The 144,179-nt window shown below is 42.3% G+C and overlaps 4 protein-coding genes, 1 long non-coding RNA gene and 1 pseudogene across 8 annotated transcripts; 5 read left to right on the top strand and 1 right to left on the bottom strand.

The window, feature by feature from the left end:
* The first annotated feature begins 2,379 nt into the window (after window positions 1-2,379).
* Window positions 2,380-6,707, top strand: LOC113448212 (uncharacterized). The gene is made up of 3 exons (XR_015744846.1): window positions 2,380-2,578; window positions 4,574-4,636; window positions 6,395-6,707. It is a non-coding gene; the product is annotated as an uncharacterized LOC113448212 (long non-coding RNA).
* Window positions 6,708-7,184: 477 nt separating this feature from the next.
* On the bottom strand, window positions 7,185-26,588 carry LOC113448210 (sialic acid-binding Ig-like lectin 14). Of its 4 annotated transcripts, none has more exons than XM_026718818.2 (9): window positions 26,276-26,568; window positions 21,864-22,005; window positions 21,131-21,505; window positions 19,433-19,726; window positions 15,876-16,148; window positions 12,558-12,848; window positions 11,741-11,840; window positions 9,678-9,858; window positions 7,185-8,271 (listed from the first exon to the last, which is right to left on the bottom strand). In XM_026718818.2, the coding sequence occupies exons 2-9, from the start codon at window positions 21,904-21,906 to the stop codon at window positions 8,128-8,130; spliced, it is 1,701 nt and encodes a 566-aa protein (XP_026574603.1). In that variant the 5' UTR covers window positions 21,907-22,005; window positions 26,276-26,568; the 3' UTR covers window positions 7,185-8,127. The 4 variants fall into 4 exon arrangements, with proteins under 4 accessions (XP_026574603.1, XP_087796135.1, XP_087796137.1 ...); XM_087940009.1 differs by having other exon boundaries at window positions 21,864-22,046; window positions 26,276-26,387; XM_087940011.1 differs by lacking the exon at window positions 15,876-16,148 and having other exon boundaries at window positions 26,276-26,588.
* A 4,940-nt stretch (window positions 26,589-31,528) lies between these two features.
* Window positions 31,529-40,869, top strand: LOC113448218 (NLR family CARD domain-containing protein 3-like; annotated as a pseudogene).
* A 3,167-nt stretch (window positions 40,870-44,036) lies between these two features.
* LOC113448219 (uncharacterized) lies at window positions 44,037-46,116 on the top strand. The gene has a single exon (XM_026718826.2). It carries the CDS (start codon window positions 44,037-44,039, stop codon window positions 45,381-45,383), a length of 1,347 nt encoding a protein of 448 aa, XP_026574611.2. The 3' UTR covers window positions 45,384-46,116.
* A 1,328-nt stretch (window positions 46,117-47,444) lies between these two features.
* LOC113448220 (protein NKG7-like) lies at window positions 47,445-53,687 on the top strand. The gene is made up of 5 exons (XM_026718827.1): window positions 47,445-47,575; window positions 49,757-50,001; window positions 51,403-51,552; window positions 53,229-53,363; window positions 53,641-53,687. Exons 1-5 carry the CDS (start codon window positions 47,445-47,447, stop codon window positions 53,685-53,687), a joined length of 708 nt encoding a protein of 235 aa, XP_026574612.1.
* Window positions 53,688-64,002: 10,315 nt separating this feature from the next.
* LOC113448191 (protein NKG7-like) lies at window positions 64,003-70,290 on the top strand. Its single transcript, XM_026718792.2, has 5 exons — window positions 64,003-64,109; window positions 66,662-66,879; window positions 66,974-67,096; window positions 68,622-68,735; window positions 69,533-70,290. The coding sequence occupies exons 2-5, from the start codon at window positions 66,711-66,713 to the stop codon at window positions 69,577-69,579; spliced, it is 453 nt and encodes a 150-aa protein (XP_026574577.2). The 5' UTR covers window positions 64,003-64,109; window positions 66,662-66,710; the 3' UTR covers window positions 69,580-70,290.
* The last annotated feature ends 73,889 nt before the right edge of the window (window positions 70,291-144,179 follow it).

Below are 144,179 nucleotides of genomic sequence, written 5' to 3' on the forward strand. Positions count from 1 at the left end.
ATAGTAATATTAATAACAATAAGCTACTGTTTGTGCAGTATTACAGATAACTTTCAAACTATAATGGAACTCCTAATTTAACCTGGAAATAAGGAGAAACTTTCTGAAAGTGAGAACAATCAACCAATGGAACAGCTTGCCCTTGGAAGTTGTGGGAGCTTCATTACTTGAGACCTTCAATAAGAGACTGGACTGCCATTTGTCAGAAATGGTGTAGGGTCTCCCTCTTGGGCGGGGGGTTGGACCTTCCAACTCTGATTATCTGTTATCTGTTATCCTACATTCCTTTTTTTTTTTTTTTTGCTTCAAAGCTCTAGAAAAATACATTAAATGTTGTATTAACTGACTTTTCTCTTTAATTTCAGTCTTTAATTGTTTTCCTTTAATCTATATATGCATACACAATACTTCCACTTGCAATTTCAGTACACTTAAGTATGTACCTTTTGCATGGATTTGCATGGACAGGAAGTCTTATTTGTCTTTTAAATGAATTGCAATTTCAAAAATATGTACATGTGGAAAAAGGGAACTGGGTGTTCAAATTCCAGCTTTACTAAGCAAACTGGTCTGGCTGTCTGGCTGTCTGGCTGTCTCTGTCCCTCTTTCTTTAAAAATTCTAGAAAGATGTCAGTTCTAGATTTAGTTATACAAATACTTTGAAAAGAATGGAGCTCACAATAGTGATAATAATTGTAAAAATTGGATTATAGATAATTTTGGGACAATATTCTATGTGCACTTTAGTTTACTATATTGACAATTTTATATTTATTCAAAAGAATTTTTGGTTGTTAAAGATTTCCCCTAACTTTCTCTAGTCTGTTCAAAATGTGTTATGAATGCTTGCTGGAGTAATTTTTCAACCATTGAATTTTCATTTTTATGTCGCAAATAAATGAAAGTATGTTGAAGTTTTTCATGGTTTCCAGAGAAGAAAGCATCCATTTTAAGAATTTTATTCAGAAAATGAATTTTAAAAGGAGCTGGAAATTATACAGTATAGATGTCTACATAGTTACTCAGGACTAAATCTCACTGCATTCAGCAGAAACTGTTTCCCAGAAGATGTGGAACTGCATAATTTTAAAACTATGGTGATAATGAAATTTAACTTCATCACAACTAAGCTACTTTTCAGCCTAAACTGAAATTCCATCTATATGTAAATCTGATCTAATTTCTTATAATTATCCACAAACATTTATTGTAATTTGGGCAAACTTGCCAATCTCTACTAAGAAGAATACTATCAATGGACATAACTCTAGGACCAAAACTGACAATACCTCCAAACCAGTGGGAACATTTTAACTCCTTGGAACATTCTACTACTTACCACAATACAGCAAAAAGAGCAGGCACAGCAAAAACAGGTATTTATTATGAAGCAGCATTAATTAGAAGCATTAACACCGTGTGTTTACTCATGGATTAAACAGAAAGTGAGACTCACACTTTATGTGTTAACTAATTCTTCATTTCTGTGTTTTAGGTAATCCCTCCTTCATAAATCTCAACCTTTCCTTCCAATCCAAAATGCCCAGTTTTATGTCTGTTATTCTTTTTCTTTTTTTTAGGATTGTGGTCTGTGCAATTACTAAAATGATCTGTGATCTACAACTTTAGGTAATCAAGAAGTGATGCCTTTTTTTTTAAGATCAGTTAATTTGTTGCCTGATCAACCCATATTTAAATAATTGCATCTGACTTAATCCGACTCCAGTATCCCTGCCATGTTCTGATCTATTGAGTATCGACACCAGGTTGAATGAGAATCTGTGGAAGTGTAAACTTCAAGACCAGATCTAAATCTCTTCAAAACTCTTCTGCAATTTTTTTTCAGGCATTCTTCCTTCCAAAAGTTGGGACATCATCTCGTTCTCTGCTGATGTTACTTGATTTATTTCTTCACAAGTTCTTTGAGTCTGCTTTGCTGACTGGCAGAAGACATGTTGCAAAACGTGATGGATGAATGGCTTGTTTCAAATCTTGATTTCCCTATTTTGGACGTGTGCTGATTTGACTGTTTTATTTTTGAATCCCAGAGAAGAAAATTACAGTAAATCCACTGCAATGGTTCGGGAAAGCCCAGGAAAGATTAAAGTTGGAACAGAATATACTAATAATTTCTTAACACCTGCCTTGGTCTATTTGGTTTTTTGCACATGTGGATGGAACTGACCCTGAGATGTTACGTCAAGTTGGGAAATTTGTCTCATTTTCCAGTAGGTCTGAGGGATGTGTGTTTCTGTTCAAACGTAATAAGTTCTATTGACCTGTTTGCTGGTCATTATCTTGCCCACGTGTGGACTTTCTTGGAACACAGATCATTGGCTGATCCCAACTAGGGGAGGGATTCTGTGGTCCTTAAAAGCTGCTCCTCTGCTCACTTGCCTACAAAGCAATCTTGGTTTATCCCAGAGAGAGAACGAACAAGACAGATTTATTTATTTTTTTAAAAAAAATCTAAGAACACAGCCTTACTCAAGAAAGAAAGATGAAACTTCAAATGATCTGCATGCTCTTCATTTTACTTAGTGCTACTACCAGAAACCTCTGTGCATTCACCATTCAGGTAAGAACCAAATTAATACTAATATTATGCCAAAAATTGGCTTTCCAATTTCTTGAATATTTTCTTTCTCTTCTGAAATAGCTGTTTTGCCACCTTCATTATTGCTTTAGTTTTAATATCTTCTCATCATGTCCTTCAGCTTCCTTCATGGAGCTTGAGCTTCATTTTAGCCAATGAAGCTTCCCCCCCACCCCCAAGTTCTCCACTTTTCTCTGTCTTTCCATTCTTCTCTAAGCCTGCTGGCTGTCCTTGCTTCCTCGTCTGAGAAAGCCCATGGAAAGCAATATCTCTTGGAGATCTTCCTCTAGTGTTTATAAGAAGCCAGGAAGTTGCTGGAGAGAAGATAGTTATTGTGAAAGTCAGGATGTCCGTACTTCTCAGCTGTCTATGGATTTTTAAACATTCTAAGCTTTTCAAAAGCAGGATAGCAGAGGGAGGTAGATGAAAATACAGCTGGTCCTGTGACTGCTAAAGGAGTTTTGGAGTTGGAATACTGGGCTAGAACTGGGGAATGTTGATTTTATGACCTCACTTGATTGTGGAACTCACCAGATGATTTAGGAGCCATCTTGGGGTGTGAAGATACCCTCTTTCACATGTGGCCCTCTAAGTTCTCTGACAAAAGATAGGCGACATACAGATATGTAAAATTATACAAATAAACAAGTTGATGGATGATACTTGATGGCTTTGGGTTGACAGCTAAATAGTTGGGAGGAGATTCCTGAAGAAAACTCAGGATAGAACTACACTGGGTTGTTATAAAGTACCAGACACACACTGAAAATCAGGATAGCTGAAGGTTGAAAGGATAAAAGTTTTCTCCTGTTGTGTAAGTGGCCAAGGAAGTGGCAGGGGAGAATGGAAAGATTCAACCTACTTAATCGTTGTAGCAAACCCCAAATACATCATTAACTCTGAATTAATGAAAAAAGAGAAGAAAGGGAGTAGGGCTATCCAGTTTTCTATTGCTGCCTCTGCTCACCATGCCAGCCTATCTCGACAAAGATACATGCCTTAATAGAGAGTCCTCTACGGGCAAGACAAATGCCTGGCAGGTCTATGTGGGCAGCCTATAGAATGGGAAGATGGTAGGGTATCACTTTGTGGACTCCATTCTGTCCTTCCTGTCCAACAGCAACTGGAGGTAGAGAAATGTCCAGAGAGGTAAAATTGCAAGGGGAGGCTAGCCATGATATTTATTCCCATAAATTGCTCCATTTTCTTATGCTAGACCTAAGCTAGTCAGCTCCTTTTTGTTCTGGTTCCTACTCACGAGAGGAAGAAAGCAGCAACAGCATGGGGATTAAATCTGGAGTGAGATTATCATGTTCATCACCTCCAACGGTCCTAACCTTGGAACCAGCCTTGTGCTCACTTCTTATACGTTGCCAACATGGTTAGAACTACAAGTAAATTACTGAAATGGCTGATATATGAACTATGTCTGGTGACATGGAAGGTGTCCATTTTGTTTTAGATCAAGACTGGGCAATCTGCAGCTTAATTTCAAAATCCTTCAGACTGCTTGTCTGTGATATACCCATTTCTCTGGAGATCAAGAAAAGAGGGAAGGAAGGAAGAAGATCCCTCCCTCCCTCCCTTCTTTCCTTCCCTTCCTTCCTCACCCCGTCCCATTGCTAATTCAAATTCTTCTAGGGGAATGTGACCCTTGAGAGAACTATACCCCTGTTTGTTAATTTCAAAGATTTGGGCACCTAATGTCAAGAAAGCTGAATTCATACACCTTGGCTTAATCTTCAACTCAAAAATCTTGACAAAATCACACGACATACAATATCTAAACAAACCAATCTTAAGTTCATAGCCTAAGATAGTGGCTGGTTCTCCCACAGCAAACTGAACCACAAGCTAGCCAACTTAATTTTAACTGAGTCTAGGATATTCTGTGAACATAGGCTACTTTTGAAATATGTTTTCCTCTTTGAAAATAGAAGGTTTGAAAGAAGTATTTTTGTGTCCTCTTCATTACAGAGAGATGCCCAGAAAGACTTGGCCAGTTTGGACCCTTACAAAACAGAAAGCATGGGACTGCAGGTGAGACCAGTATCTGAGTAATGCTTGTAATATTCCATAAGCGAGTAGAATGGGGAAGACATAGCTCAGTCTGCAATTCATTCAAAATACAAATTTGCACTCTTACATTCTGAACTTTGCAACTGTAGAGAGACACAAAGAGAAGCCTCAGTCACAACTTCTGTTTTACTTTTGTTTTGGTTTTTTTCACTATTATAGAGCAGTTTAAAAAAAACAACCAATAAGATTAATTTAGACCAACGTCTTCAAACTCGGCAAGTTTGAGACTTGTGGACTTCAACTCCCTGAATTCCTGAGCTAACATGACTGGAGGAGGAATTCTGGGAGTTGAAGTCCACAAGTCTTAAAGCTGTCAAGTTTGAAGGCCCCTGAGCTAGACGTTCAGGTTGATATACTAGGAATTTTGAAAGCCTGCTGGTTTGCAATCTTTCTTAGAAAAATCCACTCCATTCCTTGCAACTCCTATTTGCCTTGTCCAGCACCATGTCAGATTATGATGTTCTCTTCAAGTCCATTCATTAAACAATTCTACCATATGTAGCTGTGTGAAACTACCCCTAACCTCATACCCTCCAGATGTTCTTCATTATAAGTCTCACATTTTCTTCCTCCGCCCTACAGAGGGATTCATTGACAGCTCTCAGAATCCCTAACATTGGACATTAGATGCCTGCAAACAGGACTTAACTCCCACCACACCAAACTATGATCAGTTTGGTGTTTCTACGTTGATTATGAAATCACATTTCAAGAAGCTTCATGTTAAGAGAAAAACAAAAGTCACACTTCAATAGCAGTCTGTCAAAATCTATATAATAAATTAATCAATCCTGCCAGGTCAGAATATTGGCCTTTCTAACCCAATATTCTGAGATGCAGAGTTGTCAACTAGGTGTGATGTTGAAGCTCACAAGTTTTCCCTGAAGGATATGGTCTCCTTCAAACGGCCATTTCCCAACAACTAGTGTTTTAAGTCTTGGAAGTTAGGAGACACCATTAGGATTAGAAGCCATTGCTGGTCTGATCTTCTACTCAAGCCTGTATCAGACCTTGATTAGACTTGTTCAAATCAGATGTCATGAAAAGTTAAATAAGAACAAAAGTGATCCATTGGCAGCCATTGCCACAGCTACTGGTAGCTAATTCCATGTTCTAGGCATGTTGCATTCTGCGCTTGTTGTAAATTCTGGACTTGTTGTTCTGGACTTGATCACCACGATGTAAAAAAGATGTTGAGATTCTAGAAAGAGTGCAGAGAAGAGCAACAAAAATGATTAGGGGACTGGAGGCTAAAACATATGAAGAATGGTTGCAGAAACTGGGTATGTCTAGTTTAATGAAAAGAAGGACTAGGAGAGACATGATAGCAGTGCTCCAAGATCTCAGGGGCTGCCACAAAGAAGTGGGAGTCAAGCTATTCTCCAAAGCACCTGAGAGCAAGACAAAAAGCCATGGGTGGAAACTAATCAAGGAGAGAAGCAACTTAGAACTAAGCAGGAATTTCCTGACAATGAGAACAATTAATCAGTGGAATAACTTGCCTCCAGAAGTTGTGAATGATGCAACACTGGAAGTTTTTAAAAAGATGTTGGGTAACCATTTGTCTGAAGTGGTATAGGGTTTCCTGCCTAAGCAGAGGGTTGGACTAGAAGACCTCCAAGGACCCTTCCAACTCTGTTATTCTATTCTAAATCCTCCTTCTGAAATCCAAATTTGTGCATACCCAGAGAGTAAATTCTTTTTTATTTCTCCTGACAGGCATTGCTAGGAAGACCCAAGCGTCACGTCAGTCACATTGCTCTCTGCAGATACTGCTGGGACTGTTGTGGAAACAAGGGTTTTGGCTACTGCTGTCGGACATGAAAAGGACAAAGTCCATGATAGATGACAACTCTGCTATGGAGAGGCCCTTCTCCTTGTAGACATGACCACCTCCAAAAAAAACCCTCCTCCCATTGGTCTCTGGGTCTCCTGAAACATTCTCCTTATTTATTAGTTTGACAATATTTGGTGTTTTTGTTTTGCTTGATGTTCTTGTCAGTTCTTGAGAATTAAACGTATTTTTATCTCATATGTGCTGTTACCGATTTGTGATTCTCTACCTCTGGATTATATTTTCTTGCCTTAAGATCTGGCCTTCCCAAATATGGCAAACCACAAATCACCTGATTAGCCTGATCTTAAGAGTTGTAATGACTCAATGGAAATGTGTTTTTTTTTTTTAAAATCATATAATTTTGAATCGAGCCAACAAGGACATAGGCCCCCTTCCTATCCATTCCTTTTCCCCCTGCATCATCTACATGGAAGGCAAATGTGGGTATAGATTTTATGTGTAGTGTAGGGTCAATTAGCTCTTCAAGACACAGGAACCCAGTAAGGTGGTGATGATCACCTAAGATTGTCATATTTAAAACTGGAATAATCATGCAATCATCCATAAAAATCTCCAGAGTATTTTCCCCACCATCTCCAAATCCAGACTGGTAAAAAGCATCAGAAATGCATGTTGAGTACAAAAAAAAATTATATTTTGAAAGCCTGAGAGTCAAATCCACTAATTCATTTGGCTCAGAACAGAAGGAACATTTTGAGTTTCAGAAGGGAAAAAAAAGAGGATAGCTGTAGTGGTAGTAAAAGAGTTACAATTCCCTAAATTTCAACAAGTAGACCTGGTAGCTACTTTGGGCGATCAGTAATATTTCCCCCCAGGGAGATGACAAAGAAGGAGCTACTGTTATCAATATTTCCATTAAAGCCTTGGGAATTCAGTCCTAATCATGCAACATGCCTTTTCTTTCAAATACTGGTTAGTCCTCACTTAATGACCGTGCTTGAGACATGTAATGGCGACTATGGTAACGACAATAGTAATTAGGACCCATTGCTATGATTAAGTGAATTCCATATGGTTATTATATCCAATGTCATGTAATTGCCATTGATTTCCTGCTGGCTTCCCCACTGATTTGCTTGTAACTGTAGGCATGTTGCAAAGACCAGAACTTAAAGGACCAGCCATTAATCCCAATTATTCAGTGTTGCTGTAATTTCAAATGGTCACTGATGGAGTCGTTAAGTAAGGATTACCTCTAGCAGGAATGTTCTTAGTAGCAGGGAGACTTTACAATAATAATATTCCCCAGGGACTTTGGAGAGATATTCCTTGATAAAAAGATTCCTGCAGATGTCTTCATTTCGATATTCTAATTGCAGTTATACCTTCTGAGGTCTTCTACCCAATCACTGTCTGGGGAGGAGGAGATGCTGCTTGAGTGAACCTACGGGTGTAAGTGGGGATTTCCCAGGAGAATCCATGACCGTATAGATGTTTCTGGATTATACCTCCCTGCAACTCTAACCTATGGCCATGTTGGTTAGACTGCTGGGAGTTGTAGTTCAGAGGTATTTGTGAGAGAGTTAGAGGTCAGAACCCATGCATCTAGCAAGTGTTACACAGGAGCTCTCAAGATCTTTTGCCAAATGTTGGATCAGATGTTGGAGTAAAGTTGATCAGAGCCAAAAGGAAACTGCCAGTCGCTTATCCCAAAATATCCAGTGGTCTTTTCTGTTGATATATTCTCATAATCTTCTGGCATCTCCATATTCTCATAGTCCTTGATGGTGCTTAATTCCTTTAAAAATGTAGAAGAAACCAGAAGAAAGACTTGAGTTCAAATGAGTTAATAAAAAGAGTTAAACTTTATATTTTAAGGGCCTTACGCTATCTGGAAGGGTCTGCAGGAGGGAACGATGGCAAATTATGAAATATTGTCATGACATAAACCATAAGACTTGGACCCCCAATATGAAAGGCCAAGGTTTGCATCACAATGTTGTGACATGATGCAAATCTTTCCTCATGTTTGTATCATTCCTACTGGTACCAGACTCCTGTGGAAGAGGGATGAGCCAACATTTATCTTTTGAGTAAATATTGAGTACAATTTAGCTGTAAAAACTAATAGTTTCAAACCATCATTTGCGATAATACTAGGATTGGTCCATGAGGTAAATGCCAAAACGAAATACATGATTTGGGTGACATATTGTCAGATCAACAAATCTCTTTAGATTGTTTTACTTTAGACTTTTGATTTAATTTTAAGTTTCTGCAAAATCTAGGAGATTTTGTGCACCATCCCACATAAGATCACTGTGTTGCTGATCTCAGATTATGTTTGGATGATGATGTAATAGACTCCATAAATATTTTTCAAAACTGGTAACATTAAGTTGTGCTTACTTTAATTCCCCAAATTTATTTATTTACTTTGTCATATTTAAGAACTGCCCATGGAGTGTGCAATGGCCTAGAGGTGGAGCTCTCGCTTTACAATCAGGAGGCTGTGAGTTCGATCCTAGGTAGAGACAGATATTTCTCTCTCTGGGCAAACTGAGAATATATCTGCTGAACAAAACTCCACATTGGTGACAGGGAAAGGCATCCGGCCATTAAAACACACTGCTAGCTCCATTCAGTTGCCCAGACTCCACCCTACAAGGAATTATGGGGGGTCATTAGAAGAAGAAGAAGATGATGATGATTTAAGAACTGCCCTTCTTCCTCTCTCATGAGTTAGCAAAATTCTGGGAATTGAAACCTGCACATATTCATGTTCCCAAGTTTGAAAAACACAGATCTACTGTGCATGAAGAAAAAGGATGGGAACCACTGGATCAATTCACCAAGAGTTGGCAACCTGAATCCTTGCAGAAGTTGCTGAGCTACAACTCAAATCACCATCATCATGGACTATGCTGTCTTAGGGTTCTGAGCACTGAAAGTCCACATCTCTGGATACCATTGGGTGACCTTAATAGGCATGGATGGGGACTTTCCAGGAGAATCCATGACCACCTAGATGTTGTTGGATTGTACCTCCCTGCAACTCTAACCTATGGCTGTGTTAGTTGGGCTTCTGGGAGTTGTAGTTCAGGTAAGTGGATCTGTGGTTCCCCATGCATCTAGCAAGTGTTATGTAAGCACTGTTTCATAGGAGATGCTGCTATTCTCAGTTGCCCCAAGATTGCTTCATACATTATCAGCAGCTTGGCTTCCTGGAACATTGGATTTGTTGTACACGTTGAGTTGCTCCTCCTCGTTATCTTTAGATGGCTTTTTTGTGTTAAGGTAAATCATTTCTTCTCCACTGCCATGTATCCGGGGATTTTCTGCTTGCTCCTCCCCTTCCTCGCCTTGTTTCTTCTCCTTTTTCCGGCTGGCCAAAGAAATGTCATAAAAATTAAAGAAGGAAATGACCATCAGGGAATAAGATAAAAGACAATGAAGGAAAAATATCTAGCCAAATATGGCAGGTAAAGGATTCCTGAGAGGATCAGTGGCAAAAATATAGGAGGAAAGACCAGTGAAAAAGATTGACAAACGTTTGGAAATTTATCTTAAAATTGGAAGGCACAAGCTAAATAAACCAAAAGCAATTTTGGACTGGTTTGATTGAGGCCATTTCTCCATTAGTGAGTTATAGCATTTTTGTAACAAAACAGAATATCAGAGTGGAAAGGAACCCTGGAGATCTTCTAGTCCAACCCCCTGCTCAACTACCATTTCAGAACAATTGTTGTCCAACCTCTACTTAAAAACCTCCAGTGTTGGAGCATCCACAATATCTGGAGGCAAGGCATTCCACTGATTAATTGTTCTGTTAGGACATTTCCCCCTTAATTCAAGGTTGGTTCTCTCCTAGAATGCTATCTTCAATGGCATCACCCAGCTCTGGGGAGTCATGTCAGGGTGAGGTGAATTATGAAAGCAGCTCTGTCATTTCTGTACATGTGACACGACATCATGCACAGTCATGCAGGGCAATTCCCAGGAGAAAGCAGTTATGTTTGGAAGAGTTAACGGTAGCAGGAAACCAGGCCATCAAAGAATATAGTGGCTGGACACCATCAAAGCTGACTCAAAGAAGTTGTGCAAGATCACTAGAGGTAGAGAGACCTAGCCCATAGAATCACCAAGAGTCAGTCACAACTGAATGGATAATTTCATCGTCACCATGAATGGTGCTTTTTCAGGAGGCAGTTGGACTTCCTTGTTTTTTCTTTTCTTTGTGAAGACGTTTTGCTTCTCATCCAAGAAGCTTCTTCAGCTCTGGCAGGATAGTGGGGAATGGAAGGATTTATATTCAGCTTCTTGAATGAGAAGCAAAATGTCTTCAAAGAGAAACAATAAGAAAGTCCAGTGGCCTCCTGAAAAACCACCTTTGGGACAACCATGACCTGGGTGACTGAGAATCTCTACAGGCTACCACCACAAAAGGGGAGAGTTTTACTTTACAATAATGTGGAGCTAATTATGCTATGGGATGACACAACTTTGGTCATGTTGATGAAAGCACCTGTTGCTGTGGAAAGCTCTGGCCCAGCCTTGACTGAAGGGCCATACAGCCTGTTCCTTGAGTGCTATTTTGGTACAATGATGTTTGGATAACCCTCTGAGCTGCAGGACTGTAGTTGGATCTGACTGATTTTGGGGGCGGGGGGGAAACCCCTGAGGTTGATTGTCGGAAGTTGGCACATTCCAAAGAATAGTGCCAGCCTTGGAAGCCATTTTTTACTTGGAAGCTTCAAGGCTGCCACATTCAGTGCCTGTGAATTTGGGAGGGGGGATTTCTTAGAGAGGTGGAAGATTAGACTCAACAATGTTCTTTCTCAGAGAGTCAAGGACATGTTGCCCTGCACCTGGAGAGGAGTGACTGGAGGGATGTCTCCAATTGGGACGAAGATTTGATTGGGCCAGGTGATGGACTGATGGATACAGGGGATGGATCTTTGATTTCTCTTTTGGGAAGGGAAAACCCGGAACTCTCGAAATTGGGTTTTCCCAGATGTGCCAATAGGACAACTCTAATAAAATGGAACTTTGAGGAACTGATTGTCTCAGAGTTTATTGGCATGAAGTTGGTTAGTTGGAATGCTGACAACTAGCTTACTTTGACTGGTGAAGCTGCTTGGATGAGCAGCGAAACATCTCAACTAACAAGAATTGGTCCAGTTGCCATGATTCGATCTTCAGACACCTTTGCCTGAAGGACTGAGCATCTTCATCGACAGATCTGACTGATCCTTTACGTGTCTTACCTGCTTACTGTCACTTTGTAAACCAAAATTCCCAGCAAGGTGAAGAGGGCGAGCCCTGCAACAGCTCCTCCCAAACCAATGAGCAAAAGGGTGAGGTTCCCTGTAAAAAGAGAGAGACTGGCAAGGAAGTGGTCAAAGCAGGAAGTTTGAGTCAAACGTACCTCCTAAACAACCAGAAATGATGTTTGCAAACCTTTTCCCACAAATGCCTATCTATGCTACAGTGGGTTGGACTGCAGGCTTACTGGGAGAGCCACCAGCAATGCCATCACCATGTGGAATCTTGAATGCCTGTGCAGGTCCTCTAGTTTAGTGTTTCTCAACCTTGGCAACTTTAAGGCATGTAATCTTCAGTTCCCAGCATGCTAGCTAGGGAATTCTGGGAGTTGAAGTCTTAAAAGTTGCCAAGGCTGAGAAACAGTGCTCTATCCTCATGAATTATGAGTATTTGAGAGAGAGAGGGAGGGATGGAGGGATGGAGAGGGAGAGACACAGAGAGAGGGAGAGGGAGGGAGAGAGAAGGAGAGAGAGAAGGAGGGAGAGAGAGGAGAGAGAGAGATGGAGGGAGAAGGAGAGAGAGAAGCAAGGAGAGAGAAAGAGGAGAGAAGGAAAGGGAGAGGGAGGGGGGAAGAGAGAACGCTTGAAGGTGTCTCTCCCTGCTCCTAATCCAGCATCTTAACTACTATACTACTCAGGTTCTTTACTTATATGTCCATATAGTTTTCTTTGGAACAGTAGGGAAATTGTTGCCCATTTCTTTCTAGTCCACCTCTACCTTCTCCACAGGTATCTCTGGTTTAACCTTCCTTATCCTTACCTGCCTTGATGGTGGGCAAGGCGATGTAGCTGATCCCGTGCTTATTGGTGGCCTTGCAAGATATAGGGGTAAAGTTAGATCCGGGCACCCTCAGAGTGCTAACAATGGTTTGTTCCCAAGAGTTCAAGTCTGCTTGCAGTTCAGAGTTATTGAATTCTCCAGGAATGGTCAGGTTTAGAAGATTCCATTCAATTCTTGGAGGGGGGTTTCCCTCTGCCACACAGTAACAGGTGATAATCTCTCCGGTTCTCGAGATAGTACAGTTGCTTTCAGGCCAAATCACTGGCTTGTCTTTTAAAACAAAATACACAGAAGGATTTGTTGCAAAGAAAGGAGAAAGCATCACGCTAGGCTGGTGTCATCTGGATTTGAGCTATAGCTCCAAACTATCTCCAAGTTGTCCTGTTGTTGTGATGTTCCTTAAATTGCCCTATCGAGAGAGCTCATGGGCACAGCAAAAAAAAACCACCACAGAATAGGCACAAAAAGCAACTTTATGGCCCAAACTTGATTCACGGTTTTTAAAAAGATTTTATGAACTTTGTGTAGCAGTTTTTAAGTGAACATTGTGGCAATTAAATGAAAGCTGTGCTCATGAAAAGCCAGCCTATGGTTTGCTATGGAGCACTTTTGCCAAATACTGAAAGTAAGCTTGTCATAAAATGCAGTCACATGGCTGTAGGAGATGACCAGGCTGACCCCGAGGGAGGAGTCAAACACGTCATCAGTCACGAGTCCCTGCAAGAGATCTAACTCCAGCCCACCTTGAATGCCTTCCTTATCTCCCGCTAATTTTCCTCGACCTTTAGTAGTTCAGATTCTTGTAGAGAGCTTAAGATTGCAATAACTCTTTACAGCCAGAGGTGGGATTCAGCCAGTTCTCACCAATTCGGGAGAATTGGTTGTTAACTTTCTAAGTAGTTTGGTGAACTGGTTGTTGCAAGAAATCATTAGGGCAGGGAACCGGTTGTTCAATTATTGGAATCCTACCACTGTTTGCAACCATTTGAACTGTTGGATTCTCCTGCTTTCCCTGGTGTTTGACAATGGCTGCGGGGAATTTGATGCTGCAAATGGCTCTCAAGGCAGCCTGGTTGCCGAAAGCTTGAAGTGTGGTCATGTGATAATGAGATTTCGAACCCCAAAGTCCCCCCAGATACATCCCCCTTAACTTGGAATGGTTACTAAGCTACCAGTCATAAGTCAAGGACTTTGTCTATGCAATGTTCTGCCATGGATGGCATGTTTACATCAAGGGTTGGGCTTGCAAAGTTTTCGTGCTGACCGTATTGAGCATTCATTAATCAGGGGCGCAAAATAGACTGTCAATTAAAAATGTGTTAGGAAATAGCTTGTCAGCTTGTGAAAGTGTGGTCCTGTGAAACCTTCAGCATCGCTACCTCCCAGCACTTCCCTTACATGTATCCCAGACTGCATTATGCATTTACTGTTTTTTTAACGGTATATAAACGGTTAAACATGACATTAATTCGATTTAGTGTATACACCTCTTCGACATGGTGAAATATATCCTTAATTCTACTCCTTTTAACATAAAACCACATTGCCTCTTGCCACAGTAGGTGGCAGCACCAAGCCAATTTTGGCCATTCTCGGAAAAAAAAAAGTAAGTGGATTTAGATCTAGTTAGCTCCAGAAAAATGCAGCCTATCTTAACATGAATGTTAGTGTCTGTAAGGGGACACGAAAGATCAGATTACACAAATATTTGCCCACTACCAGCCTTGATCATCTATTTCTCTCTCTATTTCTCTCTCTATTTCTCTCTCTCTCCCCCCCTATCTATCATCTATCTATCAACCATGTTTCCCCCAAAATAAGACCCCTTTTCTGCAGCTGGCAAGTCTTTCCTGAAGGCCTCTGAAGCCAATAACAGAGTTCTGGATCAATCCAGAGCTTTGTTATCAGCTACAGAAACCTTCAGGAAAGCCTTGCCAGCCTTGATGGCTACAGAAGAAATGGGATAGCAAGACAGGTGTTGGGGTGTGTGAGGCCTGGCTACAGCTGTCCAAAGGTAAGTAGTAGGGCAGCTCCATCCCCCCATCCCCACCTTAATTTTTACCTGTGCATGGGTGGGCAGGATCTTAATTAGGGCTTATTTTGGAGGTAGAGCTTATATTGGGTGCATGTGTAAAAATCAAGCTAGGACTTACTTTCAGGGTAGGTCATATTTTCAGGGAAACAGGGCTATCTATCTATCTATCTATCTATCTATCTATCTATCTATCATCTGTCTATCATCTATCTATCTATCTATCTATCTCCTATCTTTACAGAGCTCTTATTAGCCCCTCTTACCATTATTAAGGAAAGAAGAGCAGCAGACAGGAAGAAAAAGGAATGAAATACATGGCTTGTTAAAGTCAAACATCTACATATAAAAGTGTTTAATAGAGCTTAGAATACTAGTTCTGGGCTCCAAATACATACAAAACCACTAGATGGCAGCAAAGAGTGGAGGTTTTTTTTTTTTTTTTTAAACTAATTCCCTTTGTTCCCATCTAGTGGGTCTACTTTGTTGGCAGAAAATGCAACAAAGTTTTGCCACGCTCTCTGCTATTGCGATGTTTTTCAAACCTGGCCACTAAGATGTGTGGACTTTAACTCTTAGAATTTCCCAGCCAGCCCTGGAAGTTGAAGTCCAGACATCTTTAGAGTGACCAAAGTTTAAAAAAAAAAACCAGTGTACTAGTGAGTATCTGAGCATAAAGGTTAAAGCAGAGGTGGGCTGCTAGCGGTTCTCTCCAGTTTGGGAGAACCGGTAGCTAATTTTATCATTTTTAATAACCGGTTTGGTGAACCGGTAAATCCCATCCCTGGTTGGCCCTGCCCACCCCATCCCACCCCTCCCATGGGTTCCCCCACATGGCCTGTTTTGCATGCCAGGTAAGTTCAGGGTCCACGTGCAGGCTCAGGGAGGACAATAAACAGGCTTACTAGGGGCTCCAGAACGCCAGAAATGAGCCCATTTCTAGCTTCTGGAGGGCTTTGGAGCCCGGAGAGGCCATCTTCGCCCTCCCAGAGGCTTTAGGAAAGCCTCAGGAGCCCAAGGAGGGCAAAAAACTGGCCTCCCGTGCCCACCCAGCAACCGAGCAATGAACCGGTTGCTAAAAAATTTTGAAGTCTACCCCTGGGTTAAAGGTGTAGGAAATAGGAATTGTTGAAAGAAAAGGTGTAGCTCCACCGGACCAATCAGCACGATGAGCTTGAATTATCACCTTTTCTAAAGCTCTCAGAAGAGACTAGATGAGAAACCCCAAAAGCCCCGAAAGAGAAAACATTAAGTGGTCCTCTCACACTCCACACTTAGGAAAGTAGGTGGCGAGTCCTCCCCCATGCCAACATCATTTTCTGCCACACAATGGTAGGGCTCCAAGTCTCTCCGGATGTCCATCAGCTTCACCTCTGGTCCACCACCTGCTACCTTCAGGGGTGCCTTTTGTGGGCCAAAGAACCAGTGGTAGGTGATGGGTGGCGGGTTTCCATGGCTCTCACATCTCAGAGTGGCATCGTCTCCTTCTTTGAGCCTTTGATTCCCAATGATCAAGATAGTTGCATTTTTGGGAGGATCTGAGAGAGAAAATCAGAATGCAAGGAGGTTTGTACAGGCTGTGCTCATCGCACCTCCATACATTGCCGTCTTCTTCATCTCTTTCCCTGCCCCCAGTTCCAAAATAGGACTCCATGTCTACCAAGGCATCGCGTTCTAAATGAGGTTGTCCTTCAACTCCCAGCAGCTGCAGCTGGTGTGGCCAATAAAGATGGGGAGTTGTGGTATACCATCAGTTCACTAGCGTTGCCCTATATACGACTGAGCGAATAAGGAGCAGGCAGACAGAGGCGAAGCCTTTGCAACAACTCATTAAGGGGGTTGCAATCATTGGGGGGTCTTTTCTATCCTGCTGTACGGAGTAGAGGGTTGGTCTCTTGATAGAAAGCCACTTGAAGAGACTAGAAGCATTTGGAATTTGGATTTACAGGCGGCTGTGATGTAGAAGTTGGGTTGACAAAATCGGAAATGAGGAGGTGGTAAGCTGCCTGGGAAAGCCAAGGGAAATCATCAAAACCAGAGGTGGCATTCAGCAGGTTCTGACCAGTTCTGGAGAACCAATAATGGAAAATTTGAGTAGTTTGGAGAACCGGCAAATACCATCTTTGACTGGCCCCGCCCCCATCGATTCTCTGCCTCCTGAGTGCCAGCTGATTGGCTGGGTCTCCTTTGGTTGCCCTGCACAGGAGAACGGAGCTGGAAAGCAGGTTAGTGGGGTGGGGAGGGAATGGGGATTTGGCAGTATCCTTCCCCTGCCATGCCCACCAAGCCACGCTCGCAAAGCCAGTAGTAAAGCAGGTAGCCAGTAGGTAGGTAGGTAGGTAGGTAGGTAGGTAGGTAGGTAGATAGATGATAGATAGATAGATAGATAGATAGATAGATAGATAGATAGATAGATAGATAGATAGATAGACAGACAGACAGACAGACAGACAGACAGACAGACAGATCAGAGGTGGTATTCAGCAGGTTCTGACCAGTTCTGGAGAACCGGTAGTGGAAATTATGAGTAGTTTGGAGAACCAGCATACCCCACCTCTGACTGGCCCCTCCCCCATCTATTCTCTGCCTCCCATTGAGTCCCAGCTGATCATTGGCTGGGTCCTCTTTTGTTGCCCTGCACAGGAGAACGGAGCTGGAAAGCAGGTTAGCGGGGATGGGGAGGGAATGGGGATTTTGCAGTAACCTTCCCCTGCCATCCCCACCGAGCCATCCCCTCCAAGCCACACCACACCCACCAAGCTACGCCCACAGAACTGGTAGTAAAAATTTTTGAATCCCACTACTGATCAAAACCATAACAAAAGTGAAAGTTAGGATATTTTGGACATGTGATATGACACCTGGAAAAAAAAAATGGCATGATCATGCAAGGAACGATTGAAGGGGAACGAGGTCCAGGCAGAAGCAGAACATCATGGCTTCAAAATCTAAGGGCCTAGTTTGGACTAAAACCCAACAGCACTTTTTCATGCAGCTGTTGATAAAAATAGGATCGCCAACATGATTGCCAAATGTCCGATGATGGATGTGACACAAGAAAAAGAATCATTCGAGAGCCAGGTCCTCTCCTAAGTGTGTTTTGGAGGGGAGGGATGGGCTTCTTCCCAAGAAATTTTAAAAAAACAACTGTCAATCAACAGAAGTGCTGATCTATTCCCAGCTTATCGAGTACTTAGGAGACAGGGGATTGGCAGCCCAAGGAAACAACAGCCAATGGCCAGACACCAACCCCACAATCTACATCTACAGTAAAATGCTGAAGAAGTTTCTTGGATGAGAAGTGAAACCTCTTCAGACAAAAACAAGAAAGTTCAGTTGCCTCTTGGAAAGCACCTTTGGGACAACGATGCCCCAGATGACTGAGACTCTCCATAGACCTACCTCTAAAAAGCTACAAACACCAGCCACACAATACCACACCAGAACAGCCCATAGCACACAGGGAAGTCCCCTGGGGATGGGCTCCAACAGGCGTCCAAAAGCTCGGGAGACGAAACCTCTGGTCCCTGCGGAAGGCCCAGATTGGATCCTGCATTTTAAAAAAATCCCTCCAAGAAAGAGATCAGAGGGAGGCCCTTCTCTCCCCTTTTCAATCAACATCAGGAAAAAAGAGTTGGAACTAAAAAGCCCTGGAGGAGAAAACAAGATCCAGATCTTCCCAAACTTATCTTATATTTGATATTGTCCATTGTGGGCAATATCAAATCTATGTTCACCATTTACTATTTTTATTATTAACTATTTACTAAAACTGTATTATTATTATTATTATTATTATTATTATTATTATTATTATTATTATTATTATTATTATTATTATCGTCCTTCCTATTACCTATCACCTTTTCTATTTATGGCTATAACCTTGCTGCTTGTATCTTTACAATTGATACTGTTTTATTTAGTTTCCTAGTGTTATTTTGATTGCTTATTTAGTATCCTACGTCTATCTGTGTTGTATCTTATGATTCACGATGAATGTATTTATGATAACTATGATCATGATTTATCACTTATTGCTTGTATGTACACTGAGAGCTTCTGCACTTGTGTGTCCAACCACACTTGGCCAATAAAGAATTCTATTCTATTCTATTCTATTCTATTCTATTCTATTCTATTCTATTCTATTCTATTCTATTCTATTCTATTCTATTCCATTCCATTCCATTCCATTCTATTCTAATTCCATTCTACTCTAGCTTTGTTCTGATTGTTCCTTCCCAAGACAAACCAAAGAGATTGTCCCAGAGATGCTTTTTCAAAAGGCAACTGGACTTCCTTTGTTTTTCCTTGAAGACATTTTTCTTCTCATCCAAGAACTGAAGATCTTGGATGAGAAGTGAAACGTCTTCAACCCCCACCCCAAAACAACAACAACAACAACAACAACAAAGAAAGTCCAGTTGCCCTTTGAAAAAGCACCTTCAAGACAACCATGATTTGGATAATTAAGAATCTCCATAGAGACCTAACAGAAGTTAGACCAAGGGTCTTCAAACTTGGCAAGTTTAAGACTTGTGGACTTCAACTCCCATAATTCCTGAGCTAACATGCCTAGAGGAAGAACTTTGGGAGTTGAAGTCCACAAGTCTTAAAGCTGTCAAGGTTGAAGACCCCTGCATTAGACCCAATCAACAGCATTGGCATGGGCACCATTAATGTTCCAGACTCTAAACTCTTGAATTCCCCTACAGCTTTCAAGATTCTGGAAAATAAACATAGTGATAAGCAACACAGGTATTTCAGAATAAAAAAAAACATATCAGATGCTATTTCACTGCTGAGCTGGGACACTCACACTGAATATTCAGGTTGATCCCATCGTAGATCTGTTGCATGTTCGGAAATGTTGCAGTACATTGCAAATATCTGCCATGGTCTTTGTGGGAAGGGATATAGCTAAAACTCGATTCTGTCCGCCAGGATCCACCTGTTAAATATTCTTGGACTGTGACAGCCGTGTTTCTGTCTAGATTCCAGGTGAGGATAGGTGGAGACAAAGGGCAGGTGTGCAGGACTGAACAAGACACTTGGGTAGGATCCCCTTCCGTCACTAGTCCCAGATCACTCAACTTCAGCTGGTTAGGGACATCTGAGAAGGCATCAAAAGAGCGCAAATGAGTTGTAGGATGAGGGTGGATACTTACTATTTAGCCAGAATTACTACAAGTAGTCCTTGACTTATGATCACTGGTTTAGCAACTGTTCAAAGTTACGATGGTGCTGAAAAAAAGTGACTTACAACAGTCTTCACCTTTTGATCATTCCATTTGCTTAAAATAGCAAAAAAATAATAATTGTAAAATCAGATACAACTCATTTAACAACCACCCCGCTTAGCAACACATGGTCTGGTCCCAACTATAATCATAAGTTGAGGACTATCTGTACAGAGAGAAGGTTTGTTATGGAAAATTGGGCTAAAATTTGTTAGTTTTAGTACTCTTTTATTAAAAATGAAAGACATAAAAATAATTCAGGCAATAGATATAATTTACAGTATCATCATTGTCTTTTACTGACCCTATAATCCTTTGTGGGGTGGAGTCTGGGCAGCTGAATGGAGCTGAACATTTACTGGCTGGATGCCCTTCTTGTCGCAATGCAGAGTTTTTTTTCAGCAGATATATATTCTCAGTGTGCCCAGAGAGAGAAATATCTGCCTCTACCCAGGATCGAACTCACAGCCTCCTGATTGTGAGGCAAGAGTTCCACCTCTGGGCCACCACCCCGCTCATATAATTTAAAGTATCTGAAATTTAAAATAACCTTTAGAAGTGCAATGTCTGCCAAAATATCCAAAATAACCATGGATGCAGTTTTGGTTATGAAAGAGAGGGGTGAAGCAACTTAAAGGGGACAATTGGAGCTGGTAGCTCTTCCTCTGACCACACCAGCAACCTTATCAGGACTGGAGGATGCTAGATTCATGGCAGAGATGGAGCTGGGAGAAGAAGAAAAAGATGACTTTACAGTTAAATGGCTAGTCCTTCAAACCAACATTGCTTACTGGATGGGACCCAAAGCAAGCCAACTCTATCAGAGCATACTGGATGGTCAGACATTACAAAAGGCAGATAGTTGCTTAACCAGCTAACCCCTATGACCCTAGGGCTTTATAGGTAATATCAAGCACCTTCAATCACACCTGGAAACCAACTGGCAACCACTATAGCTTATGAGAAGGGCATTAACATGGTCAGAACAAGGCTTGGCCATCACTGCTAGGGTTGCCACGTTTTTGACCAGCTGTACTTTTTGAATGGTTTTCAAAAACAGCTCAGAATACAGCAAATTGCAACAGCTACCTTCAAAGTGACCAAGGCTGGAACAAATGTGATTGGCACACAGGTTGAACTTCTGCGGAGGTCTTTCTGACCACAGCTTCTACCTGTTCCTCAAATTAATAGGAGCAAAACCCAGCTATTTATGCAACCTCCCAACCAGGAAAAGATTTCCATCCTCAGAGGAGATCTTGACCCAAAGATGCACTAACCTGTTACCTCTACCTGGACAGTGACATCATGGAAGCGATGATTGACCGAGTCAGGGTTGATCCAGACGTAATATCTCATGGCATCCTCCATCTTTACTGGATTGATGCTGAGAGTACAGTTGCCTTGTTGCAGATTCCCCACCACTTCCGTTCGTCCCTGGTAGGCAGGAAGGACATTGCTTGGCATTTTGCTGTTGTAGATTTCAGGGTAGCTCCAGAAATGATACTGGTACCAAGCCACACTGCTGTCCCAAGAATCCCATGAATCTGGGAAGGTGAATGAACATGGGATGACCACACAGGATCCTTCTAAGGCTTGGATGGAGCTAGGCAGACTGGAGCTCCAGGTTGCAGAGACAGGGCTGTCAAAGAGAACTGGAAAAATGTTGGGAAGGGTAAGTTAAAAAAAAAAGAGAGAGAGAGACAGGTTTCAACTGGAAGTAAGATACCCCATGGCCCTTGAAGAACAGCCCTCACCATCTGAAGGGAACCAACTGTGAAATATCTTAGTTCTTCTGATTCTAGATAAGTCGGGAAAGGCGGGATGCATAATAAAGGAAGCATCCTACTGGAACAGATCAAAGATCTATATACTCCACCATTTAGTGGATACAATAGTCAATCAATTCTTTATGGAATACTTCAAGCAGGACCTAATCATGACGGCCGCTTATGTTTCCCAGCAACCCATCCAGAAGACCATTTTGTCCTGATGTTTTATTCTATAACTTACCTAGGAGAAACGTCAGAGGAAGATATTCATTAGACGGTTTCATGTTGCAAAGTCTCTTCGGGGTTGCAGCCTGGAGATTGCCTCAAGGGTGGGGAACGGCAACTCCCTTCTTCTAGTCTTCTTGGTCATGCACAACCAAACTCTCCAATGGGAAAAATGATTGGAAGAGAAAAAGTTGAAAAGCTGAAGGAGATGAACCAGAAACCAAAGTAGAAGATTGTTTTAAATATTGATCATGGCCAAATACTGAGGAAAAAAAAAATGCATTCTATGTATTCTGAAAGACACTGCAGATGAAAAAAAAAAAATCTGCTGCCTGAAAATTGTATAGCCTGTAAGCTTGAATCACCAACAGAAGGACTAACTCTCCACTTAGGGAGGGCAGGGTGGAATAAGCTTTGTCTGTTGGATTTCTGCCACATCAGGAATGTTGAAATCCTTCATCCTCTCTGCCATTTTCAAAAAAAAAGGTTTCCTTTCACTTTTGTTGCTTAAACATATAATAGTGTTGAAACACCATCAAACTCCTGGCAGGGGTCCTTCTACTCTGATGAAAGTGGGAGAAAGGATTCTTACAAGCCTCTTTTCCAACCCAAGCTCTTTGGTGGAAAGCAAAAGTGATCAAGGAATCACTTGACCAGGCAATGCAAAATGCTGAGACAAAGTTTACCTCCACTAACTTCTCTCTGACGTTCCACTGTTGATGTCCTTCTAGGGCAAGGGTCTTCAAACTTGACAGCTTCAAGACTTGTGGACTTCAACTCCCAGAATTCCTTCTCTAGTTATGTTAGCTCAAGAATCCTGGGAGTTGAAGTCCAGAAGTCTTAAACTTGCCAAGTTTGAAGATCCTTGTTCTAGGGATTCCTGGCCAACAAGTATTGTTAATTATTAACGATATTTAATAATTAATAAGATGTTATTAATTTCTTTTCTGAAATATGATTATTTTCCCAATGATGACCTATCCCAGCATTGGTTGGCTTGCTATTGATGCCCGCTTAAATTGTCCTGAGATATTTGGCCACCTAAGATCACATTTAAGGTGATACTCTCTCCCTTCCATTGCTAGCAATGGAACCAATGAATTTGGTTCATTGTCTGAACCAAAGGATTTATCCATACAGGATGTGGTGGTACTCATTAGAAGAACTGCATGTATTTAAAGGTCATTTGGTCCTCTGTGCATTAGAAGTAGTTTCCTGATGTGTAATGGCTACTTTAACCTTTAGTTGAGACTGCCAGCCAAGTAATGAGTAGTCTAACCTAGAGGTGAAAAACTGCAGACTTGTTCTTGAGAAGGGAGCAATGAACTGTTAAAGGAGGAGGAAAGATCAGGTGGTCTGGGGGAAGGGGGAAGTGAGAAAGAAACTCAAAAAGTGGGTGGGTGGCAAAATTCAGTCCCTGGTGCTAATTTTAAGCGGGGCATTTGGCAAAAGCCCTTCTCCCTCTCCCAAAAAAAAAGAAAGAAACAAATGAACGAACAGCAGCACCAGCAGTATGGCTTCCGAATGGGACACATTTCACATGCATGTGAAATTTTGTTTCAGCTGCAGGCTCTGGACACAATTGTCAATTTGCTAATGATTGCTGTGCATGGAAATTGCTTGCAGCGCAAAGGCTGGACCTTTGGTTTCCCTCTCTCCCTCTCTCTCCTTCCCTCCCTCTTTCTCTCCCCCCTCCCAATACACATCAAGAGTCAAACCATAAACTGGGCAGCAGTAGCTACTGCTGTGTCCTATCCTGTCCTTTTCTTCTATCTCTAGAAGGTTTCAGGGGCCATATTCACAGTCTTCCTCCTCCCAAAGCCACTTCAGCCAAGGTAATAGAAGTAGCCAGTCACGCAATCACATTCTTTCCAAGAGGCCAACAGGGTGGACAGAAGAATGAGACTTTAACAGGGTTCATTTCCAACATTTTTCCCCTCACATGTATAAATTTCTCCATTGCTTTAAGGCTCCATACGAATTGCTTGCTTTTGACTCAAGCGTGTTCTTTGAATCCAGCCACTTTAGTTTGTAAATCATGGACTCAAGATTCCAACTACTGTGATTTATATCAATAAACTGTATAGTCAAACGAGCCATGGTTTAGCAGGACAACACCACGTCAATTTCTACTAAACCTAAATTCTCCAGAATTTGTCAAGATTTTACAAACATGCAAGAGAAACTGGATTCTGAGGCAGCTCCCAGCCTGTACAAAATATATTGACCATATTAAATGCCTCCACTGACATTAGATCAAATCTATAGCCTTGCTACTAACAGCAATTCTCTTTCTACGGTTGAAAAGATATCAGCCTTGCATTTAATTTCATATTTTTGTTAGGTATAGTACCAGGAAAATATAATAGGGAATTTGTATTTAATATTGCACATTTTGATGGCAGCAAGAATTGTATTTGGACAGTATTGGAAAAATGAGGAAACACAGAGAGAAGATGTAATTAAAAAAAATATTAGATTGTGTAGAAATGGATAGACTGACATGAAAGATAAAAGAAAAGGAAGACACAGAGTACTTTAGAATATGGGATTTGTTTTATAAATGGTTGGATAACAGAGGTAGACATTAGGAGCTGGGAAACATTATTATGTAAGCAATCAACCCAGACAATACACTGTTCATAAAGCACTTGTATTAAATGAAAATGTACAAATAAACTATTTAAAAATGGTTCTGCAACCCAACAAGACAGACACAGACTTCAGAGGGTAGACTGCAGAAAAAACAATTACTACCAAACTGCCTTCCTTTGAAGACCTGTATACTGCACAAGTCAAAAAGAGGGCTGTGAAAACATCTGTAGACCCCTCACATCCTGGACATAAATTGTTTCAACTTCTACCCTCAAAACGATCCTTTAGGACACTGCACACCAGAACAACTAGACACAAGGACAGTTTTTTCCTGAACGCCATCACTCTGCTAAACAAATAATTCCCTCAACACTATCCAACTATTTACTAAGACTGTATTACTATTACTATTAATCCTCCCATCCTTTTTTTCACCCATCTCCTCCCACTTATGACTATAACTTTGTCACTTGTATCCTTACAATTTATACTGTCTCCTAGTATGATTTGATTGCTTATTGTACCCTATGACTATTATTAAGTGTTGTACCTTTTGACTCTTGATGAATGTATCTTTTCTTTTATGTACACTGAGAACATATGCACCAAGGGAAATTCCTTGTGTGTCCAATTGTACTCGCCCAATAAAGAATTCTATTCTATTCTAAAAAAAACAGCTCAAAGGAAAATGTTCCTCTCTGGTCTCCAGTGGGACTACATGACTGAGCTCAGAGATTATTCCAGCAGTGTGCTCCCCCCACCCCAATCTGGATAAAATTCTATGTATATTTTCTTGGTTTTTGAATTTTGTGCACAAAGCTATTACTTTAGGAAAGGCATGTGGCTCTCAACCACTTGCAAATTAGAAAAACCTCTTCTGAAATGTGCTTTCCCACTGTGGCGTTTCAAAATTATGCAGGTACAGGCAGATAAAATATCCACCGACTGATCTCTTAAACTATTGCTGCTATCTACTCTCAGGAATAAAAAGTTTCTAGCACATTAGCCCAACAGACTGACTGACTCAGCATCCCTAGGTTTCAAAGCTCTTTTTGTTTTAAGCATCAAAATGTGGGGATACCGAGTGCAAAAAATTATAGCGAATTCAGAATTTGGTTGGGATCTGTCTTATCCCTGGGATAAGACAGAGGTGCTTCTTTTTCAAGAGGCAACTGGACTTTCTGGGGGGGGGGGGTTCCCCCTTTGAAGACATTTTGCTTCTCATCCAAGAAGCTTCTTCAGCTCTGACTGGGTGGTGGGGAATGGAAGAATCCAGTCAGAGCTGAAGAAACTTCTTGGATGAGAAGCAAAACGTCTTCAAAGAAAATCCAGTTGCCTCTTGAAAAAACTCCATCGGGACATCCTGGTTGACTGAGAATCTATAGATCCTGGGAGTGTTCCTCTTATCTGTGGACGACTGCCAGGGATCTACCCAGGATGGAGGGGGAACAAGATTCCTTCCCAGATGCCTAAAAACTGATGAGGTGGCAAAGCAGATATACTTCATAGAACCTACTAAGTTCAGGTTGTATACCATGGAAACATCCTGTTGGAGCCCTGCAATCTGTTCAGATTTGCAGGTGTGGGTCTGTGCCCCAATTAGCAGAGAGATGCCTTCTGCTGAAGTAGGATGGCAGGCAATTCAAAGGGGGTGGGTGGGCATGAGCCCAACCTTCTTCCTTCTCCCCCCCCCCCCATGCCTCTCTCGGCCATTAGATAACTAACAATAGTTTTTGTTTTTTTTCTGGCTTCCCATCTTGGCCCTGTTCTTAAATGCCTCTTCCTCATCCTCCTTCTCCTCCTCTCCCCGAGCTCTCCCCCCAAGGGGCTTACCGTTCACAACCTGGGGGGACCCCAGCTGCTCCCCCCCATCAGCACCTGCACCGGGACCAGCGGCTTCTTCATGCTCTATTTCTTCTGCTCTCTGACAGCCTGTTTACCACTTCATCCCGCCCTCCTCGCTCTGCCCAGCCCCGCATCCTCTCCCCGTGCTTGTCAACTATAAATAAGCCTCTCTCGCAGGCGCCCAGGACTCGCCAAGTTTTGCTGAGCTGCCGTTCTCAGCTTCGGCTCAGCTTCAATTGGCATCCCAGCCCTGCTGCATCTTGTCCGCTACCTGCTGCTTCGGAATTGCAAGCCAAGTTGAAATACAGCCTCCCGGCCTACTGGTTTGCTTACTTCCGTGGCCTGTTTTTGTTTACTTATGCATTTGTCACATTTGTTTGGCTGCCTGTCTCATGAAAAGTGGCTCTGGCTGGCATTCTTACTGTTCTTAGGATAGCTTTCAAATCTCCATCGTGCAACATGGGATTTGGTCTGTTCCATTCCTAGATGGGTAGGTGGGATAGAGGTGGAGGACGGAAGGTGGAAATGAAGGGGAAGGGAAAGGAGGAGGAGGAAAGAAGGAGAAGGAGGAAGGGAAGGATGAGGATGGAGGGGTAGGGGAGGAGGAGGAGGAGGAGGAGGAGGAGGAAGAGGAGAAGAAGAAGAAGAAGAAGAAGAAGAAGAAGAAGAAGAAGAAGAAGAAGAAGAAGAAGAAGAAGAAGAAGAAGAAGAAGAAGAAGAAGAAGAAGAAGAAGAAGAAGAAGAAGAAGAAGAAGAAGAAGAAGAAGAAGAAGAAGAAGAAGAAGAAGAAGACAAAACAGATAGACAGATAATGGGTGAAGAGAGAGTGGGGAATAAATACTCCATCTGCCTATTTATTTTTGCAATCACAAAATTCAGGGAGATTCTTACCTTATTCTCAAGGTGAGAATTTCTTTTGAGTTCCTTTTGATAATATTTCCAGGTTTCTTCTGCTATAGGAGATGTTAAAGGGGGCTCCTTCTACTTTTGTTTCTCAAGAGTCCTGGCTGGCAACCTGGAAGAATGTATTTACTTCTCTTCAGATTTCATGGAAGATTGGGAAGTCAAGGAGACTTGACTGGAGGGAGGGTGGGTCATAGAGTAAAAGGCAGGACATTTGCACACTTTTCTTAACTAGCATACCACTCGTAAGTGCAAGAGTAACACCCTCCCCATGCTACCCACAATGACTTCTCTGACCTCCCAGCAAGCAAATGCTTCCAACGTACTGAAAGAACTTTGCTTCATTTATTCTCTCCCCACCCGCCTACTTTCTCTCTTGTTTATTTCTCAACTTGCTTTCTTCATTTTTGGACTGCTGTTCTTGCAGGCGATTGCTTTTTTTTTTTTTGAATCGATGCCCACTGGGCTCAAGATTTGATTCCCCCAGCAAAATAGAGCCAAACCCAATTATCTGCCATGCTCATCTGGAAGCAGATTCCTCCTTAGTCTCCCATGAGTTGCATCATAGGTCTTTAAATTCCCATTGATGTCAATGGTAGTTAAGACAAATCATCCCCTCCCCCCAATTGAAATCAATAGGATTTCACCAGGCCTTCTATGGCTGTTAGAAGAAAGGGGCTAAATTCACACAACACAGTGCTCCAGTAACTAAATGTGCACCTCTGTTTGCCTAAAATGCTGAGCTGGTTTGGTTCTAACTATCATCCCTTTCTCATAACTTCCTTTGTCACATGACCAATAGTCTCCTAGCTTTGTTTATCATCAAATGCTTTGGGTTGATTTAAGAAGCTGGTCAATTGTGTGAAAAAGAACCAGAGTGTAAAATTGGAAATTCTTGAAGTTGAAATCCGCAGATCTTGAAGTTGCCAACCTTGAGAAATGCTGTCTTAGAAAGACACTTCTAAGAGGCACGGGGTAAGTTTGGCTAATGTTAGTCTTGGCTGGTTTGTTGATTTGTGCGTTTATAGTTCAGCATACTGTACACATTCAGAAAAATGTGACACAATCGGTGAGTTCCAAGGCTGACAGGCTAGTGGGACATAGGACAATCATGTCAGCATCATATCTTTGCAAGTGTACATCCACAGCTGACGAAACAAAAGGACAAAAATTAGTCAAGCAGAAAATTTTTCTTCTTCTTCTTCTTCCTTTCTCACCCACAAAATGGTCATTTGGTTATCTATATATATATATTTATTAACTGTTTCCACTTTCTTCACAGCAGAAAAGGAATCTGAGTAAGTGTGCTTTTATTAGAGGCTTTCTTTATGGTGGGGAAGTGGAAGAAACCTGAATTTTCTTTCTTCCCCTCCCCCACCCCAAGTAAAATCATTATTTTTAACCCAAGATATCTTACCCTAAAGGAGATTGATCTGGGATTATTTTTTCTGAATAGCTACAAATCTTTAACTTGGGCACCATTTGTTCTCTTACTATCACACTGTGTTAAAGTAACATGCCAGAGATATTGATTTATTTACAGGTAATCCTTGCTTAAACGCCACTTGTTCAGCGACTGTTTAAATTCACAAGGGCACTAAACAAGTGGTAATTTTGACGGTCATCGTACTTACGCTCATCATAGCATTTCTACTGGTACCTGATCACAATCTGAGAGACGTTCCTTGCTGGTTTCCAACAAGCAAAGTGAATGGGGAAAATCAGCAGGAAATCACAATTTGTTGTGTTGTAGAAAAAGAAGAAAAAACATCTGAAGAAAACCCAGTTGCCTCTTGAAAAAGCACCTTTGGGAAGAATTTCCAGCCCCAATTAATATTGTTAAGCAAAGGTGATCTGTGTTAGATTTATACTGTACTTTTATTTTGTACACATCAAGGTGATGTACCTAACCCCACTAGCAAAAACAATTTAGTGAGGTGAGTTGGGCTGAGAAAGAGTGATTGGCCCAACCAGCTTTTATGTCTAAGGCAAGGCTAGAATTTACCATCTCCTGGTGATTGGCTCAAAGTCACCCAATTGGCTTTCATGCCTAAGGTGGGACTAGAAATCAGGGTTTCTGGTTTCAGTGCTTTTAACCACTACACCAAACTGCTCCTTTTGATCAGTGGTAGGATTCAATTTTTTTTTTTGTGGGCGTGGCTTGGTGGGCATGGCAGGAGAAGGATACTGTAAAATCTCCAGTATTTGCCGGTTCTCCGAACTATTCAAAATTTCCACTACCGGTTCTCCAGAACTGGTCAGAACCTGCTAAATACCATCTCTGCTTTTGATATAATAAATGTCACCATTTTAATTTGGGGTATACTGAGCAGATGACCTTGTTTCAGAATGCTGAACTGGAGGAAATGATTCTTACGGTGACATTTGTGGGCTTCTTAATATTGGTGGATTTCTCATTCCAGCAATCCTTCATCACTGACCCTCAGCTGAGATTTGCATTCAGCCCTACGGTATCTGGAAGACCCGAAGCTCCCAACACAACCTCCAGTGGCAACCCTTGTGGCTGCACTTGTCCACCTTATTAATTTTACCGTGTGCTTTCTGGGTTAGTGCACTGTGTAAGTCCAACCTAAGTCAGCTGCCACCTTACACTTGTTTGTGTGCTTCGCTAGCTACAATGCGGGGACAGTCTGCCTTGAACTCTGGGGAGCATGGATGGGAGTAGGGGGAATGCTTGAAGGGGGAAAGTGATTTAACTGCTGCATCTCTCCAAGATGATGCTTCAAGGTCAGCAGGCTGGGAGAAGAACACAACTGCATATCAACCTATACTTGAAATGGCCATTCGGAAAACATCTTGCTTTAACCTGATTGGCCGTGTGTGTGTGAGAGAGAGAGAGACTGAGAGAGACAGAGAGACAGAGAGATGAGAGAAACAGAGGCAGAGAGATAGACAGAGGGGGAGGGAGACAGAGAGAGAGAGAGAGAGACGGGAGAGAGAGAGAGACAGAGAGGTGAGAGAAACAGAGGCAGAGAGATAGACAGACAGGGGGAGGGAAACAGACAGAGAGAGAGAGACAGAGAGAGAGAGAGAGAGAGAGAGACGGGGGAGAGAGAGAGAGAGACAGAGAGACGAGAGAAACAGAGGCAGAGAGATAGACAGGGGGGGAGGGAGACAGAGAGAGAGAGAGAGAGAGAGAGAGAGAGAGAGAGAGAGAGAGAGGAGGCAGTAAAGGGAGGAAAAGGTGGAACTTAAAAGAGATTTTGACGCACAATTCTCAGTTCTGGCTATGCTTTACTGCAATACACTTGGCTTCTAATAAAATTATACCTATCTCAATAAACAGAGCCGAGGATAATTTCGATTTAGAAGTTTAAGTTTTGGCAAGTCAGACACTGGCATTAGTTTATGGTTCAGTGTATTAGTGAAGATCTAGGAAATGGATTGATACTATAATCAGCTTAAATGTGCTGTGTGAGCTCAGTTTGTACAGCACTAATAGAATAGAAATAGAAATCTTTATTGGCCAAGTGTGATTAGACACACAAGAAATTTCCCTTGGTGCAAATGCTCTTAGTGTACATAAAAGAAAAGGTACATTCATCAAGAGTCAAGATTCATAAGGTACAACACTTAATGATAGTCATAGGGTACAATAAGCAATCAAATCGTAGATCAGTGCCATGTGCAGGATCCTGTGAAGTTTGGAAAAAATCGGGTCCTGTTGCATTATTTCTCCAGATTCTGCCACAGACAGAATCTACCCTCAAAGAAGGTGTGCTTTGTCTGTTCCTGGCTACAAAAGGTTGCTCTGAGCCATACCCTGGGAACTTTTGATGTGTAGACTTGCAAAAGGTAGCTGCCCTGATAGAAAATCACTTGTGCGACACCCAGAAGGGCCAGAAGCTTTCTAGATTCTACATTCTAAGTGTAATGGAGAACATTTGCCAGGACCACAGACCTTCCAGATAGTAAGGTAAGTGGAAAGAGAAGTCGGGGGGAACCAGAGAAGCTAATTAGGAAGGGCTGCTGTTCATATTATAGTAATAAAATCTAATAATTAATGCTATTCCCGCCTTATATCTCCTCATTTGACCACCCGCCTGTTTCTTTAAGCAGAACAACAGAATTACAGAACTGGAAGGGACCTTGGAGGTCTTGTAGACCCACCTCTACTCAGGCAGGAAACCCTATACCAGTGATGGTTAACCTTTTCAGCACCGAGTGCTGAAACTGGAGCACGTGCGTGCCATACCTCCAGAACTCAGAAGAGAGCAGCTGGCCCGTTGCTCCTGCACATGGTGACCAGTGGCACTTCTGGGTTCCGTCGCATGCACGCACACTGGACAGCTGGTCTTTGCACAAAGATCGGCGGACATGCGCATGACAGGACCTGGAGGAGCAACTGGTGAGGGTGGGCGTGCTTACCGAGAGGGCTCTGTGTGCCACCTCTGTCACGTACGCCAGAGGTTCACCTTCACGGCCCTGTAACATTTCAGGCAAATGGTTGTCGAAGCTCTTCTTAAAAACCTCCAGTGTTAGAACACCCACAACTTCTGGAGAACACAACTCCTGGGAGGGCATAGATTGAAACCTGAGGATCTGAAGTACCGTTGAACACTTTGAATGTATTCTTCAGCCTTCCTTCCAGAAGTCCCCATCAAATTCTTCTTATTCATTAGTTGACACCCTCATGTTTTCTCCAGGAGCAAAAAACGAAGCCTTGAACAGGTTATGTTCTGATCTTACCTATTTCTTTCTCCTGGTCCCATTTATTTTTTTGGGGGGGCAGGGGAGGGTTGTCTAGGTTCTCTGATCTGCAACTATCTAGACAACTAGTAAATGGCAGGAAGGAAGTACCTCTTTACTGACACCTAATGATGGCCTGGATTTTGGCAGCACGGAAATGGTAGCATTTGTCTGGCCCCTGGCATTTTGTGTATTGACTGATGCAGTTCCAAAGTGAGTTTTGCATCATGGAAAAATGATCATCTTTGCCCCTAGAATGAAGTGCTGTAAACCCAATCTCCACTTCTTCTTTCTTTTCCTGTGGAAATATTGGAAAGAATGGAAGAATACTGCGAAGAACACGTTTTACCCTTCTTAGGTGCAACCAAATGGATCAACCTTTGTCCCTTAAAGAAATTAGCGGCTGTTGCTGCATGCTGGCTTTTGACCTCGTGACCCTCAGGACTTAAACTCACTGCCTTAATTGGAAAGTTCAAGAAGAAAAGGGAAAACATGGTCTTTACCAGGCTGTAGAAAATGCAACCCTGTGTGTGTGTGAGAGAGAGATTAAGGATTGTGGTGTTAGCCAAGCAGCTTTTTAAATTATTGCTCAACTTCATTGGTTCGTAAATGCTTTGTAATTGTTAGGTTGTTTATCCAATAACTCCCACTTCCTGAAATAGTTGAGCCGAAGAGATACAAGCCACTCAAGGTCATGCAACCAGTTTCCAAAATGAGCACAGATTTTGAGCCGGAGGCACCTCAGATGGCAACCTCCCTCCCTCCACACCACTCTATATTTAATTGAGTTTTGTGCTGAAACAAGATCACTGTCTCTTTTTACCGGAGCCTCTGTGCCCTGGGATGGCTGCTTAACAGATGCTTGTGCAAAAGTGATGTTTGATGCTTCCAAAGACGGAAAGAACGATTCAATTTTCAGGCCTTCATACAGCTACTAAAAGGATCCTGAAGGGAGGGAATTAGGTCAGTGAGATCAAAACATGGCAAAATAGTGCAGACTTCCACCATCCTTTAAACAGGAGCCAGTCACCACAAAGATGAGGTCTTATATCCCGGCTCCTAAATACTCCTGTTGTGGCCAGCCAGTTGCTGGCCTTTCCAGCAGCCGAATCATAGGAGGAGGAGGAGGAGGCATGAGAGTCAGGGTCAGCATCAAGGCAACCTGAGAGCTCCAAGGGGGAAGAGGGAATGGAGCTGGCAGAGATAGGGAAGAGGCAGAGCCTGGGCCGTCCGTCAGGCCTTAAATGGAGAGTCACCAACCCCCAGGTCTGGAGGTGGCTGATGAGGAAGAGGAGGAACAGCTGGGTCCAGTGCCTGACGCGCAGCTGCACAGGAGGCAGAGGAGAGGAGAGCAGTGGAAATCTATGGGCCGATCCTTGGGAAGGAAGAGCGACCGCTGCTAGCAAAGCCCCACCCTAGCTCTGGGGATAAAAGGCAGGGGGCAGAGATGAATAGATGTGGGGTTTGCTGTCATTTTATATCCCAGTGGCTTGCCCAGTCAGTGTTAGTGGGGGTGGTCTTAGAAGTTCTTTGTTTGGGCTGTTTACGCTTGGCTTGTTTGGCAATTCCTTGATTGGAATATTGTTTATTTGATTATTTGTTTGACATTAATCTTGGAGTTAACCCCATGCTCGTATGGTGCTGATTGCTGGTGGATGTTTTGATCTCTTTATTCCCTTTTTCATTTGTTGATTGTCTCTTTGTCTTGTTGATACTGCATAGTTTTGCATAGTAATGTTGTATCAAACAACTCTGAATGTTCAGAGAGCATTTGCGTTAATCCTGAACTGCAAATATTCTCCTGTATTGGTTCCTACAGAAGCTCTGACATCCTTCATCCATCCCTCTAACATCCTCCTGTTTCCAGCTCTGCAGGTGGCTGATTTTGCACATTGTTCGCATCTATTCCGGGGCTATTCAGATCAGCTCGTGCATTGGCTCGAACCATGTCCAGCTGCTTCACTGGCTTCATGGCTCTGCCCTCATCACTCAGTCAGAGTATTTCTCCTTGCTGGAGGTCAGATCCAAGAAGAATCAGGTCATTTCCATTCTGGACAGAGTCTGTCACCAGCCAGCAGCAAGCCAAATATTTCCGGAGAAGCCGAAGGAACTGGAAGAGATCTACAGCCCTGAACTTCAGCACTGGCTGCAAGAGACCGTGTTCAAGCAGAGCAAAATATAACTTTTTATAATTCCACCAGGTATAAATACGTCTCAAACGCAGTGGTGGGATTCAAACCATTTTACTACCGGTTCTGTGGGCATGGCTTGGTGGGCATGGCAGGGGAAGGATACTGTAAAATCCCCAATCTCTCCCCACTCCTGGGAGAAGGATACTGTAAAATCCCCATCCCCTCCTCACCCCACTAACCTGCTTTCTAGCTCCCTTCTCCTGTGCAGGGCAACCAAAGAAGACTCAGCCAATCAGCTGGGACTCGGGGGGAAGAGAATAAGATGGGGTTGGCGGGCCAGTCAGAGGTGGGATTTGCTGGTTGTCCTAACTATTCAAAATTTCCACTACCAGTTTTACAGAACTGGTCAGAACCTGCTGAATACCACTTCTGTTTTAATCATCATGTTCTTATCCTTGGTTTACAAAAAGCACAGGTGAAGGACTATGTCTCCCAGTTCTTCCAGAGCTCCAGACATGACATGGAAGTGATGAGCTACCTCTCAACTCACCACAGTTTAGCCAACTTTACCTGTCATTCCTCTCTACTGCTTCATGCCCTGTACAGCTCTGGCTCAATACTTCCAAGATGAGGTGAGGGGAATTCGGGCCCCCATACCTAGCACTGAGCTCTATCTGCTTATGTGTGCACCAACCTGAAGTTACCCAACCCTCCTTCTCGACAAGAAGAAGCAATGGAGTGGGATCTGAGGAGGGAGAAACGTTTGCTGCTGCAGCTTGGTCAGCTGGCCTATGCTGGCCTACTAACGGGACAGACGGTGTTCCATGCAAATGAACTACAGGAGGTCGGTTTTGATCCACAGAATCTTCCACCTGTTCCTCTGAATAGATCTTCTTCAAGGAGAGCAACGAAATCTACAGTTTTTTTCCACTTGACCGTACAGGAGTTTTTGGCTACATTATACTCAATGGTTAACTTGGACTTCAAAGCTGGGGAATTAACTTATTGATAGGATCTCTAGTGGAGTGGAAAAATTCCAGAAGATCGAGACCCCAGTAGCTTTCCGAAGCCAACAGAGGGATCTGATGGTGGGATTTTGCAATTATACCTGGCAATCTCTGAACAGACACCCACAGTGGGATAAACTGCAAATGTTTTCTAGGTTTTTCATGGGATTGTTGACCTCTGGGCTGGAAGGCAAGTTGGGAGGACTGCTTGGGAGCAGTTGGGAAGGAGACCCAGTCATGCTTTTGGCAGATTGGTTGCTGAAGTTGCTGTCCTTGATACATTGCTTAGCAGAACTGCACCAGGACGATGCGACCCAGAAGGTCATTTCCAAGATGGGTGAGGTGGATCTGTTTGAGGCGACATTGAACTGAGCTGATTGGCATATGTCCTGAGTTGCTCAAAGTCCCAGGTTGCTCCAGAATCTCAACTTAAGCTTCAGCAATATGGGCAATGGAGGACCAAAGCAATTGCAGGACCATCTCCATCGCTGCAAAACTTTGCAGTGAGTATCGGTTTGGCAGTTTGTTGCCTTTGACCTAAATAGGCAGGGATGATGAGATTGAAAGAAATCAATATCCCATTCTCAGCTCCGCAAGGGAGGCAGAATCTACTCCACACTGTAGAGACGCATTGCTTTTAAATGACTTATTAAATCCTATGCCTTTCCCATGCTGTGCCATTCCTGGGGGAAATATAGTTTGATGGATGTGCTTCAGCCTTTAAAGCTAACTCGAGAACCTCTCCTGCTCCTAAAAGCATGGCTGCTGCTAGCATGACCTTTGCAGAGAAGGAGAGACTATTCATAGTCCCTTCATTAAGTTATTCAGAATTCGGGTTACCGTATTGCCGTGATGGAGAACCTATGGCACGCATGCCACAGGGCCACACAGAGCCTCTCTAGGACACGTGAGCCGTCACTCCAGCTCAGCTCCACCACACATGCACTCACGCCTCCCACCAGCCAGCTGATTTTCAGGTCTTTGCCGCGCATGAATGGGGGGTGGAGCCCATGCTGGAGATGCATGTGCATGCACGGGGTGGAGGAGCATGGGGGGCTGCAGCCCCCAAGAGGCTGCAGGGAGGCCCAAATGGGGTGTGGGGGGGTGCGCGCACATGCGCTGGGGGCAGAGGGAGCACAGGGAGGCGCGCATGCATGCACGGGGGAGCGAGGGGAAAAGCAGGTGCATGCACAGGGGGCAGGGTGAGTGGGAGGGGTAGCGTGCGCATTGCATTATGGGTGCAGGCACGCACATGCACACACGCACTTTCAGGACGCGACAAAAAGGTTAGCCATCCCTGTTATGATATGTACAGATTAACCCTTGACCAACAAGGATATGCACAGGGAAACGTTTATAAGAGTAGTTATGAATAATTATTCAGCCACACACAGCTACACTGAATTGAGTTAAAGTTTACTTTAAGAAATAACACAGTCCAGTAAACAGTCCAGGTCATATACGTTCAACCGTCCAAAGAATATCCAATTTCAAAGTCTTCTTACCGGTTGCCTTTGTCATTTACAGTAAACAAAGATAGCACAGCATAAATACAACAGATAGCAATAGAATGTCAGAGAAACAGAATGTCAGAGAGAGCAAGCTATGGTTTCTAGCTCCCTCTTATGGCAATTTGCAACACAACCAACCAATCGGAATATTACAGTGAGTTTGTCTTAAAGCTACAAACATACATTGTTGGTTTATATATTGCCAACCCAAATAATTGTTGGAGAGATTCCAAACAATCACTGCCCTATTGCATTCTCCCCAGCTCCTATCCATAGTTTTTGACTTAACTCCAGTGTTATACTTCCACCCTAGTGGGGCTCCAATCCTTTCCTGGGAAATTCAAATCAAGAGGTCAACCCATCCCCAGAGTTTTCTTATTCTTAGCCGTCTTCTCCAAACCATGTTATACAAATCAAATACTTAAAATGGAAGGCGCACTTACTGTTCTCTTGCACCAGAGGTGTCAAACTCAAGGCCCGGGAGCCGGATTTGGCTCATTGGGTGCTTAGATCTGGCCCGTGGGGCCACCCTGGAAACAGTGAAGGATTGGCCCGCAGTGCCTCTGCCAGGGGAAACATAGCCAGGAGGGCTGCCCATGGCCCTCCCGAGCTCCGTTTCCACTGGAAGAGGGTTGCAGGAGGCTGTCTCAGCCAAAAATGGAGCCCGGAAGGGTCACGCTGCAGAGTGCTAGCAAAGCAAACCGCTAGAAAAAGTGGCATTTGATCAAATGAGGGACGTTGAGCTGGCCATGTCCAGCCTGGCCACACCCACACCGGCTCCCTGAGGTCAAACACAACCCTGATGTGGCCCTCAATGAAATCAAGTTTGACACCTCTGGCTTACACTCCTACTGCCTTCCATTTTAATGAGATTTTGTGGAGTTAAAGTTCACACGTCTTAAAGTCGCCAAGGGTGAGAAATACTATCAGTTTTGTGCCTCCTAGACCAAGACCAAGTTGTTCCTTGCTGTCTGTTTCCTCTGCCCCCTCACTTTCACTTTCACAGCCTGGTTTTGACTTTCTACTCCAGTTTCATTTCTGGTCTTTCTTTTTTTTAAAAAAAAAAAATCCCCTGCTTTATTTAAAACCTTTCATTTCCTTTATTTAAAGCAGAAGCGTCCAACTTGGGCAACTTTAAGACTTGTGGACTTTAAGTCCCAGAATTCCCCAGCCAGGTCAGGCTGGCTGGGGGGATTCTGGGACTTGAAGTCCACAAGTCTTAAAGTTGCCAAGATTGGACATTCCCTGGTTTAAAGCTTGTTTCTTTTCTATCCCTTGTCAAAGAAACTCTTTCCATAGCAACTAAGTGATACAGATTTATACATCCTCCTCAATCTAGGGTCTTCCAGATGGGTCAGGTTATATTATGGAAATCAAGGAACTGGACCCAGAGGTGGTATTCAGCAGGTTCTGGCCAGTTCTGGAGAACCGGTAGCAGACATTTTGAGTGGTCTGGGGAACCGCCGAATACCACCTCTGACTGGCCCCGCCAACCCCATCTATTCTCTGCCTCCCATTGAGTCCCAGCTGATCGGCTGGGTCTTCTTTGGTTGCCCTGCACAGGAGAACAGAGCTAGAAAGAAGGTTAGTGGGGTGAGGAGGGAATGGGATTTTACAGTATCCTTCCCCTGCCACGCCCACGAAACCACGCTCAGAGAACTGGTAGTAATTTTTTTTGAATCCGATCACTGACTGGACCCCCAGAACATATGGACTGGTTACAGCAAGGAGTTGTATGTGATGGCGGTACATTTTTAAATATCACACAAGTTCCCTTTTCTGCGCCTTTAAATCCTGATCACACTTGTCTTACAGAGAAATGTGACCTTTAAGCTACTGGGGTAGCTAAAGGCAGTGGCTGCAACTACACAAGCACGCCAGAATTGGTTAGCATTAACCTTGATATTTAACCTGTTTGATAAACTGTTGATCCCGGTGGGTTGTGCACCTTCAGGGAGTAGATTCATGCTGTAACCAAGTTAAGTCTGTTGTATTTCAGACTGCAATACAATTCTTTAGACTAGGAAGCAGCCGAAATCAAAGCAACAAATTCTAAGGCTCCACCCAGTGCGGTCTGGAAAGACTGGCGTAAGTAGAGACGCTCCTAAAACACTTTCTTTAAAATGCATGTTGGCAGGGGAACACTGGGAACTGAGCTGCCCAGGTGGCAAAAACGTGGTTTTTTTAGGGCGACTGCTGATGAAACGCTCTTTGTGCAATTAAGCTAGCTACTCTGCAGATTGAAAGTGGAAGTTGTGCATTGGTTTCCAAACATTTCGTTACCAAGCTAGGTAACATCTTCAGTGGAATTTAGGGGATAACAGATAATAATAACAATAACAACAACAGATAATCAGAGTTGGAAGGGACCTTGTAGATCATCTAGTCCAACCCCCCCGCCCAAGCGGAAGATCCTACACCATTTCTGACAAATGGCAGTCCAACCTCTTCTTGAAGGTCTCAAGTGATGGCGCTCCCACAACTTCCAAGGGCAAGCTGTTCCATTGGTTGATTGTTCTCACTGTCAGAAAGTTCCTCCTTATTTCCAGGTTGAATTTCTCCTTGATTAGTTTCCATCCATTATTCCTTGTCTGGCCTTCGGATGCTTTAGAAAATAGCTTGACCCCTTTCCTCTCTGTGGCAGCCCCTCAAATATTGGAAGACTGCTATCATGTCTCCCCTGGTCCTTCTCTTCACTAGACTAGCCAGGCCCAGTTCCTGTAATCGTCAGGATGTCAGTGTTCTTCTGAAGGGACGCGGTGATCAGAAATCCTCGGCTGGGTCTTCTTTTGTTGCCCTGAACAGGAGAACGGAGCTGGAAAGCAGGTTAGTGGGGTGGGGTGGGGAAGGAATGAAGATTTTACAGTATCCTTCCCCTGCCATGCCCACCAAACCACGCCCACAGAACTAATAGTAAACAAAAAATTTTTGAAACCCACCACTACCAAAACCTCTCTCTTTTTGTCCATCTCAGAGAAAAGAAGGATTTTCATAAGCCCTTTTTTTTTTTCTGACATTTCTGGAACATTTAAAGAGCATATACTACACCTTTTTTTTTGGCCTAAAAAAGCCACCCCCTCCAAATATCTGCCATTACCAATAAAACAAATCTATTGAATAAAACGTGAAGACTGTAAGACTTTGGGTAGACCTAAAGCAAGCGTCAGTCTTCCTAATGGAGATCTGTTCAGTGGCAGCCACTACCAGTGTGGGCTTCTCAGCAAAAGTTTGGACTCTCTAAATGCCACACGCACCCACGAGTTCCATCTTTGCGTGATACGGGAGGTGGGTGAGGGAAGAAGAATTGCCAGCAGGATTTCCCGAAGAAGAAAAACAAACAAACCATGATTTTACGCTCAAATCAGATTGTATGTGCTACCTCAAAAAAACCCCTCCGCAATAAATTTGTTTTAAAGCAAATTACTAGAATTGCCAAGGGGTGTGTGTGTTCCTCCCAGGATTCTGCACTCGAAAGCAGATTCTATGCCAAAAGAAAGAAAAGAAAAGAAAACCAGACAGCCAAAATACACAATCCGTTTTCAAATTAAACGATTGCTGCCTGTTGAATGCATACGCTATAATGCCATCTGCAGAAAAACGTAAGCTTCCTTCAATTTTAAAATAAAACTGAAAATAAAACTTCCTCCTGGAGGGAGGGAGAAGGATCTCTCTGGAGTGTGCGTGTGTAGAAGGAAGAAGAAGAAGAAGAGGAGGAGGAAGAGGAGGAGGAGGAGGAAGAAGAGGAGGAGGGGAGGGGGAGGGGCAAGGGGAAGAGGAGGAAGAAGAATTAAAAGAAGAAGAGGAGGAGGAAGAGAAGGAAGAGGGGAAGGGCAGGGGAAGAGGAGGAGGAAGAAGAAGAGGAGGGGGAAGAGGAAGAGGAGGAAGAGGGGAGGGGCAGGGGAGGAGGAGGAGGAAGAAGAAGAAGAAGAGGGGGAAGAGGAGGAGGAAGAAGAGAAGGGGGAGGAGGAGGAGGAAGAAGAAGAAGAGGAGGGGGAAGAGGAGGAAGAAGAGGAGGGGGAGGAGGGGGGGGAAGAGGAAGAAGAATCTGAGGAGGAGGAGGAAAGAGGGAGGGAAAGAAAGAGAGAGGGAGGAGGAGGAGCAGGAGAGAGAGATAGACAGAGACACAAGTTCTCCCCCCACCTTCTATACATTTGTTCTCCCCCCCCGCCCCTTCTATACATTTCTTCCTTTGTTAGCATTTGACCCTCCCCCTTTCTCTAGCTACGCCCCTACTCCAGTCTTATGCTTTACGCTTCGAGATCTCTTGCCCTGGAAAGAGCCGGGAAAGCCCACGCGTGACCAGTGACCAGATTGCCTAAAGGTGGAGACAGTGCGAGGTTTCTTCCCCCACCCCCCCCACCACCTTCGGCCCCGTTATCCCCGGCAAGGGGATTGGAAGAGCCCTTCCCGTCCCGATCAGTCTGCAAGCTTTCTCGCGGGGGAGTGGGGGGGAAGCAAACAACCTCGTCCCGATGCGCGAAAGATCTCCAAACTGGCTTAAGCTGCAGGCCATGCATCGCATGAAGTTTTGGTTGGGGATCATGGGAGCTGTAGTTCAACTGATCTTAGAAACCGCGCTATAAAGATATGTAGGGGGGAGAATGAGATGAGGATTTTAGCTTTGGGAAAAAGAAAAAAAACATTGCCGATTCTCAGGACTGTAACTTGGGCAGCTTCTGAGTTTTTTGGTTAAGTCAACTGAATATAACAGAATAACTGAATTGGAAGGGACCTTGGAGGTCTTCTAGTCTAACCACCTGCTCAGGCAGGAAATCCTATACCATTCTAGATGAATGCTTGTCCAATCTCTTCGTTGGCCTTCTCAGTAAATAACAGCCCTAGAAAGGAGAAGTGCTGGGTTTTCAACAATCAGTTTACAACTGGTTTTAGTCATCTTTATTCTTTATACTTAATTTCACAGAACGTGACTATGACACTATTAAATCTAGAGTAGGCTAAAGATACACCTCGAATGTTATTAACTTCTCTCTCTTAATAAAAAAAAAAAAAGAAGAATGATCTCCAGAAGCCATCTGGAAGTGTATGAAAAATACAAACGTGATTTTTGAGTTTTGCGTGATACGCCTCCCTGGGTATGAAACCTGTATACTGTGTTGACCTTCTCAATCAAAAGCTAGACCAGTGTTTTTCAAACCTGGCAACTTTTAAGAGTTTAAGGACTTCTTTTTTTTTTCCAAATAATTTTTTTTATTTTTATTTCTTTAAAAACATCTTTAGGTAAACTGTGTGATTCCAGGCTTTTAACATGTTAAATCAAACAAGACCATAATCACAAATACAGCTTTCTTATCTAATTTTGCATCGTTATCTATTACCAATTTTCCTTTTTTATATTTCCATACGTTGAGAGTTTAAGGACTTGGAGTTCAACTCTCCAAAGTTCCCCACCCGAAGTCTTAAGACAAGCATCTGTAGAGAATTCTCAGTCATCCAGGTCAGGATTGTCCGAAAGGTGGTTTTCCAGAAGGCAACTGGACTTTCTGATTTGTTTTTCTTTTGAAGACATTTCACTTCTCATCCAAAAAGCTTCCTCAACTCTGACAGGATAATGGGGAATGGAAGGATTTATATTCCTTGCAGACAGCTGGTCATTTGCATCCTTTCAGAGGGTCACTTAAGCACTCTGAAGTTTATCTGTGTCCTCAGAGTCACATGAATAAGGATGGATGCAGGTTACCAGCTGTCTGCAAGGAACATATTCCCTACTATCCTGTCAGAACTGAAGAAGCTTCTTGGATGAGAAGCGAAACATCTTCAAAAGAAAAAAACAAAGTTTAGTTGCCTCCTGAAAAAGCACCTTTGGGACAAACGGTTTGGGACCGTGCAAAATGCAAACAAGGTTAAAATCTTAAGTTAACCACACTGGGTTAATGCACCCACTAACCTTTTTCAACGTGTTGTATGAACCTGGCCAGTCTCTTTTCAAACAGCCTGCATGTACCTGTGTTCAACTCTGTTAAAATGCAACCACGTTTTTTTTTCTAAAGAATGAGCAGTGATTTTCTGAACGCGGTGTAAATTCTATGCCAAATATTTTGCCTAATATATCTTATCTACTTATAATGATAGTCCCTTTCAGAGTAAATGCAGGGAAGAGAAAGAGTGCAAGAAATAGTGCAGTATTATCAACGCTGACTGGTAGCAGCTTCTCGGGATTTGAAGCAGAAAGCTTTCCTCACTCAAATCAATCCTTTTTGAAGATAACATTTTGGAAGTTAAAAAAGGCTCTGTTTTTGGAAAAGTATAGGTAGACCTCACTTACAAACACAATTGAACCCCAAATGGATGTTGCCGAGGGAGAAATTTGTTAAAAGTGACTTTTGCCCCCATTTTATGACTTGGCTCGCCCCATTTGTTAAGTGAATCAGTGCAGGTCTTCAATTAGTAACACGGTCGTTAAGTGAATCTGGCTTCCCCATTGACTATTGCTTATCAGAAGGTCACAAAAAGGGATGACTCTGGGACACTGCAACCATCATAAGTTTGAGTCAGTTGTCAAGCATCCAAATGAAAATCACATGACCATGGGGATGGGTACTATGGTTGTAAGTGTGAAAAAGTCACTTTTTTTCCAGTGCCTTTGTAACTTCAGTCACTAAATGAACTGTCGCAAATCAAGAACTACCTAAGTTGTTTCAATTTCCTAATGTTCTTTATTTGTTTTGGAGGTTTATTTGATGGTTAGAGTCTTCTGTTGTGTGTTTCCTGTGGAAGGGAAGGCAGGAAAATGACGTGTAGATTAATTGATAAGACTTTTGTCCAAAAACAAAAAAAACCCCACCATTTTTTTTTCAAACCTATTGAAAACAGGTTTGAAGAAGTAGTTTTCTTCGTTCAGAGTTTTGCTAATTCAGTGCCAGAAAAATTAATTCAGTGGCAGAAAAATAAACACAATGTCTGATGCTTCATTTAACTTCTTTATAAACATAAGTAGATTTCTACAAACCAGTTGTAGATTTCTTCAACATGGATAGGACGTGCTTCCCGTCCTTGTCCTATGGTCCCCATTTATTTGTACCTATTTCCTGTATTCTTACTCATGTTTATATTTATACCTATTATCTTGTAAGCGAGTGACAAATCAAATCAAATAAACAAATGGAGCAAACTCAGACAGAAACATGTTGCAAGTAACTTCAGCAGCACAGAAACAGACATTAGTTTCACTTTAGTTCACCAGGCAAGCAAGCAAGCAAGTTAGTTCCATCTTCAACAGACAGACTCAGAGCTTAACATAGAGCCATACCTAGACTACTAGCTTCATTTTCCAGCCTAGGCTACTTCTAGTTTCAGTTTCCAAACTCTCCTCATTGGCTGACTTAGTTGCTATGCCTATTGATTGGCTGACCTTGTTACCAAGCTCTGTTCCAGTCCATGAATATACTCTGAGATTCTTGACAGTTGGCTTTGTGTTCTCCTTTTTCCTACAGTCTTTGGGTCTCCTGGGAATCACGCAGAAAGTCCTATGGCTGAGAACCAGCAGCCTGTTAATCGTGAGGCCCTTGAAAGAAGGCTGGTGCTGATGCCACCTGGGTCATCCACCAAAGACATGTCCACAACTGGAGCTTCTGACCTGCATCCTAACTCCTTGGGACATGTGACGTCATCCAGCAGTCTGTCCTCCTTAACAGTGCCCGTACGCTTGGATGTCCTGTACTTCTTGCTGAACAGTGCTGCCAAAGGGGCCCAGAATGCCCTGGCTCCCCTACCTATTCAGAGTGGACAAGGATCTGTCGCTGCGTGTCATGGCCTGGGTGCTCAACAGGCAGGGAGCTGCTGTAACAGCTGCCAACCCACCTGCCATAAGGCTTCTGGTAGTGCTCCTTACGCCTGGTACCCTAATACGCCTCACCGTGATGAAACAGTTTATAGAAACTCTTATTCTCATGGCAGTGGAATCCCGGATAGGCAGCACAACCAACGGGCCAGGGTCACCCAACGGGATGGTGGGAAGAACTGGTCTGGATCCCCTCAAGCAGATCCGGCAAGGGGATGGAAACGATCCCAGTCCCCATTGGGATGGAAGGAGAGGCAGAGAGATGAAGGCAGGAGGTATTGGAAAGGGGACAACTGGCAAAGGAAGGAGGGAAATTTCAGGAAGTCTTGGAGCAACCCCAGGGAAAGCCTGGCTGAGTCAACTCCTTGGTCTTCAGGCTCGCCCAACAGCAAAAGGGAAGGCACCTCATTTGGAGAACATACTCTGAACATGAAGAGGAAGCGAGATGGAAATGGTTGGCAAGAGATGTGCGATGGCCCCAAAGGCCAAAGATACTCGACCCATGGCCAGATTGAATGGCCAAGGAAGCAAGGGCCTCAACAGCCTGCCAGCTTCAAGGATAATAGTGCAGTTGCTGAGATGACTACCACAACTGGCCAGGATAAAGCAGAAGATTGGGAAGCAGAATATCAGAACATCGAAGAAACCGCCAGTGCTCCCGAGTGTTTTTCCAATTCTTCCCTTCAGAACAAAGAAATGAATACTTCTGAAGCGGGAGATAGTTACGACATAGAATGTGCTCCGTCTACGGATCTACCCAAACAGAAACTGGAGACCTCTCCCCTTCCCAAGTCCCTTTCCCAAGACCAGGCAGCTACATCTACTGAGATGGAACCCACCGCGTCTGACTCGGATTGGAAGAAGAAAGGCAGGTTTGCCCATTATCTTCTGAGCCTTTATTCTGATGTCCCGGAGAAGTCAAGTTCTGAATGTTCTACAGATCTGACCATCGATATAGATCCAGAGAAATCTAGACCAGAAGAGGAAGAGGCCATGAAGGGGGCACCTGATGGAGAATCAAAACCTTTAGCATAGATTATGGGTGAGAGATTAGCTAGGAGGAGAAAATGAGGATATCGTGTAGTTTAACAGATTTGGGATCTAAGAGGAGATCTCTCCAAAAGTTTCCATTTCTGGAATTCCAGAGCAGTTTAATTGGTTAAGATAGACATTTGACTCCAGTGTAGGTAGGTTGTGGTTATTATGTCTTCTTTTACAGATCATTCACAACCTGTGTTGTCTTTTATTCATGAAACAAGGGTTCTTCTGACATAATCAGATACACCTGCTATCCTTTCCAAAATAGGCTACATCATCCAGTAAACAACCAGTACTCAACCACCTTACTATTTGAAGAGAATGGAAAAAGCAGTGGAGAATTGCATTTGTGGCATCGTTTATTCTTAGTCTGGGGTATTTTAAGATATATCACCAATGGAAAGCTATTTCAAATTGTGTTAACTATCACAGCTTGTTGTTGTTGTTTTTTCATTTGGCAGTTTGTTACAATGGAGGCATCCTACTGAGACCATGCAGTCACCCACATCCAATTCTGCAAAATGCCCGTTGTGGGTTCTGTAGAAATGATCCATGACTTTTAAACTACAGTCTGTCTGGTTTGAACCCAAAGATTAATGCCTATTACGTGCAACATCTGAAGCACAGAAGCTTGAAATCATCATGCAAATCTCAGAATACAGACTACATCATTGCGAAGATGGTTATCATTTCACTGCATGGGAGAAATTGTTAGCAAAGACCATCCATGCTTTTTTTTCTTTGCACACAGAGATGGATATGTTATTTTAATAACGATGTCTGTCTAGTATATCTAAATGCTAATTAATCTTGCTGTTTTAAGTGTTAAGTGTTCAACACTGAGTTTGTTTAGAAAGCTTTTAAAACCTTTTTGCATATCTTATGTGGTGAACGTGGGTTTTTAAACCCAAGAAAAGCATTTGTGGTGATTTGAAATACGTTATAGTAAAATATTTTTGTTTCCCTTAGAGGAAGATGTGAAATTGTGTTTTTCTGATAACTTGTCACTTGTTGAAATAAAGTTGGCATTGTGTTAGCAAGATGGACTGTTCTCTTTTATACAAGGCATAGATACATTTATTTAAACTTCAGCAGAATTGTCACAATGGGCATTTCAAGACAGCCAATAAAATTAAGATTCAATTTTATTTACCTAATTTTATTTATCCAGATTATCTCCCTGAGCACTAGTGCAATGTTTTATTTTTATAAGATCATTTCTCTTTGCATACCTATTTATTTAGCTATTGTTTATTTCAGTTGTAAATACCTGAAAAAAATTTAAAAACCCAATGATTAGATAGATGATAGCAAAAGAGAAATAAAGAGAAAGATACAGTATATAGAGAGAGGTATAGATGGATGGATAGATACAGGGATTTGACAGATATAAATAAGATAGATAGATGGGATATAGGCATTGGGGGATTCAAATTTTTTTACTACAGGTTCTGTGGACGTGGCTTGGTGGGCGTGGCACGAGAAGAATAGTGTAAAATCTCCATTCCCTCTCTATTCCTGGGGGAAGGTTACTGCAAAATCCTCATTCCCTCCCCATCCCACTAACCTGCTTTCCAGCTCCGTTCTCCTGTGCAGGGCAACCAAAGAAGACCCAGCTGATCAGTTGGGACTCAGGAGGCAGAGAATAGATGGGGTTGGCGGGGCCAGTCTGAGGTGGTATTTGCCAGTTCACCGAACTACTCAAAATTTCCGCTACTGGTTCTCTAGAATTGGTCAGAACCTGCTGAATACCACCTCTGAATATAGGTAGATAAGCGATACAAGATACTGGAGAGAGGAGGGGTCAATTTTACACTTCTGGAGGTGCTCCTAGGTAATTTTAGAAGTTTCTTGTAAGGAAACTATTGAATCTTTTCAGTTCTTCTCATTACACTTCAGACTCTTCAAAATTTAAATTGCAATCAAAACATTCTTTCCCTTGTTGCACAACATTGATCTAATTGGCCAGAAACCTTGGGGACAGAAGAACCCAGAAGCCTCATTGGTCGGAATTTGCACCCATCAATACAGATTCCAGTGGTAGGCTAGGAACCTGTGATGGTAGCCGAGGCAACCGAGTGGATCTCAGAAGAGGTTGCTGTTTCTCCATCCCTGCTTCCATTGCAGAGAAGCTGCCCCAAATGGCAGAAAGGTGTGGCTGTTGGACCTGTTGTGGGAGGGAGAAAGGGGTAAGGTCTTAACAGATTTAAAAGAGTTAACATTAACAGAGTTGGAAGGGACCTTGTAGTCCAACCCCTGCCCAAGCAGGAGACCCTACCCCATTTCTGGCAAATGGCAGTCTGGTCTCTTCTTGAAAGACTCCAGTGATGAAGGTCCCACAGTTTATGAAGGCAACTTCTATTCCATTGGTTGATTGCTCTCACTGTTGGATAATGTCTCCTTATTTTCAGGTTGGATATCTCCTTGATCAGTTTCCATCCATTATTCCATGTCTGGCCTTCAGGTGCTTTGAAAAATAGCTTGATCCCTTTCTCTTGTGGCAGCCCTTCAAATATTGGAAGACCACTATTATGTCTCCCCTGGTCCTTCTCTTTACTAGACTAGTCAAGCCCAGTTCCTGCAAACGTTCACCGTATGTTTTAGCCTCCAGACCCCCAATTATCCTGGTTGCTCTTCTCTGCAATCTTTCTCGAGTCTCAACATCTTTTTTTATAGTGTGGTGATCAAAACTGGATGCAGTATTCTAGGTGTGGTCTTCCCAAGGCTTTATAGAGTGGTATTAGTATCGCTCTACTGATTGAATCCCTCTGTTAATGCAATTTTTTAAAAAAACAAATTGGAAACCTTGACCTACATTTTGTCATTCCCCATTCTTATAACTTGAGGAAAGTATAATGGTGGTTCTTAGCTGATCAAAATTGCCCCATAAAACATCCACAGAAATAATGAATCCTTGCATTTGTAATTAATTTCTTGCCACCAAGGATTTTCATATTCCCGTTTGAAAAGTTTGAGGTTATAGCTAACTGAATTCTGTTCGGATAAATTGAGAATAGGTTGAGTTAATTATTATAAAGAAGAAGCCACCTTCAAATGTAAAGGAAGGATAAACATACAGATAGTTTGATTTAATGTCTGTACAATTGTGATTCAAATTATTAGATTGGTTAACACCTACAAGCTTAAGGATCAATTACATTTGTTTTCAAATGGAGTTATTTTAGATAATAGTTGTAGGTGCTTCATCACTGGAGGTTTTTAAGAAGGGACTGGACAGTCACCTGTCAGAAATGGTATAGGGTCTCTTGCTTGAGGAGGGGGCTGGAATTGTTTCAGAATGGCTTCTTAATTTTTCTATAATAAAAATTCCAGATCAAAAGTTGTTGGATTTTTGTCTGCCTGATGATTCTTTCCAGTCCAGCCTGCCAAGAAGTAACAATTCCAACAATGAAAATTAATCAGAATAGAGTTGGAAGGGACCTTGGAGGTCTTCTAGTCCAGCCACCTGCTCAAGCAGGAGACACTACAGACATTTCAGAAAGGTGATTAAGCACCTACAACTTCTCAAGGCAAGTTGTTCCACTTCTTGATTAGTTCCCATCCATTGTTTCTTGCCTTGCCTCCTTTTGCTTTGGAAAATCCTACTGGGTCATTTTACCCTGAAGTAAAGGAATATGTGGAACAAGAAATCCCAGACACTGTTGTGGTTAGCTGACAGCAGGTGCAGATGGCTGAGGAGAACAAGGACTCAGATGAGGGGCCATGACCATTAGACAGTGGACTTCTGCCTTCAGAGATTGTGGGGGCTGGCAGCAGCAATGAGGAGGTTCCCGAGGAGCCTGTGCCAAGTACACATGCGCATGCAGGGTTGCTCACAGGAAAGAGCAGTTGCAGCAGTACAGGCGACTTGGGAGTAAGGCTGCAAGGCAATGGCCCCTCCTTCAAGAAGATAAAAGGCAGCTGTGAAGCGAACGTTCTTTGCAGGAAGCAAAGACATTTTGAAACTCAGCCTCATGGACATTACAGTATCTTAAGTTGGTATTTGAAGAGTCTTGTGTTGTGAAATCTTATCTGTTATTCTTGGCAGACTACCACAGTTTTGGCGAAGCTTGTGCTTATCAAAGTTAATTAGTTTGCAGCAGCCTTTTAACCGGTGATTCATAAGAATCATTAAACGGTTTCTGTTCCCTTTGGTTCGTGTTTGTTTTATTGGAAAAGAGTTTAGGTCAGAACAGATACAGATTTCCAATATGGTCTAGTAGCACTACAATTTGAGATACTGATACGTTCTACCAGATATTACAATCAATATCCAGGACTTCCCTTCAAACGACCGTTAATCAGGACTGAAAAAAATAAATTAGAAATAATCATAATGACTTTAATTTTTTTCTTCATCCTCCCTCTAGAGAAATCCCTTCCACTACAGTTTCTTTAACAAGCATCACCAGTTTAGAGATAAATTTGTCTTTCTTGACTCAACCCCTGAAGATTAGCTGTGGCATTTGCTCAGCGGGAAGCCTGCTGTTGGAATATATGTCCTTGCGTACCTCTTACTGGGTACTGGAGACAACTTATAGAGGCATGGTTCATAGTGGTCTCTGGGACATCTGCTTAGAATCAAAATGCAACCTATACCAGTTTAATCTCTTAGGTAAGATCTCTCCACTCCGTCTTGTAATGTCTTAAAGATATTTATTCACTCACTCATTCATTTTATATTCTGCCTTCCCTCCAGGAAGTCAAAGCCTCACATGCAATGCTCACTTCTCCCATTTTGAGAAATAGACTGGGTTTCAGCCATAGGGGGCTGCTGAAACTTCAGGTGAATTTACAATCAGTTCTCAACGGAGAGAATTTGTCCTTTGGGGGCCCATTTCAGCTGCCATGTTGGCTGTTGGACCCACTAGTTTGTGGTGGCTCTTCCTGACCCAGAACAAAATGAGAAAATTGAATGGATAAAAAGGAAAGTCCTTTGAGCTAAAGAGGGTGATTTACTCATGCCTTTTTCTAGGATGTCGACCTGATTTTCCAATCTAGCCTCTTACTTTCAGACCCAAGCCCAGAAACAAAACAGTCAGATCCAATTAAGTCCAACCCTTTCTTTGCTTACACCTAAGAGACAGGATTTTGCCTAATTTGCCTTAAAAAAAGAGCCACAGTGGTGCAGTGGTTAGACTGCAGTACTGCAGGCTACTTCTGCTGCCTGCTGGTTGCCTGCAATTTGGCAGTTCAATTCGCACCAGGCTCAAGGTTGACTCAGCCTTCCATCCTTCTGAGGTGAGTAAAATGAGGACCCAAATTGTTGGGGGCAATAGGCTGACATTGTAAACCGCTTAGAGAGGGCTGTAAAACACGGTGAAGCGGTATATAAGTCTGTTGCTATTGCTATTTACAGGTATAACCTTCTAATCTAGCAAGTGTATATCCTGAGAGATTTTACCTCTGAACCTCTTCCTTCCTCCCCATCCAGTTCAGGACTGCACAGTCTCTTAATCCAAGCTTCTTTCTGGGAAAGCTCAAGTGTCGCCAAGACTCCCCTTGTCCTCCTGCAGGTGCACAATCCATCACACTAACCCCAGATTTTCCCATGCAATCACTAGTTTCAAGATCAGACAAACTTGTTTAGGTGCTGCTGCTACCTATCGGGACCAAATTTTTGAACTGACATCCCAATTAATGTCTAGGTAAATGTCAGGTACAAAGTAGAGGTGCAAAACCCAGCTTTTTTTTTTTTTAATTCCATGCAGATCTCACTTCCTTTATGATTCCTTTAATTTCAGCATTTTTTAAAAAAATATCCAATGGTTGCTAGCAACAGTGAGCCAGAATGGAGTTTAAAAAATTTTTTTGATTTTTTTTTTTAGAGGGGCATCAAATGTATTGGAAGTTTAATACGCCTCATTACGAGCGTTATTGTTTAGACTCGGCAACGTGCTACGAATTGTTGCAGAATTTTGGGGATGCTCTTTCGGGGTGCAAGGACAGGGTTGTGGGGCTGCAGTTATGCACACCGGGGCACACTAATGTTTTTTCTTTCTTTTCTTGGGCACAGCTCTGCACATCCATGTTACGCGTGCCTTCCTGCTAATGGGCCTCTTCTGTGGCTTCATGGGGCTGCTTTTCAGTTGCATCTCTTTTGAACGTAACAAGCTATACGACGTATCGGTGATAAAAGTAGCAGCCATCTTCAGCTTTAGTGCAGGTTGGTAATAGACTTGGGCCGCCTTTGAGGATTATTCCAGAAAGGGGTTTTGGAATGCAATCATAGCCTTTGCCTGCAACTCTTTAAAGCAGCTAGGTCTCTGCTTGGTATTGTTGGAAGAAAAATCGGATCCAGTTCCAACCCAGGAGAGACGCTGAAAATAAAATGGAGTCAGGCCGCATTTTGGAAAGGAGATCTCTGTTTATTTAGTAGCCACAAACTTCAATTGACAGCAGCATGTTTCTGGGTTGGCTGACAAAATGTGTGTCAACTCGTAAAGCATTCCTGGACTGCTCTTGAGTTGCCATAGGCAGGAAGCGGGGAGAAGCTCAGTTGCTATGATCAGAAGCACCTTCCACACATGCCTTTCTCTAGATTGTATCCCAGGTTACTAGAGCAAGCCAGAGAAGCGTGTTTTCTACAGCCCACGAAAGTGCTCAGTTGGAGAATGAGATTTATGACACACCCTGGGAGGAGGGAGGAAACAGGGTCATAAGTGGGCAGTAAATTATGTGGGGCAGAGCCAAATACACTTGGGAAAGTGCCAACATGTTGCTCCTAATAAATAATTGGATTTCTTTTGTAAATTGGCTTGAGGCTCATGAATTAATTAAGGCATCCATCGGAACCCTGACAATGGGGTTGAGATAGGTGGACATTTATATATTCTTTGGGGGGCTTTGGGGGCATTCTTGGTGTTATGTAGTTCAGTAGCTGCTGCAGTCTCAGGGACGGCCATTGTTCATGCTTCTACATATTCAAGGCATCTTTTTGGTACTTAAATCAGAAGCAATCCTCAGGCCTTATTTGAGGGACTTGGTAAATACAGATGCTGTTCTTCAGGATGTGAACCTGTGCTTTGCATGAAGGACACCCTAAGGGTAAACTCAGGTATTTCTTCAAATTATTTCAGCTGTTGGACTATTTGTCTAAAACCAAAAGGGTTTTTTTTCCCCCAGACAGTGCTTGCTTTCTAAAGTCGCTCAGACAAATTAAAAAGAGGGAGCAAAAAAACGATCACCCCCTGCCTTTAAGCTCCCAATCTAAAGGGACAAGGGTGGAGAGAGACCAGCTGTTCCAGCCCAGAAAGAAATAGTGAGACATAACCTGGCCTTGGCAGATAGTTCAGGTCAGTTAGTTGCATGTTGTTGGAGCTTCTGTTAGTTATTAACAGTAGCAATAGCACTTAGATTTATACTTAGCACTTAGCACAATAGCACTTAGCAGTAGCAATAGCACTTAGATTTATACTTCACAGTGCTTTACAGCCTTCTCTAAGTGATTTACAGAGTCAACGTATTGCCTCCAACAATCTGGATCCTTATTTTACTAATGCCGGAACGATGAGTCCAAGATTGAGTCAACCTTGAGATGGTTAGAATCGAACTGTCAAATTGCAGGGCAACCGGAAGGCAGCAGAAGTAGCTTGCAGTACTGCATTCGAAACACTGCGCCAGCGTGGCTCATTAGGGTATTAGGATATAACTCTTGCTCATATGGCTGGCCCTGTGGTTGATGGATAATTAGATTGTGTGGTCCTTCAGGTCTGTTGTCCCAGGATAATTCTCAGTTAAGAGCTGATGAACATAAGAGGTTTTCCACAGAGGTGGGTGAGGTTGCCAGGCTGTTCTTCAACTCTTACTCCACATTTCTTTTTCCTTCTCTTTTGTCCCTAGGTTTCCTTGTTCTGGTTGCCATGTCTTTGTTCACTGCCATTCTTAGGAAATCCCCAGGATATGCCCAAAATTTAGTAATATTTGGCTCATCCTTCAGCTTGGGCTGGGCTTCCATTCTTATGTACATCATTACCGGTGAGTCATCTTTTCTAAGGTCTGCAGTTCTCTTGTCTTTTCTACATTTAATGTCATTATGTTTTTGACGCTAGTGATGGTTTGAAGGACTTCACAGTTTCTTCCCTTCAACCAAACTGGCCAGGGCAGTTGGGAGACAAAGTCCAAGATATCTGAATTTTCAGGACTTGAAAAGGAAACTTTTTAAAATAAGTTGATCAATCAGTCAATCATATTACTATCTCTGGCTTTGACAAGTGATTTGTATGACTCATTTTTTCCCCTTTGTTTCCCCCAGGTATTCTACTTTTGCTGACTGAAAAAACCATCATTTCTTTAGCCTAGGCATCAACCCTCCCACTGAGACTTTTTAGAAAGTCACTTATAGCACATTTGCTGGTTTCATAATCATGGAAACGATTATGCACTGGAGCATTTAGCTGGGGCAAATGCAACTTTATTCTGGGTATATGAAGAAAATATCCCGTTTCTTCTCATTCCAATGTAATTGGACCATGGTTTTGCCACTATGAATGGCCTTCAGCCAGTTCTCTTTCATCTTGGCAGGACATTGGCATGCAATATTTTATGATAGCAGGAAATGACCATGGCTTGCTATGACATTCCAGAAGCTATGATCCGGGAGGAATAAGTAGGAACTTGCTTCACCTTTAAATTAGAAACTGGGCATTGGTTTCCTGTTCTGACTTGCAGCTAAGTAATGGCTCATGCTATTTTCACACACCTTGGGTATCATAAGGAACCAGAGAGGGCTGAAACCAGGAAATGAGAAGGGAAAAGACAAAGAAGAAGAAAGCACATGTCATGCTACTCCATGGCAGTCATTGTAAATAATACCTCATTTGTCTTCACACACCTCAAAAAGATACCTGACAATTATATTGTGGCAGTGAATCAAGGCTGACAATATTTCAGCCTTTCTCTAACTGAAAATGAATTAAAAAATGTGTAGGTTTGCCCTAGGAGCATTAGCTTCCGGTGTAAGTGAGTGAGTATATGGTGGAGTCATGATGGCGGTAAAATGGACATCCTGAGGAGAACAGTGGTGTCCATTTTGGTTAGGCCTTGTTGTCTGAGGATCTGTGCAAATGCATGGGAATCTGGCACATAAATATATTTTTGTGGGGATCAGTTTAACTGTGGGTTGTATTTGTCAGTGAAAACATATGTGAATATGGTTTTGTTTGTTAGTTGTTGTCGATAAACATTCCATAACTATGTATTTGGCCCCATGGTTGCCTAGCCTTTTTTGTTCCATCCAGATTTTCTTGAGATCTTTTTAGATCATGCCTGTCTTGTTTGAAATTAAAAAAAGCAATTTTTCAGTGTTAAAAGTGCATGCAGTGACTTTTTTCTTTCCCCCCAAAAAACCCTCTGGCATGGTGTGGCAGATATAAAGGATTTGACTAGGGTGAAGTGATTCAGGTTAAATATCTGCTTATGTGATGACCCAGGGTGGGGTACAAAATAAACACAGTCACAAAAAACAGGTTAAGCCCCTTTTATTCCTTCACTTTGCTTCCAAGCTCCAAATATCCTTGACTGGAGACAAAAAACTCCCACACAAGAAGTTACAAGAAGGAGGAAATGCCGTTTAAATTATAAAGAGTAAAAAGCAACACAAACCAGGCAAGATAAGGGCTGGAAGATGTCCACAGATATTAGAACACACACTGGGAAGGATGCCAAAGGAGGCATCAGAGAGGAACAATAAACTAGAAATATTTCCATGCTTTGTTTCCAGCATTCGCCAGTACACAGGTCCATCCTCTTATCCAGTTATCACAGCTGCAGCCCATGAAGAGGATCAAGGCCCTCTCCTCCTGAGTAGACCACGTCTCTCCCTTATCCTCTCGTCCCTGCGTGCCCTAGGATGGAGAGGGATGGGCCTGGGTCCTCCTCTGACTGCTCAGCCAGCCTCTGCCCTTCCCCAACCTCCGGAACCACACTTCCACTCCCTGTGGCTGTTCCTCCTCTCCCTCAGAGTCAATCTCCACCACGGTTATGTCAGCTTCGTCATAAAGTTCATGGGTGGTCATGATGCATTCTTTTTTTTTTTTAAACAATTTTATTGGTTTTTTTTAGCAAACAAACAAAACAAACAAAACATGAAAGCATCAGCTCTCTTCCGTATTTATATACAAACAGTGTGTCGGTTGGTTCATCAGTTTTGTGCATTCATTTCATACTCTCAGTTACAATTATGTTACATAATAACTCTTATTATCAATCCAAACTTATATATCCTCATATCATTATTAAAAAAAAATCATTTGACTATACTTTTATTCATTCCTACTTTATGAGGTAACTATAATTTAGGTAATTTATTCTATAACAAATCATATAATCATACCAATTCTATCCTAAAAAAAAACACTTTATAAATGTAGTGTCAAATATAGACAACCAGAGTAATTTGTTTTGGCTGAACGTGAGTGTCAACCCAGTCAATTATGTTTTATTGGAACAATCATGATTCATTAAACCATATCTTGACATGTTAAATAGACCTAGTTGTTCTTTCTCTGTATGACTTACTTCCCGTGATTGCTGTAAGGCCACAGAGGCCTGAAGGGAGAACCAACCAAAGTCCTCATGAGCTCCCTAGAAAGGGTGGGAAAGAAATGTCATAAATAAAAGCACTTCTTTCCGTGCCTCATTTGAGTTGACTTCAAATACAGATGAAACAGATCGACATATTTAAGACAATGGCAAGGTCTGGCCTCAGACAAAATATGTTGGTTTCCTTTAAGTGTAGGGTAAGCTCTGAAGAGATCATCATGGTGGAGTAATCCATTCTATAAATGGGTTTTAAGCACTCTTTAAGTACAGGTAATCCTTGGTGGTTCATTTAGTAATGATTCAAAGTTACAACGGCACTGAAAAAAGTGATTTATGGCCTAGTTTTCACACTTACCACCATAATAGCATCCCCAAGGTCATGTGATCAAAATTCAGAGGCTGGGCAATTGACTCATATTTATCAATCAATCAATCATCAATTCAGTTTATTACAATCACAGACCAGGGACCAGAACAAATAAAAACATTCCATGAATATCCAATTAAAAATTCTAGAATAATAAATAACAGATACAATCTATGTTAAAATCCAGCAGCCTGTCAATTACACATGGCCTAACTATGCTAAAATAATAATCCATAAACTGAGGGGCCCGTAGTCAATTTAATATTAAAATGCAAGCAATACGCAGTGCAAAGGGTTTGCTACATTTGTGGTATAAAATAGCTATGGTGGATTAGACCAGAGGTGCTATTCAGCAGAAATTTTGAGTAGTTCAGAGAACTGGCAAATACCACCTCTGCCTGGCCCCGGCACCATCTCTTCTCTGCCTCCTGAGTCTCAGCTGATCGGCTGGGTCTTCTTTGGTTGCCCTGCACAGGAGAACAGAGCTGAAAAGCAGGTTAGTGGGATGGGGATTTTATGACCTTTTTTCCTTTTGCAACCTTCAGACAAGCGAAGTCAGTGGGGAAGCCAGATTCACTTAACAACAGTTTGACTAATTTAACAACTGCGGTGATTCACTTAACAACTTTGGCAAGAAAGGTCATAAAATGGGGCAAACGCACTTAAATATTTCACTTAGCAACAGAATTTTGACCAGACAGTACTATTTCCTGATTGCACTCTTCAAAAATCTCCTTCAATATTGTTTAGCATCATTTTTATGGGCCTGTGTATCTCTCCACTAACTAAAATCTCATCCCCTCTTATGTTCAGTTTTTGAAATGGTGATGTTGCTTACATTTGTTATGTCTTACAAAAACCATAATAGGATCTATTTCCCACAAGAAGCTCTCTGCTCTTTAGGATTTATTCTAACATCTTCTTGTATAGGTTTCAATATTGCAATTTTATGTGTACCTTTAGTTTGTTTATTGGAATCTTATTTAACTTTCTGCTGTTTATTTCATTTTTTTTTTCAATCCCTAAATTTATGACTGAGATTTTTTTTGATTTAGGATTGACTCATCTGACATTTTCAAATTTGTTCTGAATGGTGGAGGACCATTTTCCCTGTTGCTTCTCTGATTGGTTTAAATTTCCACATGTAGAATTTTCCAAGAGTCTGATTGGTCAAATGTTATGTTGCTTGGCAGTGACTGGATCAGCTGTAGCGTCCTAGGCAACTGGATATATTTCTGAAAGGGTTGATGCTTCTCCAGAGTCAAACCCCAACATAAATATGGTAGACAGGTATGACAACAGGGTTGGGCTACCCTATGAGGCAGCAACCTAGAATTAGAGGTACAGAAGATGGCATTTCTGTAATATATAGGAATTCTGCTTCACTGGGTATCCAACCTTGGCATCTTTAAGACTTATGGACTTCAAGACTTCATTTGTGGACTTCAACTGTTGAAGTCCATAAATCTCAAACTTGCTAAGTTGAACATCCCTGGAATAGAAGGTCCATCCATCTCTCCTATCTACTATGTAACTGAGTAATTATTTAGACCAGAAGGAAAAGATCATTTAAAGATGCCCCCTTAGCCAAAAGTTCAACTATGATATCTATTGGAAAGGACATTCCCCTGAGCAACTCCTTAACTGTAGAACATCACCCTATGGATAGGTGTTTGTTTCCTGCTCACCCCATTTGGATGATAAAACTTGTCCCTTTTGCCAGCCCTATAATGGTCATTTTAACTTACTGGCAGTAATGTTTGTTTGGTTAAAATTTAATCTATGAACTGTTCCTTATCCTTGACTGTTGAGTCCTTAGTCTGGAAAAAAAATGGACTATTTAATTTTAATTCTCCCTTTGATGTAACAAGCAACATTATTTCTAGAGGGAGAAATACATACAGAACTTGATGGACACAAATCTTCATGTTGTCTTCTACAGTAAATGTTATTCTGAATTGTTTGTTTCCCCTTTCATTTATCCCAGTCCCAAAAGTGAGATTAGGAGATTTAAAGGAGAACAGAGAAAAAGAACTACAAGCTCATTCTAAAATTTGGATAAGAAGAAATGCAACTTTAGCCTCCTGGTGAAGTTGCCTATTGAAGTGGTACTTGTTTATCTGCTTTGGTAACCTGCTTTCGAACCTCTGGGTTGACGAGAACTGGAGCACATGATGGAAACTCACCCCATCCTGCCAGGATGCTAATCAGCCAGGTTGCTAATCTCATGAGCCACCAAATGTGGATAATGACTCACTTCTCTTCCTTCCTAGGACTATCTCAACCATATCGGTGTATTCTCAAACTAACTTTCGTTTCTTGATGCAACCCCTCTGGTTCAGCAGCCTGATTTTCGGCACTGCGAGTCTAATGTTGATGTTGATAGCCTTGTTCACCCCTTACTGGGTGACTGAAAGTACACCTCATGGCCTGCTTCACGGGGGTCTCTGGAGCATTTGCTTAGATTCAAATTGTGACTTTTATCCAATTAACCTAGGTAAGACTTTGAATATTTGCTTTAAATATTGAGCAAATAGTACACAATATTATACAAACTCTCCGGTTCAGATTCTTTCATTTCGGTCACACACATAAATGCATTTATGCTACATCTGTTCTGTCTCTGTGTTGACTTATACATTTGCCACGAGGCCAGGCCCTGTGAGAATGTTTTTAATACATTGGCAAATATAGTGAAAATGAAGACATTGTTATTTCAAGGAGTTTAGTGGCATATTTTAATTTCACCTTCATATTAATAATAATCTAGATGTTCAGAACTCATTCTGAGCTAACATGCTTGGATATTTTTACTGTTATTTACTGAATACAGGTAGATGCTTGGGTTTTGTTAAGTATTTAAGAGTTAAAGGCATAGTTTTCATGCAATATGCATGCTATTTTTGCTATTAGAATTTGCCATGAAAGCAATTTTGCTAAAAGAGCTAACAGGAAAAACAACCTGCTAGAAACCTCACAAAGATACAACATAGAGTTTAATGGTTATTTTCCAACGTATTTCCCTGGAGATTTTGCTGATGGCAAAACTTAATCTATTTTTTGTGAAGGTGGGCTAAAGAGAGTCCATCCATCTTTGTGCCATCACTACCTAATGCTATTCTTATCCTCTTTCTCCATGGATCCTAGCATGGTTTGTCCATACTACTAGGATTTTCCTGGTGCTTGGGACAATCTGTGGCTTCCTGGCTTGGTGCTTCGTCTCCTTTTCTTTCATTCGTACCCAAGTGAACTCAGTCTCCCTGGTCTTGCTTTCCTCTATCTTCAGCATCATAGCAGGTAACTGTTGGGGTTCCTCCATTTTTATTTTACTGTATTGGCAGGCCCATCCTTCTTATTCTGACCTAGGCTTCACAAAATCACAAAGCCAACTCCTCGTCTCAACAAAACCCCATTAGGCTAATATGATGAATTCCTATCATTCGCACCCAGCGAAGTCCTGGCAAACAGTCTTTCAAGGGTGATTTACAACCACAAACTTTATCAGGCTTGGAGAGTTGCCAGGCCGATAGCTTCCAAGTGTAACGCTTTATCAGAAAATGCATGGCAAAGAGTCTCGAAAGGATCTTCATCCTAATTAAATGAGCGAATTGTCTCCTGCAAATCCCACTCCCCTTTCGCTCCTCTTTATTCCCTATTCACCACCCACTTGTGCCTTTACTCCCAAGTCGACACTTGTTCCTCTTCTCCTGGCAGCTCTGGGCATGCGCACATCGTGAACAGGCTCCAGTTGCTCTTTTGCTCCACTGATCTCCAACTCTGAAAGCAGCTGATAACTGTTGGACGGCCCTGGCCCCATCTCTGCCTCCGATGCAGAGCCCTTGTCAGAGCCTTCCCCAGACTCCAGGGCTGGCCCATGTTCCTCCCCAACCTCCTCATTGTCCGAATCTGCCACCAACTCTGCTGGCAGGCTGCTGGCAGACCACAACACTTCTCTCTCGAAGAATATCCCATTGCAAGGCTGAGGGAAAAGTGAGCCATAAAATACTCTTCTTCCCATTGCACTCTATGAACCTGTGCAGGATGATAACTGCTAGTTTGGAAAACCTTACAAAATGGATTGAGTGAATTCATGGAGTATTATTCTTGAGATGGTGTTTGAAGGCATGCTGACCTCAACCTGGAGTAACACTGAATCTCAGTGTCAGCACCAGGAGGGGAACAGCATCTCTTCAAATACTATTTGAACATGAGATATGATAGCAGTATTCCAGTATTTGAGAGGCTGCCATGAAGAGGAGGGGGTCAGTTTATTTTCTGAAGCACCAGAGAGCAAGAGAAGAAACCATGGATGGAAACCAATCAAGGAGAGAAGCAACCTAGAATTAAGGAGAAACTTCCTAACAGGGAGGACAATTACCCAGTGGAACTGCCTGCCTTTAGAAGATGTGGGTACTTCATCACTGGAGGTTTTTAAGAAGAGACTGGACAGTCACCTGTCTCAAATGGTATAGGATCTCCGGTTTGAGCAGAGAGCTAGACTAGAAGACCTCCAAGGTCCCTTCCAGATCTATTCTGATTCTAATATTGCAAGATAACAAGGACAGAAGAAAGATATGTTTTCACATCCTGCTTCTAAGTCCCTCACAAGCATCTGGTTGATCATGGTTGGTCATGGTGATGTTGGACCACGATGGGCCTTGCTCAGACTTGGCAGGGTTATTCTTTTGTTCTTATCAATGGCAGACAAAGTAGAACTGTTAATTCCCCTGAGCCTTTGGGATGTGACATATTGGCATCCCAATTGGAGAATGATATCACTTCTGTTTTGACAACCATTTTCTTATTACTTATCAGTTTATGTGCTGTGGTTTTGTGTCCTTTTGGTTAGGTTTTATCAAGTTTGTTAAAAGCCAGCCAGAATTGGTCGAGTTGGGCACCCATGTAACTGTTTTTAAACAAACAAACTAATATTATATGCAATGTTCTTTTGAAGCAAATTCTTCCTTCCCCTCTCTTTCTCCTATTTGGCCTAGGTACTCTCTTCTTACTCGGCATGTGCATATTCACATATATATACAGGAACAGCAGGCCTTATACGCAGCATTTAATTATCTTTGGGTCCTCCTACAGCTTGGCCTGGGCTTGCATTCCAATGTTCTTCATAACAGGTGAGCCACAACATCTGACAGGGCTCATCTTGATGGCCATCTGCTTAGAGAGAATGTCCACCAAAGAAAAATAGACCATATAGAGAATTGGAAAATAAAGAGTTTTTAACTATTGCAGGGAAGAAGAACAAGGCCAACTACCTTAGCAGTGAATGTGCATTTTCTATTAGGAGCCATATAATTAGTTGAAAATGAAATAGGGGAAAAGAAAACATATGTAAAAACCAAAAGATAGATAGATAGGTGATAGATAGATAGATAGATAGATAGATAGATAGATAGATAGATAGATAGATAGATAGATAGATAGATAGATAGATAGATAGATAGATAGATAGATAGATAGATAGATAGATAGATAGATAGATAGATAGATAGATGATAGATGATAGATAGATAGATAGATTATAGATAGAGTTAGATGATCAATAGAGATAGATGATAGATAATTGATAGATAGATGACAGAGGATAGATGATAGATAGATGTTATGTCTCACCTATATTCATAGATGAGAAGACAAGGTTTCAGAATTCAAAATATTCAAGCAGAAACAAACCCGGATTCAAAAGGGTTAAATTAGCACAGTTTTCCAATCCTTGGCAGACTTCCTGGAACCTGTCAGGCTAATCAGAATTGTCCATAACTCACAAGGCCACTTCAAATGTATTCTTCCAACTCATCAAACACTTTGCTTCCAAGCAAAGCTTGATAGTCAGCACGCCTCTTTAAATAACCTGGATAGGGGTGTCAGTCTCTCCAATCAATGTTTGGCCTGACGCCTCCCTTCAGATTGATGTTTCCTGGTTCTCCTAGTTCTGGCATCAACCCACAATCTGTCAGTTTCCTTACTGGAAACTTCTGTCTCATTTTGTTGATCATTTGCTGGCATGAACGAAGTTGAAGGTTCTGGGGAGGATTGTCTCTGCGACAATCTCTCATCCTCCTGGCTCACGTCTGTGTCCTCTGATAATTCAGACTCCACATTCACAGCAGGCTCCAACCTTCCATCGTCAGAGTCATCAGAGTCAAAACTCCCAGCAGGATCGATCCTTCCAGTCGCAACAGATAGATATGAATGATAGATATCTGATAGATGAGAGAGATGCTTGACAGAAAGAAGGATGGATGATTGATTGATTGATAGACATAGATAGATAGATATGATAGATAGATGAGAGATAGATAGATGAGAGAGAGTTGCTTGATAGACAGACAGACAGACAGATGGATGATAGATAGATGAGAGAGAGAGAAAACAAAAAGAAAAGAAAATCAGAATATTTTAAAACAAAAAAAATACAGCTGGAATAAAATAAACATGTGATTAGTAGGTTTTTTTAAAAAGAAAAATCAGCCAAGAATTCAACCAGGAGTGAATAGAGTGCAGAAGCACCAATATATGTTAGGCATTAATTTAGTAAAAGCCGGAGAATCATGAGGAAACACCTTAGCAACCAAAGCAAATATTTTAGTAGCAAACTAAGTCCATGTTCAATAACTGGGCAAGGATGTAATAGAATCCCTGGATTTCTTCTGGAAACAAGTTTGCATTCTATCCAAATGTTGCAATGGGATGAAGATACCAGAGGGGTGCATGCGTGCGTGCGTGTGTGTGTGTGTGTGTGTGTGTGTGTGTGTGTGTAAGGAGTTACATCAATTAGAGTTAATTTGGACTAGTCTCAGCTTAGTCTGAAATTAACTTCTTTCTCTTTTTCCAACAGGTGCTTTACTGATGAAGACGCATCGAATCCTCTTCCAGTGATCCTGTCCAGCTAGCCAGAATAGTCACCAAGGAGAGTTCCTGTATGATTTTTGTCCCATCGGTTGTCTTGGCTAGATAAAACATAGCCTCATACCAGGAATGAGGTCACAGTTACAATATTCCTGTGTCTCAGTTGGAAATATACTAAGTATGCCCCATGAACCTTTCTGTCTGTTCTCTAAGTAAGTAGAGCTAAATCAAAGTCTGACAATTTAGAACATCCCGTAACATTTTTGAACAGAATAAGGACCACTATTTTAAAGGATTTAGTTTTCATTTCAACAAGTCTTCAGCTAATCAAGATGTTCTTTCTTCTTTCTAAATAAATTAATAAATTTTAATAGATTTTTTTGAATGAATTGAAAGGCATATAAGCTTAATAAATAAAATGTATTTCTCAATGCTAGGTTTAATAATTCAAACTGCAGTGACTACTGCAATGGTTGATGTGTTGCAATTGTTTTAAGATGTCACAGACCCAAGAATTAAGAAATACTCATCATAGTAATAATAATAATATTCTCTAGTAGTAATCTCATAATGACAGTGCTTTTCCCTCATAATATTAATACATATTAGTTATTAATACTAATCAAAATTAATAAGTTACAATAATCAACCCTAATAATAAAGTTAATTCTTTCTTTCTCTTGTGATTTTAGAAGTTCTAACTTCTGTTTCTCTTATTTAGCCATTGATGTTGCAATTGTTTTAAGATCTCAGAGACCCAAGAATTAAGAAATGCAATAGGAAATAAACTGTATTTGGTGGGGAGGGGATTTGCATACCAAGAGACTTCCTTTCTTGAAGGAAGTGAGAGTCACTTGTTAACATAGTACCTGGGAGTATCTCAAGTATTCTAGAACTCTATTTCAGAGAGTTATCATCTGCAGGAAGGTCAAGGAACAGATTCTAAGCTGGTGAGATAGTATTTCTTTATTTCTTTAATCATTTTAGAATTGGCAAATTTTATTCTGAATGAGTTTCAAGAAGAACTGATGGGATCTAATCGTAAGCTTTTGAAATCAATATTTTACGCTAGGCTACTTTTACTTAAGAAAAGGAGGGGAAAGTTAAATATTTTTCTGCTTGTTTAATAATACCTTTAAGTGTTTTTTTTTTCATAATTTATATATATAAAAATCCATAAAAAATTGTTTCATAATCAGTGAGATTAATACCGGCTGCATGTATTAGCTCAAGATTCCTTGAGAAATTCCTTGAGAAATCCTAAAGCTCTGATCTTCTTTAAGATGTTCATCTTCTTAAAATGTTCGCTCATTTCTGATAAATTTGATCACTTGTCCGTTTAAATGAAAGCATTCTGGGTTTTTGAATGGAACATGTGCTAAATGTGCTAACATTGAATATAGAAGGAAGGATACAAAAGAAAACAAGCTATTGAATAGAGTTTCTGTGACAACTCTTTGAAATCTGTGGAGCTAAATGGTAGTTCTTGAACAGAAACATTCAAAACACAATCCTTTTTGTGTGTGTGTATGTGCGTAAAAATATGTGAGATTTTTCTCTTTCTTTCTCCCCACTTCCTAGGGGGAAAAAAGTTGACTTTTCCTTAACTAATCTGTAATTTAAGATTTACCTTTGTATTTCCCCCAATTAAAAAGTGATAGGAATGGTTAGAAAATATGTAAATAAAGAACAGAGACCTGGATTTAAATGCCAATGGCCACTTTCAGTGAGTGAATCAGAGGTAGCTGCTTTCTGTCAGCAATAGCTACCTAACTTTTTAAGTTTCTGAGCAGGATAAAATGGGGGTGGTTCTCTTCTCCTTCACCAGGAGAGGTACTGTAACTCTGAAAGGATAAAGTAAAACAGAAATGGCCTTGAAGCATTTGCATGGATTGCAACTCTTTCTTCAGCAGCTGCAGGACTTTTATTGAAAGGAAGTGAGGAAAACCAAACTCAACAACTTAAAAAGAAAACAATGGATTTCATTTCCCAGCCAATGCCTATTGAGAGTACAAGCAACACTCCCAGGTTCTGAACTTTTGACACAATGGATCCTTTAAAAGAGATCCACTCCAGCTTAATCACAATCCACAGCCTTGGTGAAATCTCACCGTTCCTATGATCTAAAAGCACCCACTCAGAAAGACAAAGTTGATCCTAACTCCCAAGTAATAGCTGGGTGTCAGGCAAGAAAATTGTGGAGGTTTCCTTCGGATTAACCAAAGATTGCTCTGCGTATCCAAAGTAGCAAAATAAATAGAACAAAAATGAAGATCTAGAAATTCAACTCTGCTGTTCCTAATTCGCCTGTTATGCTGTGAAATGCATACATTTGAATCCCACCACTGGGTCAAACACAACCCTGATGTGATCCTCAATGAAATCGAGTTGGATACCTCTGCTCTAGAATAACCCTACCGCGTTTTTCAAAGGGAAAAAAATGTTTATTCATTTATTTTCACATTTATTGAATCCCCCCTAAAAAAGAGGGATAGTGGCAATGGCAAAAACTATATTTATTATTATTCAGACACTAAAACCCGAATAAGACGTCCAGTGAACAAATTCTAACTGCAGAATATTTTAGGACATATAAGTGAGTCCCATTGCTGTCACAATTGTCTCCTTGGATAAATAAATAACACAGGTCGCATTCTATTAGAATGGGAAGTTTCCAATTTTGTCCCCATTTTTAGAAAGGAGACAAGGAAGACTCCTCCCCCAAACTATAGGCTCATAAGTCTATAAGCTCACCTTATTTATATAAGGTGCTCCAAAATTCATTTGAGCAAAATATAGGATTGAATGGCAGGGGTGAATCCCTCTTGGTGAAAGGATGGCTCAATTCAGACTGGGGTGCTCTCTAAGAGACAGTCATTTTATTTTACAATGTATTATGAAATGCACATCTATTGGTAAAGAATTGTGTGCTATAGTTTTTGACACCAGAAACAGAAACATTTTGAGGAAGAAACCGGACACATTTAAACATGGAACCCAGATTCTTCTTCCTGGTAAGTCAGTCTCTATTCAGTTAACTATCTGAAAGTCTACACTGGGATCATTGGCTCTCCGTTTCAAGGCAATTGGACCAGTAATTTTCCAAATATATTTGCACATTCATGAAGCCAGCATGACACCATGGAGCGATATTACCTTCCCACCTGTTTTATCTACTCACATTTGCATGTTCTTGAACTGCTAGGTGAGCAGGAGCTTGCTTGCATGGCACTCAAATCTTTAACCTAGTGTCAGCCTAGTGTCTTAACCACTAGGTTAGCCAACATCTGGCTCTCAATGGCTCTCATTCTTCCCAGGGAGTTTACTGTGTATTAAAATCACACACACACACACACACACACACACACACACACACACACTTCACATTGTTAGCAGACAAAGTAATTAAGATGTGTAACCATGACTTTGCAACTAAGAACAACAAACCATAAAGGATCAAAGTAATGAACATCAATGACATAAAATTAATGTTCTCCTCCAGTTCCATCCCACACCTTTTGGCCAGTGGCAGACCAGTGCATCCCATAGAAATGAGTGCCCTACATTTCGGTGCTGTGTTCTGTTCCTTCATCAGTCTTCTGTGCCTGCTCACTGCCTTGGGCTCAGACTATTGGCTAGCAGATTCCGTCGCACATTTGGGTCTATGGAAAATTTGTAATCAGGAAAAATGTCACTCACTTGGTGTGGAATGGGTGTCAGGTAAGATTCAATATTTCAAATGCATTACTAGCCTGAAAGGCCCAGGAACTTCCACCTTGAATTCTTATCTTGTGTCTGCATTGGTTCACTACAGCCGCTCTCCATGCCATCCGAACCTTCATGTTTCTGGGGATGATCGCTGGAGCTGTCTCTCTCGGTGGGCTTTGCATCATGAATAGTCAACCCAGACTTGCATATATGGCCAGCTTTACTGCAGGTAAGAATCTTTACAAGTGTCTTTTCCCAGATATGTTTTTTGTGTGGCTTAGTTCAACACTATCACTACTAATTTATATCACACACACACACACACACACACACACAGAGTATATTTATGAGTGTGTGTGTATTATAGTACAGTACTATACTATACTATACTATACTACACCATACCATACCATACCATACCATACCATACCATACCATACCATACCAGCCAGGGTGGCACAGTGATTAGAATTGAGAATTATACACTACACTACGCTACACTACACTAGCCAGGGTAGCTAGACCTAGTGGGCTTTTCTAGGTTATGCCTGCAATATCTCAAAAGATAGTTAATCCCCCCTTTTTCTTATTGGCCACCCACAGTCCAAAATGTCCACCAATCTCTTTTGTTCATTTTACTATGAGAAACAGCCAGCCATTCTGGGACATCTGCTTGGTGTGACCTTGAGGTGACAGCAATGTCTCACAGAAGCCGATGGGTGTTTGAATACCATCCTGCCACCCAGCATTCCATCCACTCTGCTCCCTGTTATTGCCACAATGCAAACAAAGGAAAAATGTCGGTGAAAGTGTGAGTCAGTCTTGACAGCAGGGTTGGGGGCCAATGAACCTAGTAGGTACTTCCAAGGGCAAAGAAAGCATGGCTCCAGTATCTCATCAGATGGCATTGTTAGTTGAGGGGAGATGGAACATGCCCATCTTGTCTGTCTTTGCAAGATGGGCAGAGACAATGAGACAAAGACAGTCCCCCGTAAAGATTCAGGAGCCAAACAAGCAAAGGCATTATAGATAAAAACCAGCACCTTGAATTGCACTCAGAAACCAACCATTCACTCAGAAATCATCATTTCAGCTCTTGAAGTGTTGAAATCTGGTGGACATACTGAAGTCCATTCATAATTATTCATGCAGCCACCTTTAGTTTCCAATGCGTCTTTCAAGAGTATCTTCAAGCATGACCCTATGTACACTAGCCCAGACTAGAGATGACTAAAGCATGACAGACTGTGAAAAGAGTCTTTTGATCCAGGAAAGGACATAGTTCACTGTTAGAACAGATTTATAAATGGAAAAATATACAGAGAAAACAAAATTGGCAAACTGACCCATAGATCCTTTTTCAAAAGGCAACTGGGCTTTCTTTGTTTTTCATTGAAGACGTTTCGCTTCTCATTCCAGAAGCTACTTAAGTTCTTTCGTTGTATGAGAAGCAAAACATCTTCAAGAAAAAAACATAGAAAGTCCAGTTGCCTTTTGAAGAAAGTACTTTTTAGGACAACCATGACCTGGATGACTGAGAATCTCCACAGACATTTGGCAAATTAATCCATCCTTCCCTATGTTAGTTTCTGCATTTTGGAGGAAATACGAAATACTTGGATTATACTAATGTAATAAACATCCCAAGAGGCTGCCACCTTTTTTGTAAGGAGAGTTGAAAAACCCATCGATGTCTTCCATACTTCTGAAAGAAATTTCTCTACTTCTACCTCTACTTCTCCCTTAATTTTCAGGCCTCTGCGTCATGATTGCCATGTCCATTTTCTCAGGAAGAGTTGCTTCCGCCAGCAAATTTGGATGGTCTTTCGGCTTGGGTTGGGCTTCTTTTCCTTTGTACCTTCTAAATGGTAAGGATATTTTGTGAATACCTTTGTGAGATTTTTCACATTGATGCATTCTGTGAATTTATTTCATTTTGGGTTGGGAACTAAGCACATTTCCCTGGCAGGAGAGGAATCAGCGACATTTAAATATCCAAACATCTGTATATCCTGTATTACAGCTTATCCAATCCATTGCTTGGTTGGGACCAAAAAGATTTGAAGTTCCAGGCATTTAGGTGATACTCATTTATCTCATAAGGGACATGGTGGTTCAGTAGCTAAGACACCAAGCTTGTCGATCAGAAAGGTTGGCAGTTTGGCAGTTCAGATTCCTAGCATCGCATAATGGAATGAGCTTCCGTTCTAGCTTCTGCCAACCTAGCAGTTCGAAAGCCCATAAAAAATGCAAGTAGAAAAATAGGGACCACTTTGGTGGGAAGTTAACAGCACTTTGTGCACCTTCAGTGTTTAGTCGCGCCAGCCACATGACCACGGAGATGTCTTTGGACAGTGCTGGTTCTTTGGCTTTGTAATGGAGATGAGCACTGCCCCCAAGAACTGGAAATGACTAGCACATATGTGCAAGGAGAACTTTTAGCTTTACCTTAGTTTACCTCATATATCTGACATTAAGACTGTCTGCAGTTAAGAGCAATAGATCTATTCTGGACCACTGACTTTTAAGGATTAGAGCTTGGGCATTAAAAGATGAATAAAGAGATGTGATTGAGTTCAGAGCTCCATAGATTCCTGGTTTGTTAGTTTTTAATTCTACTTCATCTGCTGGGTAGCTAATCCATTATTTTTTTTCCTTTGGATAGGTTGTCTTACTTACATATTGTATAAGAATACAGCAACCATAGGGTAGGAGAAATATAACGCTGTCTTTGGAGATGACCAGTGAAGCTGCGTTGGTAACCTGGAGGCACAGATCAGAATTATTTGCCCTGCACCAAATTTATAAATGAAAGGTGAAGGTAGAAGAATTAGTTTCAATGTAGAAAAACAGCCATACATTCCCAGCCCCTCCCCACCGTATTTTTCTCTATAATATTCTCCATAGATTCTTTCAGGAAAGTTGATTTCCATTTCTCTCAAGGGATAAAAGAAATATATGTTTTTTTTCTGGCAAAAAAAAAAAAAAAATGGAATGGGATGATCCCTGACATGCTTTCCTTCCTCTCCTGGTGATCAAGAATTCTCTGGAAAAAAAAAACCCAAACTCACCTTCACTGCATCTCAGATTTCCCCCTTTTCCATATCTCACCTTTGAAATTTTGTTTTCTAGAAATCAGAATTTTTGTATTTTAAGATAAGGAACTTTAAAGAATCATATAACTCATGGCATACACTCTCAGGCTTTGGCCTTTTATAGCTGTATAATTATAAAATCGCCTGTTCTTCTTCCACCTCTTCTTCAATAGAATATTTGGAGGGAAAATGATATTTTCAATTCAACTGAATTTATGCCATTTGAACTACCTTCAACAATGTTTTTTGTATCAATGACTGAAGTCTTTATCTCTGAACATGTGCAACATATACTCTTCAATAAAAAGGCATAAATATTTGCAATGTTTCGTGAGAGTTTCATTGGAGAAGGGAAACTTGATTGGAGGTGGAGGCCAACTATGTCAACTGCCCCTCAGCACCACTGAAATTAATGGGAGCTAAGTTAATTCATCTTGGGCCATCCATTTTCTCTCCACTCTAGGAAGGAAGCACTTTAGAATTAGAATTAGAATTCTTTTGGTTGGCCAAGTATGATTGGACACACAAGGAATTTGTCTTGGTGCAAATGCTCTCAGTGTACATAAAAGAAAAGATACATTCATCAAGAGTCAAGAATCATCAGGTACAACACTTAATAATAGTCACAGGGTACAATATGCAATCAAATCATACTAGGAAACAGTCAATATAAATCCTAAGGATACACGCAACAAAGTTATAGTCATTCAGTCACAAGTGGGAGGGGATGTGTGATTCATTCATCCATGAAGAAGATTGCTGCTTAATAATGCTGTATGTTCTGAGTAAATAGAAAACAGAGAATAAAGAAGTCGGTGGAAGTTCAGCACCCTGGACACAGCACTAATCTACAACTGTCTCCCTCTTGCTAAGTCGGCTATCGTTTATGAGGAAGTTAGGTTTCATCTGGGTGGCTGGCCATTCACCAGAAGCCAAGCCGCACTAAAAGCTCCCAATACATGAAACAAAACATTGCCAGCCAATCAAGACAAAAAAATGCTACAAAACAGACAGAAGATATTAGAAACACCAATCAAGCAGAACACAGCAAATTCCAAGACCAATAAACACAGACCAAGACTCCCAACCAATCAGGATGAAGAAAAAAACATTCTAACACAGCACAAGGCCAGCACCAAATTTAAAACAGAAATGGCTGTGAAAGCCTGACACACAGACAAACCCAGTACAGAAGCCTGATGATGGCAGATGAGATTCTGCCGAAATGTCACTGCAACTTTAAAAGCACAACTAAAATGACATGGGAAAATACCCGAACAAAGCTGAATACCATACATACGTACGTACGTATGTATGTACGTATGTATGTGCGTGCGTGTGTGTGTATGTATGTATATGTATCCTATTTTCCACAGAAATATCACTTTGAATAGTGTGAACTTGAGTAACGCAACCATTTCATGGGATTTATTAAGTGAACTGATTGAGATCTACCTGTACGGGTTTATTAAAAAAAGAAAAGAAATTTGTTGTCTTCATCTTGACTTTGATCCTTGTTTTAGAAATATCCATATATATTTGTCTAAGAGAGACATAAGTTCAGATGGAAAGAAATATAAAGCATGAATGCCTTTTTATGTTTTAAAATATCAAGTCAAATAAAGAGACAGAAAATTGAAATCCCATGGTCCCTGGGTGGATGTTCTAGATCTTGATGACATTGTAGAGCGAATGGCCCCAGTCTCACAAAAGAAAATCAAGAGAAATGTTTTATTTTTAAAAGTTAAATATCTGGAATTGAACTAAATTTCACTGGATTTTAATTGTGTCATGCAAAATCTCACCATCTGGATGGATAGATAGATAGATAGATAGATAGATAGATAGATAGATAGATAGATAGGTGGGTGGGTGGGTGGGTGGGTGGAAGGAAGGAAGGAAGGAAGGGAGGGAGGGAGGGAGGGAGGGGGGGAGGGAGGGACAACCTTTTGCATTCCACCAGGAGGTAGCACAATGCTGAAGCGCTGATCCATGCATTAATAGATCAAGGATTTGACTTGGCAGAAGCTGCTTTCAAGAGGACCACATCACCATTGCTGAAAAATGACTTGGAAGTCTTTGACTGATCAATTTGTGCAAATGGAATGAGAAGAACCAAAGAATCTTGAGTCAGTTTCAGAAAATAGACCAGAAGCAAAGACAACAAGAATCAGTCACAAGCTTCCTAAAAATATTAAGTTGTTTTATTGGCTGGATCGCTCAAGTAACATGACAATGGAGCACAGAATCAAAACCCTAACTTAAATGATCCCACAAAATGAATGCCTTCCCCTCCTGATGTTTGCAATAAGGGGGGGACGGATACTCAAGATTAAAAAGAGCTTCAGCAGGATGACACTGGAGCAGCTGAAATTAAAAAAAAAACACTCCAGTTTCTTTGAACATTGATGGTAGGTGGAGGGTTGATTGCATTGTCATCCACATCACTGTTCATGAAGGTAGCTGTGTCCCCCCTCATCCCTCTCATTCTTTCTCCTGATTTCTTGTATCTTGATACCCCTAACATTCTCCATGGGTATTGGATAAAAGGCACAGCATTCTCTCTCCAAAAGCCCAACAGTCCTGATCCAGCTGTTTTTCAAGTACAGGTTGAAGATCTGGCTGTTTCCCTGGGTTCTAGCTGAACATGGACTGTCTACCTACAGGAAGTCCTCATTGAAGAGCCTTGGTGGCAGAGTGGTTAGAGTGTAGTACTGCAATCTGCTTCTGCTGACTGTTAGCTGACTGCAATTTTTTTGCAGTTCAAATCTCATCAGGCTCAAGGTTCATGCGGCCTTCCATCCTTCTGAGGTGGGTAAAATGAGGACCCAGATTGTTGGGAGCAAAAGGCTGACATTGCAAACCACCCTGAGAATGCTTTGAAGCACTCTGAGCCATGATGGTGCAATGGTTAGAGTGCAGTACTGAAGGCTCCCTCTGCTGACTGCCGGCTGCCTGCAATTTGGCAGTTCAAATATCAAGGTTGACTCATCCTTCCATCCTTCCAAGGTGGGTAAAATGAGGACCCAGATTGTTGTGGGCAAAAGGTGACTCTGTAAACCACTTGGAGAGGGCTGTTATAAAGCACTGTGAAGTGGTATATAAGTGCTATTGCTTGTGACCACCATTGGAACCAGCAACTGTGTTGTTAAGCAAAGTGGTTGCTAAGTGAAATCACAACTGTGGCTATTATCTCACCTCAGCTTTACAGACCTGTGAAGATTATAAATGTGAGGACTAGTCATAAAGTTATTTTTTCATCACCCGAAAATGAGGCAGTCACTAAACAAGGACTACCTGTACAATAGAAGAAACATTACACAGATTAAGAGTTTACTTATCCCCCACCCTCTCCTCTGACATGACAGTCTTTTAACTGTGGTTTTAAAGCATTGTTCTCCATTTTTAAACCTTGTAGGCTGACCAGAAGTTAACTCTAGAAATATAAATGACAGAGAAGTACAGATTGCCCCTTTCCTCATCTGCTGGCATTCAGATTCCAATGAGTTTTGTAAGCCTAAAGAATCACAGAGAATCATAGAGACCCTGTCAGTAAATCAGCATAGTTTGTCTGGTGGCAGAAGGCTAAAGTCCATGTCGTAAACATATATCTGAAATTTACCAAAGGCAGAATTTATCAATAGGACAAATGGCAGCTCAGAGAGAGTTGAGAGGGGAGGAGACAATTGAAAAGGAAAATGAACCAATTTTATGATCAAGATACATAAAGCTGGAGCCTGTTTTGCTTTGTATCTAGGTTGAACTATTCCAAGGTTATTCTTTTTACAACATTCTTAATTCCTACATTAGTTCAGGTAGTCAATATTGATCTCCAAGGGTTGATGGCGCTATGCAAGAGGTTGATAAATGAGTTGGGTTCAAAAGGGGGGGTCAGTACACCAAGGGTGTCAAACTCAAGGCCCAGAGGCTGGATCCAGCCCATGGGGTGCAGAGGTGGTATTCAGCAGGTTCGGATCAGTTCTGAAGAACCATTAGTGGAAATTTGGAGTAGTTCGGAGAACCGGCAAATCCCACCTCTGACTGACCCCGCCCCCCATCTATTCTCCACCTCCTGAATCCCAGCTGATCGGCTGGGTCTTCTTTTGTTGCCCTACACAGGAGAACGGAGCTGGAAAGCAAGTTAGTGGGATGGGGAGGGAAGGGGGATTTTGCAGTATCCTACCCCTGCCATGCCCATCAAGCCACACCCACCAAGCCACACCCACAGAACCGGTAGTTAAAAATGTTTGAATCCCACCACTGGATTGGGCATTTTAATCCACGCCTCTACTCATTCCAAAGGGCTTGGAATAGGCAGACATAGTTGTTTGCTGGTGTTAAATGTACAGTTTGCTGGCCTCGAAGCTTCCAAGTAATATGGTTTCCAAGGCCAATATGGCAGCTCTAATAAAATTAAACTTTGAGAAAATGCTTGTCTCGGAGTTGCTTGGTTTGGAGTTTGTTAGTTAGAACACTGACACAGTTATTTATTTTTCATACTACTATTCATTAAAATAGTATTTATTATATTATTTAGATACAAGGAATATTTGAGAGTCGATGAACAATCCAGAACTTCGTGAAAAGGTCAATAAAGTAAATAGTTTGGGGACCTCTATGCAAGTTCAGTATATCGAAGGTAGCCACATTCTGTACATCTTCTGCACCTGGAGGGCTGGCTTAAAAAACATCCAGAGATGGAAAACCATCAACCTAGAGAGCTATAACTTATAAACCTTATTTCTGGTCCTGCTTTTCGTGGCACACGATTGTAGTTTTTGATCATTATCCATGTAGATTTCCTTATGGATTTGGAGATAACATTTGCTGATACAATTCTACAGAGGAATTACCGAGTCTGCTACCTGCACCTCCATAACTGTCTGGTTTGGTTCTGCAACCCAACAGGACAGACACAGACTTCAGAGGATAATTAGGACTGCAGAAAAAAACAATTGCTACCAACCTGCCTTCCATCGAGGACCTGTATACTGCATGAGTCAAAAAGAAGGCTGTGAAAATATTTACAGACCCCTCACATCCCAGACATAAACTGTTTCAACTTCTTCCCTCAAAACGATGCTATAGAGCACTGCACACCAGAACAACCCGACACAAGGACAGTTTTTCACCAAACGCCATCACTCTACTAAACAAATAATTCCCTGTCCAACTATTTATGAAGTCTGCACTATTATTACTATTAATCTTCTCATCACCCCTTATCACCCATCCCCTCCCACTTGTGACTGCATGACTGTAACTTTGTCACTTATATCCTTACAATTTATATTGACTGTTTCCTAGTATGATTTGATTGCTATTGTACCCTACAACTATTATTAAGTGATGTATGATTCTTGACTTTTGACGAATGTATCTTTTCTTTTACGTACACTGAGGGGCGTATGCACCAAGACAAATTCCTTGTCTGTGCAATCCCACTTGGCCAATAAAGAATTCTATTCTATTCTATTCTACATTAGACTGGAGAGTTGTATAGGGTTAGGTTCTCTCCACTTGCACTAGTGTTCTATGTCCTGGTCTTAGGATGGTGCCAATTAAAACAGCAGATCAGACTCAATTTTTTCCCCCCAGTCTCTATCAGCTTTATTTTGCCTGCCCTATCCTCGGTACTGAAACTTATTGAAAACACATGTGGTGTAATTAAAATTGGAGATATCCAAGCTCCACCTCCTTTCTCCTTGATCTCTAAACCCCAGTGATAAATCTTGAGCGTGTGACAGTCACTGTACTTTGTTCCAAGCCTTTCCTAGCTCTCAATCTGAGATGCTGTGCTACCTGTGATATTATTCCACCTTTTCCTTCCTTCATCTGAGGTTCCTTGAGGTGTCTTATCTCAGAGTTGAAGCAAAACCTGAAGCTCAATTTCTTAGAGTTTCCTGAATCAGGAATACTGACTATGTGGTGGCCGTTACTTGTCCTAAAGATCGTCAGTCCTATTCTTCTGTCTCTGGCTTCTGCATTTTTGATCGTTGGTCTATTCATTGACAACTGGGTTGTTCTCCATACTCCTTTGGGAATATACCGTGAAAACTTGTGGAGATCTTGCATCGAGTCAAGCTGCTACTCTTTGAATCGAGGTTGGGGTAAGCTGTTTGTCAGGATGTAGCATATGATGCACCTGGGTCACTTACTCTCTGAGGTTGCTAGTTTCTTTGAAGATGTGAGTTTATAGGTCTCTTGGGAAATGACTCTGCTTCCAGAGCGTCTTCTCATTTGCCACTGAAAATGGTTAAGAATAGAATAGAATAGAATAGAATAGAATAGAATAGAATAGAATAGAATAGAATAGAATAGAATAGAGTAGAGTAGAGTGTAGAGTAGAGTAGAGTAGAGTAGAGTAGGATAGGATAGGATAGGATAGGATAGGATAGGATAGAATAGAATAGAATAGAATAGAATAGAATAGAATAGATCTGGAAGGGACCTTGGAGGTCTTCTAGTCCAGTCCCCTGCTCAAGCAGGAGAACCTACGCTATTTCAGATGAGTGACTGTCCAGTCTCTTCTTAAAAACCTCCAGTGATGGAGTGCCCATGATTTTTGAAGGCAAGCTGTTCCACTGGTTAATTGTCCTCCCTGTTAGGAAGTTTCTCCTTAATTCCAGGTTGTTTCTTTCTTTGATTAGTTTCCAACCATTATTTCTTGTCCATCATTCTGGTGCTTTGTAGAATAATTTGACCCCCTCTTCTTTGGGGCAGCCCCTTAAATATTGGAATACTGCTAGCCTGTCACCTCAATTCTTCTTTTCTTTCGACTAGCCGGACCTAAATCCTGCAGCCATTCTTCATATGTTTTAATCTCCCAGCCTTTGATCATCTTAGTTGCCCACTTAATTGTCCACAAATCTTTTTTTTTTGGCCACAATTGGAAAAGTATTTTGAAAAGGGCTGGGTAGCCTTCCCCCTTCCTTTAATGTTTTGAGAAGCTGCTGACCAAAAACTGAATATCTAGAATGGTTCGCATTTAAGATTTGAGAGTGATATTTATATAAACCTGAAAAATTTGGGGATATTTATATTAACAGATGGCTTCAACTGATTTAATATTAAATGTTAAGCTATGTCATGTCTCTTTGGATATAAAAGTCTGGTCTTGCCCATTTTTTCCTTCTTAAGCTCATTCATAGTTTCTCCTCTCTGCATCTATTTTTCTTCAAACATTTTTGGGAAATTTTATTCCTACTTCTCTGATCAACTGTTTAAAATAAAACGTAAGGCTATTCAACATTGGAAATAATAACCCAGCGGTTGGATTTTCACAATATACTATTAGACTTAAGACTCTGGTAGTGAACTTTTCTGCTTGTTCTTTCAAAGATTTGAAAAACATTTTATTTCAGTCTTAAAAATATATCAAAAAATGACTATTTTCAAGAATTGAATCTAAGTTCTGAACTGTATGACTAGATTATTATAAGGACCTGCTACCTCTTTCTGTTTCTTTTTTAGTCCATCATCTATATTTTAATCCTGGCTATCTATCCCTCCTTACTTAATATGACCGTTGCAATATCTCCATCCAAGAGTCTGCTGTTATGCCCCTTCTCATTTGTTCTTAGTCTCTCTTCAAATTGCAATCTTTCAGTCAATTTCTTTTGCCAAGTTGCTTTAAGACATTTCTCCATTCACAAGGATATATTTGTGCTCCTTTAATTCCACTGCACATCTTTTGGTTTTGTTAAAGTGGAATATATAAATATACCAGTTTTAGAATGACAACAGTACTCTGTTACAATAGAAACTGGTAAGATTATTTAAATGCATTGTGAATATAAATATGTTGAAGCGATCAAAATGAATCATGACACAATATTTAATAAAAGTATCTTAATGTAATAAAGAATAAAGTTGAAAGAGAGAGAAAATATTCGAAAAAATGTGTCACTTAACTTTGCTGGGTTATTACCCTCCCCACCAAACACAAAAGCGAAAATTGTTTGCATATTTTCTTTCTTTTTAAAGAAAAAGAAAGCTGGACGAATGGAAACAGTGCCAGGCTGCGTCAGGCTTTCTTTCTTGAAGTGGCTTAAGAGAAGCCTCTTTTGCTGCCTCTTGCAAAAATCTTATGAAAGTAGACATCTTTCTTATGGGATTTTTGGAAGCTCTGCGCGAAAACACACACACACACACACACACACACACACACACACATATTCTCACATGGTCTCCACAGCCTCTGCTTATCACACCAGATCAAAGCATGTTTTTGAGAATAGTTGTTGTTCGGTATTGGTGAATGCTACTGTGCCACCCAAAATATCATGGCATATAACTTTTGATATATGTATCATAGCTTCCTCAACCCTGGATTAGAAACTGGGCAGTTTGTCATCTAAATTGTTGTCAAAACCCCATCACTGTATTTATTGTTATGCAAGCTATGATGTATAGCCACCGTAAGGATGAACTATTGGCAGGGGTGGGCTTCAACATTTTTAACAAAGGGTTCTCTGCCCGGTTTCTGGGTGGGCGTGGCCATGGTGGGCATGGCCTAGTCAGCTTCCTGCACCATGGTGTGTGTGTGGGGGCATTTTTGCCCTCCCCGGACTCCGGAGGCTTTCCTTGAACCTCCGGGAGGACGAAAACAGTCTCCACAGGCTCCGAAGACTTTCTGGAAGCCAGAAACAGGCCCATTTCTGGCCTTCCTGAACTTCCAGGAGGCCCGTTTTTCACCCTTCCTGAGCCTCCACACGCGCTCTGCACTTACCTGCACCCCAAACGGACTGCATGCGGACTCCTAGGAGGGGGCAGGGCAGGGGTGGGGTGAGCCAGCCAGGAGTGGGATTTGGGGGTTATTTGTTATCTGTTAATAACAACAACAACAACAACTAAAAAGGAGACATTCATATCAGGCATAACATTAATAAAGATGATGAGGGGCTTGGGGCAGTAGCGGGATTCAAATATTTGCACTCCCGGTTCTGTGGGCGTGGTTTGGTGGCCACGACAGGGGAAGGATACTGTAAAATCTCCAGTTGGAGGAGGGTATTTGCCAGTTCTCTGAACTTCTCAAAATTTCCACTACTGGTTCTCCAGAACTGATCAGAACCAGCTGAATACACCCCCTCTGGCTCTCCCAAACCCCTGCAAACCCCCAGCAGCCCAACCGTGGCTATTGGGCATAAGCCATGTCAGCTAGCAACTGCGTAGGTAGCCCTTGACTTACAACAGTTCATTTGGTGGCATTTCAAAGTTGCACCGGCGCCAAGAAAAGTGACTTAGGACCATTTTCAACACTTACAACCATTGCAGTATCTCCAAATTCAGATGCTCGGCAACTGACTCCTATTTAGGATGGTTTGCAGTATTCCTGGAGTCACGTGATCCCCTTTGGAGACCTTCTGACAAGCCGGGAAGCCAGATTCGTTAAAGAACTGCAGTGATTCCCTTTACAACCCTGGCAAGAAAACTCGTAAAATGGGGCAGAATTCACATAGCAACTTTCTCACATAGCAAGAGAAATTTGGGGTTCAGTTGTTTGTGTTGAGGATTACCTATATTTATGAACCTTGGGGGTTTAGAATTCTAGTGTTATGTGAACCCAGCCTACTATCCTGTGACTCCGAAGGGTTGCCTTGTTTTGCATTCTGAACATGCTATCTTGTATTCTTTTGCAGCATACAATGTCTTTGTCATCGGGCTTCTGGCAACGGCGGCAGCGTATATCATCTTACTCCCCCTTGTTCTCCTCCTGCTCTACGTCTGCAAGACAAGCAAGTCCGTGTCCCAAAAATGCAAACAAACCATCTTAATACCAGGTACCTGCAACCCCAAATTCCTCTTCTGAAGCAGAATGGATTGGCTTAGCTTAGGTCACTTAACCTAACCTGTTGGTTTCCGCACACACCCACTAAAGCTGGCCAGAAATGCCTGCTTTGGCAACTTAAACCCAACTTAATAATGTATTTATTTGTTTGTTTTTATTTATTTATTAAATTTATATTCTGCCCATCTCACTCTCCAAAGCGACTCTGGGAGTTAAATGCACCATCCTAAAAGCAGCCAGAACTGTTTGTGCTGCTGCATTCTGTAGCAATAGCAGCTTTTGGATATTCTTCAAGGGTAGCTCCATGTAGAGTGGAGTGGAATGGAATGGAATGGAATGGAATGGAATGGAATGGAACGGAACGGAGTGGAGTGGAGTGGAAATTAGAATAGAATGGAATGGAATAGAATAGAATGGAATGGAATGGAATGGAATGGAATGGAATGGAGTGGAGTGGAGTGGAGTGGAGTGGAATGGAGTGGAAATTAGAATGGAATAGAAGGATAGGATAGGATAGGATAGGATAGGATAGGATGGGATGGGATGGGATGGGATGGGATGGGATGGGATGGAATAGAATAGAATAGAACGGAGTGGAGTGGAGTGGAATGGAATAGAAATTAGAACAGAACAGAACAGAACAGAACAGAACAGAACAGAATAGAATAGAATAGAATAGAACAGAATAGAATAGAATAGAATTCTTTATTGGCCGAGTGTGATGGGACACACAAGAAGAGACAGTGGACAGCCATTTGTCTGAAATGGTATAGGGTTTCCTACTTGAGCAGGGGACTGGACTAGAAGACCTCTAAGGTCCCTTCCATCTCTATTCTGATTAATTGATTGATTCAGCTGAAACCTGTTCACCGCCCAATGGTGGGATTCAATTTTTACTGCAGGCTCTGTGGGCGTGGCTTGGTGGGCATGTCAGGAGAAGGATACTGCAAAATCCCCCTTTCCTCCCCACCCCACTAACCTGCTTTCCAGCTCTGTTTTCCTGTGCAGGGCAACCAAAGGAGACCCAGCCAATCAGCTGGGACCCAGTGGGAAGCAGAGAATAGATGGGGTTGGAAGGGCCAGTCAGAAGTGATATTTGCCGGTTCTCTGAACTACTCAATATTTCCACTATTGGTTCTCCAGAACTGGCCAGAACCTCCTGAATACCACCTCTGGTTCACCCCCATTCAGACCCCCCCCCCCAGCTTCCAGGCACCATGAAAGGGTAGCCACAGCAGCACCTTGGATCCCTGAAGCTGGAGATGCAAGTTGGATGTCGTCAGCGTCCAAATACAAACTTGGTTTTCTGGAAAGTTCCTTAGGATTGGTAGAGTAACAATAGTCTTGAAAAACTTCCCCAAGTAATTCTCTCACACAACTTTTACCTATTATAATTAAGGCAAATCCAGTCTCTTTCCCACACTTTCCCCTTCACCTGGATTCAGTAATCCATAATCTCTTGTGTAATGACCCTGTTTTCTCCCTGCACCGTTTCCCCTTCTGAGCTTCCAAGACCTATTAAGCGTTCCATCACTCATGCTGAACAATAAATACGTTTCAGGTTATCTGAACCCAAAGGCCGTAAAATCAACTTGAAATACAAAACTTGAAAAACAAGATTAATCCCTAAGAGCCTGATGCTGTGCTTGGCTAAAGGGTTCAAATGGATTTTCCTTTCTACATTCCTTTTGGTTCAAAATGAAACACCCCTTTGAAGCTGATTCATGAAGCAAAGGTCTCCTCTCACCTTTAAAAATTCAACCCCGACAATTTTAGTAGCAGGTTCTCTGCCCAGTTGCTGGGTGGGCGTGGCCATGCTGGGCATGGCCTAGTCAGTTTCCTGCACCACGGCGGGGGATTTGCTCTCCCCGGGCTCCGGAGGCTTTTTTCAAGCCTCCAGGGGGGTGAAAACAGCCTCCCCAGCCTCTGGAGGTTCTCTGAAAGCCAGAAACAGTGCCATTTCTGGCCTTCCTGAACTTTCGGAAGGCCTGTTTTACACCCTCCCAGAGCTTCCGTGAGTGCCCTGCACTCACCTGCATCGTTGCCATAAAAGTGCATATCTTGGGTTACTGTGGTATTCAAGACCTAAAAAGTTTGTTGAATCCTGGTTTATGAGGTGGCACAGTGGTTAGAGTGCAATACTGCAGGCTACTTCTGCTGACTGCCGGCTGGGGCAGTCTGTGATCTGGCAGTTCAAATCTGCCTGTAATTTGGCAGTTCAAATCTCACCAGGCTCAAGGTTGACTCAGCCTTCCATCCTTCTGAGGTCGGTAAAATGAGGACCCAGATTGTTGGGGACGAAAGGCTGACTCTGTAAACCGCTTCGAAAGGGCTGTAAAGCACTATGAAGTGGTATATACATCTAAGTGCTATTGCTATTTATTATGCTCTGTGAAATGATGACAAGTTCTACTTGCCCTGGATGTTCACCCACATGCAAAGTCATTTTTATAGTTAGACATATACTGTATTTTTCAGAGTATAAGGCGCTCCAAAGTATAAGATGCACCTAGCTTTTGGGAAGGAAAATGGGGGGAGGGAATCTGCCTCTCCCTCCCAGCAATTTGCCTCCTTGCAGCAAACAGCAAACAGCCTGTTTCAGCTTCAAAACATCCTGATTAGCACCATCAGCTGATTGTTGGATGGATCAGCTTCCTGACAATCAGCTGTTTCAGGCTGCAAGGATTGCTGCCTCCGCGCCCCCCATTTTTGGCCTTTGCATCCCATTTTCAGCCTCTGTGCCCCCTCCTCCCCACATTTTCAGCCTCTGCATGCCCCATTTTCCACCCATTCCGGGTGGCGGGGATCAGAATGGGTGGAAAATTGTGCGCATGGAGGCGCCAATAGGCGATAGCAATCCATGCCACCTGAAACAGCTGATTGTCGGGAGCCCGATCCTACCAACGATCAGCTGCTTGTGCTAATCAGGCTGTGCTGAAGCTGAAACTAGCTGTTTGCTGTTTGCTGCAAGGAGGAAAATTGCTGGGAGTCAGAAGCCAAAGGGTGGGGGGCCAGAGGGTGGGCAGGGCTTTGGCAACATTCGCTGTATAAGATGCACATTTCCACCCACTTTGTGGGGTGGAAAAAGTGTGTCTTATACTCTGAAAAATATGCTAATTTCAATGCTTTAGTTCTGGATTCCCACAATCAGTTTCCTCTATGGGCCAGTACTTCTCTAAACCACTTCCTCTTATATGCTCAACTTTTGCACACTTTATTGTCACTGCCCTTGTGTGTTTTCTTTAACAGTAGTTAATTCCCTGAAACTATACGTATAATTTGCCTAATACCTTGGATCAGTCTTTTTATACATTGATGGTTTTGTTGTGTGCTGTATGCACTCACGTTATCTTAATTAGCCATGATATTTTAGCATTGATCCTCTATCTCTGATGTTTCAATTCATTTCTTCCTAGGGCTGGCTACAATGATTGCAATGTCACTTTATACTGGACATTACACTTATGAACTGGATTATGAAGCCCGAGGATTTCCCTTCTGGCTGACCTGGTCTTCCTTCCCCATCTCCCTTGTTGCTGGTGAGTTCAGTGGCAGTAGTATGAAACATGGGCTCCATCAGCTCCTTTGTCCAAATTGAGCTTCCAATTGTTTTCCAAGATAAGCCATCTTGGTTTCATTAAAGATTCCTTTGAAGCCAATTGGCTCTGGGTGAATCCAGGATGTGTATTTCCTTAACCATACATAAGTGTTTTGCCCCTGGGTCCTTCTGGGGTGTTTTGTCAACTTTGCAATTAGTAGAGACTTCTGGGATTTCCTAGGGGTTGCCCATTCAAATATTAATCAGCCTCAAGGCTGCTTAGTTCTTTCAAGATCAGCCTAGCTTGGCTTGGTGTTTCCACTGGCTTCTCATCTACTGTGATGAAAACACAAAATTCTGGGACATCAGCCCAGACAAATATGTGTGTATCTTCTCCAGATGTTGTAGGTGCTTCATCACTGGAGGTTTTTAAGAAGAGACTTGTCTGGAATGGTATAGGGTCCCATGCTTGAGCAGGGGGCTGGACTAGAAGACCTCCAAGGTCACTCCCAATTCTCTTATTTTGTTATTCTGTTATTCTTAAATGTTGGAATGGACGGGGTTTGTGTAGCTTCATAGAAGTTAGAATGAATGAGATTTCAAAACAGCATTTTTATGCAAGCAGAGAGGTAGCTAGTTTCTCACTCCTAGACCATCTCAAATGGTCATGACGTAGCTCAGACAGGAATGAAATATAGAGAACGGTTGCAGGAACTGGGTATGTCTATTTTAATAAAAAGAAGGACAAAGGGGTGACATGATAACAGTGTTCCAATATCTCAGAGGATGCCCCAGAGAAAAGGAAGTCAAGCTATTCTCCAAAGCACCAGAGGGCAGGACAAGAAGCCATGGGTGGAAACTAATCAAGCAGAGAAGCAACCTTAGAACTAAGAAGAAATTTCCTGAGAGTTAGAAGTTAGAAAAATTAATCAGTGGAAGAACTTGCCTCCAGAAGTTATAAATGCTCCAACAAGGGAAGTTTTTAAGAAAAGATTGGATAACCATTTGTCTGAAATGATATAGGGTTTCCTGCCTAAGCAGGGGGTTGGACTAGAAGATCTCCAAGATCCCTTCCTACTCTGTAATTCTATTCTATTCTATTATGTTCAAGTGCAAGACAGGAATTGGGTAGGATTTTGGGGTAAAGATGATCAAAACTGAATTTTCAGTGTATTTTTTAAAAGAAAGTTAGACTCCACCAAATCCTACAGATTTCTTTTACTTTTCTTCTCCGTCCCTTCCAGCTTTTGCAGGATTGTGTCAAAATATACTCCAGGAAATCGAGGAGGAAAATGAAATTATATTAAATGTTATTCCAGGAAACTGAAAAAGCACGAGTCCATGGAACAAGGTTTACAAATTTGGAAAGAATATTTCTTCTTTAAATGGACTAGAACTGCATCCAAAAATCCCCTGCATTGGAAACACTCCTTGGTTTATATGTTTAAAGTTACTCAGTGCGGCCTTTTATTTATTTGTATCATTTTGTTTTTCTTGAAGCAGAATCAAAATGCCATATTAGGGATTTTCTGTTGCAGTTTCTCTTGGGGCCACAATTTGTCTGGAGCAGTGCATGCCCAGTCGAAGCCAACTGGAGTTGTATGTAAATGTTCCAAACAATATCATTTTTATGCTTTCCCTTTTTCTCACCTCCCTTAAACATGCGCAGATACATCAAACACAAATAGATTCACACAAGAGTGGTGGTATGCTACCGGTCACCTGACCTGGTAGTAAAAAAACAACAACAACTTCCTGATGATCAACTGAGAGGATAAAAGACTGAAAAGTGCATGGGAGGGTGGGAAGGTTGCTTCTAGCTTTTCATTTCTTCATCCTCTCAGCTGATTGGCTTGTTAGGGTGTGCATGTTAGGGGGTGTGCACGCGCACACCCACACACCATTACGCACCAAACTGGTCGCAACTAAGGTAGGATCCCACTACTGCCACATACACAGAGAGAGAGACAGACATGCATGCCTACACAAAAACAGACACTGTCATCCTCTGCGTACAATCACAATTGAGCCCAAAATGGACGATGTTAAGCGAGAAATTTGATGAGTTTTGCCCCATTTTGTGACTTTTTTGGTTAAGCGAATCACTGAAGTTCTTTAATTAGTAACCTGGTTGTTAAATGAATCTGATTCCCCTATTGATTTTGCTTGTCAGACGGTCACAAAAGGGAATCGCCATGACCCTGGGACACTGCAACCGTCATAAATGTGAGTCAGCTGTCAAGCTTCTGAATGTAAACCAAGCTTTGAACAGCCACGAAAGGAACTGTTGTAATTTGAGGTGTTATACTGTGGTTTTGGTTCTTTTTGTCAAATTTGCTGTAAACCAGCCGTGCAAATAAAGTTTTTAATGTTTTTTTCTTACAGACTATTTTCCTTGTCTATCAGATTTCTGGGCCAACATTAACTGCATGTGGTCTGTTTCAACTGCACTGAATTTTCTACATTTTCTAAACCCCAATTCTTAGGCGGGACTTTTTCCTGTCACAAATGTTCCTAGACCCATGTTGGCGAACCTATGACATGCGTGCCGGAAGTGGCATGCAGAACTACTTCCGCTGGCATGTGAGAGGTCGCCCAGAACAGCCCCACTGCGCATGCACGCACACTGTCCGCCAGCCAGATGATTGCCATGCATGCTCAGGGAGAGACGCATGTGGAAGATGCACGTGCATGTGCAGGGGGGCAGAGCATGTGGGGGGTCATGTATGCATGCACAGAGGCGCATGGTGCATGGGGGGGTCATGTGTGCATGTGCAAGGGGACCGGGGGGGGGGTCGTGCACATATTGCATTATGGGTGGAGGCACACATGCACGCACACAGTGAGGAAAAGGTTGGCCATCACTGTCCTAGACCAGGCCTGTATTCGTACACATCATTTCATAGATGGCTTTTGTATGTGTCTCCTTGCTCTTCACTAGTAAACTCAATTCAGGGTGTCCATGCTCAGCTGGAAAGAGGTTTCCCATAAATCTATGTTGTGCACCCACATATGTGTTGCTATTTTCTCTCCCCATATGTATACCGCGGCTATGTGATATCAGGAGTGTCAGTCAAGAATTAGGAAACTGTCTCTTGATTTCTGCTATCAATTTTTCAGGGTGTGTGTTGAGTTAATCATTAACTCACCCTGAACCACCAGAGAGATAATTAGGAGGATAAAGGTGTAAAGCATAATCATTTTAAAATGTCACAGCTTACCGTGGCATTTTAGGCTGCATATAAATGAATGAACAGCCGCTATAATATTGCAATAAAAGGAGAAAAGAAAAAGTACCCTAAGACATAGTCACTAATATGCCAATGTAACCAAAAATTAACCAGTGGAATGCCTTGCCACCAGAAGTTGAGGGTGCTGCAACACTGGAGGTTTTTTAAGAAGAGATTGGGCAACCAGTTGTCTCATGTTGCATAAGGTCTTCTGCTTGAGCAGAATTCTGCTGATTCTCTTCAATCAGAATAGAGCCGGAAGGGACCTTGGAGGTCTTCTAGTCTGACACACACACACACACCCCGCTCAAACAGGAGACCCTATACAAGTCAAGTGGAGTCAAGTGGCTGTCCAGTCTCTTCTTCTGTTAAAACTGCAGTAAATTTTGTAAGCGATCATTTGTCTTTAATAAAACCACCAGGCTATAAACCAGAAGGCTAGTTTTGACCTTAGGCAGAAGGTTAACTGGATGACTTTCAGCAGTCCCCCCCACCCCACCCCTCTCTCTCTTAGCCCTGGTGACCTGTTTTCAAAAATCTTGCCCATTGTGCAAGAAAAAACCCATTGTGACTAATCCAGGCAGTTGCCAGGAACCAAGGCTGCCTTGAGGAGCCAAATATGTGTAAAATCAAAATACTACTTAAGAATGTGGATTTAGAATTTAGAATGAAGAATTTAGGATTCACTCATTAGACCTGGTCTCTTTTTGATATTCCGTTGCTTAAGAATCTTCAAGAAGATCCTTTGTCAAAACCCTTGAATGAGTCCAGCTGACTTTCTACCAAATCATCCAGACACCTTCCCCACCCTCCCCAGAAATAAAACCCATGTGCTATTATATCCTCCGCTAAAATGTTCATGATGAAATGTGAACAGTTTGTAGAAAAAGAAAAGAGCCATGGAGGGAAGTGACTGATGGCAAAATATCATCCATGATTCATTGTCCTCAGGGAGTTTCTTTCTTTTCCCCACCTGCAATTGGTCATCATTTAAAACGATTAAAAATCAGAATAGAGCTGGAAGGGATCTTGGAGGTCTTCTAGTCCAGCCCCCTGCTCAAGCAGGAGACCCTGTACCATTTCAGACATGGAGCTGTCCGGTCTCTTCTAAAAAACCTCCAATGATGGAGCACACACAGCTTCTGGAGTCAAACCATTCCACTGGTTAATTGTTCTCACTGGTAGTAAGTTTCTTCTTAATTCCAGGTTGCTTCTCTCCTTGATTAGTTTCCACCCAAATGTTTCTTGTCTTACCTTCTGGTGCTTTGGCAAATAAATTGACCCCCCTCTTCTTTGCAGCAGCTCCTCAAATACTGGAATACTGCTATCCTGTCACGCCCTAGTCCTTCTTTTCTCTAGAGTAGCCATACCCCAATCCTGCAACTGTTCTTCCTATGTTTTAATCATCTTAGTTGCTCTTCTCTGCATTTTTTTCCCAAAGTCTCAACATCTTTTTTTGTAAATATGGTGACCAAAACTGTGACACCCCTCTTATTTATCCCTCGCTTTTCCCCTCACTCTGACTTATGATTTATAGAGAGATACACAACATCTGATCAGCCCTTGTAATAGTTCTGGCATCACAGAGGCAGGAGTTCCATGACAGTTAGTGGAGGTCATAGAAAACAGCCACACTGGGTAGCAACCAATGGGAATATTCTCCAGGAATCTCATTTCCCAGACTCCCTTGCCAGTCCCTTCTACTTTTCAGGGTGCTACCGGGAGCGGGAAAGGATCCAGGTTAGAGGAATTAAGAAGAATGCCTTTACCTTCATGGAGTCGAAGGATACCCCCTAGGCTCATAAGTTTTTCCCTTTGCTTTCTTAATGTCATGCTCATGATGCTAACACTTGGTTCTCACGGATGGACAACACGTTTTCCTGACACGGATGTCTATAGTGCTGGGCTCTGGGTCATCTGTTCCAGGAGGTATGGATGCCAGTCCATGAAGTCTACTGATGGTATGCTATAGGGGGTCGAATGACAATAGCACTATTAACATGTGAACTTTAGCTAAGTAGGCACACAAACCGTAGAGAGAAATATAAGAGAAGTCATCAAATAAGCAAATACATACCAGAAAAGCCGGTCTCCCTGCCTTACTCTTACTGCCCCAAATTTTTGGTGTTTCTTCACCGGCCATTCCTTGTTAATATCATTGAAGTATTCCTTAAATTTCAAGGCATTTTCCTGGACTTGGAGTCATCCTAGACCAAGGGTATCAAACACGTGGCCCACAGGCCGAATGCATCATGCGCTGGCCACACCCACCCCTGGTTTAGTGAAGGGGGGGGGAGTTGCAATACATCACGTGACCACCACAGGACACCACGAGTTTGATACCCCTGCCCTAGACTCTTCCCTATTACGAGTTAGATTAAAATTAATTTGGGATGGGCAGTCTGTGGTCAACCCAGGTCACATGTGGTCCCCATCTCTTTGGGGTCGATGGCCAATAATTTGTGTCATGAGACAGCGCAAGTGGCACTTCGTGGCAAAAGGGTGACCTTTCCAAGGATGGATTTTGCTGGTCTTTTTAGAATCAGTTGAAGTGGTGAAATAGGTGCTCTAATCTGTCAAAAAGAAAGGCAAAAATTATTGTTTTTCTTTGGGTGGTGGTGGGGGAGAAGGAGCACATTGCAAAATTTTCATCAACAATGCTCTTACAATTTTTTTTTCCAGATATGATTCCTAGCAATCATAGATTTCTCCTCCACTAGCTGCTAGGTCTAGCGTGCAGAAGGCTGGGCAAAAGAGAGACTCTATTTTGGCCAGGATTAATTGATGATCATACTGTAGATCAAACGCCCTCCTTGCAGAGCAGAAATTGGAAACGTTGCAGTGGCCAGGAAATTCTCTTCTTGTTAGAGGAAGGAAAGGAGAGTCAGAGCAGGATGAAGCAAACTTCCTGGGCAAAGCTGTGCATATTCTTTAGTGAAATTTGTGGGAAAATTAGAAATGGTTTCCTGATATTTTGCAATAAGGCACTAAGTGTTACCATAAGTGTTCTTTTGCAATAAAGTATAAAATAAAGTATATTAAGTATATAAAATAAAGTATAAAATAAAATATGTTTTGCAATAAAGTGATATTTTGCAATAAGGCACTAAGTGTTACCATAAGTCTTACCACTTATGCTGTTTTCCTTTTTCCTGCTTCCAGACAGCAGGCTAAATGTCAGCAGTGTGATCCCAAGAGGAGTTTTGGAGCCAGAAAGGATACAGATTGTCCACTCTTGTCCTTAACATATTTATTTGATTTTTCTCCTGCCTTTATTAAAATTATAAGTAACTCAAAGGGACAAACAAACATAATATTCCTTCCTCCTTGTGGTCTAGGTGTGTTGGCTAGAAGTGGAGCTCTTGCCTCACAATCAGGAGGCTGTGAGTTTGATCCTAGCTAGAGACTAATATCTGGAATAACTCTCCTGCTCGAGCAGGAGGTTGGACTAGATGACCTCCAAGGTCCCTTCCAACTCTGTTATTTTATGTTCTTATTTCCCCCCCCCCGAACAACAACCCTGTAAGATGTGTTGGGCAGAGAGAACGAGTGACTGACCCCAGCTCACCCAGCTGGCTTTCATGGTTAAGGCAGGACTAGAACTCACATCTTCAGGTTTCTAGCCTGATGTCTTATAAGAACCAACTAAATTTGCTCTCTGCTGTTCTTCTGTCCAAAAGCAAAGTGTAGCCTTCCAAAAACCATTTGCATCCTCTGCTGATTTTTTTTTATATACTGTTCACTATGCTGCATTTCTGCACTCTAGACTAAAAGCAGTGTTTCTCAACCTCAGCTGCTGGCTTGAGGAATTCTGGGAGTTGAAGTCCACAAATCTGGACCTCGCTGAGGTGGAGAAACACTGTTCTAGAGCAAAGGCAGGAGGTCAAATTCTATTGGCTGGCAGTAAACTGGTTTACCCGCTTTCCCAAACCAGGTAATCTCCATTTAAAAATGGATTCAAATTTTTGAACCCTTTGACCAGGGAGCAATAGAATTCAGCCTTGGTTGGTTGCACCCATGCTTGAAATAATTACCTTTTTCTTTCAGCAACAATGACAGCAAAATAAATGACAGCAAAATATAAAATGTGAGTTTATAACCCTAAGGGTCGTGATCTATAGGTCTCTCTCTTTTTTCTTCTTCTTTTAGTTTATCTGAATACCATTCGCATTTCCATGATAGCAGCTCTTATAACAGCTGTCATAGCAATGCTGTGGACGGTAGAATGGGACCTTGTCATCCACTGCAAGTTCATTTTTCTTCCAAAGCCCTTGATGACTTCCATCTTTAATTTCATAGCAGGTACTATTTGTTGGGGGGAATAATCGGTATCTGTAATAGAACAGAACAGAAGAGCAGAGTTGGTACTGTAAAATCTCCAGTCAGAGGTGGCATTTGCCAGTTCTCTGAATTACTCAGAATTTCAGCTACCAGTTCTCCAGAACTGGTCAGAACCTTCTGAATGCTATACCATTTCAGACAAGTGGCCATCCAGTCTCTTCTTAAAATCCTCCAATGATGAAGCACCCACAACTTTTGAAGGCAAGCCATTCCACTGATTAATTATTCTCACTGTTAGGGAGCTTCTCCTTAGTTCTAGGTTGCTTCTTTCCTGGGTGAGTTTCCATCCATTGTTTCTTGGAATCTAATCAAGGATAGAAGTGCAAGGATACCATTCCACCCATCAGAATTTGTCTCAAATCCTCTTATAGCAATAGCAATAGCACCTAGACTTATATATCAATTTACAGTGATTTTACAGCCCTCTCTAAGCAGTTTTACAGAGTCAGTCTCTGGCCCCCAACAATCTGGGTCTTCATTTTACCCATCTCGGAAGGATGGAAGGCTGAGTCAACCTTGAGCCTTGTGAGATTCAATCTGCCAAATTGCAGGCAGTCGGCAGTCAGCAGAAGTAGCTTGCAGTCCTTGGAAAAACCTTTGTAAAAGAAAGTTTCTTCTGAAGAAGTTTCTTTCTTTCATCAATATGAAATAATAGGATATTTTCTTAGACCAGTACCTGAAATGAACAGCAACTGTAGCATTTTGCAGAGAAAGTACTGTACATTCGCAGTGGTACTTGAGTACTCCCGTGTTCCGGGTACGATAGAAATCTCCCTGCATTGATAGTACCGCCTCTCTAATTCTCTCATGTTCTCCTGTAGGGTTCTCTGTGTTGCTAGCAACGTTGGTTTTTGAATTCCACTTCAATCAGAAATTTGTGGAACCAGCACGGAAATGGGCGTTTTACTTGAGTTACATCATTTGTATCATCTGTTTTTTGTCAGGTGGGTATTTGCTTATCTGTTTATCATATTTATACAGCTGTCCATCTCACAGTAAAAATGACTCTTGGAGACTTGCAATGAAAAGAATCATCTTTTGTTGTTGTGAGTTGCAAAGTAATGTCCGACCCAAGGCGACCCCATGGACAACATTCCTCCAGGCCTTCCTGTCCTCTACCATCCTCTGGAGTCCATTTAAGCTCTGGCCTTCTAAAGAGCAGTCAAAGTTGATCTCCTCTAGGACTGACTGGTTTGATCGCCTTGCAGTCCAAGGGATTCGCAGGAGTCTTCCCCAGCACCAGAGTTCAGAGGCCTCGTAACATCTAAATATTAACTACAAATCAAAGACATTGACAATATTCTTGATAAAAAGGACAGTTGAGAGAACTGGTGCTAAAAACAATGCAGCCATCTCATCAAATCTCCATTTTCCTTGAGATGTCTTGGATGCAGACCAGCCATATTTTGAGGGACTTGCTGAAGGATGGCAAGGATGAGGCCAATCTCACCTCATGGTGGGGATATTCCACAGGATAAGTGCCACAGCAAAAAAGGTCTATTTCTTGGGTCCATCAGATGAAACTCTTCTGCAGATGGGGCCTACAGCATACATTTTCTGGCAGATCTATAATTGGGTGGAGATGGTCCCTCCAATGTGGCGATGATGAGAACAGCTCCTGAAGAAACTGTCTGTGTCACAATCCTATTCCACTCCATCCCACCCAGAGATAACAGAACAGAATAATAAAGTTGGAAGGGACCTTGGAGGTCTTCTAGCCCAACCCTCTGCTCAGGCAGGAAACTCTATACCATTTCAGACAAATCGTTGTCCAATCTCTTCTTTAAAACCTTCAGTAATGGAGCATTCACAACTTCTGGAGGCAAGTTGTTCCACTGATTAATTGTTCTCACTGACAGGCAGTTCTAGATTGCTTCTCTCCTTGATTACTTTCCATCCATTGCTTCTTGTCTTGACTACAGGAGCTTTGGAGAATATGTTGAGTCCCTCTTCTTTGTGGCAACCCCTTAGATATTGGAACTCTGCTATCATGTCACCCCACTATCCTTCTTTTCATTAAACTAGACATAGTTCATCAACCATTCTTTGCAAGCTTCCTAACAGACACGAAGCAGCAGGTGAAGCTAAGCAGAATCATGTCTGATCATGTACAATTAGCACAGGGGCTCCCCAAGGCTGTGTGCTTTCTCCACTTTTCTTCTCCCTATATACCAACAACTGCATCTCAAACGATCCATCTGTTAAAATACAGAAGTTTGCAGATGATATAACAGTGATTGGTCTCATTCGAGATGACGAATCCGCATACAGACAGGAGGTTGTACAACTTGCCTCGTGGTGTAACTTGAACAATCTGGAACTGAACACACTCAAAACCGTAGAAATGGTAGTAGACTTTAGGAGAAACCCTCGCATACTACCACCTCTTACAATACTAGACAACACAGTATCAACAGTAGAGACCTTCAAATTTCTAGGTTCTACTACTACTACTGACCTAAAATGGATACCTAACATCAAAAACATCATCAAAAAAGCACAACAAAGAGTGTTCTTTCTGCGCCAAGTCAGGAAGCTCAAACTGCCCAAGGAGCTGCTGATCCAGTTCTACAGAGGAATTAATTGAGTCTGTCATCTGCACCTCTATAACTGTCTGGTTTGGTTCTGCAACCCAGCAGGACAGACACAGACTTCAGAGAGTAATTAGGACAGCAGAAAAAAACAATTACTACCAACTTGCCTTCAGTCGAGGGCCTGTATACCGCATGAGTCAAAAAAAAGGGCTGTAAAAATATTTACAGACCCTTCACATCCTCGACATAAACTGTTTCAACTCCTACCCTCAAAATCGACACTATAGAGCACTGCACCCCACAACAACTAGACACAAGGACAGTTTTTCCCTGAATGCCATCATTCTGCTAAACAAATAATTCCCTCAACCCTGTCCAACTATTTACAAGTTTGCACTACTATTACTATTAAACTTCTTATCACTCCTTATCACCCATCCTTTCCCACTTGTGACTGTATGACTGTAACTTTGTCACTTTTATCCTTACCATTTATATTGATTATTTCCTATTATGATTTGATTGCTTATTGTACCCTATGACTATTATTAAGTGTTGTACCTTATGATTCTTGACTCTTGATGAATGTAATCTGTTCTTTTATGTACAATGAGAGCATTTGCACCGACAAATTCCTTGTGTGTCCAATCACACCTGGCCAATAAAGAATTTATTCTGTTCTGTTCTGTTCTGTTCTGTTCTGTTCTACTCTACTCTACTCTACTCTACTCTACTCTACTCTACTCTACTCTACTCTACTCTACTCTACTCTACTCTACTCTATTTATATGCTTTAGCCTCCAACCAGGGGTGGGATTCAAATTTTTTATCAACAGGTTCTGTGGGCATGGCTAGGTGGGTGTGGCCATGTGGGCATGGCCATGTGACTAGGTGGGCAGCATCCCCCCCCCATTTTTTGCCTCCTGGGCTTCAGGGAAGCTTCCTGGGTGAAGCAGTAAGACAGTGAGGGGATCCTGGCACAGCTGATCATCGGAACAGCTGATCATTGGGAGGGAAAAAAAGAAAAAGAGTGACTGGGCAGGGGAGAACACAGTCAGCAATGTTGGGCCTGAGCGCGATGTTGTGCATGCACGATAAGGACTGACTGGGTGGGCATGAAAGGGGTGGGTTGAGAGGGATGGGGTGGGGCCAGCCAGGGGTACGATTTGCCAGTTCTCCGAACTGTGCAGAATCATAACAACCGGTTCTATAGAACCGGTCCAAACCAGTAGAATCCCACCCCTAATCATCTTTGTTGCTCTGCTGTTGCTCGTCTCTGCACCTAATCATCTTTGCTGCTCTTTTCTGATATATCTTGGCCTTAATCTCCAGGCTGGTTTAAGAAGACCGACCAAGCTCTTCCTCTCAACCTAACCTAATTTTGCTTCTTTTTCTCCCAGGGCTCTATAACCTACTGAATTACAAGTGGGCACTTTGGGGGACACGATTACCCACAGTGGATAAGGCTGAAGAGACGCATGAAAGAGAAGCTGAAGTTGCTCCAACTTTACTGCTATGAACATCTGACCTTTCTATGTCAAAATCCGCTTGGACCCTGGGCATTGGGAGGGGCCAGAGACTCCCCTAAACAGTTTGGGCCATCATCACATTTTTCACTTCTATGCCGTATAAAAACAATAATGCAGATTTCTCTATTCAGGGAAATAGTCCATGACTCCTTTACTTTTGATTAAACTTCCCTGCAACGTATGTCCTACATAAAATATTTATTATTTTGGTGCAGTACCTTTCCTGTGTACTTATTAAGTATCCTCATACCAAAAGTACATACTGAGCTTTGTATTATTACTTGATTTCCACCTTGTTCATTGCATGTCTATTTTCTTATTAATTAATTTATTAATTTATATTTAATATTAATATTTAATATCATCTATTAATTAAACAAGGCATGGGCAGAGAATAAAATGGCAATTGATACCATATGGAAAGGGAAATGTTCCCCTCCCACATATATGCTAGTCGTTTCCGGCTCTAGGAGGCGGTGCTCATCTCTGTTACAAAGCCGAAGAGGCAGCGCTGTCCGAAGACGTCTCCAGGGTCATGTCGCTGGCATGATTGAATGCCAAAGACGCACAGAACACTGTTACCTTCCCACCAAACTGGTCCCTATTTTTCTACTTGCATTTTTTACATGCTTTCAAACTGCTAAGTTGGCACCATCCTTATTTAAATAAATCATAGCAAAATATTAAATGGAGCCAGTTGGGTTATAGTGCCAGTTTCATGGCCAAAGGCACCAGGCTAAAAACCATAAATCCACCTTAGGCACTAAGCCATCTTTGAGCAAATCACTTTATTTCAGCCCTAAGAAGGAGGCAATAGCCTACCACTTCTATAAAACCTTGCCAAGAAGTGTGTGTGTGTGTGTGTGAGAGAGAGAGAGAGAGAGAGAGAGAGAGAGAATGAGACAGAGAGAGAGAGAGAGAGAGAGAGACAGAGAGAGAGACAGAGACAGAGAGAGAGACAGAGAGAGACACACACAGAGAGAGAGAGAGACTCTAAAAAGTCCAAGTTCCATAATGTATAATAAGATTAATATCTGAGCCATGATGGCACCAATGTTTAGAGTGCAATACTGCAGGCTACTTCTGCTGACTGCCGGCTGCCTGCAGTTTGGCAGTTCAAATCTCACCAGGCTCAAGGTTGACTCAGTATTCCATCCTTCCTGAGGTGCGTAAAATTGGGACCCAGATTGTTGGAGGCAATATGCTAACTCTGTAAACAGCTTAGAGAGGTCTGTAAAGCACTGTAAAGCAGTATTGCTATCTCTACATTTTAAACAATGAAGTATTTCCTCATCCATCCATCCATCCACCCACCCACCCACCCATTCATTCATTCATTCATTCATTCATTCTTTCATTCTTTCATTCATTCATTCATTCATTCAAGTATTCCTTCCTTCATTTTAAGCAGTTACAGGACCTTTATCTTATTTGAATTTATTTCTGACAAGTGAGTTCCATATTTAACACAAACTATTTTATTACCATTGAAGAGATGGAAGGGATTTATTGAGCACCAACATTGAGCACCAACACAACCTGGTGTGATCCACATTTTGCATTTTACTATCGGTTCTGTGGACGTGGCTTGGTGGGCATGGCTTGGCTTGGTAGGCGTGGCTTGGTGGGCATGGCAGGGGAAGGATACTACAAAATCCCCATTCCCTCCACACTCCTGGGGGAGGTTACTGCAAAATCCCCATTCCCTCCCCATCCCACTAACCTGCTTTCCAGCTCCGTTCTCCTGTGCTGGGCAACCAAAGAAGACCCAGCCAATCAGCTGGGACTCGGGAGGCAGAGAACAGATGGGGGCGGAGCCAGTCAGAGGTGATATTTGCCGGTTCTCCAAACTACTCAAAATTCCCGCTACCGGTTCTCCAGAACTGGTCAGAACCTGCTGAATACCTCCTCTGCTTCTGACTCCCTTTGGTGCAGTAGAATAAGATAATAATATCAAACCTCAACTTTTTTTACTTTTACATAGTATCATAAACTAGCCATTTCTCTAACAACAAGCCTATCTAATCAGTGAAACCCAAAATCAAAGTTTCATTTTTTTTTCCACCTCTAGCACCAAGTCCAGAAGAAGTTTCCAAGTAGAAACAAAAGTGTGGTTTTCGTTTTTCTTTAATCAAAGCAACCAGTTTAGCCCTTTCTGCTCACTCCAGCAACCTTTTCAGCTTTTCATCCATTGTGGGATTAATGTCCCTTAGTTTTCTTTATGACTTTTTTTTTAAAAAAAATCTGCCTATTGTCAGCTTTGGAAGCCATATTTTACTCAGAAGCTTCCAAGCTGCCACATCTTAGTGCCTGGGAATTTGGGAGGGGATTAGACATAACAACATTCTTCTCATAAAGTCAAGGACAAGCGCCTTGTACCTGTACAGGAAGGGTTGGAGGAATGTCTCCAGTTCGGACGATGGTTGATTGGGCCATGTGATGGGTGGGTGCAAGGGAGGGATTTTGAATGTTCAATTGGAAAGGGAAAACCCTGAACTTTCAGATTCAGGTTTTCCCAGGTGTGTCAGTGTGACTTCCTTAATCATTCTTACTTGGATAAACTCTGTTTCTGAGCGCTGAATGAAATGGGGAGTTTCATTGGAACGCTGACATCTATGACCTAAATTATGGCCATATTGTTCCTGGAAATGTAGATGTTTCTGGAGATGAAGAAACTATATCAATAAATAAATTATTTCCAATCCCTTTTTTCTGTCATTGTATTTCTTCCACCAGTAAGGGAGTTTATCACCCCACTGTGTTCTTGTGGATCTGGCTCTAGTAGCGGAACTACCATTCCATGACAGTTGGAATCCAGGATAGAAGAAAACAACTCAAACTGACACCACCAAATAGAAACGAAGAAGGATCTCTCTTTGGGTTTTCTCTTCTTCCAAACCTTTCTTCCCTTCCCATCTTCTCTCTATTTGTTGCTTTCAATCACGCCTATGTCTTCCTGCAGAGATACGCAGTAGATAAAGGAAGGACATAACAGTGCGCCCTCATGATTTCCTACAAAAGTATCAGTTGCATCCTAACCTTCTTTAATTTTGTGTTCCTCCTAATTGTTGTCGTATCTCCTTGCTGGTTTGTCTATTATGCACAGGTAGATCTGTATTATATGGGCCTCTGGACCATCTGCTCAGAAAAATTTGTCTGCCGATTCGTGAAAGATACTGATGGTATGGCCTATGGGGTACTTTAAAATTCCTAGTGGAGAAATGTTTGGGCTGATTTATCTAGCATTGCTAGGTCAATAACTGGGTTTTTAACAGTAGGCTAAATGACCAACTATCCAACCTTATTTTAATTAGAGGCAGGTTGCCAAGCGAAGTCAGTCTGTATATATGCATCATATCAAATGAAAAAATACTAATTTGGCTGAGCTGAATCAAGATTCTTGGGAGAGGATTATTTTTCAAATAAGGAGTGCAGAAAATTCACTTGGGTAAAGTGTAGAATTTTTGCCTTCTGGTTAGAAGACATAGAAATTATTGTCCAGCTTTTCATTTTACAGTGAATGCTCTAGAAGTCTTCTCTAATTTTGCCTGCTTTTTTTCACTCCTGTGGGATAGATAGAAATTTATGAAGACATTATATTTCAGGCTTCAAAACAGAGACACGGTAGTCCTCAAATTACAATCACGATTGAATTTCCATTGTTAAGCAAGCATAGCCATAGCATTGAGACTTACTGTATATACTGCTTCACAGTGCTTTTACAGCCCTCTTTAAGTGGTTTACAGAGTCAGCCTCTTGCCCCCAACAATCTGGGTCCTCATTTTACCCACCTCGGTAGGATGGAAGGCTGAGTGAACCTTGAGAACTGGTGAGACTTAAACTGCCAAATTGCAGGCAGCCGGCAGTTGGCAGAAGGAGCCGGCAGTGGTGGTATGCTACTGGTTCAGACCGGTTCAACTGAACTGGTAGTAAAAAAAAAAAAAAAGGCCTCCGATGATCAGCTGAGAGGAGAAAGAAAATAAAAGTGCAGGATTGGCCTTCCCATCCGCCCCTGTGTTTTTCTCTTCTTTATCATCTCAGCTGATCAGCGCTGTAGGCCTCAGCTGGTATGAGGAAAGCTGCACACATGTTAGATGCACACAGGCACTGGTAGGGAAACTGGTAGGATTCCACTGCTGGCTAGCCGTACTGCAGTCTAACCACTGCGCCACTGCAGCTCAATGGTTAAGTGAGTTTTTTCCCATTTTACAACCTTTCTTGTCACAGTTGTTAAGTGAATCACAGCAGTTGTTAAATCAGTAACCTGTTTGTTAAGTGAATCTGGTTTCTCCATTGACTTTCCAACCATCGTAAGTACATGCCAGTTGCCAAGCATCTGAATGTTGATCACATGTCCTTGTGGATGAGACATCTGTCATAAGTATGAAAACCTATCCCAGGTCACTTTTTTTCAGTACCATGGTAACTTCCAGTGGTCACTAAATGAATGATTGTATATCCAGGACTACTTGTATCAGAGTGATGGATGGCAAGAATCACCAACAAATATGGAAAGAAATCAATATATATATATAATATTTGTATTTATATATAAATATTTTAAATATTTTGAAAACAGTATATTGTCCAGGCACTTCATTTTACCAAAAAAGCAACATATAAACTGATAGTGATGATGTTGATGATAATAATAATAACAACAATAATAATAAACATAGTAATTATAGCAATATTTATAGTTATATTAGCTTATTAATGATCATGATAATTATACTAGCATGCTTATAGCCATAGACAATGTTCATCTTTTACATGCGCATAACAATAATCTTTCTTCATCTATTTCTATCTCTTATATCTAACCGGAACTAGGAATTATTCTTAATAACTTGCATTCTCTCTTTCTCTCTTCCCCAGTGTACATGATCATCTGTCGAGTCCTCTTAATGTTAGTTCTCATCACATCTGTCACATCTGTACTGTGGATTTGGTTGGTAAAGAGGAACCAACTCTATGGCTGTCCTTTCCGATGTCCTTCCCAAGCTTTGATGGCTTCACTCTTGAGCTTCACTGCAGGTGATGCTACAATACACACAATTTGCCTTAAACATATATCCGGATTTTTGCATCATTGTAAATACTCCCATGATGCAAAAATCTGGATAGATGTTTACGGCAAATTGGGCAGCGTTGTAAATATTCTCAGAAAGGGACACAGTGGCTTGGTGGCTAAGACGCTGAGCTTGTCGATCAGGAAGGTCAGCAGTTTGGTGGTTTGAATCCCTAGCACCAAGTAACGGAGTGAGCTCCCATTACTTGCCCCAGCTTTTACCAACCTAGCAGTTTGAAAGCATGTAAAAATGCAAGTGGAAAAATAGGGACCACTTTAGTGGGAAGATAACAGCGTTCCGTGCACCTTTGGCATTTAGTCATGCTGGCCACATGACCACGGAGACGTCTTTGGACAGCGCTGGCTCTTCGGCTTTGTAACGGAGATGAGCACTGCCCCCTAGAGCCAGAAACGACTAGCACATATGTGAGAGGGGAACCTTTACCTTTACCTTTAAATATTCCCAGGCTACAGGTTCTAGGCAGGGGGAAAATCTTGTTATAGTTTCTTGAGAGTCTTCAAAAGCAATTCTGTGTAACTCATTTTTCTGCTAGGTGAACTAGATTGTGAGTTAATACAGGTAGTCCTCGACTTACAACAGTTCATTGAATGACCGTTCGAAGTCAGCAGCACTGAAAAAAGATGACTTATGACCATTTGCCACACTTACAACCATTGAGGCATCCTCAGGGTCATGTGCTTCAAATCATACTTATGACGGTCGCAATGTCTTGGGGTCATGTGATCCCCTTTTGCAACCTTCTGACAAACGAAGTCAATGGGGAAGCCACGTTCACTTCATTACCGTGTTACTAGCTTAACAGCTGCAGTGATTCGCTTCATAACAGTAGCAAGAAAAGTCGTAAAATAGGGTAAAACTCACTTAACTCACTCTGTAACAGAAAAGTTGGGCTGAATTGTGGTCATGGGTTGAGGATTACCTATATAACTAGGGTTGGATTTACCTTGTTTTGGAAATTATTGAAGGCAGGAATGCAGAATGAAAGGTGGGTTTATTTATTGTCTCTCCCATGGTAGCATTCATAGTGTTACATGCTATATGAGAGTCCCCTATCAAAGTCACTGTTTTCACTGTTCAGATTCCATGGTAGAATCTGCCTCCTTATATCTAGAAAAAGTTCAGAGAGGAACAACCAAGATGATTAGGGGACTGGAGGCTAAAACATATGATGAATGGGTGTAGGAACTGGGCCTGGCTAGTCTAGTGAAGAGAAGGACCAGGGGAGACACGAGAGCAGTCTTCCAATATTTGAGGGGCTGCCACAGGGAGGAAGGGGTCAAGCTATTTTCTAAAGTGCCTGTAGGCCAGACAAGAAATAATGGATGGAAACTGAACAAGGAAAGATTTAACCTGGAAATAAGGAGAAATTTTCCGACAGTGAGAACAATCAACCAAGTTGCCTTCTGAAGTTCTGGGAGCTTCATCACTGGAACCTTTCAAGAAGAGACTGGACTGCCATCTGTCAGAAATGTTGTAGGGTCTCCCATTTGGGTGGGGAGGTTGGACTAGATGACCTACAAGGTCTCTTCCAACTCTGTTTATATCTGTTTTGCAGGACTTGGTATGCTGGTTGCCATGCTGATCTTTGAACTGAAAATTGATGACAAATCAATCCCAGCTCATAAGAAGAAATGGGCTTTTTATTCAAGCTATATCATCACGATCCTGTGGTTCTTTATAGGTGAGCCAGACAGGGTGGTGGACAAGACTGCCCATCAACAGATAAAATGATGATTGTGAAATCCATCTTCTGTGTTGGATGATCAAAGTCTAGAATACACATATACCACATAGCATTTGGAATATTCTTTTGGGGTGTGCTTGGGTCAAAGAAACACTGAAGAAGTGAATTTCTGATAGCCTGAGACTGCTTTCTAAGCCATTAGGCTTTGATGGATCTTCTAGTGAGTTTTCAATGTCCCAGAAAATGTAGGGCTGAAAATATTTGGCTAGTTGTTTTGTTTTGAATTTGCAAGTATCGTGGAGAGAAAGTAGAGGGTGGGAAAAGAGATTGTTTCCTTTCCGAAAATTTTTGACCTCCCCTCTCTATCCAATGCTATCATATCACTTTGCCATTTCTATTTTGCCACACAAATTAAGGGAGCTTCAGTAGTTTTCAAAGAAGGTTGAGGGTTTCAACAAGCTACAGTGGATAGATATCTTTGACTTTCATCAATGTTCTAATCAGTTAATTGTCCTCCCTGATGGGTTTGTTCATTTGTTTGTGTTTTGCTCCATTTTTCTTTCAGGGATATATAACTTAATGTGTTACAAGTATTCACTTTGGGAGACTGCAGTCTATTCTGGCAACCTTTTGTCATCAGAGATGCAACAAGAACAACAGCAACAACAAGACCAGAATCCTGGTTGACCATGGACATATGGAGGAAATGAACTCCTTACTTGTCAATTTCTCACCTGTGCCAACATCTTTGAGGTGTCTCCTTTGGAAGAGACTCATTCTAGAGCAGGGGTCTTTGAACTTGACAGCTTTAAGACTTGTGGACTTCAACTCCCAGAACTCCTCATCCTGTCATGTTAGCTCAGGAATTCTGGGAGTTGAAGTCCACAAGTCTTAAACTTGCCAAGTTTGAAGATCCTTGTTCTAGAGTGATTGTTTGTCGGAAGGATTTGTTCTTGCTGCAATATTTTCTTGACTCTAGGATGTTCCCATTTGTGCATTGGGCTATCCTGGAGAGATATTTCCTTCAAGAATGTTCAGGTTCCTCAGTCAGATACTGAATAAGTTTGTCATTAAACATCCCTTTGCTCAGTGCAGTTCTCTTCATGCTGCTACTCAGTGGGTACAAGTAAATAATGCTATTGCTTTACTAATGCGAGTATTTTGGTCTGGATATACCACTGACCAGGCTTATGATTATATTATAGATATGTATGGTTTATAAATAAAATGCATATTTTGAAATTGAATGTAGGTGTGTGATTTCAAACTAGATTTTTATTTTTAAATCTAAAATAAATACACAAATTACAACTGCAATGACCTGTCTGAACCCAAATATTGATTATGTGCCATCAAGCCAGAATCAACCTTCACAAACCACAAAGGTAGACTTTTCATAATGATTGGTTTGAAAAGATGAGAGTTTGGCTAACAGTGTACATTTCCTTAAAAGGAGATTATAGGCGTTATGCAGAAGAAATCTAAAAGTGATTTTAGATGGCAAACCTTTGAAGGATCCTCTAACTTCAGGACCAATGTTTCACTTCCTGTGATACTGCTTTTAGAAGAACAAAATTAAAGAACATTCACAATAAGTGGTGCAGTAGGGAAGAATCAGTATAATTCAATGATGAAATGCACTCACCTGACACAAGGGTGCTAAAAAATCTCCAAATTAAACTATTCAAACATAAAATATGATTCTGTGAAGAGATCTCATTTGCAAGAACACAAATTAAATGGAACAGTAATGTCTGAGCCCAAAATTTCTGTTGTTAAGTGAGACATTTGTTAAGTGAGTTTTGCCCCATTTCTTTCCACAATGCTTAAGTGAATCACTACAGTTGACAAGTTAGTAACCTGGTTGTTAAATGAATCTGGCTTCCCCATGGACTTTGCTTGTCAGAAGGTTGCAAAAGCGGATCACAGGATACGGCAACCATCATAAAAATGAGTCAGTGGCCAAGCTTTTGAATTTTGATCACATGAGCATAGGGATGCTACAAAGACTGGAAGTGTGAAAAATGGTCATAAATCACTTTTTCAGTGCCACTGTAGCTTTAAATGGTCACTAAATGTTGTAAGTCGACCTATAGTAGTTTATGGCTTAATCTTATATGTAAACATACCATGCTGGCTGGGTAATTCTGGAAGTTGAAATCCACACATCTCTTTTTCCAAAGGAGTTTCATGTAAACTGTTTCATATTTCCTTGATGGGAATGCTCAACCTGAATTTCACCAGAGATGAAAATCCAGGCAAGTTCTGGCAATAATGTTAAAATAATCAGGGGATCATTAGCCTCAAGCTTGCATTTGTTGAAGAAGCCAACCATTTGTCTGAAGTAGCATAGTGTTTCAGACAAATGGTTGTCTTCTTTGACAAATGCAAGCTTGAGGCTAATGAACACCTGATTATTAGCGGCGGGGGGTGGGGGGTAGACTAGCAAACCTCCAAGACTCCCTTTCAATGTTACTCTGTTAAGAACCCTCTATCTGCAAAACACTCGTTTGAAAAGAGATTTATTTTGAGTGGAGCTATAGGAAAAAGAGATAGGCGTCGTTGGGGTCTCTCAGTCACGGCCTCTCTGGCAGCCGAATCAGAGGAGGAGGCATCGGAGTCAGGGTCAGCATCAGGAAAACCTGGGAGCTCCAAGTGGGAAGAGGGAATGGAGCTGGCAGAGAGACAGAAGTGGAGCCTGGGCCGTCCATCAGTCCTCAGATGGAGAATCAACAGCCCCCAGGTCTGGAGGTGGCCGATGAAGAAGAAGAACAGCTGGGTCCAGTGCCTGACTGCGCAGAAAGCGGGGGAGAGGAGAGCAGTGGAAATCTATGGGCTGGTCCTTGGGAAGGAAGAGCCGCTGCTGCTAGTGAAGCTCCACCCTAGCTCAGGAGATAAAAGCCAGGGACCAGGCATGAATAGATGTGGCAGACAACTATTCATCTTCCAGCCGGACAGACATATTAGCCTGCGAGATAAACGTTTTGCTGGGACTACCGGCCTTCCTAATAAAGGAATCTTTTCAGTTCACATCAGAGGGTTCGTTATGTTTGAGAAGCTGGGTCAGAAAAGGCATTTTGGCATAGAAAGAAATACTCCACTTTAGGCTAAAATCTAGAGTAGCACCTGTATTGAAAAGGTTATGGAATTTCAGAGACAATCCAGTCACTGCAAACAGAGCAATCACAGAAGAAAATATAAAAAAAGATTATTTCTATATCCGGGCTGGCTTCCACTCAGCTGATGTCACCATACGAATGCCCATCTCCAGACAGGGTCCAGGGTCTCAGAAGTACAGAAATGAATCCTTGCAACTATGAAGGAAGAATACAGATCTGGCTGTGGAAATACAAGACTATTTGTTCTCTCTTGCCTTAGCTTCAATATCAAGAGGTTACACTTTTATGAACTTAGTCCAGAAGAAGCTGGAGATACCTGGATAAAATAAAAAGGGGGATGAAATTATTTTTGCTGTATAATCAGGTGGTTTTTGTTGCGAGTCAGTCATTGGGAACAAGGAGAGCCTCAGTGGCACAGTGGTTTGAGTGCAGTACTGCAGGCCACTTCTGCTGACCGCCGGCTGCCTGCAATTTGGCAGTTCAAATCTCATCAGGCTCAAGGTTGATTCCTCCTTCCATCTTTCCAAGGTGGATAAAAAGAGGATCCAGATTGTTGGGGGCAAGAGGCTGAGAGTGTAAACCACTATAAAGTGGAGGGCTGTAAAACACTATAAAGCAGCATCTAAGTCTAAGTGCTATTGCGAATAGATGGGAAAAATGTTCTTTCAAATTTGTTTTCTACAACACCAAATGGCTAGTTATATATTAATGTGTAAAAGCAAAAAGTTGAGGTTGGAGTGTGCTAGGAAGAGTTGGAAGTCAATGCTCACTTTTTGTTCTTTTTCTTTTCCCCCTTGTATCTCACAACCCTTTTCCACCATTCCGTTTCCCTCCCTTAATTTCCCATTTTCTTTTCTTTGTATTTTATACTAGCTCTATACCCATGCCTCACTATGAAACTATGTGATCGGGTTTAGTTTTTGAGGAAATTCAGAGGGGGAGATTGTGCCACTGCCTACCAGCATCCATCAGTATTCATCTGGCTGGTGTCCTGTCAGTGGGTGAAAGAGTTGAGGGCTGTTTGGAAACTGAAACATGGAAACTGAAACAGTATTTGCTGTGTGAACAAGGAGACAGCAAGGAGCCTGGGCGTGGCTTAGCTCAACTGTCTGTATTAAAGCTGGTTGCTGTTGTGAAAGTAAAATTGAAACTGAAACTCCTCTCCTCTGCTTGTGTTTTGCATTTGGAACAGATTTCTTTCAGGTGGGGAAGTGGAGTAGAACTCCTTAGCATCAGAGCATGTCAATGACAATATACATTTAAAAAAACCCTTTCTTAGTGAGCACCTAGAAACCAAGAGGAACATACATGCCACATTTCAAATTTGTAGGCTTTATGGTTCTGGAGATTTTGTGATGATGTGTGAGTGGTATTTCGCTTTTATATAGAGAAATATGGAGGGATTTCATAAAAACAGTGTTGGTGGAAGGCAAAAGGATAAACCTACTCAAGAATATATGTTGTTTTGAATGGGAGAAGGGCACAATTAGAATATATTGTATATCTTTTAATTATTATCGAAGAAGAAATATCAGAAAAGAAAATGGTCTCCGGGGGTGGGGGTGCACTATAATATTTGTATTTTTTCTTGTTGTCCTTTTTTTTTTATTTAGATGCATATGTACTATGTTTGTATTATTTGTATCCAAAATAAAAAATATATTTTTTTAAAAAAAGAGAGATATTATTTACCTAAGATAAAACACAGAACACAGACGCAGCAACCTAGGTAGAAATCCCAGTTTAGAAGCAGAACCGCGTATTCTTCAAATTCATATTTAAGCTTCTCACTTGTAATCACTAAAATGGCCAACAGGGAGAAGGCTGCAAAGAAGGAAAGGACAATTAGATTCCCTCTGATACAGTAACTTTCTACCAAGAGTGAAACTCCCTCTGAAATTAATACCAACCTCCTGCAAACCTCCTGTTTTCTAGATGTGTTAAGTCACTAAGTCTCCAAGCTCCTGCCATGACATTTGGGAGACCCAGCACATCTGGAAGTTGCTAAATTTGGAAAGGAGAGAAGATATGGCCACTTGGATTCTTCTTCTTCTTCTTCTTCTTCTTCTTCTTCTTCTTCTTCTTCTTCTTCTTCTTCTTCTTCTTCTTCTTCTTCTTCTTCTTCTTCTTCTTCTTCTTCTTCTTCTTCTTCTTCTTCTTCTTCTTCTTCTTCTTCTTCTTCTTCTTCTTCTTCTTCTTCTTCTTCTTCTTCTTCTTCTTCTTCTTCTCCTCCTCCTCCTCCTCCTCCTCCTCCTCCTCCTCCTCCTTCTATCTATTTTTTTTTTATGTGCGTGTGTATGTTCCAGCATAATTCTGGAATGCCTTGAGCAATTTCAACCAAACTTGGTACACAGATGACTTACCCTCTGGAAACAAATACAGTGGAGGTAAGACACCCCTAATACCCATTGGGGAGGTGTGCCTTAAAATGGCTTCTACTGTACAGCACATAACTCTGCAACACCTCGAGCAATTTCAACCAAACTTGGTACACAGATGACACAGATGATATAAAGACCTCCCCATCTCTATATAACTTCTGGATGGGTAGGCCCAATCAATACATGCATCTCACAGATCAATGAATGTCTATGAACATGGTGCAAATATTAAAACAAGCTTCGAGGTTTACCATGTCCTATGACCTTGAAACAGGCAGGTTGAATCAGAGGTGGTATTCAGCAGGTTCTGACCAGTTCTGGAAAACTGGTAGTGGAAATTTTAAGTAGTTCGGAGAACCAGCAAATCCCACCTCTGACTGGAGATGTTACAATATCCTTCCCTTGCCCCACCCACCAAGCCACGCTCAAAGAACCAGTAGTAAAAAATCCCACCACTGGGTTGAATGTTCAGAAATTAGAATTTGTGAACCTCGTTGCCACAAATTACAGTTTCTTGAAGCCCGTGAAAATGACCGTTTTCAGTTTACATCACAAATTTTGACTAGTATTGAGCAGGAAGGTTAGAAAAATGATGAGCTATCATTCCCGTTGGGGATGGAGAACCACCCATAGTTTGGTATAAGATGGGCAGCTTTGTACATATTTTAAATTAAGTAAATACATTCACTGCTTTTTTAGCGTAGCGTGTCATGCAAATAGGGCATTCTTATAAGGGCCATGGATTATTTATTATTTATGTATTATTTTTATACAGGCACTCCTTGACTTCCAATCAAAATTGGGACCAAAACATCTGTTACTAAGCAAGGCGGTTCTTAAATGAGTCATGCCTAATTTTACAACCTTAAAATGGAAAAACTGACAGTTTTTCACATTCACACGGCAGCATCCCCACACTGACAGGATCAAAATTCAGATGCTTGGCAACTGGTTCATATTTATGACCATTGTTGTGCCCGGGGTCATGTGGTCCCCTTTCTGACAAGCAAAATCAGTGGGGAAGCCAGATTCATTTAACAACCATGTTACTAACTTGTCAACTTGCAGCGATTCACTCAACCACGGTGGCAAGAAAGGTCGTAAAATGGGACAAAATTCACTTCACAACTGTTGCGCTCAGCCAGAGAAATTTGGGGCCCAGTAGTGGTTGTAAGTTTAACCTGTAATTTTTTTTAAAAAAACTATACATTTGCTATTTATAGTTACATGACTTGTACAATACCTGTGATGAAGTGGGCTATGCAGGAAGGCAGGTCTTCTGATATATTTATTTTCAGACAGCGCATAAAAAAATTCCGTGACAGAATCAATGCAGTTAAGGAACAGATAATGGTATTTATCACCAGTGTCCGGATCAAAATCAGAGTGCCTAGAAGAAATAAGGGGGAAAAAAAGGCATTAACATTTAAAATGGGGGGAGGGGAGAGGAGAGAAGAGGGGAGGGGAGAAGAGAGAAGAGAGGGGAGGGGCGAAGAGAGGAGAAGAGAGGGGGAATCCCCCATCTCCCTCAGAGAAGGACTCAGAGTGGTGCATTAAAAAAAACCTAAAATATATATTTTAAAAGGCAAGGATGATAAAACAAAAATCTACACTTAAACTTAATGAAAAGGCAGGAATCTTATTTAATATCTCCACCATCCAGTTTCAGGTTTTCACATAATTGACGTCAAAACAAATTGTCCAAAAATGAAAAGGGAAAGCTCAGAAAACCCTTCTTACTTGTAGTTTCCCCAAGGATGTAACAATTGTTTTCATAGCATTTTGTCCAGAATCCCAAGGTTAAGACATATTCTCCTTCTGGATGCATCAGCCAAAAGGGAGAGATGGAGACCAGCAACAGCAGAAGACAATTAGTGCAGGCGACAATGTTGTATCCGGTTTTGTAATAGCTGATTGGGAAGATGAGGCAGCAGACCTGCAGAGGAAGGGAGGATCGGCACCAAGGATTGGCTAAATTACATCGTGTTTTGCTTCTGCCCTGACCTCGCCTATTTCCTTCTCCCGGTTTCACCTTCTTTATGTTTTAGTCATAACATCCCTTGCAAAAGGGCTAAGAGCCGAAAGATCCTGGCTGAAATTGTGATGAAAGCCAAGGGTGGGCTCCAAAAATTTTAGCAAAGGGTTCTCTGCCCGGTTGGCTGGGTGGGCGTGGCCCTGGTGGGCGTGGCCTAGTCGGCCTCCTGTACTGTTGTAATGACGAGGCAGTCGAGGTGTTTGATCATGATCACATGAATCATGATGACTTTATTGGAGTCTAGTCTTTTATTTATACACATTTTTAGTAATCCTATAACATTGGTTAACTTTGGTTGTTGCTCAACCTTTGTTACTGTCTAGCATAGTAATTAACACAATTAATTATCTCTAGTTAAAGTCTAACACATGTTTACTTCCGCTCTCTAAACCTTCTTTGCATTTAGTGATTTTGTTTGCCTGAGTTGTATTTGCTTTTGTCCTTATCTGAGGTTTGCCATCAAGATAATGACTTTCCTGCAATTACAACTCTACACTGTACTATGGGGGGGGGGGCATTTTTACTCTCCCCAGGCTCCGGAAGCTTTCCTCGAGAAATAGGGTGCAAATGTCCACGAGTTCTCTTCACCCCCTTCTCCCAGGACTCCATTTCCTTTTGCACTAAGCACCAAAGTGGAGTGAGGAAAAATAAACCTACGAAGAACAGCCAGATCCAACACTTCAAATTTAAACAAGAAACAATTCTCCTCAGAGAGATATCGAAGTACTGAGGAGATTATTGTGACATTGTTTAAATGGGCCCTACAGAAGTATCCTTCAATATGCTAAGTCCCCTTGGCCTCCCATGTTATAATTTTCTCGGCAAACCACTGTTAATTAAGACTTTGTCAAGAATTGTCTCTTCTTCCCCAAATATTAGTGACAAAGTTTCCAAGGATGTGCACGTCTACTTAGCTCAGATGTGCTCTCCAAGGAGTCAGATTTGATCCAATGTAGGGTAAAGAAAAAATGAATAATACCTGTAGGTTTCCATCCACGTGGTTTAGACTATCCGAAATCCCCTCTTCCCAAATATCATTCATGGCCCTTACTGAGCAAGTCTGACATTGCTTGATTCTATTCCATTCAACCATTCCATTCTAACTGTCATGGAATCTTCTTCACTAGGAAACCAGGAAGTGTCACAGCAGAGGTGGTATTCAGTAGGTTCTGACCAGTTCTGGAGAACCGGTAGCGGAAATTTTAAGTAGTTCGGAGAACTGGCAAATACCACCTCTGGCTGGAGATTTTACAGTATCCTTCCCCTGCCACACCCACAGAACCAGTAGTAAAAAATTTGAATCCCACCACTGCGTCACAGGTTGGGTGAGCCACTTTGAGTCCGCACTATTTCTTGGAAAATGCCTGGAGACGTCCTTGTAGTTTTCTTGGGAAGATATTGGAAGGGGTTTATCATTGTGTTCTTCCTGGAGCTGGGAGAAAGGGACCGGCCCAAGAACACCTAGCTACCTTTGTGCTTAAGGTGGAATTAGAATACATGGTCTTCTGATTTCTATGCTGATGCCTTAAGCACTACACCAAACTGTCTCTATTTTGTATTATGCTGTTATACTTCATTTACATACACGGTGGTGTAGATTGCCATTTTATTTCAAGTCTGGAATAGAGTAGACTAGACTAGACTAGACTAGACTAGACTAGACTAGAATAGAATAGAATAGAATAGAATAGAATAGAATAGAATAGAATAGAAAATAGAGAGTTGGGTAGAGTAGAGTAGAATACAATAGAATAAAATAGGAATAGAGTAGAGTAGAGTAGAATAGAACAGAACAGAACAGAACAGAACAGAACAGAACAGAACAGAATAGAATAGAATAGAATAGAATAGAATAGAATAGAATAGAATAGAATAGAATAGAAGCTGGAAGGGGCCTTGGAAGTCATCTAGTCCAACCCCTTGCTCTGGCAGGAGACCCTATACCAGGGGTGTCAAACTCAATTTCATTGAGGGTCGCATCAGGACTGTGTTTGACCTTGAAGGGCCAAGAGGTGTGGACAGGTAGGCGTGGCCAGCTCAATGTCACTCCTCGAGGCTCTGTTTTCGCCACAGTGGCCCTCCTGGGCTCTGTTTTCGGCCGTACCAGCCTCCTGCAACCCTTTGCTAGAAAAATGAGCTCAGGGAGGTCATGCACATCCTCTTGCAGCCCTCTGCTCTCTCTGAAGCTCCCTTTGTTCTGGGAGGGATGCCATGGGCTGGTCCTTTGCTGTTTCCAGGGTGGCCCCACGGTCCAGTTCCAGAAACTCCCCCGCCTCACTGCTGTCCGAGCCCAAAGGCAGCTGATGATGGCCAGCCTGCCCTGGCCCCATCTCTGCCTTTGATGCAGAGCCCTCATCTAAGCCTTCCTCAGCCTCCAGGAATGGCCTGGGTTCCTCCCCAACCTCCTCACTACTGTCCGGCTCCAGTGCCAACTCCTCCAGCCACTGGTGGGCCACAACACTAAGGACAGAAATGAAGACTTAATAGACTATAATCTTGCGTCACTTCAACAATTTTAATAGAAATGTTGGTGAGTGGAGCAGGAAACAAGAAGTTGCCCAAGATACCAAGCTCAGCTCACAGACAGCCTTCAGTATCAAATATTGCTGTTGACTAAATGGCCATTCATTCAGGTTATCTGTGGTTTGCGGGATCTCTGAAGGATGCCTGCAATGCCTGTAACTCTTGAGCAATACAGATTAAGCATGGATTATACAGTAGGCTGGTCACTGTCCGATTGTGGCATTTCTTTTTGTGCATTTATGTCAGAGATCACATTTTCCTTTTCTTTGATCAAGCCCATATGATATAACAGGCTGATTGTGCCTGGAAAAAAAAATAACAGGAAAGTAAAATTGATCATGCATAGACAGAAGATAAACAAGAAGATATACTACTGGTAGACCTCTAAGTGTTTGGCAAGAGATCGTTATAAAATTCTGACTGTTTCTATTTAACTATTTATTTTGATTATTAACATAATCATTTATATATATTTTTATTATTTACAACTATAAGTGTACAACACAGTGCAACTGTTTGGGTGTTACATTTGCCATACATGCAAAAATATTACTAGACCATTAACATTCATATTATTGATACAATATTTACTTTTTAATTCTATTCATCCTGATTATTTCTGTTCCGACCTTCCCTTCTTTTTGGCAATCACCGATAAAACATATTCCACGTTACATAATAATCTGATTCCCCCTTGTTTTTCAATTCTCAGGTTAGCCTATCTGATTCTACACAAGCCATTGTTTTCCTTATTATCTCTCTTTCTGGTGGTATGATTTCATTCTTCCAATATTGTGCGTATATCATTCTCGCCGCTGTCACTACATGTATTATTAAATATGCTGTACTTTTCCTATATGCTTCTGTCATTATTCCCAAGAGAAATAATTCTGGTTTAAATGGAATATGCTCTCGCACCATTTATTCCATCCATGTCTGTATCAATCTCCAGTATTTTCTTGCACGTTTACGTGTCTACCACATGTGATAGAATGTACCCTGTAAGTTCTTGTACTTCCAGCTCTCAATTTCTGACTGTTAATGCCATAACAACTGCAACAATGAAAAAGTTTTTTCCCCGGCCACATTATGAAGAAGGAAACATGGGGGAAAATAGAAATGGGTTGGGGTTTTTTGTGTGTGTTGTGTTTATATATACATCAATATCATTATATGAACAGTGAGGCATCTGGGTATCATTCATTTAGATACAAATAATAGTAATATTAATAACATTCATTACATTAATCATACTTATGTAATTATGGTGTTATACATATTTGTACTAAGAGTGTGTTTCTTCATTGTTTAGTTGTTCAGTGTTTTTGTGCGCCATTCCAATAACGATCACAATATTATTTAAATGTACATAAAAATTGGTTTTTTTGTGAAATAAGTTTTTGATTTAAAAATTCTGGGTGGAAAATATGCTCAGAAAATTTTTATCCCCCGTTATCTTTATCCAGTGGTGGGTTTCAATTTTTTTTACTACTGGTTCTATGGGCGTGGCTTGGTGGTCGTGGCAGGGGAAGGATACTGTAAAATCTCCAGTCAGAGGTGGGATTTGCCGGTTCTCCGAACTACTCAAAATTTCCTCTACCGGTTCTCCAGAACTGATCAGAACCAGCTGAATACCACCTCTGGTGCAATGGTTTAATACTGCTCCCACCTTAATCCTCACTTTTAACCCATAATGTAGTCAGTTGACTCCAACAGAATCTTTCCTCCTCCCCTTCCTCCTCCTTCCCTTCCTCTTTCCATTTCAATTATTTTACTTTTTTGATGGCAAGGTATGTTTTCATTTGTTCTCTAATCCATGTGCAGGCCTTTCTATCTTGTCATGTGATGCTGACCATAGATCTTTCCATGACTTTATGAGCCACTTTTGTATCAATTGTGAGGTGAGTGTCCATGTTTCGCCAGCATATGTTAGAATAAGTAGCACACACTGATCAAAAACTTTTCTCTTCAAGCATAGAAAAGAGGAGGTTGTTTTTGAAAATTATGCTTAACTTAGAATCTTACTTACCTAAAAAGTATGATAGCAAACAGACAATGCAACCAATGTAAAAACCATAGTAAGTTTTCATTCTATTGCTGTATATATCAATCTTGATTCTAAGGTTGCAGTAAGTAATGAGTAGAGCAGATAACAAAAAGATTCCTGCAAATAAAGAAGAGAAGTCAGAGTTTGTACGAGCAGTGTCCATATTATCCAAAATGGATATTATTTGGATTTTTTAAAAACCATACGTCAATAATTGAATTTTTCAATCCAGTAAAAGTGTGCAAAACAAAGAAAGAAGCAAGAAGACAGAAAATAAAGGGAATGGGGTAGGAAAGAAATGAAAAGGGGAAAAAACAGCTATGCTTTCCCCTTTACTTTCCATTGAATAAAGGCATTCCTCGATTTACAACAGTTCATTTAGTGACTGTTCAAACTTACAACTGCACTGAAAAAAGTGATGTGACCATTTTTCCCAGGACTGTTGTAGCATCACCGTGGTCTCCTAGTTAAAATTCAGATGCTTGGCAACTGACTCATATTTATGATAGTGGCAGTGCTCTGGGGTTACGCGATCAGCTTCTGAGACCTTCTGACAATCAAACTCAATGGGGAAGCCAGATTCTCTTAACAACCGCTTTACTCAGTTAACAACTGAAGTGATTCACTTAACAGCTGTGGTCGTAAAATGGGGCACACAACAAATGTTTCACTTAGCAACAGAAATGTTAGGCTCAATTGTGGTCGTAAGTCGAGGACCACCTGTAATTATCATCGTGTTCTTTGCCTCATTCTCATTGGCCCTTTTAAAATCCCAAATCCATAAATCATCCAGCCCAACTTTTTTTTTCTTAGTGAAAAGCCCACCTGAGTTTTCCAGCCTTTCCAAAAATAAAAAAATAATAATAATAACATTTCCCCCCTCTGACCAGACTTTGGTCACCTTTGCCATTTCTTTGAGTTCAGTTAATTTGATAATCCAATCCCCCATTGCAGACATTTCATTACTTTTCCAACTTCATACATAGAATAATCTTGCGGTATGGACGTTTAAAATCATCCACATCTGTTCTGACCCAAATCTGGTTCCAAGAGAGCAAGCACAAGACAAAGGCAGCAGCACAACCTTTTAAGGTTTCATCTAAGAATCCTGTTTCTTCACAGATAAAAGGCTGCTTCCAACTAATTAGCTCCGACGAGAAAGAGCCTTGCCAAGTTTCTGCAAAGCTGCCCAAAAACAACAGATAAGAAATAGTTTACAACACAAGAGTTTTCAAATACCAACTGTAATGTCCAAGGCTGAGTTTCAAAATGTCTTTGCTTCCTGCAAAGAATGTTCGCTGCACAGCTGGCTTTTATCTTCTTGAAGGAGGGGCCATTACCTTGCAGGGCCTGGAGGCTAAAATCTATGAAAAAACGGTTGCAGGAATTGAGTACGGCTAGTCTAGAGAAAAGAAGAGCTAGGGGTGACATGATAGCAATATTTGAGGGGCTGCTGCAAAGAAGAGGGGGTCAAATTATTCTCCAAAGCACCAGAGGGCAGGACAAGAAACAATAGTTGTAAACTAATCAAAGAGAGAAGCAACCTGGAAGTAAGGAGAAACTTTCCAACACTGAGAACAGCACAACGACTTTCTGTGTGGTAACCTGGGCCTTTCATGCCTTCCTAAGGCCTTGGCAGGTGCCCAGTCGTATTGACCTGTGCTGAGAATTTGTGGGCTGGCACTGAAGCTTCACCAACTTACAACTTACCCATCTGCTGACCTCAGCCCTGTTAGGTTCTTATCATCCTTGCATAGCTGAGTGGTTTACATCATACCTGCGCCGAAATGAGTCACTGAAGAAATCAGGTTTTCGGTTATCTCCCGTCCTATCAAGCGAGTCAGTAGTCCCCAGGCAGAAATCAAAGCAACAAAGCCAGAAAAAACAGCAGCTACAGAAAGGACCCGGGCAGCCATCAAAGGGCCTACAGGAAATATTCAAAGGAACGATTAAGAGTCGTGGTGGTGCAGTGGTTAGAGTGTGGTACTGCAGGCTACTTCTGCTGACTGCCGGCTGCCAGCAGTTTGGGTGTCACCAGGCTCGAGGTTGACTGAGCCTCCCATCCTTCTGAGGTGGATAAAATGAGGACCCAAATTGTTGGGGGCAATACGATGACTATGTAGAGAGTAAACTGCTTAGAGAGGGCTGTAAAGCATTATAAAGCGGTATATAAGTCTAAGTGCTATTGTTATTGCTATTATATTTGAAGTTGTCTCCTGCTAAACCAAGCTTCTGATGTGCCTGTTGGATACAGTGGCACTACACTTCCAAGTTCATGGACATTGTAGTTTCACATTCAGATATAAATATTTAACTTCCAGGTAATATTGCTCATATATAAGACTTGTAGGGGTTCACACTTCCTTATCCAGGTAGTCCTCATCTAGGACTACAAATTGAGGCCAAAAATTTCTGTTGCTAAATGAGACATTGGTCAGGTGAATTTTGCCCCGTTTTACCTCCTTACTTGCCACAATTGTTATGCGAATCCCTGCAGTGGTTTAAGTTAGTGACCAAGTTGTTCACTGAATCTGGCTTCCCCGTTGACTTGACATGTCAGAAGGTTGCAAAATATGATCACAGGATCCCACGACGTTGCAAGCGTCATAAATAAAAACCAGTTGCCGTTGCAGTGGTTAGAAAGCAGTACTGCAGGGCTAACTCACTGCTCAGTCCAGGAGTTCGACTCTCACCAGGCTCCAGATTGACTCAGCCTTTCATCCTTCTGAGGTGGGTAAAATGAGGACCCAGATCATTGGGGGCAATGGGCTGACCCTGTAAATTGCTTAGAGAGGGGCTGTAAAGAAGCAGTATACAAGTCTCAGTGCTATTGCTATTTTGAATTTTGATCGCATGGCCATGGGGATATTGCAATGGCCATAAGTCTGAAAAGTGGTTAAAAATTACTTTTCCCAGGGCTGTTTTAACTTTGAATGATCACTCAATGAACTGTTGTAAGTTGAGGACCTGCTTGTACTTTATTACAGTATGAGCTGTGATTGTCCACTGAGGTAGGCCACAGAGTGTTGTAGTAATATCAACAGGATCACAGATAACTTAGAATAGCAGAGTAGGAAGTCTAAGCAGCAGTTTTAATCCAACCCTCTGCTTTGGCAGGAAACCCTGCCTTCTTAGTTTCAGCCAAGCTTCTTACCTATTTGATTTTATTAAGCAGATAAAAACCAAATAAATGAAATTGGTTGTTGGCATGCTGCAAAGCAAAACATCAGCCTCCAGAAACAACTATAGAGACCTCAGAAGTTTCACTACAGAATAGAAATGGCAGGTGGTATATCCCAGTTTCTTGGCAAAGGGGAGTTTGGAACCTCTGGCAAACTAGCTATTTTGTGGGAGCACCTATGACGTGTGCTCAGTTTGTCCCAATCATTAAAGTCAGGGGCAAGAAAACCAGAATGAATTTGGCCAAGTAGAAAAACTGAGAGCAGCAATAGCGCTTAAGACTTATATATCGCTTCACAGTGCTTTTTCAGCATATTGCCTCCAACAATCTGGATCTTGTTTTCACCGATCTCTGACAGGTAGAAGGCTGAGTCAACCATGAGCCAGTCAGGATCGAACTACTGGCAGTCGGCATAATTAGCCTGCAATAACCACTGCACCACCATGCTGCCATGAGAAACAGTGAGAAAGTAAATATTCATATTGCGCCATGTCTAGGGTTTACTTAAGTTCTCTGCATGCACATTATGCTGGATTATTTGCATGTTTGATAAACTCTAAGTCAGTGTCAGTGTCAACCTGGGCACCTTTAAGATGTTCGGTCTAGATTTCCCCCAGAATGCTGGCTGGGGAATTCTGGGCATTGAAGTCCACACATTTTAAAGTGATTGAAGTTGAGAAACACTGTTGTAAGCAGTTGGACCAGGATTTGGGGTTAAATATTTGAACAGGCTACGGCCACTTACCAGAAGAGGACACAATTGAATTACAACCGTATCCATCACAAACAGTCCACCATCCATTCATGAAATAACCGTGGTATACTTTAAACTTTAACAACAAAGGACTTGACGTGGTCATCAGTAACAGGACAAAGTGGATGGAAGACAGGGTACGGTACAGCCTCTTCGGGAAATTCATGGGGAAATTCTTGTCAGAATCCTATCAGGAAAAAAAGTCCTATCTTCAAAATAAGCCAGTCCATTTAAAGTTGATCAATCATCTGACCATGTAAGTCAGGGGTGTCAAACTTCATTGAGGGTTTCATTTCATTGAGTGAGTGTTGTTTGACCTCCAGGGGGCTGGAGGGCATGGTGAGGGTGGGTATGGGCAGCTCGATGTCACTCATGTCAGGGGCATCTGTGATGGTCCAAGCGCTCTGCCAGCAAAAACAGGCTCCCAAGCTCCATTTTCATCTGCGACTGCCTCCTGCAACCCTCTGTCAGCTAAAACGGAGCTCGGGAGAGCCATACATGGCCCTCCCAAGCTCCATTTTGACTGGCAGAGGCACTGTGGGCCGGTCCTTTGCTATTTCCAGGGTGGCCCCACGGGCCAGATCTAAGCACCCAATGAGCTGGTTCTGGCCCACGGGCCTTGAGTTTGACACCCCTGATATAAGTGAATCATTTCACATGACATTTTCATTGGACCCATTGTGTTAAGAAAATGAGATGGTCTCATTTTTCTTTACAACAACCCTGTTGAGCAGGACAAGATGATAACTTTAGGACAGATCGGTGTATCTCTCAACCTAGGCTGAGGAATTCTGGGAGTCAAACTCTACACAGCTTCAAGTGGCCAAAGTTGGCAAACTTCTGGGATAGATTAAATCAAAGAGGGATCCAAATGAGTACGTTGGCCATAGGCAGAAAGTGAATTATTTATAAACGATAATAAAGGTGGGATAAAAATGAAATAAACAAATACAGGAATCATCCGGTGAGAGTTGTCTATGCCAACAAGTCCACCATTTTAAAAAATAATTTAAACACTGCTGTTTTAACAGCCATAAGTAATAACCGGTAATACTGTACTACTAACTAGAGCATACAAAACATTTGCTAGACCAATTCCTGAATACAGCTCATCTGTCTGGAATCTGCACTGCATATTAGACATTAATACAATCGAGAGAGTCCAGAAATATTTCATGAGAAGAGTCCTCCACTCCTCTACTCGTAACAGAATACCTTATGCCTCCAGACTTGAAATTTTAGTCCTAGACAATGTAGAACTATGGTGACTTCAGTCTGACCTAAGCGTAGTGCATAAAATTATCTGTTGCAATGTCCTGTCAATGACTACTTCAGCTTCAATCACAATAATACATGAGCATACAATAGATACAAAGTCAAGGTAAACCTCACAAAACTCAATTGCAGAAAATAGGACTTCAGCAACAGAGTGGTCAATGTCTGGAATACTCTACCTAACTCTGTGGTTTCTTCCCCAAACCCCCAAAACTTTAACCTTAGACTGTCTACTGTTGACCTCACCCCATTCCTAAGAGGTCTGTAAGGGGTGTGCATAAGCGCACCAACTTTCCTGCCATCCCTACCCTAATGTTCCCTTTTACTCTTATCTATTTCATGTATTTAGAATCATGTTTATACTTATATATATATTATCAAATGCTTGACAAAATAAATACATAAAAATAAAATAAATAAAACTCCTAAGCCTGTGAGAACGGATGGATTTCACTACCATGAGGCCTGGTATTCTATGGAGATGCCACCATCTGATGCTGTGAGGATGCTGACTGTGTCATTGAGATGTTGTTCATTGCTTCTGGGGCCTCTTCTGGCATAACTGTACTGTACCCCATGTTGTGCATGCATAGATGCCCCTTCCATGATTTTTCACCAAGATTTTTGATAGCCCATGTCCTTGGCAGAAAGAAAATCGAACGGCATTTCTGCTACTCAAAAACCTCTTACTCACAACCATCTTTCCCTGGAAATTATGCTGCCTTCCAGTTTCAGACAGTACCTGATACACATTTCCTGCTCCTTCCCAACCCAGCGGCCAGAACCTTTGTGGTTTCCATGCCTTCCTTTGTGAATCTCTGTGATGTCATAGATACTTCGCTCATAGGCAGGCCCTTGGAGGGGTTCTTCATCCTTGCACTTAGCAATCTACACCTCCAATTGCAACGGAAGAAGTGAGTCAGTAAAATCTCATCTGTTTTGGATGCAAGAAGCTAGCAGGAATAGCCAACACTCCAGAACATAGGCTTAAGATACAGAAGGACCTATATATAGGTCGTACCTGGCTCAATACTAGTAACTGTTGGAGATCTTGGAGTTCTAGTGGACAATCACTTCAATGTGAGCCATCCGTGTCCTACAGCTGCCAAAACTGCAATGCAGTCCTAGGCTGAATTTACAGAGGGATAGAATCAAGATCACGTAAAGTGTTAATATCCTTTTATAATGACTTGGTAAGACTACATTTGAAATATCGCATCCAGTTTTGGTCACCACAATATAAAAAAGTTGTTGGGATTCTAGAAAGAGCACAGAGAAGAGCAATGAAGATGATGAGGGTATTGGAGGCTAAAACCTATGAAAAACGGCTGCTAGAATTGGGTATGTCTAGATTAATGAAAAGAAGGACCAGGGGTGACATGATAACTGTGTTCCAATATCTCAGGGGCTGCCATAATGAAGAGAGGGTCGGTCTATTCTCCAAAGCCACTCCATGGCAGGACAAGAAGCAATGGATGGAAACTAATCAAGGAGAGAAGCAACTTAGAACTAAGGTGAAATTTCCTGACAATCAATCAATGGAACAACCTGCCTCCAGAACTTGTGAATATTTCAACACTGGAAGTTTTTAAGAAGAGATTGGACAACCATTTGTCTGAAATGATATAAGGTTTCCTGCCTGAGTAGGGGGTTGGACTAGAAGACCTCCAAGGTCCCTTCCAACACTGTTAACAACTGGTGATCACACGTGACCCTGGGACACTGCAACCCTCATAAATATGAATCGGTTGCCAAGCACCTGGATTTTGAAGACATGGCCATGACAATGCTGCAATGGTTGTAAATGTGAAAAACAGTCGTAAGTCACTTTTTTCACTGATGTTATAACTTCAAACAGTCATTAAATGAACTGTTATAAGTTGAGGACTACCTGTATATCACACTATAGAAAAAGAGGCAGGGCTTTGCAGTTACAGCTGCCATTTATCATATAATGATAAATTCACTGCAGGAAATGCACTAAATGCAACAGCAACTCCAGGAAGGCTCCACACCCATTCACACCATTCAAATGACCCCGATGACACAGATAAACCTCCGAGTGGCCTCAATGGCTCTCTAAAAAGAATGCAAATGACCAGCTGTCTACAAGGACTATAAAATCTTTCCATTCCCCACCATCCAGTCGGAGCTGAAGAAGCTTCTTGGATGAGAAGTGAAACCTCTTCAAAGAAAAACAAGAAAGTCCAGTTGCCTCCTGAAAAAAGCACCTTCGGGACAACCATGACCTGGATGAGTTAAGAATCTCCACAGACACCAACAAATTGGATTAAGAAGAAACTCTCAGGATTGCTGAACAACATTAGAATTAAAATAGCTCTGAGATTGCCCCACCCCTCAAAAAAAAGGGTGACTCAGTGCCTTACTTCTGATTGAGGAACATCCACTGAATGAGGTGCATTTTTAATAACGCGATTTAAAGGTAGTGCAGATCTCTGATCTGGAAGAGGGTATCTTGCCCTCCGGGCAGAAATGTTGCACTGTGCCCAGACGGTGGAAATTAATGTCATTTATGAATGGAGTTGATGATCCAATGGGCAGAGCAGAACACTTTGCTGTGACTTCGACTATTCAAAAGCGAGAGGTGTCAAGAAGGGCTCCCAGAAGCTCCTCTGTACTCCAAATGCAGGGAATCTCGCCGAGTCAATGAAATGAGCCAGTTAGAATGCCAACATCCAATTGGGCTCCAGGACTTAATCGGGGTTCATAAGGAAGAATGCATGTAATAGTCCACGTGATCCTCAGGAATCACCAAACGTCTCTTCGCCTTCTGTTTTTTGCTGCTTTCAAACAAGCCAACAGGGTGCATGAGACTAACTATACCTGGAAGGGAGTGGGGGAGGGGCGGAAGAGAGGGATGGAGAATGAGAATCTGTGCCTCTACCAATAGATTTTTTTAAAAAAATTGATCTGATAATTAATCAGCAAGGATTTCTGATTCTTAATTACCAAACCATTAGGCTTGTGAAAAGCAAGCATTTTGGGATAAATCAAGAGTGGGTCGGAGCAGAGGTGGTATTCAGCGGGTTCTAACCAGTTCTGGAGAACCGATAGCGGAAATTTTGAGTAGTTCGGAGAACTAGCAAATGCTACCTCTGACAGGCCCCGCCCCCATCTATTCTCTGCCTCCCAAGTCCCAGCTGATTGGCTGGATCTTCTTTGGTTGCCCTGCACAGGAGAACGGAGCTGGAAAGCAGGTTAGTGTAATGGGGAAGGAATGGGATTTTGCAGTATCCTTCCCCTAGAGTGGGGTGGGAATGGAGACTTTACAGAATCCTTCCCCTGCCACACCCATCAAGCCACACCATGCCATCAAACCACACCCACAGGACTGGTACTAAAAAATTTTGAATCCCACCCCTGGATCCGAGAGTGGGTGGGTTAAAAGAATCTTGATTCTAGCACGGATCATAGCTACCTGGAATGAGCATGCATTCATATAGATGTTGTTCCTTCTATTCGATTCTTCTACTACTGCTATATTGGATCTTATTTGATATTCTCTGTCCGGATGTGCTTCTTGTGGGAGATGACCAGGCTGAGCTTGGGGGAGGGGTCAAATGCATCATCAGTCATGAGACCCTGCAGGTCCAAAAGAGATCTAAGTCCAGCCCACCTTGAATTCCTTTCTGTTTCTTAACTCCCTTGACCGTTAGTAGTTCAGATTCTTGTCGAGATCTTAAGTTTGCAACAATCTTCATACTCATTTGAAACTGCCTGAATCTCCTGATTTTTCCTGCTGCTTGACACCCCTGGTACGCATTTTCTATCTTAATCTACCTATGGATTTGTATTGGTTGGAAATGAAATTTCTCCATTTTCCCACCTCGGTTCTATCTGCCTAATCCACAATGTAGCCTTGTCCCATGCTCTGGGGGTGGGGGGGGTCTCCAAATGAGACAACCTTAAGATTTGTGGACTTCGTCCAAGAATTCCCCAATCAGCACAGGAGTTGAAGTCCAGAAGTCTTAAAGTTACTCCCTGCTCAAGAGTAAAATCATGTGCCTTACAGGACAATCTTTTTTGACCAGAAGCAGCCAGTCCTATTGAGTTCTTCTCGAGAAGAGCTGTTGAAGGCCTCCTTTCCATACAAGGGGAAAGGTGTGAAGGTCTGGGAGGCATCCTTTTAGGGCATGTGAGATGCAGGGATCTTCCACCCGACTTGCTTTTGGCACATTAGTCAAGACCATCTTATTCCACAGAGCTTTGGTTGGGCTTTTATTGCGATGTCCTTTTTCTCTTGATCTGTTATGGTCCAATTTGACTTTGATCATAGAGATATTATTAGATCCTACCTTTAATAATTGGAAGCAGAGCAATCTAGAAATAATGTTATAAATAAATAAATACCTAACAAGAAGGCCAGAAGACAGGCGAGACAACCTACATAAAAACCAAAGGATGGTGTTAGATATTTCTCCTCTGTATTGATCTCTCCAGTAATCCCAAAGCAGATAATCATCAGAGCAAGTAGCAGAAAAATCCCTAAAGACAAGAAAAGAGAGCCTTGGTCTGCATATGTTCCTACCCTACCATTTTAGCGCTTACTTCTGCTTGGCTGGGATTATACAATCTATAAAACCTAAACCTAAGTTAACAAGAGCTAACTGAGATCTTCATTGAACAGGAAGTCCCCAAATAAAGAAATCATATGATTCCTTTAATGTGTTGACCTGATTCACCCACCATACAAATACAGCAGCTGGGTTACCCAGGTTAAATGCTGAATAATAAAAGATCCAAACCTTTGGAAGTGGGGATAAGTTTGGTGTGTGGTTCAAGCTAAACTGTTGGGTCCCAGCTTGTGAGCTTTGTCCCTCCATGAATCTCTCACCCTCAATCCATCAATATCTTTGGTTTCCTTTTAATTCCATCTTTCTTACTTCCACCACCAACTAGGAGGCCTGAACAACCAGATCCACGTGTGCAGAGTTTGAGCTAACAACTTTATTATGTTCTGTCTATAATGCAGGAATCTCCCCACTCTGGTAGCCTATTGTTGGGAACAATTAGATAAGGCTCCAAGGAACATGGGGAGAAAGTGGTCATAGGCCTAGGTCCTAGATACAAACTCAATGCAAACTGCTCCAAACTCGATTGCAGGAAATATGACTTCAGCAATGGAGTGGTCAATGCCAGGAACTCACTACCTGACTGTTGTTGCATCCTCAAACAACCCCCCAAAACTTTAACCTTAAACTGTCTACCGTGGCCCTCACCCCATTCCTAAGAAGTCTGTAAGAGGGCATGCATAAGCGCGCCAGTGTGCCTACTGTCCCTATCCCATTGTCCCCATTTATTCATACTCATTTATTATGCATATACTTATACCTGTTTATGCTTATATGTTTATGTTATGTTCATACTTATACTTGTTTTCTCATGCTTGACAAATGCTTGACAAACTAAACAAACTTGACAAACTAAATAAATGAAATAAATAAATAAAATAGGCCTTTTACAGTTGCACAGTGATTCCAGGCTAGCTCCACACTTAACCCCTCCTTCCTGCTAGCCTGTTTGCTCCCCAGCATCAACAATGTCCTCCAATGCAACTGTTTTTAAGCTACTGAAAGGGGGGTTTCCCTAATGCTCCTTTTAAGGATCAAACCAGTCAGCTAATTGAAACGTCTACTAAGGTAAGATTTTATCTCCCTGTTTACCTTCCTGTCTCTTGCCCTCCACCCCTTTCTTCAACCTGAAGGGATAATCATTTGAGATGTTTGTTTCCCCTACCCCCCCCCCCCAAATACCTGCAAAGAAATTAGTCATGGAAGAAATCAGACTTTTAGAGAGTGCCGAATGAAGGAATTGGGTGAGGTTGTCCTGTGATAAAATCAGGGAAATTAAAGAGCTGATGAAGGCGAATAGTGAAAACCACCGGGCAGTTTGTAGCATTACTGGAGAGGCTGCAGAAGAAGAAGAGATATTGCATGATTAAAGATCAAGGTTTCTTGAGCCAAAATGGTATAGACACAACGACAGTGCACATCACATGCCACATATACAGAGGTGGTCTTCAGCAGATTCCGATCCGTTCTGGAGAACCCGTAGTGGAAATTTTGAGTCGTTTGGAGAACCGGCAAATCCCACCTCTGACTGGCCCCGGCCCCATCTATTCTCTGCCTCCTGAGTCCTAGCTGATCGGCTAGGTCTCCTTTTGTTGCCCTGCATGGGAGAACGGAGCTGGAAAGCAGGTTAGTGGGGTGGGGAAGGAATGGATTTTGCAGTAACCTCCCCCCAGGAGTGGGAAGGTAATGGGAATTTTACAGTATCCTTCCCCTGCCACGGCCACCAAGCCACGCCTCACCCACCAACCCACACCCACAGAACCGGTATTAAAAAAAAATTGAATCCCACCATTGCACATAAACTATCTCCCCACCCCATAGGCTTTCACAGGTTTTTCACCATGTTTCAGCAACAAAATTGGTACATTTTAAATACTGGCTACCTGTCAACTAAATAAGCTCCAAATCCAGCATTTTAGATTGCAGATGGGCTCTATGTTTTTCTCTAAAGTAAAAACAACTCTACTAAACTCTCTTGGGGTGATATGACACCTGCAACCTCTGAAGACCTTTAGAAAGACTGGAGAGAAGAACAACGAAGATGATACGGAGTATGAAAGCTAAACCATATTATGAATGACTGAGGGAACTAGGTATGTCTAGTCGAACGAAGAGAAGGATTAAGGGGGACATGGCAGTAGTCCTCCAATAGTTGAGGAGCAATCCCAGAGAAGAGACGGTCAACCCCTTCTCCAAAGTACCTGGGTACAGGTTAAAAACTAACGGTGGAAGATCATTAAAGAGAGACTCAACCTAGAACCAAGGAAAAACTTCCTAATAGTAAGAACAATTCATTAGTGGAACAGCTTGCTTCCAAAAGTTGTAGATACGCCATCATTAGAGGCTTTTAAGAAGAGGCTGGACAGCCATTTGTGTGAAATGGAATAGGGCTTCCTGCTTAAACAGGGAGTTAGATTAGAACACTTTTAAGGACCTTTCCAGCCCTGTTATTCTATGCTCTTCCCTCTCTGGGTGGTAATCTCTCCCTTCTGGGAATACAGACTACATTCCCCCTCAATCAGACAAGATTACTGAATTTGATAAAAGTAGCTGTATGTCTTACCATCTGGCAGAGACATTTTATGACAACCAGAATTATCGCATTTGAGCCACAGCCCCATAAAGATAAACTCATTGTTAAAATTATTCCAGAGCCAAAAGGGAGTTAAAATGACTATCAGGACAATCATGAAGTTGAGGAAGCAGAACAGGTGGTAGATAATTCTTCTTGAAGTGAGGATCTGCAGAAATAAGAAAGTCAAACATGAATCATTACATCAATGGCATTTAAGCATTCAGGGATTTCGTAGCACAAAGCACAAAAGTTTCATTCACAAATTCAACTGTAAGAAAGAGTTGAATTTGTGAATTAAACTTTTGTACTTTAGCCAGCTAATCTTGTCAGGAATTTGTTCTCCTCCTCCTTCCTCTTCCTCCACAACATGTATCTTAGCCTCCTTTCATTTGAACTATTGCAAAAGAGCCCTGGTGGCACAATAGTTAGAATACAATATTGCAGGCTAACTCTGCCCACTGCCAGGAGTTCGGTTCTCACTGGCTCAAGGTTGACTTTGGCTTCTATATCCTTCCGAGGTTAGTAAAATGAGGACCCAGGTGATTGGGGCCAATAGGCTGACTCTGTAAACCGCTTAGATTTTGCTGTGAAGCAAAATCTAAGGGCTGATGCTATTGCTAAATGAACAGTAATAGTAATAATGATGGTGATAGGCTATTGTGACTTAGAAAGCCCATTTTACTTACCATTATGTCTTCGGGTGTAATATCTGACTCTCAGCATCAGATAATAATTGTTATCCCCCAACCTTCTTTTTTAATGCTCTGATCAGGTAGGAGGTTACAACCTTATGAGATTTCCATGCTTACCTTTGTGAGGCAATGACCTCACAGGTTCTATTCAGACAAGCCGACAGATACAGCGTCACCACTACTATCATCTCTTCTTGCTTGGATTTAGCAATCCCTGATTCTGGTGCAAGCAAGGAAGCCAACTTTCGTGTACAACATGGCTCAAAAGTCATGGGGGGAGAGGGGAGGCAGAAAATTGGAGACGATTTCTCTAAATTTCTGCAGAAAGAGAAGAGAAATAGTCTTTCGGGAGAAATAGGAATTTCAGAAGGGCAGGGCTCCCTTTCCAATATCGATCAATCAGACCATGGAAATCTTCTAAACCAGTGGTGGGATTCAAAAATATTTTACTACCGGTTCTATGGGCATGGCTTGGTGGGCATGGCTTGGTGGGCGTGGCTTGGTGGGCATTGCTTGGTAGGTGTGGCTTTGGTGGGTGTGGCTTGGTGGGCATTGCTTGGTGGGTGTGGCTTGGTGGATGTGGCAGGAGAAGGATACTGCAAAATCTCCATTCCCTCCCCACTCCTGGGGGACAATTACTACAAAATCCCATTCTCTTTCCACCCCACTAACCTGCTTTCCAGCTCCGTTCTCCTGTGCAGGGCAACCAAAGAAGACCCAGCCGATCAGCTTGGACTCAGGAGGCAGAGAATAGATGGGGTTGGAGGAGCCAGTCAGAGGTGGTATTTGCCGGTTCTCCGAACTACTCAAAATGTCCGCTACTGGTTCTCCAGAACTGGTCAGAACCTGCTGAATACCACCTCTGTTCTAGACCAAAGCCATGCTCAAGACCCTAAACACCATTCCAGGCAAGTGGCTGTCCAGCGACCAGTCTCTTAAAGACCTTCAGTGATGAAGTACCCACAGCTTCTGAAGGCAAGCTGTTTCATTGGTTAATTGTCCTCTCTGTTAGGAGTATATATTGTTTTCAATTGTCCTCAGTGTTAGGAGAGTGTAGCAATAGTAGTATCGTCACTAAAAAAGCCCCCTTGGAGAAGTCTGTTTTAATAGTCATCTAAGAAGCCAGGAAGGAAAGAGATTGAAGGACAAATCAGAGGTGGGTGTCCAGCAGGTTCTGACCAGTTCTGAAGAACCAGTAGCAGAAATTTTGAGTAGTTCAGAGAACCGGCAAATCCTACCTCTGACTGGCCCCACCCCCATCTATTCTCTGCCCCCTGAGTCCCAGCTGATCATTGGCTGGGTCTTTTATGGTTGCCCTGCACAAGAGAACAGAGCTGGAAAGCAGGTTAGTGGGGTGGGGAGGGAATGGGGATTTTGCAGTATCCTTCTCCCGCCATGCCCACCAAGCCACACCACACCCACCAAGCCATGCCCACAGAACCAGTAGTAAAAAAATTTGAATCCCATCACTGGGACAAATGTTTCTACCATGAGAGCCACTCCTTGGGCACCTTATCATAAGTGTATGATCACCATCTTCCAGCCATGAGAATTTCTCTGAAAGTGTCTTCCCCTTTGAAGATAAGTCTGCTACAAATTCTTTTATTTAATTGAATGGGCTGGTAGAGAAAATGCAGGTGAATTTCACTAGTTGCGTACTAACCATAAAATACTAGGATAGATGGCCCAGACAGAGAAAAAAAGATCCCAACTAAACCGATGTGGATTTGTAGATCTAAGAAATATATTCAGGACTGTCAACTCTGTTGAAGACCCAGACTGTTAGGGACCATAGGCTAATTCTGTAAACCACTTGAGAGGACTGCAAAGCCCTGTAAAGCGGTATGTGTTATGTCCTGAGGACTCTAGGAGTTCTCACTCAGGTCCATTCACTTTGCGGGGCGTTCTCCCTTTACCCATTGGTTGGTTCTCCCCAGCAGCCAGCTATAAAAGCAGGCTGCGGGGTCCAACCAGTTGCTGATCGCTGCGAGCCAGTTCCCGGCTTGGCAAGCACGGTCAGCCCTTTATTGTTATAATAAAGTATTGTTGCACTCATGCTCTGGTTCAGCCTCTCTTTTCCCAAACTTAACACTGGCGATGAGGATGGGATGGCTACCAGAAGCACCATGCAACCGCTGAGTCACTAGCCGCCGATCCGCAGCCAGAGAGAGCGATCGGCCGGCGATAAAGCAACGCTGATCCGCAGCCAGAGAGAGCGGTCAGCAAGCAAAAAGAGCAAACAAAAGAGCAAACGCTGGTCCGTTGACAGAGAAAGCGGCCAGCAAGCAATAGAAGCGAACACTGATCCGCAGCCAGAGAGAGCGGTCAAAACGAAAAGTTAGAAGCGTCTGTAGCCGCTTGTTAGCCCAGCTACAGGGAAAGTGAAGCGCTGCGAGCCGCAGCCGCTCATTGTTTAGGCGCGAAATTCAAACGGCTGTCATTTGAATTTCAAACCTAAAAGGCACAGCACGGTGCTGTAGTCAAGTCACTGACGCCCACACAGGCGCAATTTAAACGCGCTAGCCAACGGCTAACGGCCAAACGTGGTTAACCCAGAGAGAGAGAGGATTGCGAAAAGCCTCTCCAGAGCTGAAATCACTTGCCTGCCACAGGCACTAGAACATTTTTCTGCTGCCCCAGAGATTTTTTCCACAGATTGTTCTACCGGCCCCATCACCATGAACTCCAATCCAGTCTTCCCAGCGTTCAAACCGGATGAGGAGAAGTGGGAATCATACAAGAACCGTTTTAACCATTATATCGATGCAATTGGGCTTGCTGATGCTGGAGAACATCGGAAAAAATCGTATTTCCTGATCTACTGTGGAGCCATCGTCTTCGATACTGCCACAGCCCTCGTGGCTCCACGTGAGTTGAAAACGTTCCTTGGTCAGAGCTACTTGAAATCCTCACTAACCACTATTCTCCCAGGCCCTCACAGATTGCCAGGAGATTCACCTTCCGTATGAGGAAGCAAGCGGACAAGGAAACCATTAATCAGTATATGGCGCTCTCAGAACAGCAGCATTGCATTGTGGGTTTGGAACCTACCTGGAGGACATGCTCCCGATCAACTAGTCTGCGGGGTCAGGACCTACACCTTCAAAGCGCCTCCTCGCGAAAAAAGACCTCAATCTCGCACAAGCAGTCGAGGAGGCCTTAGCAGCAGAACTGGCAGCGCACTCAGCCACGAAATCCATGGCCCAACTGCCAAGCTGACATCAATTCCAGTCCACTCCGAAGAGGTGGTAGCAGAGGAATCCCTGAGTGATGAAAGCGACATCCACCGCCTTTCCAACGACAGACGGCCGCAGGTAGGAGCCAAACAAGAAAACATCGGTCCACCCAAGCACATCACCCTGTGCCTAGCCTGTGGTGGATCTCATCTGAGGGCCACCTGCAAGTTTAAAGGAGCCACCTGCAATAACTGCCATAAAGGGGGCACATCGCGAGAGTCTGCCAAGCCCCTCAAAGCTCAACACAAAGGCAACCCCCGTCTCACATTCGGGGCCGCAGAGGCAAGTATTGAACTGTCGCACACATCACCGTGCCAAGCACACTTGCCACACTGTTAGTAAAATCTCTCTCTCCGTTTACTTAGAAGGTAAACCGTGCAGCATGGAGGTTGACACAGGGTCAGCGCTCTCAATTATCTCGTGGAACACCCTCAAGAGGCTCCAGCCCAGCCTATCAACTAGCCGGCTCCAGAAGTACCAGTTTAGCCTGAAGGACTACCAGGGGAGGACCATTCCTGTAATCGGCAGAGGCAAGTTCCTTGTCAGTTTTAGAGCTTTTAAAGGTCACCTACCTCTAGTGGTAGTTAACGGCAATCTCCCTACCTTATTGGGGCTCGATTGGTTTCCCCATCTCGGCCTAGGGCTAACAGGAGTCCATGCTGTCTCAACCTCAGACACTGACTCCTTATTCGCTGATTACTCAGATGTATTCAGCGATGAGTTGGGGTGTTATAACGGTACCCCAATATCGTTCTCAGTCGACCCCAGGCAGTCCCAATCAGGCTAAAACCGCGTGAGGGTCCCATTCGCTATTCGGCCAAAACTAGATGCTGAATTGGATAAACTATTAAAACAAGGGGTCATTGAGCCAACAGATTTCGCCAAATGGGAGACGCCCATTGTCACACCCCTCAAAAAAGACGGTAGCCTGAGAATTTGCTCGGACTACAAGACCACAATCAATAAGTTTCTACAAGTTAGTGCTTACCCAGTGCCCGTCATTCAGCATTTATTACACACTTTTGAACCTGGCACCATTTTTGCCAAATTGGACATGTCTCAAGCGTATCAACAGTTCCCTGTTGACAACCAAACAGCGGAACTCCAGACCATCGTCACTCACAGGGGTGCTTTCCGATGCAAGCGTCTCCAATTTGGCGTAAGTGTTGCCCCAGGTATCTTTCAATCCCTCATGGAGCGGATTTTACAGGGCCTCCCTGGAGTAGTACCCTACTTCGACGACATCTTAGTCTCGGCCAGGGACAGACCCCAACTCTTCCAGAGAGTTCGAGCAGTGTTAGAGAGGTTCAGACAGCATGGCCTCAAATTGAAAAAAAGAAAAATGCGCCATTGCCACTAGACAGGTAGACTTTCTGGGTTATAAAATTGACGCCTCAGGCATTCACCCCTGGAGTCAAGGTTAAGGCAATTCACGAGGCACCCACTCCAACCTCCAAAACTGAACTACAGGCCTTCTTGGGGCTATTAAACTTTTACGCGTCTTTCTTGCCCCATAAAGCATCAGTAGCTGAACCCCTACACAGATTACTGGATAAAAAGTCACCTTGGCACTGGGGGCACAAAGAAGACCATGCTTTTCACGCCGTGAAATCACTACTCACGTCAGAGGCGGTACTTATTCAATTCGACCCCAACCTTCCTTTAGTGCTGGCAGCAGACGCATCCCCCTTTGGAATTGGGGCAGTATTAAGCCACAGGCTTCCCAATGGCGCTGAGGCTCCCATTGCCTTTTTCTCCAGGACGCTCTCCGCAACAGAGCGTAATTACAGCCAGATCGATAAGGAAGCTCTAGCAGCTGTTGCAGCAGTGAAAAAATTTCACGAATTTCTCTTTGGCCATTTTTCGAGCTGGTCACAGACCACAAGCCCCTCCTGGGTCTACTAGCGGAGACAAACAGACCCCTCAAGTCCTTTCCCCTAGGATGACGAGATGGACCCTCTTCCTAGCAGCCTACTTCTACAGACTCTTACACGGCCAGGTAAAACATTGTCCCACGCTGACGCTCTCAGCCGCTGTCCCTTGCCGGCTCCGGCTGAAGACCCTGCTCCTGTCCACGCTATTTTCGAGGTAACCCAATTGGACCTCCCCATCACTGCCCTTGACATTGCTGCTAAAACCAAGGCAGACAAAACGCTCGCCCAGGTGCTCGACTGGGTGAGGAGGTGGCCGGGTGGCAATGTTGAAAACAAATTCTCACCTTTCAAGACCCGCATGCAGGAACTGTCCAGTTTGCAGGGCTGTCTACTGTGGGGCACTTGAGTGGTCATCCCGACCTTACTACGTACCCGAGTCCTGGAGCGTTGCACGAGGGACACCCTGGCATCGTGAGAATGAAGGCATTAGCACGCAGCTACGTATGGTGGCCGGGCCTCGGCGAGGACATCGCTAGATGGGTAAGCTCCTGCAACCCCTGCCAGGAATCCCGTCCAGCTCCTCCTATTGCCACCCCTACTAAATGGGAGAGCGCCAGCGCTCCGTGGTCCAGAATCCACATCGACCTGGCTGGCCCCTTGCATGGGAAAATGTTCCTAGTGGTCGTGGACGCCTATTCTAAATGGATTGACGTTGCACAGCTATCCACGACCACCACACAAGCAATCACCAATGTATTAACACGCCTGTTTGTTACACACGGGCTACCCGACTCCATTGTCTCCGACAATGGCCCACAGTTCGCATCAACCGAGTTCAGCCGTTCGCTGCCAACCTGGGTATCCGCCACATTTTCACAGCCCCATTTCATCCTGCCAGTAACGGATTGGCTGAAAGGGCCGTCAGGACCACTAAAGAAGCCCTGGCTAGGTTCAGTAAGGATGACTGGCACCGCAAACTCTCGCGTTTCCTGATGAGCCAGCATTCAACTCCATGTTCAGTCACCAACAAGTCCCCAGCTGAGCTCCTGATGGGCAGGCGTCTGAGGACTGTATTGGACAGACTTCACCCACAATACTGCCCTGACTCTCCCCTCGCTTCCACATCGGGGTTAGACATTTTATCTTACAGGAGCCAGTATTCGCGAGGAACTTCGCTGGAGACCCCCTGTGGATCCCAGGCGAGATCGTGGCCATCACCGGACCAAGGTCGTATCGGGTCAGACTGGAGGACGGCCGGGTCTGGAGAAGGCACCTGGACCAGCTGCGTAGGCGCCTCAGCACCCACACTAGCAGGGACCCAGAATCACAAAGCGACGGGAGGTCTCAGCATCAACCCCACATCCACATCCTTCCCGGCGACCAGTACACACCAACAGTCGGTCCAGAAAGCCCGAGCACGGACAGCGGCGCCCAGACGGTGGACCAGCCCGATCCAGTCTACGGGAGCACATCCCCAGTGACCAACCCTACGAGTCCCGGGCCTGCCCGAACCGAGGGGCACGTTGGTGACACTTACCCGGCTCTGCCTTCCCAGACAGACTCTGAGCGGACAGTCAGCGTTCCAGAGCTGCGCCGTTCCGGGCGCCAACATAAACCTCCTGCCTACCTCAAAGACTATGCGTGTTCGCATCTGGGGGAAGGGTGTTATGTCCTGAGGACTCTAGGAGTTCTCACTCAGGTCCATTCACTTTGGGGGCGTTCTCCCTTTACCCATTGGTTGGTTCTCCCAGCAGCCAGCTATAAAAGCAGGCTGCGGGGTCCAACCAGTTGCTGATCGCTGCGAGCCAGTTCCCGGCTTGGCAAGCACGGTCAGCCCTTTATTGTTATAATAAAGTATTGTTGCACTCATGCTCTGGTTCAGCCTCTCTTTTCCCAAACTTAACAGTATGTATGTCTAAGTGCTATTGCTGTTGCTATCTCAAGGTAGAGATCAGCCTTTATTTCATCTAGGGCGGAGTGGTTCTTGCAGTCCATGGTACCGTTGTTCATCACAAGCCTTGCTCTTATTTTTCTTGTTTTTTATTGAAAGGAAAGGATTAAATAATGTGAAGTTAAGCACCTGTAGCGCTTAGGATGCATTTTGTGGTTTGTTCTTGTTTTTTAAAAGAAAAAAGAAATGTGAAGATTGGTAGATACCAAACCATCCCTGATGACAGACACCAACATTTGAAGATGCAAAAACCTGGACTTAAATGGAAAGGAATTTTCCCTCATCTGCATGAAATTCAAAATGTGGCTTCTTTGGCCTTGGCAAAGCTTACTGTGGTTTGCACACAATAGTTCAAGACCAGAATACCGTACAGGTCCACCCTGCCACGGTGGCTTTTTTTTTTTTAAAGTGCTTAAAACTTATTCAGAGTTTTCTATCTCCTGTAAACAAAACACTCACTTGCACCTTCAAATCCCAATTGTCAAGGATCTGAAGTTTTGTCAAGAACAAAATGTTTATTTTTCATAATGCACTGAAGAAACGAAGGCAGCAAAGAACTTTGAGGGGGAAATGAGAAGGGGATTGCATTTTCGAATGCTGGGCCGTCATTTATGGAATTGTTCAACTCTGAAGAATTGTTAGCTGGGTGCTCGTCCTTCCTTTTAGCCTGTCCATGCTCAATTTTCTTCCAGAGGAGTCTCTTCTCAACCGCTTCAGTGCCAGGCTTTTATATCTCAGGAAGCTGAGGGTGCCTATATAGAGGATGAATGAGAAGAAAACTTGGTCAGAATAAATAACACGAGATCCAGACGGCTGTGAGGAAAGAGAAAAATATCATAGCCTGAAAGCAAATAATTTGCCTTCAGGGGCAGCTGCAAAGAAATGGGGTAAAGGGACACAGTAAAACAGGGGAGCTTGTCCTGTCTATGTGCTGATTCTAGGGCAGGGGTGCCAAACTCAGTTTCCTTGAGGGCCACATCAGAGTTGTGTTTGATGTCGGGAGGCCCGGGTGGGTGTGGCCAGCTCAATGTCACTCATGTCGGGGTCGCCTGTGATGGCCCAAGGGCTTTGCCAGCGAAAATGGGCTCCCGAGCTTCGTTCTGGGCTGCAACGGCCTCTTGCAACCCTCTGCCAGTGAAAACGGCACTTGGGAAGGCCACCTGCAGCCAAAGCTCCGTTTTCACCGGCAGAGGCACCATGGGATGGTCCCTCTCTGTTTCCCAGGTAGTCCCACAGGCCAAATGAGATCTAAGCACTGCACAGGCTGGATCCACTCCCTGGGCCTTGAGTTTGACACCCCTGTTCTAAGGTGACACTTGAGGGCCATGTGTGTGTAGGGTGTGGGTGTGTATAAGTATGTCTACGATGTTTATTTTTCTGAACATGGAATTCTTCTGGGAGGCCTAATTTAATGAACTCTATCTGTGTTTACAGACCTTATCCTTTGATATGTGGATTAAGTCTGGGTAACTTATTTGGGAGTTTGAGGAAGTTTGTGTAAAGATTTTCCTCCATTTTCTGTTTTGACTTGACTCATTTAGTTTCAAGTAATAATCGGTTCAGCTAAACTCATTATCTAGCAGAGATGCCAATTTCTCAGACCATTGTGGGTTCTGCTTATGTGTTAAAGGAAGATGGAAACAGTACAAAGAGTAAAATAAAGTTGTATATAAAACTACTCATGGTTCCCATATGATGCACTCACCTAAGACAAAACAGTGTACACAAATGAGGCAACTCCCAATGAAACCCCACCAAGGGGTGGTACGGCTCCCATTTTCATCAAGCACAGGTTTGAGCCGGAAGTGGACAATCAGTAGCAAACTCATCAGGAAGATTCCTAGAGGGAGGAAGGGAGGGAGGGAAGGAGGGTATTAAAGCCAGTGGTGGGATCCAATTTTTTTTTACTACCGGTTCTGTGGGCGTGGCTTGGTGGGCGTGGCAGGGGAAGGATACCGCAAAATCTCCAGTCAGAGGTGGGATTTGCTAGTTCTCCGAACTACTCAAAATTCCTGCTGCCAGTTCTCCAGAACTGGTCAGAACCTCCTGAATACCACCTCTGTTTCAGGCTCCATATACCTTATTTTCAAAAGGGTTTTCCATAATATCACCAAAAAAAAAAAAAACTTTGTAGGAACCTGGCTTGTCCAGATTGAGTTAACACAGAGTTTCTCCACTTCAGCAACTTCCAAATGGAGGAAGATCAACCCCTAGAATTTCACTGCCAGCCATTTGTACCCTCCTCCCTGATGATGATATGAATTAACATGGATTTTTTAAATATATATCTTCTGTTTTCACATCTTAGAATAGAACAGAATAGAATAACAGAGTTGGAAGGGACCTTGGAGGTCTTCTAGTCCAACCCCCTTCCCAGGCAGGAAACCCTATACTATTTCAGAAAAATGGTTGTCCAATCTCTTCTTAAAAACTTCCAGTGTTGGAGCATTCACAGTTTCTGGAAGCAAGTAATTTCACTGATTAATTGTGCTAATTGTCAGGAAATTTCTCCTTATTTCTAAGTTGCTTCTCTTCTTGATTAGTTTCCACCCATTGCTTCTTGTCCTGCCTTCAGGTGCTTTGAAGTGTACCCCCTCTTCCTTGTAGCAACCCCTCAAATATTGGAACACTTCTATCCTGTCTCTCCTAGTCCTTCTTTTCATTAGACTAGCCAAGCCCAGTTCCTGCAACCGTTCTTCATATGTTTTAGCCTCCAGTCCCCTAATCATCCTAGTTGCTCTTCTCTTCACTCTTTCTAGAATCTCCACATCTTTTTTTATATTGTGGCGACCACAATACAATGCAATATTCCAAGTGTGGCCTTACCAAGGTGTTATAAAGTGGTATTAATACTCCACATGATCTTGATTCTATCCCTCTGTTTATGCAACCTAGGACTATGTTGGCTTTTTGGGCTGCCACTGCACACTGCTAGCTCATATTTAAGTGATTGTCTACCAGGACTCCACTAAAATGATCAAAGGCCTGAAGACTAAACCATGTGTAGAATGGCTGCAGGTTTTGGGTCTGGCTAGTCTAAAGAAAAGAAGAATTAGGGGTGACATGATAGCAGTATTTCAGTATTTGAGAGGCTGCCACAAAGAAGAGGGGGTCAAATTATTCTCCAAAGCACCAGAATGCAGGAGAAGAAATAATGGTTGGAAACTAATCAAAGAAAGAAACAACCTGGAATTAAGGAGACACTTCCTAACAGGGTGGACAATTAACCAGTGGAACAGCTTGCGTCCAGAAATCATGGGCACTCCATCACTGGAGGTTTTTAAGAAGAGACTGGACAGTCACTTGTCTGAGGTGATATAGGTTCTCTTGCTTGAGCAAGGGGCTGGACTAGAAGACCTCCAAGGTCCCTTCCAGTTCTATTCTATTCCATTCCACTCCACTCTACTCTACTCTACTCTACTCTATTCTACTCTATTCAGATTTCTATCACATTTGTTGTTTTTATTATCCGATTGCTATGCACTGCCCAGAGATGCTTTTGGTGAGATTGGCAGCTATATAAATTTGATTAATAAATACTTTGAGAGCCTTAGGGTTTGTGATTTCTAAGATCTTCCTCCGATGATCACCTCAGGAAATAGCAACCTGGCTTACCTGCACAGAAGTTCGATACTGAGGAGATCAAGTCTTCGATGATGTCTGTGTCCGTGAGGCGAGATATAAAGTTTCGCGATGAGATAAAGGCAACTAAGGTGAAGATGAAGGACAAAATCGAAAACAATCGGATAGTATCCAGATGGGCTAGAGGAAATTGTGTTTTCAAGAGGAAGAAAAGAAGAGTAATTTAATGTGAACCATAGCAGATTAGGGAGAAAGACCAACAAAGTCCCTTAGTAGAAGCATCACTTTTCTGAATGGTGCCCAGACCTGACTAAAAAGAGGAGAAAAAGTCAAGATGGCCCCTTCGACCACACAGTTACAGCTGCCATATTGACTTTTTCAACCCCGATTCCCTGTCCCTGGTAAAGTCCTTGTCTTGAATCTTCTTCATTAATTTGATTAATTCATTAAACATCAGCATCTAGATTTGAACCTGGGATTTAGAACATGCAGTGTATACTGTTGGTACCACGAAGCTAAAACTGTCTATATTTGAGGACCTAGAGTATATATTGCATGAGCCAGAAAGAGGGCTGTGAAAATATCTATAGATTCCTCGCATTCTGGACATAAACAGTTTCAACTTCTACCCTCAAAATGATTCTGCAGGGCAGGGGTGTCAAACTCAAGGCCCACAGGCCAGACCCAGGTGGCAGGGTCCTTAGATCTGGCCCATGAGGCTGCCCTGGAAACAGGGAAGGACCGATCTGCAGTGCCTCTGCCAGCTCTGTTTTTGCTGGCAGAGAGTTGCAAGAGGCCTGTTCTGACTAAGACTTCCTAGACTGTAATTACGCAAGTGCTTATTTTAAAAACACGTCTTATTTTATTGCAATGCTGGAAATTGTTTTCATTTCCAGATGGTAATGAATCTCAAACAGTCCCTCAAGATAAGCACCCACCTTTCTTTTCTGTGAAGTGCTGCCAATAACAGAAGTATCAAATGAACTAGAAAAAAACCAACCAAAGTACAAAGAGCTTCAAGTATGAATCTGAACCAAACGAACTATTTTGCTTCCTGCAAAGGTTTCATCATCTTTGCCTGTCCTTTATACCTGATGGGAGGGGCAATCACCTCTCAGCCTTACTCCCAAGTCACCCCTTTTGTTTCAGCTGATCTCGCCTTCTAGCAGCTCTGCGCACACGCGCACTGGGAACAGGCTCCCCCGGGTCCTCTGCCTTGCTGCTACCAGACTCCAAAGGCTCCAGAGGTAGCACCCCACTCCCAGATGGTCCTGGCCCCATCTCTGCATTAGATGCAGAACCCTCGTCTGAGTCCTCTCCATTCCTGGACTGATCCCCTTTCTTCCCCATTATCCGATTCTGCTACCGTCTGCACAGACTGCTGGCAAACCACAATAAGGCCGTTGTGGTTTCCCCATTGAAGGTCGCACAAGGTGAATCACATGATAACCAGAACACCACAACTGTCATAAATGTGAGTCAGTTATTAAGCATCCGAATATAAATCATGTGATGCTGAAACGATCATAAGCATGAAAAAGGGTCATAGCTAACTTTTTCAGTGTCACTGTACCTTGGAACAGTCATGAAATGATCTGTTGTAGCAAAAGCAATAGCACTTAGAATTATATATTTATATAATTATATATTTACAGCCCTCTCTAAGCGGTTTACAGAGTCAGCCTATAACCCCCAACAATCTGGGTCCTCATTTTACCGACCTCGGAAGGATGGAAGGCTGAATCAACCATGAGCCTGGTGAGATTCGAACTGTCAAATTGCAGGCAGCCAGCAGTCAGCAGAAGTAGCCTGTAGTACTGCATTCTAACCACTGCACCACTGAGGCTCATTACGTTAAGGACTGTGTATATTTAACACAACTCTAGATAGGAAAGTATTCCAGCAGACAGGAAGAACACTGCTGTTTCACTTACCTTCCTCAGAAAGAGTAAGGTCTTTACAGACTGAGTGGTCACAAAAACTCCATATCCCAATAGCTGTATATTCTTCCTTGAAATATTGCTGAAGCCATATGGGAGTGGCCATGATAATCATAAGAAGCATGAAGTTGAGGCAGCACAACAGGCAGTAAATGTTTTGGTAGTAAGGTGACCACCAGATCTTGGAGTGGACCTGTAGGAAGAATATAGCTTTTCATCAAAGCGATCTTACTGGACATTACAGATAGATTCTTCAGCCAATTTGACAACCACTTCCCCCTCTATAATAGGAAAGAGTGTAGGGATGCAGGTGAGAAAAATAGGGCACCTAGTTGTTGGTTAAATATATTTGTTACTAACCCAGAATGAAGATGGAGGGAAGGGTGACTTTCATGCTTATATGTAATGAGCTGTGAGAATAACCTTGGGAGGTGGGAGGAAGAGCCACAGAGTAGCAATAGCAATAGCACTTAGACTTATATATCGATTTACAGTGATTTTACAACCCTCTCTAAACAGTTTTACGGAGTCAGTCTCTGGCCCCCAACAATCTGGGTTCTCATTTTACCAACCTCGGAAGGACAGAAGGCTGAGTCAACCTGGAGCCTGGTGAGATTCAAACTGCCAAATTGCAGGCAGCCAGCAGTCAGCACAAGTAGCATGCAGTACTGTACTCTAGCCCCTGCGCCACCACGGCTCATCCAAGGCTTTAGAAGGCAATGTTCTGCTAAATGAAGTTGAGCTCAAACGAAGGAAGAGGGTGGAGAACACATCTTGGTCCTTAGTTCTCTGGAAGTAACCTCTCAATAAAGGTAGAACTAGTATACTTTCTCAAAGTGTTTTTGAAGTTAGGTCTAGTCCACCCCACTCCCTTTGAGATCCAAGGTAACTTGGGTCTGAGGGCTGTTAGGTTACCAACCTCTGTTACCGATCCCGTTTGCCATTTTCTTGGTTGGACTTACAATGTCAGACCAGACGCCGGGGCAAATATTAACAGAAGTGCCAGGTCTTTCAAACGTCCGTCCCTTTGGAGGCATCTCAGATCAAGCTAGTTTGGAGAAGCAACACAATCCCTCCACCCCACCGCCCAGCAACTGAGCTCGAAACTCAAAAAACAGGGACAGCCCTTGATCGGCTCCTTCTCCCTATCTATTGGCTGGCCTTGCTTTCATGTCACAGTCTAAACCAAAACATCACAATTGTTCCATGACTCCACGGAGCCACCGCCTCCAACTGTCAGAGAATCTTTTTTTCCTGCAGGAAGAAAGACCAAGGAAGGAGTGACTCAGGAGCAACTCCTTCACCAGAACAAGTCCTGCTTCTTGGAATATGCAGGCATCTTTTTGATGGTCAACCCTAACCCATGTTTTTCTTTTCTCAAAGAAGCTGATTGGCCAGGGGTAGCTCTCTCTCTCTCTCTCTCTGAATCTTTTGGGTTCTGTTCTCTACAGACGGACCGCCAAGTCCTCTCCTTACAAGATCTCCAGGATATTCATATAACACCTTTTTTGCTCATTTTCTTTTTGTTTTGTAGGAAAGAACCACATCATACAGAAGAAAGGTGTTCTTCATACCCTTCTCTAAACAGAACTGTGTTTGTGATTTTGCTACTGTCTTAAAAATGGTATGACTACCTAATTAATTTGATTCTGACTTAGAATAAGGTGGCATCTAAATGTGGAATGGTTTGCTGATAGGGTTATCTACATAATAAACTTTATTACTCTAGGCCAGTGGTAGTTAACCTTTTCAGCACTGCGTCCTGAAACGGGAGCGCATGCCCCTCACCGAAAAGAAACCGAGTGCCGAAACACACATGCATGTGTGTCACTGAAAAATGGAAGAGCAGCTCCCAGCGTATGCATGCGCACTGGCTACTTGGTCTTTTGGCTTCTAACGTGCATGTGTGCATGAAGACCCACTGGCCGCCGCATGCATGAGCGTTAGAAACCAGCCAGCCAGCTGGTTTTTGTGTGCATGCACATTATAAACCAAAAGACCAGGTGGCCGGCCAATTTCTAATGTGCATGCAAGCTGGCCAGCTGGTCTTTGCACGTGCATGTGTGCTGGCTAGTTGGTCTTGGAGCACACATGCGTGTTAGAAACCAGAAGACCAGGTGGCTGGCATGCATGTGTGCGCTGGGAGCTGCTCTTTTGGCTTCCAGTGGTCCTGCACATGCAAAGACCAGCTGGCCAGCGCACCCTGGAACCCAGAAGAGCAATGGGCGATGGCTGGAGAGATGGCTCTGCGTGCCACGTCTGATATGCAGGCCATAGGTTCTCCATCACAGTTCTAGGCTGTTTCTGTACTTTGCTTTTTCAAGAGAGGCTTGACTTTTCCCCTATTTTTTTCATATATTTTGCCGATGATCTTCATTTTTAGAATGGATTATGATTCGTTGTACTAAGTTCCAGGTGCTCTTTATGATTTGTTTTATGTATTTGTATCCTGCACTTATTGTTTTTACAAATAACGCAAGGCAGAAAACATACCCAAAATACTTGCCTCTCCACCTATTTTCCCCACAACCACCACCCTGCCTGGTGGAGGCCAGACAAGGAATAATGGATGGAAACTGAACAAGGAGAGATTTAACCTGGAAATAAGGAGAAGCTTTCTGACAGTGAGAACAATCAACCCATGGAACTGAAGTTGGAAGTTGTCGGAGCATCATCACTTGAAACTTTCAAGAAGAGACTGGACTGCTATTTATCAGAAATGGTGAAGGGTCTCCCGCTTGGGTGGGGGGTTGGACTAGATGACCTACAAGGTCCCTTCCAACTCTGATTATCTGTTATCTGGTTTGGGCTGAGAGAGAATAACTGGCCCAAGATCACCCAGCTGGCTTTCTTAGCTAAGGCAGGACTAGAACTCACAGTATCCCAGTGTTTAGCTTGGTGCCTGAATCACTGAACTAAACTGGCTGTTTAATAAAAAACCCCAACAATCCTTACTTTTAATTCTAATTAAATCTAATAATCAGTACTGACTTATTATTCTCATTCAGATTTCTTACGATTTAAAACATTTGAATATATTGAAGGATGTTTTTTTCAATGCAATTGAAATCGAACTATACGTTCTCCAGCTCTGCCTTCTAACCAAGCCTTTTGTTTTCCAGCGGTCAGTGATACGTGTCCAAACAAGAAGTAAGTGATAAAGTTTTTAAAAAATCATGTATTCAATTTGGTCCAAAGCAAAATAGACGAAGGACCTTAACTGACTCCAAGCTAGAGATGCATCTCTTTATCTTAGATTCTATATGGTTCTGAAGCCTTACGATGACCTCCAACAGTGACATAGAAACAATGCAAATTTGATTTAAAAATTGGTTTCTTAAGTGAGGGGATAGGGAAAAGATGAGGGTTTTGTTCCATTCATTGACCAGAGTTTCATTGAGTAGAAAGGTGGCCATGAAAGCATTCATTTCAACATTTCTTTCGAAGGGGAGAAAGATAGGGATGTTTTTCACCTGAATGGGACAACTTGCTACAGGCAACTCATTTCCATGGCCAACTCGCCATTGGGACAACTCGCTGCAGGACAATTTAACAATTTTATTTAATGATTTAAAATAAAGGAAAAAATGTTTTTATTTTTGCCATTCACATTTCATTCTGACCCCCCTTTTTTTTTGGCCTCTTTCTTTAGTGCAGGGGTCTCCAAACTTGACAGCTTTAAGATTTGTGGACTTCAACTCCCATAATTCCTCCTCCAGTCATGTTAGCTCAGGAATTCTGGGAGTTGAAGTCCACAAGTCTTAAACTTGCCAAGTTTGAAGACCCTTGCTTGAATGGTTCTTTTTTTTTCTTTTCATTCAATTTTATTTAGTTTGCAAAATTTAAAAACATAAAATAAAACTTTATACATCATTATATCAACATCAAGACATCTTTTACATTTCATTGTCATCTTTCTATATACACATTTCTTTCATTATACAATTTCAGCTTAATATATAAATAGATAGGTATGAATATAGATATAAGTATTAATTATTTTTATGGGATTATGATCTGCCCATATATTCGTTTCAATTTCTATTTCTTTTATATTATGTTCAATTTCCAAATTTGTCCATACATATCCAGTCTTGACCATGATTTATGTGGTAATGAATAATAAGTATATTGGATTTTTTTTTCTGGGTTTCTTTCTCTCCATATATCTTTTAATCCTATTTCATTTGTCATTTGATAGAATATTTTTAGTAATGTTTTCCTTTTTTTTAAATCCATACTCTTATTGTCTTTTTCTTGATTTACTGTCAATATGTGCTTTAATGGCACTATACCACAACTTTTTTGATATTAGTGTAACACTTGTCCCTGAGTCTTGTCCCTAGCAGGTTGGACGTAGCGAGTTGGCCATGGCGAATTGACATAGACCTTGTTTTCACTGGTGGGATATGGGTTTTTTTTTGCCCACATTGACTTACAAGGTGTCTCTAAGTTGAGGGTGAACGCTTATCCTTCATAAAGCACACCTTATTCTGGCTTCTTGCCATCTCACCCTTCCAAGAAAAAATCACCTCACGTGATTTTGATTCTATGCCTCTGTTTATCCAACCAAGGATTGTATTAGCTTTTTTGGCTGAAACGCAGAACTGGCATCCATGTTAAAACGTGTAGCCATTTTCAGCGTTGGTCTTGTAGTCTCTGAAGGCTTCCCATGCTCCCAAGAGGAAAGAGACCTCTTCTTCCCCTGGGAAAACATGGAG

This window comes from Pseudonaja textilis, chromosome 10, assembly GCF_049901715.1.
Source record: "Pseudonaja textilis isolate UNSWEBS1 chromosome 10, rPseTex1.2, whole genome shotgun sequence".
Lineage (NCBI taxonomy): Eukaryota > Metazoa > Chordata > Lepidosauria > Squamata > Elapidae > Pseudonaja > Pseudonaja textilis.

Bases quoted from the DNA above. Each gene is read 5' to 3' on its own strand.
- LOC113448210 (XM_026718818.2), bottom strand. From the start codon at position 21,906: ATGAAACCGTCTAATGAATATCTTCCTCTGACGTTTCTCCTAG. The intron at 16,149-19,432 runs GTGAGTGTCCCA...TTTCTCTCTCAG, and splicing joins GATCAACCTGAATATTCAGT to ATCCTCCCAAAAATGCAACT. The intron at 11,841-12,557 runs GTAAGGATAAGG...CTCTTTTTACAG, and splicing joins CTTGCCCACCATCAAGGCAG to GGAACCTCACCCTTTTGCTC.
- LOC113448191 (XM_026718792.2), top strand. From the start codon at position 66,711: ATGAGTGCCCTACATTTCGGTGCTGTGTTCTGTTCCTTCATCAGTCTT. The intron at 66,880-66,973 runs GTAAGATTCAAT...GGTTCACTACAG, and splicing joins TGGTGTGGAATGGGTGTCAG to CCGCTCTCCATGCCATCCGA. The intron at 67,097-68,621 runs GTAAGAATCTTT...CTTAATTTTCAG, and splicing joins TATGGCCAGCTTTACTGCAG to GCCTCTGCGTCATGATTGCC.
- LOC113448220 (XM_026718827.1), top strand. From the start codon at position 47,445: ATGGTAGCCGAGGCAACCGAGTGGATCTCAGAAGAGGTTGCTGTTTCT. The intron at 50,002-51,402 runs GTAAGATCTCTC...TCTTGGGCACAG, and splicing joins ATACCAGTTTAATCTCTTAG to CTCTGCACATCCATGTTACG. The intron at 53,364-53,640 runs GTGAGTCATCTT...TGTTTCCCCCAG, and splicing joins TCTTATGTACATCATTACCG to GTATTCTACTTTTGCTGACT.
- LOC113448219 (XM_026718826.2), top strand. From the start codon at position 44,037: ATGGCTGAGAACCAGCAGCCTGTTAATCGTGAGGCCCTTGAAAGAAGG.